Source organism: Moschus berezovskii, chromosome 11 (assembly GCF_049115385.1).
Source record: "Moschus berezovskii isolate FMDL1 chromosome 11, NW_MosBer_1.0, whole genome shotgun sequence".
Classification (NCBI taxonomy): domain Eukaryota; kingdom Metazoa; phylum Chordata; class Mammalia; order Artiodactyla; family Moschidae; genus Moschus; species Moschus berezovskii.
Window position 1 is genome coordinate 3,294,443 of NC_142470.1, and position 138,574 is coordinate 3,433,016.

At 57.6% G+C, this 138,574-nt stretch overlaps 3 protein-coding genes across 8 annotated transcripts in view; all 3 read left to right on the top strand.

Annotated features, from left to right (window-relative positions):
* Positions 1-847: 847 nt before the first annotated feature.
* Positions 848-4,926, top strand: TMEM250 (transmembrane protein 250). 2 transcript variants are annotated; one of them, XM_055400559.2, is made up of 2 exons: positions 848-907; positions 2,638-4,926. In XM_055400559.2, the coding sequence occupies exon 2, from the start codon at positions 2,762-2,764 to the stop codon at positions 3,179-3,181; it is 420 nt and encodes a 139-aa protein (XP_055256534.1). In that variant the 5' UTR covers positions 848-907; positions 2,638-2,761; the 3' UTR covers positions 3,182-4,926. The 2 variants fall into 2 exon arrangements, with proteins under 2 accessions (XP_055256534.1, XP_055256532.1); XM_055400557.2 differs by lacking the exon at positions 848-907 and adding an exon at positions 992-1,293.
* A 15,714-nt stretch (positions 4,927-20,640) lies between these two features.
* Positions 20,641-101,858, top strand: NACC2 (NACC family member 2). 3 transcript variants are annotated; one of them, XM_055399316.2, is made up of 6 exons: positions 20,641-20,779; positions 64,259-65,184; positions 93,077-93,241; positions 95,358-95,463; positions 95,721-95,818; positions 96,890-101,858. In XM_055399316.2, the coding sequence occupies exons 2-6, from the start codon at positions 64,320-64,322 to the stop codon at positions 97,393-97,395; spliced, it is 1,740 nt and encodes a 579-aa protein (XP_055255291.2). In that variant the 5' UTR covers positions 20,641-20,779; positions 64,259-64,319; the 3' UTR covers positions 97,396-101,858. The 3 variants fall into 3 exon arrangements, with proteins under 3 accessions (XP_055255291.2, XP_055255292.2, XP_055255289.2); XM_055399317.2 differs by lacking the exon at positions 20,641-20,779 and adding an exon at positions 20,999-21,383; XM_055399314.2 differs by lacking the exon at positions 20,641-20,779 and adding an exon at positions 56,262-62,945.
* Positions 101,859-132,127: 30,269 nt separating this feature from the next.
* UBAC1 (UBA domain containing 1) overlaps positions 132,128-138,574 on the top strand; it is a 21,037-nt gene continuing 14,590 nt past the window's right edge. The window contains exons 1-3 of one of the 3 annotated variants that reach the window (XM_088841042.1): positions 132,128-132,453; positions 136,655-136,775; positions 137,541-137,614. In XM_088841042.1, the coding sequence (XP_088697168.1) occupies positions 132,316-132,453; positions 136,655-136,775; positions 137,541-137,614 (333 nt within the window). In that variant the 5' untranslated portion in view covers positions 132,128-132,315. The remainder of the gene's footprint in view (positions 132,454-136,654; positions 136,776-137,540; positions 137,615-138,574) is intronic. The other 2 variants (XM_088841043.1, XM_055400068.2) reach the window with 2 other exon arrangements.

Below are 138,574 nucleotides of genomic sequence, written 5' to 3' on the forward strand. Positions count from 1 at the left end.
TAATAATCCCTTCTTACAATACCCTTCTGCTCTCCCATCCTCTCCTGCTGCCCCCTGGCCTGATCTGGGCCCCTTCCTCCCCGCTCCACCATGGCCCGGTCAGACTGTCCTCACCAGCAGAGCGGCAGCTGAAGGGATAGAACCACGCCTGTCCCCAAGCACCGCGCTCCACCCTTAGGACAGGGCGGGGTGAGGGCTGGTTGGGGTCAGGACTTGCATGCCGGGTGACAGCGTTGGCAGGTAAGGGCTCCGGCCCTGGAGGGTCAGCCAAGGGGAGGTCAACACCCAACTGTCTTCTGTGAAGGATGCCCGAGGAACTGGCCTCTACTAGAGCACCCGGCGGCAAAAGCCACCACCAAGACCAGGACCCCAGGCACTGCGGGTGCAACCAGTTTTTTCCACCTGTGGAAACGGATTCTCCACACCCGACAGAATTCAGGCTGGGGGAACTTGCCAACTGCATCCAAGGAGCGTTAAGTTTCCCCTACCCTGACCTCGACCGGATTAAAATACTTAAACACGTCTACACCGACATCCTCCCTTTCCAGAACTCTCTGTGGGTCCCTCCATGGGACCCTGACATCTATGGGTGGTGTCAACCAGTCCGCCCTGACTCCCTACATTTGGGGACCGTGGGTGGTGTCCCCAGACCGCTCCAGACTGGCCAGACGGCAGACACGCACGGCCGGGGCCGACGCCAGCAGCACCGCAAGCCGGGGCTCTTTACAGACTGCAGGACCATCCCAACGCGCGCGAATGCGCACTGCCCGCAGCCTGACGCACAGAAGCGCATGCGCAGAGGAGCTGCGGTGGGTGGAGGGGGGGCGCCGATGCGCAGAGCCCCTATCTGCGCCTGCGCAGGACGGGCCGAAGCGCCGACCGGGTACCTGGGCGGTGTTGTCCGGGGGTACGTCACGGGCCGCGCGCCGGGCGCGTACGCACGCACGCACGCACGCACTTACGCTCAGGGGGCAAGAGCCGAGTTCCGGGCGCTCGGGGTCGACGCCGAAAAGGGGGAAGGGAGGTGCTGTCGGTTTCGGCGCGGGCGGAGGGTGGGGGTGTGTGTGAGGAAAGTCCTACGGTGGCCGCAGAGGGACGGCGCTACGGCTCCCACGCTGGGCCAAACGCCGCCAGCCGCCGGGCGCGGGAGCCCCTGGCCCTTCGGGGCGGCCCCGGGCCGGGACTCGTGAGGGTCCCGGCCGCACCGTCGGCACCATGCGGCCGCCCTGCTCCAGGAGCCCCGAGGGACAGGGGGCCGCGCGGCTCGGGACGCCGGCGCGGAGAGGGCAGCCGGTGAGCGGGTGGGGATGCCCCGGCGGGGCGGCGCGGGGGCGGCTCCCAGGGGTGCCTCTGGGGGTCGAGGGCCTAGCGCTGAGTGGGCGGGGGTTGGGGGACGCGTGGGTGTTGCCTCGGCCCCCCGCCTGGAAGCCCGTGGCGCAGACCCGTTGCCCGCGGCCAGGTGGGCAACGGGAGGATGGCTAGCAGCCCGCCCCCGGCTGCGACCCCGCAGGAGCACCGACGTCTAAGTACCATCAGATGCTGTCAGACCTGGTTCTGGCCGCAGCCTGCGGGCAGGGCTGGGCCTGTGAGCAGGGGAGGGTGGACGCGCCCGGCCTCCCCTTTCCTCCCGCTCTGGCCAGAGCAGCACGTGGGCGGCCGGAGAGGGAGCTAGCTAGCACCAGCCCCTCTGCAGGCCCCCAGGCTGCATGCCACGTGATGGGAGGCCGATGCCCTAGGCAGCGCCTCCCCGGAGCCTGTCGTCAACTTTGCCGCTCCGATTTTACGCAGCCTGTACTTCCAGTTCTGTGTTTTCCATCCACGACCCAGGCACAGCTATAAACGGCAGTTGCTAGGCAAAGCCAGAGAGCCACTTGCTATTTTCTCCTCTCTGGTGGTCCAGTCCCATGACCTGCAATGGCACCACTGGCCAGCCCTGGGCTGCCATCTCCTCCTCTGCCAGGCATGGGCAGCCTTTGCCCAGTAATGCTTGCTTCCTACAGCACCCCTGGGAGCCCAGTGCTGCTGGCATCCCCATGGTGCAGAGCAGGAATGGTCTCAGAGGGTGAGGTGACCTGCCCAAGGTTATCCTCCGGGTGAAGGACAGCACCGGGGTTCAGGCGCCAGGAGGGGAGCCCAGAGCCCTGTGCCAGCTGCCTGATCCCCAGCACTTGGCCTGTCAAGTTGCTAAAGAGAGTGACCCAGTCAGCTCAGTGGGCACCCTCTCCCTCTTCCTGTCCCGTGCTGGTTGCCACCCAGGGGCTTATTCTCCCTGGATAAAGCAGCCACAGAAGTGCAGGCAGCCTTGGGCATCCCAGTTAAAAGCCAGACGCTGAGTCCACTGCCGGGGACTCGCCAAGCCTCTGGGGATGGGGAAGTTAGCCGGGGTTTCTATTGGCCTTTTCTCTCCTTTTAGCACTGGGGGTGGGGGGGGTCTGCGCCTTGCTGTCCTGACCCTTCTTCCTGATGTCACTGGTGGAATTTTGGTTCCCACGTGATTGCGAGTACCTTCGGAGTGTCCTCAGCCTTTTGAAAACGATAACTCAGTGGCTCTCCAGTCCCAGACTCGGTCTCCCGGCAGCCCTAGCCCTAGCCAGGTCCTGGCTGACCCGGCTCCCCTTCGTGTCCCTCTCCCTGCAGGCCCCCGCCTCCTCTGGTGCTCAGCCTCGGCCGCCCAGGCCCAGGCGCCCACGACGCCTATGCTGACCGCCGCCGGGACTCCGCCGCCGCTGCCGCGAGCTAGCGCCGCCGCCGCCCGGACCCGATGCCGGTCATGCCCATCCCCCGGCGGGTGCGCTCCTTCCACGGCCCGCACACCACCTGCCTGCACGCCGCCTGCGGCCCGGCGCGCGCCTCCCGCCCGGCCCGCACCAAGTACAACAACTTCGACGTGTACGTCCGGGCGCGCTGGCTCTACGGCTTCATCCGCTTCCTGCTGTACTTCAGCTGCAGCCTCTTCACGGCCGCGCTGTGGGGCGCGCTGGCCGCGCTCTTCTGCCTGCAGTACCTGGGCGTCCGCGTCCTGCTGCGCTTTCAGCTCAAGCTGTCGGCGCTGCTGCTGCTGCTGGGCCGCAGGCGCGTGGACTTCCGCCTCCTCAACGAGCTGCTGGTCTACGGCATCCACGTGACCATGCTGCTGGTCGGGGGCCTGGGCTGGTGCTTCATGGTCTTCGTGGACATGTGAGGGTGCCGCGGGCTCATCTGGGGGCGGCTGATGGCGATCTGGCTGTAGCTGCACCTGCGAGGGGTGCTTTTCCTGCCGGGATCGGTCAGGGCCCCTTCCGCCCCGTCCCAGAGGAGCGACCTCCCTGCGCGCTGGAGTCTCTGGCTCGGACCGGAAAGAGCGGAGACTTCTGTGAAGGGGACGCTGGCACCCTCGCTTCTGCTGGTCCCTGCTTCAGCCGTTCTCTGTGCTTTTGGCGTAACATCCCCCGGGCCATCCGCTTGTGGTTCCGCCTGCACTTGCCCAGCAGTTCCAGAGGGGACCTGTCGGTCCAGTCTGCACTTGGAGAGCCCGGGTTCCTGTCCCCTCTTCAGGACACCGGCATCACCGTTGTTGGTGTGAGAGGCCCCTGGGAGGGGTGAGGTGCCCAGGTGCAGACCTGGAGGGGACTTCTCCCAGCTGCCCTGTCCCCTCCTGTGCGCCCCGCAGCCCCTGCGCCAGCCTTAGGGAAGCGTCCGGCTCCACGAGCTGACGCCCCACACTGCCACCAAGTTCTTCACTCCGCCCTGGGCCACCAAGTCCTGGCTCAGCCCACACACTGTCCTCCATACGTTACCCTGTAAGGTGTCCTGAGTCCCTGACCCGGCTTCCGTGCCACCTGGGTTCACTTGGCAGGTTGCTAGATCAGGAGGGGGCGTGTTGGTTCCAGGGCACGCCTGTCTTCCTCCCGGGCAGGTCTGCTGAGAATGTCAGCCAGATGACGTCATCTCTTCAAGTGTGACTTTCTGAGGCGGGCAACTCAGTGTGTTTCTGGCTTTGGTGGGGGTGGGGTGGTGCGGGGTTCAGCCTCTTCCCTGGAGGGAACTTCCAGGATTAAGACGTGTATGTCAGGAGCAGATATCAGAGGTGGCCCAAGTGCTGTGCGTTAAGAAACAGCTCTTGGAGTCGTGGATACACCAGGCTGGACCACCAAGTGAGGGACTTTCGGCCCTTGTTCATGCCTCGGCAGCTGTTGGAGCAGCTGGGAGTACAGAGCAAGAGTGACTGTGGGCCAGGGCGGTTCCAGTTGCAGATAGAACATACCAAAGGGCTAGAGTCTCGCCCCTTTCCTCCCCCACCTCCTTCAGATGAGGCCAGGGTGGCCTTGGGCCATAAGCAGGCCAGGGGCGCTCTGAATGATTTAGCTGGGACAACGGCCAGAGGCGGGACTTAGCGCCTCAGACGGGAGGGCAACAGGCAGGCTAATGCTGCTCCACCCCAAGTTGTCCCCACAGCCCCAGGCACGGGCAGTGGCCCCTTCAGCCCCCTCTGGCCAGGCTGCCTAGTGGCCAGGGAGGCTGTCGGGGCAGTTGTGTGCTGCTGGAAGAAAAACCCAAATCAGGTAAAGAAAGCAAAAAATAACTTGGCTGCACGCCGTGCTTTTTTATTTGTAGTCAGCTTCTGTCGGGCAGTTGTCCACTCAAGGTCAGCAGTGGGCTCCTCAAGGGGAGTGGGGAGCGAGTCTGTCTGAGTTACCTGGATGGCAGGCGCGGAGCCGATCGGCGTGGACCCCACTTCCCAGTGCTGCAGAGAATCTTTTGCACTAAGTCCCACTGTTCCCTGAAAGCTTCTTTTTGTGTTGACTCGTGTCACTCTGAGCCCCCAGGTGGGCCTGTGCCCGCGGGGCTGGGGGCTGCAGTGGTGCGGGCACGCTGCCCGGCATCCTCGGTGCCTGTGAGATTCTTTATGAAATGAGCCACCTGCATTAAACTTATTTTTTTAACATGTTGATGGTGTGATTGTTTAAAGCTCAAAAAGTTTATACCTTTTTTTAGAGGATATAACAAGCCCGAAACACCACAGATGCCGTTTTTTTCATAAGTACAGTGGGAAACTTAAAAGCAGCCATTGCCAAGCGGGAGAAGGAGTCACTGTGCTGGACCATAGGGGTCCGTCCGTGCCCAGAGGCCAGGGGTTCCACTTCTGGTGCCTGGCCTTGGGGCTTGGCGGTGGCGAGATCAGATCAGTGCTGGGCGAGGAGGGCCTGGTGAGGGTCGTGAGGCTGCACTCAACAACCAAGTGCGTATGGTCCTTGTAAGACAGGCCACGCCCTCCTGGGCCGGAGTGGCCGTGTGCATACAGTGTGCACTTCGTTTCAGAGAAGACACCCGCAGGAGAAATACTGGCAGAAAACCCAAGTTACGGTTCTTGTTTAGCCGAAAAGCAATTGGAAAAATGAGACCCACGTTCTTATTTATCTTTACTGAGGGAAGGCTTCCCTGACTCCTGTGATGAGGAGGGTCACGTCCTCTCCCACAGCCAGGGTGGCCAGAAAGCGCCCCTGGAAGGGGAGCTGCAGGTCCATGACAGGGTGGCCTCGCTGCCAACCCTGGAATTGTGGGGGGCTTGATGTATCAGGAAAAACCAACCCGAGTCCTCTCGGGGTTTAGCTTCTGATGGCAGAGTCGGTAGAACCTTCACAAAAGCCTTGGCTCTCGAGACATACTGGAGACCCTCAGGAGGTGCGGTTTGTTGGATGAAGCCTGGCTGAGGCTCGGGTGGGGCGATGCTCTCTGGCCAGAAGGGAGACCCCTCTTGGGCGTGCCAGCTTCACAGGGAGCCGGTGCCAGTGGGCAGCACCGTCCCAGGTTTGTCCTCACCATGCCCGAGCCTCGGGGAGGCCCACCTTCCATGGCTTCCACAGGCTGCCTGGCCTAGCCTCCCTCCCCGCTTTCTGGGCGAGTTGGCGTGTTGGTGGTGGAGGTGGTGGGCCTTGATTTTGGGAATCAGGGAGGCCTGAGGAAGGCAGGCAGGCACAGTGACCACAAAGAAGGAAGCTGGCCAGGGGAGGGTAGGAGCAGTGCCCGAGGGCTAGCTGGGGAGGGGCAGGGGGTGGGGGTGAAGCCTGGGAGGTGGCAGCGGTCAGCGCCCAAGCATGGGAGACTCAGGGGGCACCAGGGGCCTGTGGCCTGCAGAGAGAGGACAGTCAGATTCGGGGGTGGTGATCCCTGGGCAGGGAGGGCAGCAGGTCAAGGCTGGGGCAGAAGCCGGGGGAGGCACTTCCCTGGAACACAGAGCAGGGCCTGAGGGCTGGGTGGTGGCTTCCTTGGCACCAGGTGCTGGGGCTCTCTTGGCTGGCCACCCATGGAGCCCTCCCTCCGAGGAGCACCCGGGCCCACAAGGGGGGAGGGGCTGCTCGTGGGAAGTGAGGCAACCGCGGGAGAGGGGTCATGGCAAGAAGGGAATCTCTAGAAACCAGAGGTTCATCTGAGGAAGTCAGCCCCTGGGCAAGGGGGTGGACGAGGCGCCCTCGGAGATGCCCTCGTGGCTCCAGAGTTGCTTCTGGCGGCCCCGGGAGGGAGACCACACTGAGACCGCCGTGTCCTCCCACCGCCCTGACCTCCTGAGCGCACAGCCCAGGGGGAGGGATGCAGCCCCCGCCAGGAGGGCGGCCGGGAGGGTGGCCGCCCCCCTGCTCTGGGGGAGCATGCCCCCCACTGCGGTGGCGGAGGAAGGGCGGTCCACTGGGACGCCCGCGGGTATTGACGTCCGCTGACCTTGAGAGTCCCTGTCCCCTCCGGCGCCTGATTGGCAGAGGGAGGCCGGCTCGGTGCTGACTCAGCGCTTCCTTCCCTCCGCTCAGGCCGGTCGGTTCTCTCCCTTCTCCCTTTTTGGTGTTGTTTGAAAAGGGCCTGTCTTCCGGGCAGGCCCTTCCTCTCATTCCCACCCCACCCCACCCCACCCGCCCCCGCCACCCCTCCAGGCCTGGTTGCTGCAGGAGCCACTTTCCAGAAAATCCCCAGCCGTCTGACAGCTCCCCCAAAGATGGGAGCCGCCCCCCCTCCACCCTCAACCTCACCAGCATCCCTGCCCGGGCGGGGCCGGGGCCACGCGGGAGCAGCTGACTCAGCGCCCGTGGGCCTGCCCCTCCCCCAGCCCCGCCGGGCAGCGTGCCCAGGCAGGCTGGCAGCTGTGTCACACGGGGCCTCTGGCAGGGTTGCTGTGGCTCTCGATGTGTGGCCCGCACTGCGCCTGAGGGGGTGGCAGACGGATGTCGGGAGGGCCTGAGCGGGCGGGCTACCAGGCGCCCCCAGTCCAGGCGCGTCCACGGCCTGAGGCAGAAGAGGCCCACGGGAGGGTGCTCAGGCACCACCGCCACAGCCCCAGAGTTAGCTCATCCTCCTAAGCCAAGAGATGGCGACTGCACCAGCCCGGCCACAGGCAAGCTCACAGGGGCCCCGGTGGGGCAGAGCTCCCCCGCCCCGGCCACAGGCAAGCTCACAGGGGCCCCGGTGGGGCAGAGCTCCCCCGCCCCAGCTGACCCAACTGTGGCCATCTGCCACCCTGGCCCTGGCGACCCAGAGCCCTGGGGCAGGCACAAGCTGAAAGGGGCGGGGACTGCCACCTGCGGGGACTGGCCCCGGTCCAGGGCTTAAGCCAGGACCCCCAAGGACCCAGAGTGCCAGGTGGCCAGGCTGGGTGCTGGGGCAGGCAGGTGTTGTTCTGTGGGTCCCAAGAGTGACACCAAAGATGCCAGGCCTTCCTCAGTGTCCTCAGTACAGAGAGGGCCATGGATCCGGGGCGAGGGTACCGGGAACGGGGCATGTGAGGTCTGGAGGGCCGTATGGTCAGAGTGGGAGGGGCCTGGGGCAGCCCCCACCCCATTGCCCCCTCTGGACCCTGTACTTCTGTGCTACCTGCCTGCCTGCGGTGGATCAGACAGTGTCTTCAGACAAAAGCCCCGGCAGCTGATGCAAGTGTCGGCGAGGCTCAGGCCACGTCCCCATCAGTGCGTGCGACCCACGTTCACACAGGAGAACCCGACGCGGCTCCGTTCTGCTTTCTTGGAATATTAATGACTAGCTCTGGCTGAAATGCCGCATGAATATTCATACAGAATCAATGGTCTAGCAGAGGTGGCCTGGGAAGGGAGGCGTGTGCCCGAACCGAGGGGACGGTGACATTGCCCCGGGCCCAGGAGGCCAGGGCGGGGCTGCAACACTTCCTTCCTGGTAGACCGAGCCGAGTCGGCTGTCCTGCTGGGGCGCACCTTTCCCCAGGCAGCAAGCAGTGACCTTCCTGCCCTCACTGGGCTCAGGAGTCCGGCACCAGCTGTCTGAGGCCGAGATGGGGAGACGGATGGTCTGGCCCAGGGCCAGGCATAGCCAGGTGTGTGGGGAGCCCCCCCATACAACGCAGGGCCCCCGCTGGTAGGAATGGTGCTGCTCACCCTGACCATCGGCTGCCCTCGTGAATGGGGGCTCACGTGACCAGAGAACAGGTTTCCAGATCTTTCCAGCGGCCCCCAGCACCCCGTCCCCTCTTTGCTGTGCTGCCCCCGGGGCTGGTGGCACTGGGTGGCTCTGCGACCTGGAGGGTCCCTGCCCCCTCTGCCCACTGCCCAGCCCTGGGCTCCTCCAGGCCTGCGCTGCTGCCCGATGCCCACCTGTGGACTTTGCTTTGCAGAACTAAGGGGCCTCTGCTGCCTGTGGGGAGGGTGGGGATAGCTCTTTGATGATATGCCCCTGGGTTTTAAGTGTGAATTCATCATTTACAACAACACTGTGACATAATGGGAACATGAATTATTTGTATGCTTTTCAAATTGTACTTCGATGACCCTGTTTCCCCGGCTGCGTGCATGAAAGTGTCCCAACGAACATGATTATCCTCCTTAATCCACATGCTGGGGCTGACTCAGCCTGCGCTGGACACCCACCGGTGTCCCGAGTGGACGGGTCACTGAGGAGCATTTCAGAGCGGCTGCAGCCCTGTGTGACCCCCCACCCATCCCCCCTGCCGTGCGGCTGGCCAGCGCACGCGTGTGTGCGCATGTGTGCACGCTCTGCAGACGTGTGCACACAAGTGTCCTTGGTTTGGAGCAGGGGTGGCTCCAGGCTGGGAGTCAAGCGTCCTGGCTCCGTTTGCCTGTCCGGCTTCCCGCACATGGTCCTCTGGCCGCTGTCTTCAGAGCTGGTTTGCATGGGGATGGGTCTTATTCCTGACCCTGTGCTGGGGAGGAAGGATTGCTTCTCTCCACCACCAGCTCCTCCTGCGAGAGAGGGGAGAGGAAATGGGTGGGGGGCAGTCTGAATTCACCGCCCAGAGTGGATGGGTCTGCTGGACACGGCTCGTCCCAGGGGCTGGGAGGGGTTCTGGGGAGCGCAGATCAAGGCCAGCATTTCCTTCTGGGCGGGGGCTGCAGGGAGGAGGGTGCAGCGGTCTCCAGTGGCCCCTGAAACCCAGAGAGACCAGGGGCCCAGCTCTCCTGGCCCCCTGCTCCAGGAAGGTGCCGGCAACCGGGGCGACGGCTGCAGGGCCTGCCTGGGGGCAGATCAGCCGCCCTGGTCTTGACCTCAGGGACACGACCTGAGGGAACAAGCTCTAGAAGGACCCTCTCAAGGAGACCTGGCCCTCTGTCAAATGAATGGGCGAGTGAATGAACAGGACCGTCCTATCTCAGCCCTTTTGAGGCAGAACATCACAGATACGGTGGCCCATAAGCAGCAAACATCTGCGTCTCCAGAAAAGTGAAAGTGCTAGTCACTCAGTAGTGTCCAACTCTTTGTGACCCCGTGGGCTGTAGCCCGCCAGGCTCCTCTGTTCATGGGATTTTCTAGGCATGAATACTGGAGTGGGTAGCTATTCCCTTTTCCAGGGGATCTTCCTGTCTGTTTGTCCTAGTTGGGGCTGGAAGTCCAAGGTCCTGGGGCCAGCAGAGTGGGTATCTGGCAAGGGCAGTTTCCAGGATCCCAGACACCATGGAAAGAGTGGACAGGGCATGTGCTTTCTGGGTCTTCCTCTATAATCCCATCCTTGAGGGTGGGGCTCCCCAAAGCCGCAGCTCCTAATACCTTCTCCTGGGGTCTAGGGTTTAATATGTAAACTGGGGGACAGGCACACACTCACCATAGACGCCCCATGTCCCTGGGGTTGGCTCTCAGTACTCCCTCCACTTTCTTAATGACTGTGTCCAGGGTCATTCAAGGCCTCCATCAGCTGGGTCTCAGGGGCGGGAGGTCTCCCTCCAGAAGTGCCCATGGGCATGGGTGCTTGCCTTTTGCTGAGTTATCCCTGGAAAATCAGCCCCACTCTCTAGGACCTGGCCCCCGGAAGTCCTTCTGCTTGTCTCACCTGGGTGTCTCTAGCTGCAGCCGTCAAAACCTTTCCCAAGTCCTGTCTGCATCCTATCTGTCTCCTCCCTGGGGAGCCTGTGCCCAGCTCTCTCCTGCATCCCCCAGAGGCACTGACTGTCCCTCATGCTGCCATACCCACCCTGCCCAGACCCTGCCCAGACCCTGCCATCCCTCCTAGGAGAAGGTGAGTCACGCAGCCACCTGGCCCCTCGGCCTTCTCAGGAGCAGGCAGAAGCAGCTGCTTAACAGCTGCACTAGATGTTGGAGGGAAATTTAGGACAGAAGAGGAAGCAGACTGAGCATCCAATTTAAACTGAGGGGAGGTATCCAGAAAGCAAAGCGGCGCTGCCCTAATTCACGCGCAGAGCGAGCCACGGGTTTGCAGCCTCTGACGAGAAACCGAAAGGCTCAACCAGTTTCCTTCTGTTCAGGGATCCAAACTCGCCCGACAGGTGCCTGCAGACGGCCCGGCCCCAGCACTGCAGGCCCCTCGTGCTGGCCTGGCCGGTGTGTCTGCCCTGCAGGGCAGGCTGAGGCAAGGAGGGGCGGGTCAGGAGTCCGAAGCGCAGACAGCTACCCCAGGCCAGCTCCAGCCCGAGGCCACGCGGGGCCTGGGAGACAGCGCCTCACCTTGCAGTCCCGGCTCCTCACACCCCAGCGATGGCTGTGCTTTCTGACCTGGCTCCCAGCTGAAGGTGGTCCAGTGGACGTGGGGGCTGCCCCCAGGGAAGGGCTTCTGGGAGGGGTCTAGGGCCAAGGGAGTAGGCCTCAATCCCAGAGCTGCCCACATCAACCACCAAACCCCACGAACGAGGCCCCACCCTCGGCGGAACCGCTCGGTGGCTGCGGGGCGGGCGGGAGTTGGGGGTTGATCTGTACCAGAGCATGCGGGCAGGGGTGGGCCTCAACCCCCTTCCCCCTGGGGACTCAGCCCCGAACTCAGGAGCCTCCAGTTCTCGAAGCCAGTGCGTGCCTAGGTCGGGAGCCACGAGTGGGAACCCAAAGGGACGGGCGTTCCAGCCTGGTCCGTGAGGTGAATGAACACCAGGAAACCAACACACTCTGCCTGGGTTTGGAAGGAAGTGGATTCTGTGATAAAAGGTGCTGCAGCCAGCACCTGTTCAGCCCTCCAGCTGCGAGCAACATGCCCCGGGCGGGATCCCTCCCCTGGTGGAGATGAAAGAGAGGGCGGCCTGGTCGGTCATCAGGAAGAGAAACGCCATCTCCAGGTGCTGCCGCCCGCCCAGAGGCAGGTGAGCCCCCACCCAGGAGAAGCCCGTGGCTCGCTCAGGTGGGTAGGGGTGGTGAGAGGAGCACGGCAGGTCCCCTGTGGACATGGGGCGTGGCAGCCACGCCCTGCACCCTCAGCCTCCACCCGCTTGTGGCGCCCACACTTGGTCCAGCTCCTCCCTCCCCGATACCCCTCCCATAGTTTGCAGGCACCTAATTCCCTGGATGGGCTTTTCCTGCACAGAAGTGCCCGGAGGACCCGTGTCCTGGACCAGGAGATCCCCAGCCCTGAGGCAGGAGCCCCCTGGTGAGGGTTGGTCTCCAGGGGCAATGGGACCACGGATGGAGGAGCACATAGATGTTAGCACAAAGCCCAGGCCTGAGCTAAGGCCATATCCGGTGACTAAAAGGCCCACCCCGTCCCTCCCCGGGCTGGATGCCTCACTGGGGCAGCCTGGATCTGAGCCACCAGGTCCCTGCTCAGAACTTCCAGGCAAAAGAAAGATGACAAGGTGATGGCCATGGCAGCAGGGACCAGGACTGTGGCACCAAAGGGCAGGGCTGGATTCGATCTGCACTGCCGCCCCAGAGCCCCGGGTGCGGACTACTGGGGCCACCGTGGGGTGTTAGGAGCCTAGTGAAACCACTGCACTGCACTGGCCGGGGGGGGGAACCTTCCACGGCCGGAGACGGCCACGTGGCCTTCAGCTGTTACCAAACCTATGACTCCCCACGGAGAAGGTGAGGGTGCCCTTGGGGAGGCCCAGGAGGTGCTGGGCCCACCTGTAGCCCCAGGCACGGGAGTGACGGTCCAGCAGGGCTGGAGGCCAAGAGGGCAAAGGGACACATCACTTGTCCCCCAAGAAGGCCCCGGCCTGGGGCAACCCCAGGGGAGCCAGCCAGGTTAGGGCTGATGCCTGAGCTCCTGGGGTGTGAGCCCCTCCACTGCTGGGTGGGGAGGGCTCTGCTGACGGCCGTGCCCTGTGGGCCTCCCTTGGGTCACCGTGTGGACCCCGCCACCCCTGAGGAAGGGATGGTCTTTAGTTCCATGTGCCTCGGACCCCAGGCACCAGGTGCTCCTCGCAGGACCATACCTGGATCCGAGTCTGTGGGGCCCTTCCTGCTGGCCTCAGTGGAGGCCCCCGGGATGTGAGCTGCTGCCCTGCATGCAAACCCCAGACTCGGTGTCCTTGCCTGCGGTCTGAGCTGCCAGAGCATCTCCTCACCGGCCCCCCATCCATCCCCCAGGGCCCCCTGGGCCCCCAGCTGGCAGGGCCTGCGAGTCTCAGGCAGGAGCCTGGGTCCTGCAGGCGGAGGGCAGGCCGGGCCGGGCCCGAGGACACTCCCCGCAGATCCCAATGTGGACCAGCGCACCGGTCACCCGTGGATCTGCACTCTGCGAGTCGTGCCTCAGAGCCTGGGGGTGGGTCTGAGTGGGTGGCGCGGAGCGTAAGGGTCCCGGGACGGCAGTGTGGCTCAGGGAGCCACTAGAAGGCATTTGGAGGAGGACGGAGGGTCGGCTGTGTGGCCAGATGCCGAGAGGGAAGGAGGAGACCAGAACAGGCCGTGTGGCCGCTGCTGACAGCGAGCCTGCCACGCCCAAGTCTCTAACCCCAGCCGAGTCTGCTCTGACTCCCCAGGGCCTTGACCCTGTAGCAGCAGGTGCCACTTGTCATTTCCCAGGGGGGCTTGATCCCCAAATTGTGCTCCCACCATGTCTGAGGAAACGGCCCTCATGGACCACCATCCTAGCTACAGTCCGAATGCTGCATCCCTGACCCTTTCATCCTCTGGGCTCCCCATCTGGACCCAGTCCATGCCCCTCAGCCCTCCCTTGGCCCCAGGAGAGGCCCCAGCGGGTGTAACAACGTTCTGCTCTTCACCTCCAGAGAGGTCAGAACAAGGCAGCCCTGGCCCCGCCCCTTGCCCCAGGCCCCGCCTCCGAGCCTGTTCCTCCTGGCTCCAGGGTCCTCCTGGCTCCAGGGTCCTCCTGGCTCCAGGGTCCTCCTGGCTCCAGGGTCCCTGCTCCCTCAGCCCTTCCCACCTGCCTCCTCTTCACCCCAGGTCTCCCCTTGGCCAACAGCCTCCTCCTCTCAGTGCCCGGCATGGTACTTTGTTTTTCCTTGCAGAAAATATGAGTAACATAAAATCCACCATCTTAATCTTTTTTGTGTGTTTGGCTGTGCCGGGTCTTCATCGCTGCGCAGGCTTTCTCTAGCTGCAGCAAGCGGGGACCACCCTTTGCTGCGGTGCACGGGCGTCTCACTGCGGCGGCTTCTCTTGTTGCGGAGCACAGGCTCCGGGGCACAGGGGCTCAGTAGCTGGGGTGCACAGGCTTAGCTGCCCCGTTTCATGTGGGGTGTTCCCAAACCAGAGATTGAACCCGTGTCCCCTGCATTGGCAGGGGGACTCGTATCCACTGGACCACCAGGGACGTCCCATCTTAACACAGTGCAAGGGCATCAAGCACGCTCACATCGCTGTGCAAGCATTAGCAAGTCCATTTCCAGGACCTTGTCACCTTCCCAGCCTGACTCTCTGTCCCCACTCGTCACTCATGCCCCTCCTCCAGCCCCCGGACTCCCAACCTTCTATTTTCTGTCTCTATGCATTTGGCTCCTCGAGGGACCTCGTATAAGTGGATCCTACAGGGTCTATCCTGCTGTCTTGGGCTCATTGCACCAAGCACAGCATCCTCCAGGCTCATCCACGTGGCAGCCTGTGTCAGAATTACCTTCCTTTTCAAGGCTGAACAACATACCATCGAACGTGTTCGCTACATACTGTTCAACCCTTTGCGGACACCTGGGCTATTTTCAGGTTAGACTGTTGTGAGCAGGTGCACACGTTTCTGGCAGACCCTGCTTTCAGTTCTTTTGAGGTGCACACCCAGGAATGGATTGCCGGACCGCGCGGCAGTGCTTGTTTAATACTTCGAAGGGCGGCACATTGATCTCCACGACACCTCACCATTTGCATTGCTGCCAGCATTGCAGGAGGGCTCCAGTTTCCTCACGTACTCCACAGGGCCGTTTATTTCCTGTTTTTGTTTTGCTTTGGTTGTCTTCTTCTCGTCATCCTAATGGATGAAGCGGTGTCTCCTTTGCATGGCACGTTTCAGTCCATGATATTTTTTTTTAACCATCTGTCTGGGACATCAGCCCCAGGGGAGCAGCCCTGGCCTGTCGTGTTCTCCATTGACCTCCGGGGCGGAGTCCCAGGCCTGGCACAAAGCAGGACTTCCAGGAGGACCTTATGTCTGTAGGCAGGCGTGCTGCCTGCTCGCCCCCGCCGCCCCCCCACGCTGAGCATGGGGGACCGCCTTACCTGCAGACTCCCCAGGCTATTGGAGCCTCTGTCCGCAGTCCCTGCTTCTGAGTAAGACCTGTTTCCTCTTCCCGGGACTTGATTAAACCATCTGCTCATAAGTGTAGAGCTCAGTCGTATGTGAGCCAAAAGGAGGGGGCCCAGCAGTGTGAGAGCCAGCCTGGGGAGGGAGGGGTCAGGATGGCTTCCCTGAGGGCCCAGGTGGATGACCTCGGCCTGAAGGGTGAACCAACCAGAGCTCACTTGCCAGCATAGAAGAGGAGGTTTCCCAGGCAGGGGAATAGCAGGTGCAAAGGCCCTGTGGCAGCGGGGGCGGGGGACCTGGCCAGCACAGACAGGCAGCTTGGGTGCTTCAAGGACAGCGTGGGTGGGTGGGGATAGGACCGAGGCCAGCTGCTCAGGCTTGGGGGGATGTCACTGAGTGAGGCCCTGCGGCCCTTCTGGGCATGCCACCCGCCCCTCCCCTACTCCCTGCACCTCGCCCTTGGGCATCACCCTAGTCCCCAGCTCGCATGTCTACAGGATGGCCAGGCTTTCCCATCAGATGCTCAGAAGTTTCACAGTCCTCCCCATGTGCGGTCCAGTCGCCACTCACAGCGGAACGTGGGCTGGCTGTGGGGCTGGAACCCTGCAGTCTGTCTCCAGATTCACTGCAGGATAAGCTTGATCCCAGGTCTGGGGTAGGTGGATGCCCCATGGGCAGGCCTTGCAGGGGGTGACGGGCACCTGCCATGCAGAGCCAGGTGCAATTGGGCCCCGCAGGTCAGGGTGGGCTTCGGAGCAAGCTCAGCCATGACCCCAGAAAGAGCCAGGAGTGCCCACAGGAGTGCCCCGTGGCCCAGCACGACCTTCGAGATGAGCACGAGGTCACCTGGAGGGCAGATGGGTGGCCCCTCCCTGGGGGCAGTCTCACTAATTCTCCAGTGAGAATGCTTCCAGGGAAATAGCAGTGGCAGTGAGAGGAGGTGGCCAAGGGTCTTGTCTCCAGGAGGTCGCCTGCCAGCCCCTTTGTGGGAGGATCTGGGGTGGGTGGACCTTGCAGACTCATCTCCCCACCATCCTGCCTAGTGCCGGGAAGCTGCAGGCAATGCACCCTGATAGGCAAAGGGGAACTCTAGGCTCTGCCAGGAACAAAGGCAGAGGTGGTCTCCTTGGAGGGCAGGCTAGGGCCTCCTTGGAGAGGTGCCAGGCCAGAGGGCTCGTGCTGGGCTTCGGCTGGAGGGTGGCCTGGCCCCTGGGTGGCCGGGGAAGTCCCTGCTCACTGTCCTAGGCTGTTGTCGCCCAGAGAGGCCGTGACAGTGATCATCTCCCTGCTGCCCTCCAGGCCTGGGCAGGAGCCACCCTGGGGGGCTGGCAGACTTTCCAGGGGGTGGGGGACTCATTGGGTAGGCCGTAGGACTGGGAGGGGACTGTTCCAGTATTAAAAGTGGGGGTGAACTCGATGAACCCCGAGCTGGGGACAAGGTGGGCACAAACCCAACTAAACTGGAAGGCCTGACTTCTGCGGGTCTGGGGGAGGGTGGGGACCCTGCCCAAAGCTGGCCTGCGAGTGGCTGGCCTGGTTGGCACGGAGCAGGGGCCTAACAAAGAGGCACTGTGTGGACCGCTGGCATGCGGCCGCTAACGGGGCGGCCAGGGCCCCGCTCGGAGCCGGAAAGGGAGCCGCACAGCTGTCCTGACAGCCGCCTGGTCTGGGGAGGGGTCTTTGCTGCCTGTGCCTCTGTTGGGAACACTGCTCTGAGAGTTGCAGGAAAACCCTCCACGGGCCCCTCCCCACGAAGGCCTGGGAAGCCCCTACATGGGGGCAGCTTACAAGGAGGGATTGGACGGGAAGTCAGGTGGCCCCCCTGCCACAGACCTGGAGGCTCCCCTGAGAAGGCACACACTGGCCGTGCCAGCCAGGGCTCCTCCATGTCCTGCTGCCAAAGGTCAGGCAGGAGGCAGACAGGCCTTTCTCTGCTCCCCACCTGGCCTGGACCGGACACTGTTGCGGCTGCGGCTCCCACACAAGGCAGCCGACAGGACCTGCTTCCACACTCTGCTGATTATGATGCTGGAGTCTGTTCTCAGCCCCATGGTTCCCAGCCAAGGGTCTGACCTGGCGTCCCTGCCTGCTGCTTCTCTTCCTGCTGACTGGGTACCCTGGACTCTCTGAGGACAGGAAAGTGGCACCAAGAACTCAGGCAGGTGGTGGGGGAGTGTCCAGTCCCTCGTCAGCAAGCACATAGCACCCCTCAGGCTCCCACACCCTACAGATGTCTGTGGGCATCTGGTCCATGCCGGGTACTCCGCAGGTCAGGGCCAGGGCTGTGGACAAGACAGGGAGCCTGTGCCCAAGCGGGGAGAAAGGGGCTCTGAACCTCAGAGTGGATTTGTACCAGAGTCAGGTCAGGGAGAGCCGGCTGGCAAAGGCCCAATTGGCTATTTCACACAGGAGGGTCAGGCGCACCCATGGTCCTGGGACATCCGGGCAGAGACCCAAAAGGAGCCATACGGCGAGCATCAGAGACACTAGAGGAAGAAGGTCCAGGCAGTGGGAACAGCAGGTGCAAAGGCCCTGGGGCAGGAGGGTGCCAACATGAGGAGGCCCCACTCAGGAGCCAGCGTGGCTAGAACAGGACTGCGACCAAGTGGAGGGGCCTGGGGTGAGGAGCCAGGTCCTGGCCACTGGAAGGACTCAGGCTTGCATTCTGAGTGAGAAGCGAGATGGGGGGCAGAGGGAGCTGAGTAGGGGGGTGCCGTGATCTGACATGTGTAGAAGCATCTCTGTGCTGTCATGGGGGGGTGGGCAGGGAGGCCGGGCAGGGGGCTGCTGCAGGGACCTGAGACTGGGTGGGGGAGATGGGGAGGGGGGAGGCAGGGGGGGCTGGAGTGGGAGGGGTGAGAGGCAGTCGGAGCCCTGACACGGCCTGGTGGCAGAGCCGTCAGCACTGGGGTGTGAGGATGGTGGGACAGGGATTCCGTGCTGGGCCTGGGCTCTGGACGGTTGGAGCTTCTGGAAGGAAGCGCTGCCACATGCTGAGGTGGGGGGGTCGGGGCACAGTGCTGGCACGGTCAGGCCACGCCACACTGAGGTGTCCACTGGCCACCCGAGGGCACAGGGCAGGGAGGTGCCTGGCTGAGGCGGCCTCGGGCTCAGTGTGCTTGATGGACCTTAATCTTCTTTGAGACGAGCCTCGATGGAGGACACAAGCCTCTTCCCAGAGCTGATGTGGCAATGCCTGCGGACCCGCCCATTAGTATTGGCTTTCAGGGGTCCCCAGGGTGGGGAGCCCCAGGCTGCACAGGGCCCAGGACAACAGCAGAGTGGGCGGAGGGACTCAGGGAGCACGGGGGAGGAAGGCGTACCTCCACCACGGGGCTGGCTCTACCCTGCCGCCCAGCACTTGGCCACCTGCGGGACCACTGGAGCGGCACCTGGCTGGCTCCCAAACATGTCCGCTGTCCAGGGAAGGACAGACAGCGGACAGGCCTTGCCCCGTAGTGCGCCCGGAGCCCCCACCCCTGAGACCCTGCTTATTAGTCTGTCTGTAGGGTCACCTGTGTGACTGTTCTCTCCCCTCAGCCTGACACTCTGGATAAAAGGCGGGAAGTGAAGCTATAGACCAAGAAAGCTCAGGATGGGAGGCCAGGCCAGGCCTCCCTGAGCTGAGGACACTCTTGCTGGCATCTCAGACGGACTGTGGTGCTAATCAGATCCCTCACGAGGGGACTGTGGCCGCCCAGCCTGCATATCAGCCAGTCCAGGTTGACCCTTCTTAACGTCTACAAGTCCTAGTGATCAGACGGAGGGACCACACCCCGCCCTGCCTGCTGGGGGACCCGGAGTGAGGAAGAATCCCAGGCTGGCTGCATTTTCTTCCTAAGCTGCCTTTTTCTCGTAGGTGAAACAGGAACAGAGAACCAACTTTACAGAGCTGCTGTGAAAATCGAGTTAGACAACTCGTAGGACACAGCGCAGGCCTGGATTCTCACAGGTGTTCAAACTTAGGGTTTAAAATGTGCAGGTGTGGTTTGCACACACACACCCCAATGTGCACACAGAAGCCGCTCCGAAGCCGCGCCTCACCCCTGGAGACAGGCATGTGGGTTATCTGTTGTCTTCTAAAAACTTTTCAATATTTTCCAAATGTCCTTTGTTAAAAAAGAATCTCTTTCATGTTTAGAAAATATGAGTGATAAAAACAACTGGACTATTCAAAGGTGTGACCAGCTTCCCGGCTGAGTGAGTGAAACAGCCAGCAACCCCGCCTCATCTTTACCTGGTGCCTGTGAGGTGGCCATACATGTAGACCCCATCCACACGCCGACCCCAGCCACCGGCACGGGGCGGGGGGTCCTTTGGAGCCTGGTGGATAGCTTCTTGCATCCTGACCACTTCCCTGGAAGTGGCTAGAAAGGTCCCTCTGGGCTCAGAGGTGTCCTCTGCAGAAGCCCCAGTTTCCCAGGGCCCTAGGGTATTTGCACAGCTGAGGTCCTACTATCACTGAAGAGCCAGTGGCAAGCTGGGGCTGCAAAGCTGCTATAGGCCAGGGCATGGCTTCCTCCCCCGCCTCCACCCGTCTGTGCTGAGCAGGAGGCAGTTACCTGTCAGGACCACATGCCAAGCCAGGTGAATGTGTCTCCAACTGATAAGCGTGCCCTCAGGACAGTCAGACTGCCCTGCGGGCATGTGCTGGGTTGGGAGGACACAGGCCCTGGGATAAGCTTAGGTCTAAGTGGGGTTCTGGGGGTGTACCCAGAGCATCCTTAAGGCTTCATACCTATCCCCCTGAGGCAAGGCAGGAGTGAGCTGGTGCGGGAGGCTTTCTCTGTATGCCTCAACATGGAGTCACAGGTCAGTCCATGACCAAAGTCAAGGACTTACCGTGAGACTAAGGACAGGAGTACTTAGATCAGCTTCTGAGCAATGCCCCGGGAGCGACCGTGGCTAACTGTCCTGCAGGGCTTAGGCCCGGCCTCTGACCCCCACGGGCCCAGAATGTGCTCTGGGGGTGAAAGTGAGGGTGGGAACCCCGTTCTTCACACCGAGCCCCTCCTCCCAGTGACCCTCTGCTCAGGACCACTGACCGGGTACCGCCCCATTTTCCTGCAAGGTCCCCGCGGCGCTGGGCGAGCCAGGAGACCTCTGGCCTAGGAGTGCTACTGCAGCCTGTCCTGACCCCAGGCCTCAGGTTAGGGCGGGGGCGACTGAGGGGGACTTTTGAGGGTCCTTTCCGGTTTGTGGCTGATTTTATTTGTCCGCCCTTGTTTTAAAACATCACCTCTGTCCACAGGAGGGGGGCCTCGAGCAAACCTGGAGCCGCTGAGGTCGGGAGGAGTCAGTAACAGCCAGAGCGCCCAGATCACGCCGGCCCTGAAAGCAGACCCGGCCGCGTTCACGCAGCTAGCAGTCACCCGGCTCAGCGCAGGAGGCGCCGGCCACCGCCGCTTCTTCGGCAGCCCGGCTCTCTGGCCTCCGGGGCGTCCGTGGCAGCCAAGGCCGCGCACCTGACCCGCCGGCGGCCCCACACGGCACGGCATCCCGGTGCTGGCGCGGCCGCCGCGGGGAGGGGGCGCCCCAGGACCGGGGGTCCCACACCTCCCGAGCGCGCGGGACGGCGCCCCGGTCCTGCCCGCGGCCGGCCGCGGCTTCGGGCGCCGCGCAGGCTCCCACGCCGGGGGTCGGCGGGCGGCGCGCGGAGGGGGCGAGGGGGCCCGCACGCCCCTCCGTCCTCGCCCCTCCCCGGGCGCCCACCTGGCGCGGGGCGGCGCGCCCCGGGGCGGCGAGTGCGCGCGCGCGGCCGGCGCGCTGTCCCTTTAAACGGCCCGCGGCGCCTCCCCCGCGCGCCCCGCCCGCCGCGGTGCGGCCCGGTGCTGGGCGCGGCCGGAGAAAGTCCATGTGAGCCGGAGCGCCGGGCCGCCGGAGCACTTCCTGCCGCAGGCCGGACCGGGCCGGCGCCCGCAGGTACCCCAACTTCGCGCCGCCCGCGGGCCCCGCCGCCGCACTTCCCGCGAACTCCGCGGCGCGCCCGCCCTCGCCTGCCGCAGTGCCCAAGTTCGCGCCGCGCGCCGCCCGCCGAGCTGGCCGGCGGCGCCCGGGCCTGGGGAGGCGCTCGCCCGGGCCGGGCCGCACCCCGCCCGCCCCGCCGAGCGCGGACCCGGGCTCGGGGCGTCTCCTCTCCCGCCGGGCTTCTTGGGACACTCGGCCTCCCCCGACCGGACGGACGGATCCCAGCCCTCCGGGGTGGAGAAGGCGCGCGGGCTCGGCGGGGGTTCACGGCCCTGGGGACACGCCCCTCCCTCCCGGGCCGGGGTCCGAGCCCGGCCGCGCGGCTGCGCATCAGCCCGCCCTGCGTCTCTCCTTCTCCGCCTCCCCGGTCCCGCTGGACGCCCCCCCGCCCCGCCCTTCGGGGCATCACTGCCCTCTGGCCGCCCTCGTGCACCCCTTACCTGGGGAGAGCCTGGGGGACGGCTGCACTTGGGCGGGGGATCCCACCTGTCTTCGCTGCCCGTTTCCTGCGGTGCTGAGGTCTTGGGGCCCCCGAGCCCCTTCTCCAAGAAGCTCAGAGGTGAGCTCTGAGCCTGCTGCCCTTCGCCACCCCTGCCAGGGCCGGGGCGGGGGGCGGGGAGGGGGAACTCAAGCCCTTCCGACGTCGGCCTGGTTGGTAGGGGGGGTCATGAGGTCAGAGGTCACCTCCGGGACCCCTCTTCCCGGCTTCTCAGAAGTTTGGTCTTGGCGCTGGTGATGGCCAGCTCTCTGCTGGTGGCCCTTAAACCTGTGGATTTGCGGTGGGTCGGTCCTGGATCTGGGCAGGTGCCCACTATAATGGAATCTTCCTCCTTCTGCAGACCTGGATCTGAAAGGTTTTGCCCACGGGAGCAGTTGGGCTCTTTCTTTCTAGTGGCTTTTCTGAGGACCGGTTGGGCACCCAGCTGTGAGTCCCCTGCCATAGGTTCTAGCTGAGCCTGTCCTGTTGGGGGGTGGGGGCGGGAAACAGGCTGTATGGGCTGGCCATCTGGCAGAGCTGGTCTTCTGAGCACTCTGCACACACACTGCTGTGCTCACCGGGTCTGGTCTGGTCTGGGTCTCTGCAGGTCTCCACTTCCCCAGCTTCCCCTCCTCTTTCCCAGTAAACTCCGGGCCCCTCTCCTCTCCCTCCGTCGACAAAGGATGTGGTCTGGTATTCATCACAGGTGCTTCTCAGCACTCCATGCGGAGTGTCGTCTAAGCCCCCCAAGGACCCTAGGGGAGTCATCTCTGAGGATCCATTTTAGCGGCGAGGAGTGAAGGGTCGGCAGCCAGCACTGCCGTCCACCTTCCAAAACTCCCCTTCCCCTCCTCCCCGTGGCCCTCTCCCCGGAGGCCCACTGGCATCCTCCTGTTGGTCATGCCACCATTGGGTGGCACCTCGGCTGGAGCCTGAGTGAAGGAACTGGGAGGGGCGAGGCCCAGGGGGCTGGCCCCGCTGCTTCAGTGAGCTGGTGAGGAGGGGCACCGCAGGAGGACCGTGTCACTTTGCCGCTCGCAGTGGCAGAGGTGGGTGCTCGATGGTCACACCTGGCGGGGTGGTCGCCGGCCGTGGCGTCTGTAGCCCGCTGACTCCGAGCCGGCTCTGTCTGGCCCCTGCTCTGCAGCCCTTCGAGGTGCCTGCAGAATCTTGGCCGAGGAGAAAACGCTTGCGCGTTTTCTGACGGTGACACTGGCCAACCTGGCTGCCCGGGAGTGCCTCTGGGTTCCTTGTTAGGGACATGGTGGGGCGTTCAGAGGGGCCTTTTCCGGGAGGTGGGCTCGTGGGTGACTTTTTACAGAACCCTTAAAGCCTGCCTCTGTTTTCCAACTAAAACGTGAGCTGCATCATTCATGTAAGACAGACAGTGGTGATGGCAAGTGCTGAGCTGGCATTCACAGCCGGGGCTCCTCTGGCACGTCTACCTCTCGCTAGGGCTCTGCGGGCCTGACTCGCAGCCTGGGCCAGGATGGGCCTGGCACCCCTCCTGGGACAGAAGGTGGGCACTGTGACTTCGACCCTTTTAAGGGTGTTCCCAGGGCTCCACCCCACACCCCTCCTCTGAACTCTGTGCTCCCGGCAATGCAGCAGATGGGGTCTCCCTCCTGGCCCCAGGGCCTCCTGGTGCAGCCACGGCACTCACCATCCGTGCGGTGGGAAGCCTCAGCCACCTGAGGCCTCATTCCTCCCACCTGGGCATGCGAGCCCGGCCCCCGCAGCCCCTCTGCCCCCTTCTGTGTCACCCTGTCCTGTCTCACCTGGGCTCTGCTCCAGCCTGGTTCCCCCAGCCCGCCCCAAGTTCTCTTGTCCTGCTGGGGTGTGGGGGTGGGGTGAGCCCCCTAGTTGGGGGCAGCGTGGTGAACGTCTGCTGAGCCCTTCGAGCATAAACTGCAGCCCAGATCACAGCTCCTAGCTCCCGATTCTCTAGCCTGGTTCCCCCGAGACCCAGCGCCTCCTGCAGAACTCCAAGTAACAGGCTCACTTGGGAGCTTGACCCAGGCTGGGTTCTTGGGACAAGACAAGCCGCCTTCCAGCTGAGGGTCTGTCATGTTAGCTGGCCGGGCCCTGGCTCCTTCCCGCGGCCAGGGTCTCCAAGGGATGCCCCAGGCCCCCGAACTTGGTCTTTCGGTCCGGTGTTTTGCCTGCAGTGTGGTAAAGTTGGGGGGCACTTCCCTGCACAGGGAGGGGCCCTTGGTCCCTGGCTGGACCCAGAGCTGTTCCTGGCTGTGGGCAGCCCCACTTTGGGAGCTGGGAAAGTCTGATTGGGTCTGGGGTCTGACTGGGGACTGGGGAGAGGCTTCAGGGCCTCTCACTGGCCCCAGCCAGGCCCACCTGCCTGTGTGCAGGGAGCACTGCTGACCACTCTGTGGTCTGGGCACTCCCCCAGCCTCTGCCGGTGCCTCGTTCGTGTCTAGCTCACTTTCCTGGGCAACCCCTCCGTCCTCCCCGAGGTGAGCCGTCTGGCCCTCGGGTACTTCCAGGTGGGGCCCGAATTTAGGATTAGCCCCAGCATCTCCATTCATGTCTGCACCCCGATTCGAGACACGAATGTGTCCTCACCCTGTGCCCCTGGCTGTGGCCCGTGCGTCCCCCTGCCCTCCGCCCCTCCTCACCCGGGCCCCCTCTCCGGGATGCGTTCCCCCTCAGCAAGGCCTGAGGCGCCACTGCCACCCGCCCTGCCTCCCGAGCAGGCAGGGATCCTGGCGACCTCCGTTTCTCTTTTAGCAAGTCCTTGCTCTCACCAGGCCTGGCTCTCAATGAGATCATTTGCAAAATATGCTTCCCGGCTGGCCGGGGGCCTCCACATTGTGTCACCTGCAGCTGCTTGGAGCTGAGAGCTGGGCTTCCTGTGCCCTGGCCTCTGGCCTTTGTCGTTTAAAGTGCTGGTTTTGGAAGCAGGCGCCCCCTCCCGTGGGCGAGGGTCTTAGTGGGTGAGGATCTCAGCGGACCTCTGGTGGGGCAGGCATGGAGCAAGCCAGGCTCCCTGGTGGCCACCTTTGGGGTTGGCATCCTCAGAGCCCCCCTGAGGCCAAGGATGGTGGGGAGCACTCCCCTCTGCCCGGTTTGGGAGTGTGTCTGAGCAGGAGGAACCTAGAGGGGATGTGATGTGGCCCTGGGCTCTCCGGGGCTGCCCCCAACTTCCACTGTCTGGACCTGAGTCCAGGCAAGGAGGCACGTAGGAGCAGGACCTCTCGAGTCTCTCACTCACTCCCAGGCTGTGTGACCTGGGGTGGGTAACTTGTCCTCTCTGAGCCCCCGCCCAGGCCTGTGTGTAGTGATGCTACCGCTGGGAGGCTGCAGGTGAGCAGCCCCAGCCTCGGGGCCGTCTGGAGATGCCCCCTCCCTAGAAGTGGACCAGAGCCAGCAGGGCGGGGGCGGGGGTGGTTCATGCCCCTTTAAGGAAAGTCTGCTTCTCCATCTGCGGGGAGGGTGTAGGCACACTTTTCTCTGAGGTGTTGGTCTCTGTCCCACAGGGAGGAGAGGCTGGCTCCTCCAAGTTCTGAAGGAATCTTCCCCCTCTCCCTCCCCCTTGGCCCTGGGCCCTGGCGTCCAGGAGGGCACATGGCCATGGATGGGCCCGAGCTCTCAGCGGTGGGGGGGCCCATGCCTGCCCATGTGCCGGGGGAAGCAGGCAGGACTGGGGGCGGGGACCGCTGGGGCCCAAAAGTGCCCATATATAGTCACCGGGGTGAGCAGTGAGCCTGGCCAGTGGGGCTGCTGCATCCCAGGCCCAGGGCTGGCCCGGCCCCCAGGTCCAGCATCAGGCCCAGCCCCCCAGGTCCTTGAGGGTGGGCTGGCCCTGGAGCAGAGGAGGAGGGGCTTGTGTGCTGAAAGCAGCTGGATTTGGAGCAAAGCATCATACATAGCAGCAGACACAGGTTTGGTGCTCTAGGAGTGTTTGTTGATTGACAACAAAAATCTCGGGGGCACTCAGTAGTCAGGACCGAGTGTATTTCCTGAGATACCACTTCTGAAAGTTGGAGGCTGTAACCTGGCTGCCCTGTTGGCCTGAGCTACCCAAGGGCCCCTGGCTGTGGGCTGGGGGCGGGGTGCCTGCAGCCCTCGCTCTGGAAAATGCCCCCCGTCATTCTGGTGACACCCCGAGTTGTCTCTACCCCATCTGCATAGTACCAGGAGCTTCCGCTCTAATGGATGGCATATTCCGGAAGATGCGCTCCGCCCCCCGCCCCGCCGGATGCTGCCTGGAGTCCAGCTGGTGGGGAAGGGGCAGTGCTGCCCTCCGGCTGCTGGTGGTCTTTGCGGGAAGTCTGCTCCTGGACCCCTTGGGCCCTGCCCACCCTCACCCTCGGCGTTTGTCCCGAGGTCTCTGCGCCAAGAAGGGAGAAGCAGCCGGCCTCTGCTGCATTCCGACTTTCGCGCTGTTAAAAAATCACAGTGCTAACATAGAGTGCTCCTTTAATTTAGTTTCCATTGCGTTGCTAAGCGCCTTTGTTAAATTTTGTATATTGATACTTTTTGTTGTTGTCAGCAGTTTTTTTTTTCTATTTTGGGGGGATATAAAGCCATTACCGTGAGAGAAGATTAAAAAGATACATTACAATTAAAATGTTAATGAAATCTGCATCATACAACTTTTGAAACCCTTTAGGCATTAATCTTGCCTGTGTCATGTCCATTAACTTTGGCTATTCTTATTCCACACTGACCCCTGCTGAGAGATTTGTGCTATAATTGGATTTTTTTTTCTTAATAAAAAAGGAAAGAAAGCTTTTAAGAAAATAGAGATTGAGTGGTGGCCCCAACTCTGCGTGAAGAGAAAGGGAGAGAAGGATCTCCCTTGAGGGTAGCCGTGGGCCCCTCCCGGGCCGTCAGCCCTCTTTCCTGCCCACTGGATGGCCAGCAGTTCTGGACACGCAGGCCCAGCCCCTGCTGCTCCCCCAGGGGACCCGGCATGGCCATGTGCTCAGACTTGTGTCTTCGCTAGGCCCGGCTCACCTGTGGCAGGAGGGTGTGCCGTGGCCACAGTCAGGGTGCAGGTGTCCAGGGCTCAAGGATCTCGCCTTCCAGGGGTAGGTCCCCAGGTCCGGGTGCTGGGTGAGTGGCTGCAAGGGGGACCGATGGTTTTGGTTTCCAGTTTTCAGGATACCTCATTCCCCAGGAGGTGTGCACCTGGAAGTCTGGTGTCCTGGGTGCTGGGGGCTCCAGCACGGGGCAGGGCTGGAGTTGGGGGGCGGGGACCTCCCCAACTGCCTATGCCCAGGGTAGCCGGGACCCCCCCCTGCCCCTGCCGAGAGTGGGCTCCCCCAAGGTGCTCCGTGAACTTGTCTGCACATTCTCACCCTTGAGTGGCTGGAACCTGTGGTGGTTCCCGTCTGGACAGCACCCCTGACTGGGGTGAGGCTCAGGCCGGGTGGGGACACGGGCCTAGCCTGGGGCGCCTGGGTCTAGCCGGCCCTGAGCAGTAGATAGTCACAGCCGTGGCTCTGGGAAGTTGGTCAGGTGGTTGGCAGGGGGCTGCAACAGACAGATTTCGTGTCTGTGTGTTTTTGCAACACCTTTCTATAAAGGGAAACATAATTTAAAATATGATTACTTAGTGTTGTAACAGCCGCCTTAGCGCTCCACGCTATGCCGAGATCATTATCAGAGGCTGATATTAACTTGCAAAGAATATTATGCAAATTGCCCGCTGACTCCTCCGGGAGCCCTCCCCCCGGATGGAGATGTGCGTGGGGAGCGGGCGGGTCCCTCCCCAGGGTGGGGGTGGTGACACCCTGCATCCCGGGCCCCCCAGCCATCGGTTCCTGACTGTCTCCGGATGCTGGGTAGGGCCTGTCCCCTTTCTCCATACCCGGCCTGGCTCCTTGTCTGTGGGGGAACGTGGCGGGGGGCAGGGTGAAGGCTGGATGCTCAAGTCCCCCAGGCTCCCCCCGGGCTGTGTGCTGTTTGTGCAGCGAGTGTTGTCTCTGTGTCAGGCCCTGGCTGGCACCTGGTGGCCTTCACGAAGCGGCCAGTTCGTGCAGTGGTTATGGTGGCCTGTGACTGGCTCTGGCAGCAGCTGGACCTGGGGGCCCACAAACCCCAAGTGCTTGTCACTCCTGCAGGGATTGGAGTCGCAGATGGGGCGCCCCAGCCCGGGTGGAGCAGGCCTTCCTGTCACCTGACTCAGCACTGCACTTGGTGTTCCCCAGGGGCTCAGGGCAGCCCCCCGGGGAAGGTGGTGGGGGGATTGGCATGTGGCTCTGACCGTCCCCTCACACCTGCCCCCTCCTCGAGTCTGAAGGTGGCCCCCTGCCGTACCAGGGCCAGTGCATCCTCCTCAACGTTGTGAACGTTGCTGCAGGAGTTCCCTGTGGGGTCTCCCAGTTCCAGGAGGGCAGTGATGCTTGTTTGCCTGTGGAGAGGGCAGGTCGGAAGGGACGTGAGCCTTGCAGTCACCCTGGAGTGTAACGGGGGTCACCGGGTGGGGTAGGGTCACTTTCCTGGGCCCAGGTAGCAAATGACCATAAACTTGGGGGCTTAAAGCAACAGAGATTTACTCTCTCACAGTCTAGAGACACAGGAACGGAATCAAGGAGCCGCCAAGGCTGGTTCCTCCTGGAGGCTCTGGGGCCCTTGCCTCTTCTGGGGCCAGGAGTGCTGACGATCCTTGGGCCTATGGACACATCCCTCCCGTCTCAGGATCTTACTAGTTATGTCAGCAAAGACCCTGTTTGCAGACAAGGTCACATTCTGAGATTCTGGATGGACCCTAGACAACCAGTGTGGCAGGCTGGATTCAGAAACCCTTTAGTGCCTAGAGGAAAGGGGTGGGTCTGGCCTTCCCAATGGCTCAGTGCTGTGCTTGCCCAGGAGGGCGGGTAGGTGGCCAGACATACAGACAGTAGCCACCGCTCCCGTGAGCCGCTGGACGTCGGGTGGGAAGGGTCAGCACACGCAGGCTAGGAGGTCTGGAAGGACCTTTGGTTCAGGAGCTAAGCCCGGGTCGAGGGCGGGAAATGGGGCCACCGATGGAGGAGAGTTTTCCTGAGACAGTGTCTATGGTTATGTAAGTTTGGGGACAGGAGGCAGAATTTGTGTTAATTGTCATAACCCAGTTTAGTCGGCCAGTCCTCGTCCCGGGAAGCGGCCTGGAAAGGAGAGGGAGGGAGGTCTCTGTGGAGCCCTCGGGGCTGGACCCCGAGCTGCAGCGCAGACTCGGGCCCCCGAGACCCTCCCATCCCTTCCCTGCATCTCTACCATCTCTCAGAAGAAAACCAAGGTCGTGAGGTAGGAGTGAAATATTGGAAAAGTCGAGGCAAACAGGCAAAATAAGAGCAGAGATGCCGTGAGGAGGTGGGGGCCCTGGAGGGGACCCTGGTGTCCAGGCGGTGGGGCAGGGACCTGGGACTTTGGGGTCCAGAGCCCGGACCTCGGGGGCCCTGAGGTTCCTGGGCCTCGACCATGCCGTCAGGCGGCGTGGAAGGCCTGGGGTGGACACGTGATCCGGGGGCCTGTGGTAGGGCCTCTTCCTGCCCACCTCTCCAAGTCCAGAGCCCCAGGCTTTGTTCCAACGCAGGTGACCACCTGGCCAGGTGAGGGCCTGGGAGGCTGCAGGCAGTTTTGTGCTGGGCCTTTCGTGTGATTCCTGATAACCCAGGAAAGTGGAAGTCTCCCCGCCACCACCACCCCCCGCATCCATAGGTGTCAGCCCCCAACTCTACTTGGGAGGTCTCTGGGGTATCTAGGGGCTCCTGTCCCTCCCCCACCCCACCCCCAGCTGCCTGGCAGTGGGTGGTGGGCTTCTCTTCCGGGAGGACACGCTGCTCAACTCAAGCTCAGAAGGAGAGTCCTGGCCACGGTCAGAGGTGCTCTTCTGAGGGGATTTAGGATGTCTGGCCAGGACGTGGGGTGGACCCCGGCGCGTGGGGGCTCCCAGGACTGGGCGCCCCTTCTCCGGGGCAGGGTTGTGCTGACTTGGCCTCCTCCGGCCTCCTGCTGCACTGTCCCTGTCTCGGGTCTGAGCGCGGTCGGGGAGGGCCCCCTTCCCCCACCCAGCACCGACTGTGGAGGACACCGGTCCTGGTGACTCAGGAACGGGTGGAGGGTGAACAGTATTAAACTCACTGAGAAGCTGCACGTACTGAACGCAGAACTGTTTCTGAGTCAGCGACCACCGCCTGGCCAAAGCCCCAGGGCCACTGGACAGTCCCACTGGCCCCCAGCCCTGGCCCCTTTACAGCCAGAGGGTCTCTGTGGAATCATGTTCCAGGCATCTGTCAGGTCTGCTTTCAAATGTTTAATTCAAAGCATTCTAGGTACTTACACATAAAATCTACCATCTTACGCTTTCGAGTGCACAGCTTGGGGGCATTAAGTCCATTCACATTGCTGTAACAAGCATCGCCATATCCACTTCCAGAACTTTCTCATCTTCCCAAACTGACGCTCTGTCCCCGTCAAGCCCTCCCTCTCCCAGCCTCAGGCCCCACCTTCTACTGCCTGTCCCTGGGTTTGATGAGGTGAGGTGAGCCTCTGGGTGAGGCTCCGGGGCCTCACGTGGGTGGAATTCACACGGCCTTTGTTCTCTGCGTCTGGCCGTTGGTCAGCATCATGTCCTCAAGGCTCATCTGTGTGTGGCCTGTGTCGGGACCTGCTTCCTTTTTAAGGCTGAGTCTGGTCCACTGTGTGGATGGCCCTCCTGGCTTTATCCTTGGTCTCTCCGAGGACACATAGCTGTCTCCACGGTCCCCAGTTGTGAATGTGTGATCACGGGTGTGCTCGTGTCTATCCGAGCCTTGCTGTGTCTCTCAGGCTCATTTGGTCCAGAAAACATGAGGTCTTCTCTTGGCTTCTTGTGACCTTGACCCCAGAGTCCAGGCCAGTTCTGCAGAGTTTCCCCCAGCCTAGGTGCATCTTGGGCCGTTTTAACTGGGGCCACGTCACTGTCCTGCCGGCTGGAGGCGGCACCTGGCAGATTTTGCCCGGTCCCCCCGGGAATTTGTCTGGTGTGTGTGTTTCTAAAGCAATCCCAGCATGGGGGGAGGGGGTCGCGGCCAGGGGCGTGTTTGGGGCAGGGGTGAGCGGCTAGCCACTCATGGGACCGTGTGCTGGGGGAGGGAGAAGGGGATGGGTGGGGGAACAGAGTTGGGTCTTTGGAGGCTCTTGAGTATGGAAGGGTGCCAGGTGCGCTCAGCACCAGCTGCTCCTGGAAAGGCAGGTCCCGTCCGCCCAGTGTCCCCGTGGAGGAGCTCTGAGCCGGGTGCTGGCCGGCTGCTCTCTCAGCCTGGCCCGCTCTTCCTCTGGGCCGTGGGCTCTGCGAGGAGGGGGTAGGAGGTGCACCCTGCCTGGTCCCCTCCTATGCACCCCGAGCCGGGTCAGGACGAGCAGCTCCTCAGCCCTGCTCACCGCGCCACCTCTGCCTCCCGATCCGGAGCCGCTCCGGGGCTGCCCTAGTCCTTGGTGGACCTCATCCCGGTTGAGCAGATCTGTCGGAAACCTTCAGGTCCCAGGGCCAGGTCCTTGTTGGGGGGCCTGGGGGTTGTGAGTTTCCTGGTCGGGCTCCTGAACCTCAGCACCACAGACCTGGCCCCCTGAGCCTTCCTGGTGCCAGCGCGGCAGGGCGGGGCTCCCTGCTGCCTCTCGCAGCTCTGGGCCACATGGCTTCTCTGTGTCCAGATTCCCCTCTTCCTGGGACACCAGTCATTGGCCTCGGGGCCCATCCTGGGTGCCCAGGACCTCATTTGACCTGTCGCACCTGCAGAGACCCTGGTTTGCTTACGGTCACATTCTGAGGTCCCAGGTAGACATGAATTTGTGGGACCCTGTTCAGCCTCGCCGAAGAGTTGAGGTCAAATTGTCCACCTGCCTCTGTGCTCACCTCTCCACCCCAGTCTTGGAAGGAATAGCCATCTCATCCCCATGTCTCCTGATCGTAGGTTCTACCCTGGCCCTCTGTCCTCCTGTCCAGGCTCCTCTAGAACCCCCAGCCTGGCTGTTTTGACCTCTCGCTCCTCCCTTTTGGGGGCAGGTGGGGTGCTCAGGCCTCCGGTCTGGCAGGATGGCCCCCTTTCTACAGCTGAGAGGCTCATGAGGTTTCTAGCCTGGTGCCAGAGTGGTTCCTTGCCCGCATAGAGGTCTCTGTCAGAGAGGGGGATGGGGGGGTTGGTCTGATGGCTTTCATGTCAGCTTGTGTGTCTGATGGATTAGGAGTTCCTGCAGCCTCAAAACACACCGGATCACCCCTCTGGCTCCGGAGTTTGACAGAACTGAGGCTGTCAGCACAAAACGCTAGTCAGAAGTGGTCCACAGGGGAAGGTTAAGTTAGCAAAATAAAATCACCTCTTATGGAAAGCATGTCTGCTTCTCATTTTGGGGAGAAGGATGGGAGCAAACCCTAGAGCTTGGGCATGTCCAGTGAGGCCGTTCTGGCGGTGAGATGGCCTCACCTGCGGTGGACGGCTGGCCACTGATGGGTGTTGGTTGGATGTGGCAGCTCAGGACCGCCCGCCCGCCTGTCTCTGGGGCTCTGGGCAGGGCCAGACCTTCCTCCCACCTGGAGCTGCAGCACTGGGGGGTGGGGGGGTCTGGTGCCAGCAGGGGGCACTGCCTGGGGAGCAGGTGGGGTTTCGGCAGGCACAGAAGTGTTGCTCTGCAGGCTCCCTTCTGTGTTGCTGGCTTTGACCCCAAGGGCCTGCCCAGTGATTTATGGGTGAGGGCACCCCTTGGCCACCCAGGAAGAGGCAGGTCCAGCCGCTGGCTCAAGATCCCGAGGTGGAGGCTTGGGGTGACCTGCTGGGTGTTTCCTTTCATCAGACCCACACCCGCCCCCCTCCGGCCCACCACCACTGCCCTCTTGGGGGAACCACACCCCTTGCCCTGCAGGGAGCACCTGGCAGTCATGGTTTTGCCTGGATGATGAGCTGCCCAGAGCAGCTGTCAGGTCACGTCAGGGCCGAGGGGTCTTTGGAGAGTGTCTCGTGCCTGCTTGTTTCACGGAGGGAAATGGACCCAGGGGTAGGGAAGCTCTGCCCAGTCTTGGGATTCTTAGGGGTCTAGGGTGCTGCCCTGGGCGGGCGGGGCAGGATAAAGACACCTGGATTCCCCGGGGCAGCAGTGGCTGCCTGGCCCAGGTCATCAGGCGGACTGATCGTGGGCCAGGATGGCTGCATGGGGGGCCAGTAGGGAGGGGCAAGCGTGTCCTTGTCCTGGGTGGGGGCGGGACCGCCACCCCCCGGCTCTCAGATATTCCTCAAGGTTTCGGTTCCTCCTCACTATTTCTTAACTGCGATTTTGTAATAATTATAACCGCACGGAGCCCCCGAGCGGGCTTGTTCCGAGCCCCGGCAGCTGTGATTACATCGCAGCCACTGATTTCCAAGAAACCTCACGAGGGAATTCGTTAGAGCCGCAGTGGAAGCCTGAATGACCTGGCGCAGGGGGAGCGCCCGCCTGGCCGGCCCAGGCTGCCTGGGGAACGGTGCGTGCAGGGCGTTGGTTCACGTGGTGGGCCAGGTTAGCCCGTGGGCAGCTGGCCGCGCTGTGTCCACCCGGCTGCCCTTCCCTCTGGGTTTTTCCAGCGGCCTGGGAACCTGGCGGGTCCCATGGTGGCCCTCCTGGTTCCGAGTTTGGTTTGGCTTTTCTCCTTGGGAGCTCGTCCCCACCTCCCTCCTCAGTTCCAGAACACCTGAAGTTCCCTTCATACGAACACTGTTTCTTCTCCCCGAGACTAGGGGAGATCCTTGGCCCCGGGCTGCTGTGTTTCTGGATGGCTTCTTCCTCCGGCCCCCCGTCTCCTGTGCGGGGGCAGCTGGTGGTTCCTGGGCGGCTGGAGGGGCAGTGGGCAGGCTCCTGCCCCGGTTTGTGTAGAGGGGTGGGGGGCCTTCCTGGGACCCCGGTCAGGGCCGCTCGTGATGGAGACAAATCAGCAGGTCCTCTGGTGCTGTTGTCACGCTGATGGATAGACAGGTGTGGTTCCTTACTTATTCTTAAATGTAAAGTCATCTTAACACTCGTGCTGGGAACTGGTCTGTTTCTCTCACTTGCAGCCCCGTCACGCCAAACTGCACTGTGTGGAAGAGCGTGACACACACCCCACCTGTGTGTGGGGGCAGCTTGGCGGGTTCCAGGCGGGGCTGGCCTGAGTCTGTGCCACCCACAGGCCACCTGCTCGGACAGCGGGCTGGGGTCCTTTCCCTGGCCCTTCCTGCTTGGGGTATTGATGTTCACCCCCTACCAGGTGTCTGGAGAGGAGATTCCCCGCCCCTGCCCTGTCCCCTACAGCGCCTCCCAAAATAAGATGAGCAGGGTACCAGGATCCTTCGTTGGCTGATTGCATGCAGTCTGGGCTGGGCGTTTCTGCGCTGTCTGGCATTAACAGCCAAGTAACATTACCAGGTAACTCAGTCGGTAAAGAGTCTGCCCACAATGTGGGAGACCCAGGTTCAATCCCTGGGTTGGGAAGATCCCCTGGGGAAGGGAATGACAACCCTCTCCGGTATTCTTGCCTAGAGAATTCCACGGACAGAGGAGCTGTGGTGGGCTGTGGTCCATGGGGGTCACGGAGAGTCGGACACGACTGAGCGACTAACAGTCTCACTAGGACCCGTCAGTGGGCTGACCCGCGGGCCCCTGTAAAGAGCCTCCAAGGCTGGAGACGGAGGCGACAAGGGGCGGACCTGGGGCCCCACGGTTACGGGCTGGGCCCTGCCTCCAGTCTGCGCCTAGGCATGGTCATGGACCGAGGAACCAGGGAGCCAGGCCCTCCTAAGGGTCCTGGGCTGCTGCGGGCCTGCAGGCCCTGCCCCTCCTGCCTCGGGCCCCTTTGCAGACAGAGTGTCCTCCACCTCGAAGCTGAGGGGCAGCCCCCTGGCCGATGCCGCCGGGCTGGGCCTCTGGGGCTCGGGTCCCCACTGCAGCTCACATTTGGGGATCTGGTGGGTGAGCCTCCTTTTTGTCCCCTCAGCCCCTTCGTGTGCCAGGTCCCGCCTGCCCAGCCTGGGAAGCTCAGACACACGCATGAGTAGTTTTCAGGTTCTGTGCCCTAAATTAATATAGCGTGCACTTCGTTTTAAAAAGCCGTGATTGAAGTCAAATTAACGTATTTACCTTCAGTGCTCCCAGGGGAAGCGTGAGAGAATCGCAGAGGTGCGGTGGCTGCTGCCGTGTGTGGTGACGTGACGGCTGTTGGCGGGTGGCACCTGGCTCTCAGGACCTCCCGGGGCAGGCGGGCCTCACGAGTGCTGGCCCCCAGCCTCCCCTGCACCTCCCCCGACCCGTGCAGGCGCCTTGGGCCAGTGGGGGGGGCTTCTCCCTGGAGCAGGCAGAGGAGACTGGGCAGTGGGCTGTGCTATGACCCTGAGGACTCATGACCCACTCACCCCACCCGCCTTGGCGACTCTTTCCCCTGGGCTTTGATCCGCCCCTGTGGGCGACACCCAGGGCCTGAGCCTAGATCTTCATCCTCCCCTCTCTGGCCTCTGCTTTCGGCCCGGGAGCATTTCGTTTTAAATCTTGTCTGTGGATGCAGAGGCCCTCATGTCCACTCCCAAGATCCAGGGTCCAGGTCTTAGGCCAAGTGAGCAAGTTCCTTCCCCACCCAGAGCCACAGTTTCCCCATCTGTGTAATGGATGACGGTATTTCTCCTAGCCTTGAATTCAAAGAGGACACAGGACCTGGGAATTTAGGCCGTTGAAACAAAGCCTGGGGTGACTGAGGGAGCCTCTTGCACACACAGACCTGTCTGCTTTTCTCACGGAAACTGGGTACTGAGCTCAAAGGGCCTGAGGTTTTCTGGATTAAGGTTTATGGGAGTGAGGGTCCTGGGGAGCCCTGGGCTGCCCCACTGCAGGGTGGGGGGTGTGCCTGGTCCGTGGGTCTGTGGACACATGGTTTGTGGGTGGGCATTGCCCCCTCCCCAGCACTATATTTTTTGAAAGTTGTACATGGGTTTTTATATGCAGCGCTGAAAGCTTTATGAGCAAAAATCTATTAATAGAGTGATTGTATTTATCTGATTTTCTCTTTTAAAAGGCACTCCTTTGTGTAGTGAGTGCAAAGCAATGTTTAAGCTCCTCGTTCAGTTCTCAAACTGCTTCTGCTCGTCTTTTATTACCATTTTCGTGGGTGTTTTACGCACACTTGGCCAGGCCGCCTAAGAAAGCACACTGATCTCAAGTGCACGGCCTGATGTGTTTCTGTGCAGCCAGCACACCTGTGTGACCGGGGTGACGGTGAAGGCTTGGCTCCCAGGCCCCCACCCAGACCTCGAACCTCTAGCGCTCGGAAGAGCTTTGTTAGTTGTTCAGCTGCTAAGTCCTGTCTGATTCTTTGTGACCCATGGACTAAGCACTCTAGGCTCCCCTGTCCTCCCCATCTTCTGGAGTTTGCTCAGATTCATGTCCATTGAGTCGGTGATGCCATCTGACCATCTCATCCTCTGCTGCCCCCTTCTCCTCTTGCCTTCAATCTTTCCCAGTGTCAGGGTCTTTTCCAAGGAGTCGGCTCTTTGCATCACATGACGGGAGGGCTCACTGCTCTTGAACCTCCTGTAGAGAGAGGGCCCGGCTTCCGCTCAGCGTGGAGACTGCAACGTGTCCTGTGGGCACGAGTCTGGAGGGTTCCTGGTAGATGATGTTGCAGGGGGCTCTTCCATAATTTCAGTATCTAATCTCCTGAGGGCTCGGCATCTTTTTTGCTTCAGGGCTGTTATGGACACCCGGCTGCTAGGGAGGTCCCAGGTGTGAGTGCTGGGTGAATACCTCGGGGGGAGGGGAGGTGCCAGGATGCAGGTGTGTGTAGCTCAGCCCGCTCAGGACAGGTGCCAGCGCTGCCTGGGTCTGTTTGCACCCCTGCGACAGGTGCCCTGCCCGCCTGCTGTGGTCTTCTCTTTGTCAGCCCCATTCAGGTCTTTGCCTCCCTCCCCCTTCCTGAGCCTCCCTTTCTTTGATTGACTTACCGGATTTTTAGATATTCTGAGCACACAGCCTCTGTGTTAAAGGCGTTGCAAATACCTCCTCCCTGTGGCCTTCTCGCTCTCAACGGTGGACTTTTTGAATTCTCGATTTGAATGAAATAGTTTGTCAACAGATTCCCTTCTTTTTTAAGTGAAAGTGAAGTGTTAGTTGCTTAGTCATGTCTGACTCTTTGCAACCCCGTGGACTGTAGCCTGCCGGGCTCCTCTGTCCATGGAATTGTCCAGGCAAGAATACTGGAGTGGGTTGCCATTCCCTTCTCCAGAGGATCTTCCCAACCCAAGGATCGAACCTGGGTCCCCTTAAGGCAGAGTAATATTTTTTCACGGTTTGAGCAGGAAAGCTTGCTCAAAGAGCATTTGAGGAACCGTGTGTGTTTATAGTCCCTGAGGAAAGAGTGTTGCACTCAAAATGTTCAGTTAGTTACACAATTGCTGAGGGTCCCCCGGACAAGGACGCCCGCCCCTGTGGGACTCTTTCTGCTCCTGGGCAGAGATCGCCAGCTGCATGTCTCTGGGGTACCACCTTGTTGAACAGTTAGCATGCCACAGGGTCTGGGATGCAGGCAGTGTGAGATAGTAACCCGGCAGAGGAACCTCAGTCCCCTGGAGAATGAAACAAGCCTGGTGGCCTCATCAGGCGGTCCCTCCTGGGACAGGGAAAGGTCACAGTCACTCTTTACCGCATTTCCAAGTTTTTGACAATTGTTCAGCCTCCCTTTGTGATCATAATTTCTAAGTATACTTTTTAGAAGTAGGTTTAGTGTTCTGATTCGTAACACACTGTGGTTAAGAGGAGCCCCAGAGCTGTTGGGCTCTGGGCAACCACTGAAGCTGCCCGGTTTCTTTGCGTTTCACAAGGAAGCTCTGATCCATTTTCAGGAACCTCGCTCACTGCAGAGGTGGGTTTTGTTCTTAGTGATCACCACCCCCCACATCCTGGAGCTCGGGAGCCCATGCATTTTGCCAACGTGGCCTTCGGGTTAGGCTCAGCCGCCCAGCTCCATCAGGGAGTGAAAGAGGCCAGATTCCCATGGAACCGCTGCCAATAGCTACATTGCCATGAAAGGTAAAGGGACTCTGGAAAAGTATTTGTTTCTGAATTCTGAAGCCTCGGGGAGAGGGCACACAGTGTCCAGAACGTTTTGTGTAGTCTGTAGAAGTGAATCTGCTGCGTGGAGGGCCCCAGCCGCATCGGGGCAGAAGAGGAGAGTTTTCTTCCCCAACTTTCCCAGACCAGCCCCGCGTTAGGTCTCGCTCACTGCAGATCTGGGTCAGCAGCCCGTCCCTCGTGGACCTCACGGTGTCTGGAGACCTCCGCTTCGCTGGTGGGGTGACGGCTGTGTGAGGGTGAGCCGGCGCAGGGCGCCTCCGTGGGAGATGACCACTGGCAAGCATCATTTTGTGGACAACGCTCTTCTGGCCTGCATCTTCCGGGGGGCAGAAGCTACCTGCGGATGACCGGAAGGGGTCAGCTCCTCTCACAGGGCAGCCAGCAGGGTCGGCCTTGGGGAGGGGACACTGCATGGCCACTGAGCAGAACCGTAGTGTGAGGCTTTGATTGCTGTTTCCCTGAGTAGGAGCGTGAGTGGACGGTGAGGACCGACACTGGTGTGGAGCCCCCGGAAGGGAGGACGCTGCTCCCGTGGGTGGCACCGGCTGGGCCAAGCTGAGCCCGGGGTGATTGCTCTGGATTCGCTGCCTCTTCTTTGCGCTTCTTCCTGTGGATTGAGAATCACAGGGCGTACCACGTCAAATGTTTCCCTGTCATCGGCTGAAGATCTGCTTGTGATGGACTCTGGGAAACTGCCAGGAACAGTCAGACGTAAAATCTGACTTCATTTATTTCAGGGTCTGATTTGGGGAAAAGGAAGTCGGTTTCGTTCACAGAAGAGCCGTAGGTATTCGATCAAGTGGGACAGGGCATGGCTTTAGCCTGGCTGCCTGTTAATCGAGAGGATGGTACATTTAGAAAAATAGTGTTAGAAATCAGTAACACCTTTTTAAGGATCCCTAACTGCTTTCGGAGTGGAGAGTGTTAATGTTTTAAAAATGTCGTGGCTGGTGCAGAGTACTGACCGTTACGCTGGGGTGACTTGGACCAGCCATCAGGGCGGCGGTGAACTCCCGCACGGCCCCGTCACCTCGTCTTGCAGGATGCTGGACCCTGCACACAAGCACCAGCCATTTTCACTCAACACTTACGAATAAGCCCGTCAAAGCCCAGCAAATTGTGCCCAGATGTAAACATTTCATGACTTTTCAGGCTCATCCTGTCCAGGTATTATGTGTGTGTTAGTCGCTCAGTCGTGTCCGACTCTTTGCGACCCTGTGGACTGTAGCCTACCAGGCTCCTCCATCCATGGGGTTTTCCAGGCACGAGTACTGGAGTGGGTTGCCATTTCCTTTTCCAGGGGATCTTCCCAACCCAGGGATCGAACCCGGGTCTCCTGCACTGCAGGCAGACGCTTTACCATCTGAGCCACCAAGGAAGTGCCTGCTAGTAGCCCCTTTTAAAAAAAAAGTGTTTAATTATTTACTTATTTGGCTGCGCTGGGTCTTAATTGCTGCATGCAAACTCTTAGGTGTGGCATGTGGGCTCTAGTTCCCTGACCAGGGATGAAACCCAGGCCCCTGCGTTGGGAGAGCAGAGTCTTAGCCATTGGACCACCAGGGAAGTCCCAAGTTACACCTTTTAACTCTCTTCTTGATGGAGAGGACTGCAGGTGACGGGAGGGACGTGACGGGGACCAGCGTGTCTTGCACAAACGTCTTAGCACATTGGGCAAACCCAGAGTACGCCTGTCAGCACCCCCCAACACACACACACGCATACACACACACGTGTGCCTCTCACACCTTGTTAGAGTGGTCAGATGCGTGGACATGGGATCTGATGAACACAGGTAAGAAGCAGAGTGTGTCTTAAAGCCCGGCTTATTGACCACGGTTTGGATCCTATACTTAGAAATTATCCAACTATTTAAATATCAGTAGTTAATTCAATTTAATGTCAGCATGGGGTGTTCGCTGCTGGCTCGGCAGTAAAGAATCTGCCTGCAGTGCGGAAGCCACAGGAGACGGGTTCAGTCCCTGGGTCGGGAAGATCCGCTGGAGAAGGGCATGGCAGCTCACTCCAGAATTCTTGCCTGGAGAATCCCATGGGTAGAGGAGCCTGGCGGGCTACAGTCCATGGGGTCGCAAAGAGTCGGACTTGGCACACTCGCATAGGGTGTTAGGATGAACGAGGATCTGGGGAATTTTAAGTTGGTAGACCACACAGTTCCTGCTTGCTTTTTAGCTTTGTATTTTGAGATTATAGGTTCACATGCTGTTGTGAGTAGAACAGAATGGATGGGTGAACAGCAGTGGCTCATCCCTGTGATGGAGTCTTATTTGACCGTAGAAAGGAGTGCAGTACCCTTGAAATAGGTGAATCTTAGTGTGTGAGTGGTGTCTTGATAAAGCTGGTGTCAAGAAAGACAACTGAGAGAGGCAGTGGACCCTTTGTGGGGACCCCTGGGCTGCCCTTTCGTAGCCCCCCCACGCCTCCTGCCTCCCACCCCTCTTGGGCTGTGACAGCCACCAGCGACTCCCGTCTGTTTCACTAAGCGGTCCTTCTCTCCCCCTGTGCCCCCTTGCCAGCATTTGCTGTGTCAGTTTTTCATTTCAGTCATTCTGATAGGTCTGCAGTGCTTCTCGTTGTAGTAATTTGCATTTCCTGGATGGCTAAAGGTGGTAGACGTCTCTCATGTGCTAATTTGTCATCTGTGTATCCTCTTTCATGAGATGTGCCCACCCCTGGTGGCTCAGACCGTAAAGAATCTGCCTGCAGTGCAGGAGACTCAGGGTTGATCCTTGGGTTGGAAAGATCCCCTGGAGAAGGGAATGGCAACCCACTCCAGTATTCTTGTCTGGAGAATTCCATGGACAGAGGAGCCTGGCAGACTGCAGTTCACGGGGTCGCAGAGAAACAGACATGCCTGAGCAACTAACACTTTCACTTTTCACTGTCATCCATGACTTTAGCCAATTTTTAATTTTTTTTCCAGCACATGTGTATGTATTGTTCAGTCGCTAAGTCATGTCTGACTCTTTGTGACCCTATGGACTGCAACATGGCAGGCTTCCCAGTCCTTCACTATCTCCTGGAGTTTGCTCAAACTCATGTCCCTTGAGTCAGTGATGCCATCCAACCATCTCATTCTCTGTCACCCCCTTCTCCTTCTGCCCTGCCTTTCCCAGCATCAGGGTCTTTTCCAATGAGTCGGCTCTTCGCATAAGGTGGCCAAAGTTTTGGAGTTTCAGCTTCAGCATCAGTCCTTCCAATGAATATTCAAGACTGATTTCCTTTAGGATGGACTGGTTGGATCTCCTTGCAGTCCAAGGGTGTGTATATGTATACCATTTATTTTAAAAGCTGGGTTCTGAGCATACATTTGTTTTTATACTTTGATGTCTTCACGTAACATAATATAGGTTTTTTTCATCTTCTGTGATTTTTCTTTAATTGAAGTATAAGTTGATTTATGATACTGTGTTAGTTCCTGATGTACAGCCCAGTGTTATATATATTACTTTCCCATTGTGGTTTATTATAAGATATTGTAATATAATTTGTCATATTCTTTTCCGTCACGGTTTGTTATAAGATACTGGGTATAGTTCCCTGTTCTATGCAGTAGGACTTGGTGTTTATCTGTTTTGTATATAGTAGTTTGTATTTGCTGGTTCCATGCTCCCAATCCCACCCTCCCCAGACCCCCTGCCTCTTGGCAACCACAAGTCTTTTCTTGGTGAGTCAGTTTCTGTTTTGAAAATAAGCTGATCTGTATCATATTTTAGACGCCACATACAAGTGACACCGTATAACGTTGTCTTTCTCTGAGTGACTCACTTCACTGAGTCTGACCAGCTCTAGCCCCATCCGTGTTGCTGCAAATAACTCTCTTTCTGTTTGTGGCTGAGTGCTGTTCCATTGTGTGTGTGTGCCACGTCTTCTTCATCAGTTCCCCTGTCGATGGACATTTAGGGTGACTCCGTGTCTTGGCTGTTGTAAATAGTGCTTCTGTGAACATTGGAGTGCACGTATCTTTTCGAGTTAGCGTTTTGTCTGGGTATATGCCCAGGAGTGGGCTTGCTGGATCACGTGGAAACTCTAGTTTTAGTTTTTTAAGAAACTTCCATACTGTTTTCCATCATTGGCTATACCAGTTTACGTTCGCATCAATGGTGTGAGGGGGTTTCCTTTTCGCCACACCCTCTCCAGATTTGTTTGTAGATTTTTTGATGATATCCATTCTGACTGGAGACTAGTGGAGTGCACGGATATCAAACCAGTCCATCCTAAAGGAAATCAACCCTGAATATTCATTGGAAGGACTTATGCTGAAGCTGAAACTCTGAAACTTTGGCCACCTGATGCGAAGAGCTGAGTCATTGGAAAAGACCCTGATGCTGGGAAAGACTGAGGGCAGAAGGAGAAGGGGACGACAGAGGATGAGATGGTTGGATGGTATCACCGACTCGATGGACATGAGTTTGAGCAAGGCCCAGGAGTTGGTGATGGACAGGGAAGCCTGGCGTGCTGCAGTCCGTGGGGCCTCAAAGAGCCAGACACGACTGAGCGACTGCACTGAACTGATGCTGACTGGTGAGACGTGATACCCCCTTGCAGCTTTGATTTGCGTTGCTCATAGTTAGTGATGTTGGGCATCTTTTCACGTGTCTGTTCGCCATCTGTGTTTCTTCTTTGGAAAATGTCTACTCAGGTCCTCTGCCCGTTTTCTGATTGTTCCTTTTTGCTGTTGTTGTTACTGACTTGTTATGAACTGTTTGTATATTTTGGAACTTAACCCCTTGTAGGTAACATCATTTGCAAATGTTTTCTCCCATTCTGTAGGTTGTCTTTTCATTTTGTTTATGGTTTCTTTTGCTGTGCAAAAGCTTTTGAATTTGATTAGGTCCCATTTGCTTATTTTTTCTTTTATGGAGAGATTGACATAATAAATTATGGCTGTGATTTATGTCAGAGAATGTTTTGCCTATGTCCTGTTCTGTGTCTTATATTTCTGTATATGATGTGAGTATGTTCTGACTTCATTGATTTACATGTGGCTGTCCAGCTTTCTCGGCTTCCCAGGTGGCTCAGTGGTAAAGGCTCCACCTGCAGTGCAGAAAATGCAGGACACCTGGGTTCAATCCCTGGGTCGGGAAGATCCCCTGGAGGGGAAAATGGCAACCCACTCCAGCATTCTTGCCTGGAGCATCTCATGGAAAGAGAAGCCTGGTGGGCTACAGTCCATGGGGTCGCAAAGAGTCTGACATAACTGAGTGACTGATCTTGCAAGCACGTCCAGCTTTCCCAATGCCTCTTCTTGAAGAGACTGTCTTTTTCCCATTTTACATTATTTTTTTCCCCATTGTACATTCTTGTCTCCTTTGTCATAGATTAATTGACTGTGGTGGTTTAGTTGCTAAGTCGTGTCCAACTCTTGCAACCCGCCAGGCTCCTTGGTCCATGGGATTTTCCAGGCAAGAATACTGGAGTGGGTTGCCATTTCTTTCTCTGGGGTATCTTTTGGACCCAGCAGTCAAACTTGGGTCTCCTGCGTTGGAGGCAGATTCTTTACCAACTGAGCTTATTGATTATTTGATTACTATTGCTTTGTAGTGTTGTCTGAAGTCTGCAAGGGTATGCCTCCAGCTTTATTCTTTTTCCTCAGGAGTGCTTTGGCAATTCTGGGTCTTCATGGTTCCATATAAATTGTAGGATTATTTCTTCTAGTTTTGTGAAAAATATCATGGGTGATTTGATAGGAATCACATTAAGTCTGTAGGTTGGATAGTATGGCCATTTTAACAATATTAATTCTTCCAATCGCAGAGCATGGGGTAATCCTGCATTTCTTTGACTCATCCTTGATTTCCTTTATCAGTGTGTTACAGTTCTTAGCATGTAAGTGTTCCACTTTCTTGGTCAGGTTTATTCCTAAGTATTATTTTTTGGATGCAATATTTTCTTTTTTACTTTCCTTTTCTGATGTTACATTGTCAGTATAAAGAAATGCAACAGATTTCTGTACTTTAATCTTATACCCTGCTCCCTTGCTGAATTTATCATTTCTAGCGCTTTTTGTGTGGAGTCTCAGAATTTTCTATATGGAAAACCACATATAGCATAATGTTACCTGCATATAGTGACAGTTTCACCTCCTTTCTTCCAATCTTGATGCCTTTTATTTATTTTTCTTGTTTTGACTGCTGTGGCTGGACTTCCAATACTTTGTTGAATAGAAGTAGTCAGAGTGTGCGTCCTTGTCTTGTTCCATTTTTTTTTTTTTAAACATTGTTGCAATGAGGGGGTTCCAAGCAGAAGTTTTAAATTTGGGTAAAGCAGTCAAGTTTATCAGTTTTTCATTACAGAAGAAGTATTTGTGTTGTCCCGGATCCCAAAGACACTCTCCTGTGCTTTCTTCTAGTTTTAAGTTATACATATAGGCTCTGATCCGTGCTGGACTAATTTTTGTGCCGCTTGCTGAGAGGCTGTCTGTCCTTCACTGATCGGTCTGCGTCTCTGTGAAATGTGAGTGGGGCATGTTTGTGGGTCTGTCTTGGGGGTTCTCTATTCTGTTTGTTGGCCTTTCTCTCCTCATACAGTCTTGATTACTGTAGCTATACAGCAAGTCTTAAAATCAGGTAGACTGATTCCTCCCACTAATTATTTTCCAAAGTGGTCTTAGCTCTTCCACTTCTGTTGCCTTTCTATATGAATTTTAGAATTATCTGTCTATAGTTACAAAAAATCTTGCTAGGATTTTGAAAGGAATTGTGTCAAACCTCTTTACTGTGTTGAGTCTTTCAATCTGTGAAAACGCTGTGTCTCTCCATTTATTTAGACCTAAATATCAATAACCTCAGGTATGCAGATGACACCACCCTGATGGCAGAAAGTGAAGAGGAACTCAAAAGCCTCTTGATTGAAAGTGAAAGAGGACAGTGAAAAGGTTGGCTTGAAGCTCAACATTCAGAAAACAAAGATCATGGCATCTGGTCCCATCACTTCATGGGAAATAGATGGGGAAACAGTGTCAGACTTTATTTTTTTGGGCTCCAAAATCACTGCGGATGCTGACTGCAGCCATGAAATTAAAAGACGCTTGCTCCTTGGAAGGAAAGTTATGACCAACCTAGATAGTATATTAAAGAGCAGAGACATTACTTTGGCAACAAAGGTCCGTCTAGTCAAGGCTATGGTTTTTCCAGTGGTCATGTATGGATGTGAGAGTTGAACTGTGAAAAAAGCTGATCGCTGAAGAATTGATGCTTTTGAACTGTGGTGCTGGAGAAGACTCTTGAGAGTCCCTTGGACTGCAAGGAGATCCAACCAGTCCATTCTGAAGATCAATCCTGGATGTTCATTGGAAGGACCGATGCTAAAGCTGAAACTGCAATACTTTGGCCACCTTATGCGACGAGTTGACTCACTGGAAGAGACTCTGATGCTGGAAAGGATTGGGGGCGGGAGGAGAAGGGGACGACAGAGAATGAGATGGCTGGATGGCATCACCGACTCAATGGACATGAGTTTAAGTGAACTCCGGGAGTTGGTGATGGACAGGGAAGCCTGGCGTGCAGTGATTCATAGGGTCGCAAAGAGTCGGTCACGACTGAGTGACTGAACTGAACTGAACTGGACTGTGATTTCTTTCATCAGGAATTTGTAGTTTTCAGCATGTAAGTCCTGTATGTGTTTTGTTAGATTTACATGTTGGTATATTTTTCTGTGTGTGATTGTAGGTGGTATTGCATTCTTAATTTTAGTAATTGCTAGTACATGGAATTGCAATTTGTCTTATATCCTATGACCTTGATAGTCTCACTTATTTGTTCTAGGAGTTTTTGGTAGATTCCCTAGGATTGTCTACCAAGACATCCCTGTCATCTGCAAACAGGAACAAGGTTATTTCTTCCTTCCAATCTGTGTGCATTTTCTTGCCTCATCTCACTGTGTTGAGTAAGAGTGGTGAGCAGGCATCCTTGCTGTGTTCCCTATCTTGAGGAGAAAGCGTTAACTGTAAGATTTTTGTAGATGCTCTATATCGAGTTCAGGAAGTTCTCTGAGAGATTTTATCATGGATGGATATTGAGTATTTTCATAGCTTTCTTATGCATTGAATGATATTTTCATGTGCTTTCACTGATTTTCAGATATTGAACGAGCTCACATCCCTGGAATAAATCCCATTTGATTGTGGTATATAATTCCTCTTCAGTTCAGTTCAGTTCAGTTCAGTCGCTCAGTCGTGTCCGACTCTCCGCGACCCCATGAATCACAGCACGCCAGGCCTCCCTGTCCATCACCAACTCCCGGAGTACACTCAAACTCATGTCCACAGAGTCGGTGATGCCATCCAGCCATCTCATTCTCCATCGTCCCCTTCTCCTCCCGCCCCCAACCTTTCCCAGCATCAGAGTCTTTTCCAGTGAGTCAACTCGTCGCATGAGGTGGCCAAAGTATTGCAGTTTCAGCTTTAGCATCAGTCCCTCCAATGAACATCCAGGATTGATCTCCTTTAGAATGGACTGGTTGGATCTCCTTGCAGTATAAGGGACTCTCAAGAGTCTTCTCCAACACCACAGTTCAAAAGCATCGATTCTTCGGCGATCAGCCTTCTTCACAGTCCAACTCTCACATCCATACATGACCACAGGAAAAAACATTGCCTTGACTAGACGGACCTTGGTTGGCAAAGTAATGTCTCTGCTTTTTAATATACTATCAAGGTTGGTCATAACTTTCCTTCCAAGGAGCAAGCATCTTTTAATTTCATGGCTGCAATCAGCATCTGCAGTGATTTTGGAGCCCAAAAAAATAAAGTCTGACACTGTTTCCACTGTTTTTCCATCTATTTCCCATGAAGTGATGGGACCAGATGCCATGATCTTTGTTTTCTGAATGTTGAGCTTCAAGCCAACCTTTTCACTCTCCTCTTTCACTTTCATCAAGAGGCTTTTGAGTTCCTCTTCACTTTCTGCCATAAGGGTAGTGTCATCTGCATATCTGAGGTTATTGATATTTCTCCCAGCAATCTTGATTCCAGCTTGTGCTTCTTCCAGCCCAGCGTTCCTCATGATGTACTCTGCATATAAGTTAAATAAGCAAGGTGACAATATACAACCTTGACGTACCTCTTACATGTTGCTAATGTCTGTTTGTTAATATTTTGTTGAGGAGGGCTTCCCTCATAGCTCAGTTGGAAAAGAATCCACCTGCAACGCAGGAGACCCCGGTTCGATTCCTGTGTCGGGGAGGTCCACTGGAGAAAGGATACACTAACCACTTCAATATTCTTGGGCTTCCCTTGTGGCTCAGCTGGTAAAGAATCCGCCTGCAATGTAGGAGACCTGGTTTCGACCCCTGAGCTGGGAAGAGCCCCTGGAGAAGGGAAAGGCCACCCGCTCCAGTATTCTGGCCTGGAGAATTCCATGGCCTGTATAGTCCATGGGGTCGCAAAGAGTCACTCACAACTGAGCGACCTTCACTTTCACTTTGCGCCTGTATCACGAAGGACACTGGTCAGGACTTTTCTGTCTTTGTACAGAGTTTGGTTTTGGTATCAGGGTAATTCATAAAATGAATTGGAAAGCTTCTTTCTCTGTTTTCTGGAAAAGATGGTATATATGTTGCTAATTCTCCTTTAAATGCTTGGTAGAATTCTCCAGGGAATCTAGGCTTAGAGATTGCTTTTTTGAGAGTTTTTAAATTAAAATTTTGATTTTTCAAACAGTTAAAAGGCTATTTGAATGTTCTGTTTCATTGTGGTAGTTGCCCTAGCCCCCCATAAGAGTTGGTTAATTTATATTGTCAAGTTTATGCGTTAAAGTTGTCCTTATTATTACCTTATTGTTCTTTTGACATCTGCGCGGTCTGTAATGAAATCAACTGAAGCATTTCTTACACTAGTGATTTGTCTTCCTTCTCTTTTTTTCTTTGTCAGTCTTGCTAGAGGCTTTCCAATTTGATTGATCTTTTCAGAGAACCAGCTCTTCATTTCATTGATTTTTTTCCCCCTCTATTGATTTTCTGTTTTCAGTTTCATTGATTTCTATTTTCATCACTGTTTTTCTTCCTTCTGCTTGTTTTGGGTTTGTTTTGTTCTTTCTTTGAGTTCTTGAGATGAGAGCTTATTGGTCTCACACTTTTCCTTCTTTCTAGTGCGTGAACTTAGTGCTACAGATTCTCCTCATGGCTCTTAACTGGTGTCCCACCAGTTTTGGTATATTATATTTTCATTTTCTTTTAATTTGATTTCCTTGAGACTTCCTCTCTGACATATGGATGACTTAGAGGAATGTTGCTTGTTTCCAAGTGTTTGGAGATTTCCCTGTTACTTTTCTGTTATTGATTTCCTGTCTGAGCCCACTGCAGTTGGAGAACACAGTCTGTATGGTTTCAGTTCTTTTCAATTTCTTGAAGTTTTTTTTCCTGGCCCAAAATATGGACTATCTTGGTGTAAGTTTCATAGGTACTTGAAGAGCGTGTGTATCCTGCTATTTTGGGGCGGATAGTTCTGCAAATGTTGATCAGATCCTATTAGTTGATGTTTAGTTCTCTGTGTCTTTGTGGCTTAATTTTCTAGGTCACGCTACAGGCCATGGGGTTGCAAAGAGTCGGACACGACTGAGCGACTCTGCTGATCTGATGAAGTTGTGAAGTCCTCAGTTCTCACTGGATTTGTCTTTTTTTCCTCCCAGTTCTCCCTCTTTGCGCTTCCTGTGTCTTGCTGTTGTGCTGTCTGGTACACACGTAAGCTTGCTATGTCGTCTCAGAGATTAATAATCCCTTGACCACTGCGAAATGTCCCTCTCTGTCTCTGATAACTTTCTTTGCTCTGAACTCTGTCTTATTGGATATTGATATAGCACCTTTGTTTTCTTTTCCATTTGGGAGGTGCAGGGGAGGCATGCCACCAAGTCTGTGGGATCTTAGCTCTCTGATCAGGGATCAGACTTGTGCCCCTGCAGTGGAAGCGCAGAGCCCTAACCCCCGGACCACCAGGGAGTTCCTGGCCTTTGTTTTCTTTTCTGCCTGATCTGTCTCTCTCTCCCTTTGTATTTTTTGCTGTTTTGAAGCTTTATTGAAATCCAGTTGATCACAAGTGTTGCACTAGTTTCTGGTGTGCAGCAGAGTCGCTTCTTTCTTTTTGGTTGTTCTCGGGCTTTGTTGCCGTGTACAGACTGCTTTCTGATTGCCATGCACGGGCTTGTCATTGCAGTGGCGTCTCTCGTTGTGGAGCTCAGGCTCTCAAGCATGGGCTCAGCAATTGTGGCACGTGGGGTTAGTTGCCCCAGACACGTGGGATCTCTCTAAACTGGGGGTTGAGCCTCTGCATTGGCAGGCGAATTCCTAATCCCTGGACCACCAGGGAAGTCCCTATATATACTTTTTAAACTTGCCTTTATCATTATACTTGAAGTGAGTTTCTTGTTGACAGCATGTGATTGAGTCTAAAAAAAAAAATCTGCTCAATCTCTGTCTTTTAATTGGTCTGTTTAGGTCATTTACATTTAATGGAATTATTGATAATGTCAGGGCTTAAATCTACTATTTCTTGATTCTGTTTGATCCTGTTTGTTCCTTGATTATTTCTCTGTTTTTTTCTCTTGCCTTCCAGTGGGTCACTTGAATGTTTTATAAAATTTTATTTTGACGTATCTGTGCTTTAGTAACAGCTCTGTGGAGATGTAACTCCATACCATGTAAAACTCCGCGGTTTCTAGTCTGTTGAGAGTTGAGTAAGCGTCGCCACGATCCGTTCTAGAGCGTTTTCGTCACTCCGGGGAGAAACCCGTCCTCTCATCAGTCACTCTCATTTCCTCCATCCCTGCCGGACCTCGCTGCTCCTCGTTCTCGGCGAACACTTGTCTACTTCATGTCTGTAAATCGCCTGTTCTGGACATTTCGTATAAACGGAATCGTATAACATGTAGCCTCTTTTTCTGGTTTTCTCATTTACCGTCACCTTTTTAAGGGTCACCCATGTTGTAGCATGAAGCAGTACTTCATTCTTTTTCATGGTAAGCTATATACTATTGTATTGAGAGACCACATTTTGTTTATCCATTTTCCCATTGATGGACATTTTGTGTTGTTTCCAGTTTTTGGCTGTTATGTATAATGGTGCTGTTAGCATTCACGCACAAGTTTTTGCATGAACATATGTATTCACTTCTTCTGGGGAGCTACCTAGGAGTGGAATTGCTTGGTCACGTGTTAACTCTGTGTTCAGCCTTTTGAAGAACTGGCAGACTGTTTTCCGAAAATGGCTGTGCCATTTTACAATCCCACCACATCATCACCAACAATTTTAATCTGCCTTTTTTATTATAGCCATTCCAGTTGAGTGTGCAGTGCTGTTTCATTGTGGTTTTAATTTGCATTTCTGTAATGGCTAATAACATTCAGTATCTTTTCATGTGCATATTGGACATTTATGTCTTTCTTTGGAGAAGTGTCTCTTTAGATGCTTTGCCCATTTTAAAATTCAGTTATTTGTCTTGTAATTGTTGAGTTGTCAGTTCTTTATATATTCTTGATACAAGTCTCTGGTCAGAACTATGACTTCATCTCTTTTTTCCTTGGGCTTTTTGTGTCACATCTCAGACTCCGCTGTCACAGATATTTGCCCCTGTGTTTCCCTAAGTGTTTTATACTTTTAGCTATACTCTTACACTTTGGTCTTTGACTCATTTTAAGTTCAGTTCTGTATATGGTGTGAGGTAGGGGTCCAACTTCATTCTTTTACGTCTGACTATCCATGGGCCTTGCACTATATTTTGAAACAGTTCCCCCCCTCCCCGCCATTGGATGGTCTTGGCACCCTTGTTGGAAAATCAGTTGACCATAGACGTATGGGTTTATTTCTAGACCCTCAGTTCTGTTCCATTGATCTGAATGTCAGTACCAATACGTGAACCGTGAACTTCCAGATGTTCAAGCTGGTTTTAGAAAAGGCAGAGGAACCAGAGATCGAATTGCCAACATCCGCTGGATCATCGAAAAAGCAAGTGAATTCCAGAAAAACATCTATTTCTGCTTTATTGACTATGCCAAAGCCTTTGTGTGGATCACAAGAAACTGTGGAAAATTCTGAAAGAGATAGGAATACCAGACCACCTGACCTGCCTCTTGAGAAACCTGTATACAGGTTAGGAAGCAACAGGTAGAACTGGACATGGAACAACAGACTGGTTCCAAATAGGGAAAGGAGTATGTCAAGGCTGCATATTGTCACCCTGCTCATTTAACTTATATGCAGAGTACATCATGAGAAACGCTGGTCTGGAGGAAGCACAGGCTGGAATCAAGATTGCCGGGAGAAATATCAATAACCTCAGATATGTAGATGATACCACCTTTATGGCAGAAAGTGAAGAAGAACTGAAGAGCCTCTTGATGAAAGTGAAAAAAGAGAGTGAAAAAGTTGGCTTAAAGCTCAACATTCAGAAAACTAAGATCATGGCATCCAGTTCCATCACTTCATGGCAAATAACTGGGGAAACAGTGGAAACAGTGGCTGATTTTATTTTTCCGGGCTCCAAATCACTGCGGATGGTGATTGCAGCCATGAAATTAAAAGACGCTGACTCCTTGGAAGGAAAGTTATGACCAACCTAGATAGCATATTAAAAAGCAGAGCTATTACTTTGCCAACAAAGGTCCGTCTAGTCAAGGCTATGGTTTTTCCAGTGGTGGATGTGAGAGTTGGACTATAAAGAAAGCTGATCGCTGAAGAATTGATGCTTTTGAACCGTGGTGTTGGAGAAGACTCTTGAGAGTCCCTTGGACTGCAAGGAGATCCAACCAGTCCATCCTAAAGGAGATCAGTCCTGGGTGTTTATTGGAAGGACTGATGCTGAAGCTGAAACTCTAATAGTTGGCCACCTGACGTGAAGAGCTGACTCATTTGAAAAGACCTGATGCTGGGAAAGATTGAGGGCACGAGGAGAAGGGGATGACAGGATGAGATGGTTGGATGGCATCACCGATTCAATGGACATGGGTTTGGGTGGACTCCGGGAGTTGGTGATGGACAGGGCAGCCTGGCGTGCTGAGGTTCGTGTTGTCGCAAAGAGTCGGACACAACCGAGTGACTGAAGTGAATCCGTACCACACTTTCTTGATTACTGTAGCCTTGTAGTAAGTTTTGAAATTGGGAGGTACGAGTGCTCTAACTTTGTTCCTCCTTTACGAACTTTTTTGGCTGTTCTGGGTCCCTTGCATTTCCATATCGATTTTAGAATTAACTTGTCAGTTTCTCCAGAGATGTCAGTTGGGATTTTGATTAGGAGTGCCTTGACTTTGTCGGTCAGTTGGGGGAGTATTCCCATCTTAGCAATATTACATCTAATCCATGAACATGAATACCTTTCCATTTATTTAAATCCATAGTTTCAAAGTTTTGCAGTTTTCAAAGTGTAAGTTTTATAGTGAAGTGAAGTGAAAGGTGCCCAGTCATGTCCAACTCTTTGCAACCCCATGGACTATACAGTCCATGGAATTCTCTAGGCCAGAATACCGGCGTGGGTAGCTTTTCCCTTCTCTAGGGGATCTTTCCAACCCAGGGATTGAACCCAGGTCTCCCACATTGCAGGCAGATTCTTTACCAGCTGAGCCACAAAGGAAGCCCAAGAACATACTGGAGTGGGCAGCCTATCCCTTCTCCAGCGGATCTTCCCGATCCAGGAATTGAACCGGGGTCTCCTGCAGATTCTTCAGGCGGGCAGATTCTTTGCCAACTGAGCTGTGAGGGAAGTTTCATACTCCTTCTGTTAAGTTTATTCTTAAGTGTTTTACGCTTTTGGCATTATTCTGTATGGCACTTCTCACTGAGTTTCATTTCCAGGTTGTTCGCTGTAGGCATACACAGATGCATTTGATTTTTTCATCTATTGACCTTATATGCTGCAGCCTTGCTGAACCTGTTTCTCGTTTCTAATAGTCTTTTGGTTGATGCCTTAGCATTTTCTTTGTACAAGATCGTGCGGTCTATGAACTGAGATAGGTTTTCTTTTCAGTTTCTGACTATATGTCTGTTATCTCATTGTCTTGCCTGATTTCTCTCAGTTGAACGTAGAGCTTGTACAATGGTGGCCTCCGTCCCCTGTTCTTTATCTTAGGGAGAAGGTATGCAGTGTTTCACCTTGGGGTATGATGTCACTTTTAGTTTTTTCCTCCATCAGACTGAATGCCCCCATTCCTAGCTGGTTGAATGCTTTTTAGGTGCTGATTGTTTTTATGTGTTGTTTACCTCTTATGAGTTTTCAGATGACAGATGTTAGAATTGTCTGACAAAGGGTTTGTTTTGTGTTGTTATTGCTTTTATCTGACAGAGGTTTTAAAGCAACACTGCAGTATTCTAGTGTTAGATATTCAAAATGAACTTTGATATCAGTTTGTCAGAATTCTGCAGTGTAGTTGACTTTATCACTTTATGATTTTCGTGGTCTTGAGCATCACGTAGAAGTGATGCTAGCTTCTCTGGTTGAAACAGTATATGGAGTTTAGGAAATTCAGGGTAACTACTTCTCTCATGAAAAAACACATCCAGATCGTGAAAATGAAATATGCACTGGATTTCTAAATCAGGGCAAAGACATCGTGTCGTGTTTTTAACCCATTATCAAAGCAGTCTCATTTGCCCAGGGTTCCCCTTGATTGCAGAAATTTGGGGTATTACATGGAAATGCTTTTTCAGCTAGTGGTTTCTCTGAAAAGTGTCCCCTCCCCTTTACACGCTAGCCTCTTTAAAATATTAGAAGTTTCTTTATGTCCCAGGAATTCTGAAAACATTTGGCTTATAAAACTACTCATTATCTATTAGCCAGTAAGGATACAGCTCTTGAAGAGAGTCTGTAATTCTTGGATACCTTTCAGGGTTAGGAAAAAGTTCTCCCTTCAGTGTGAGGATCGTGCTTCCCTCAAGACCAGGGAGGCCACTGCTTCAGCCACAGGTCAGAAGTAAACACTGTCCTCGATGCAGAAAAGGGACGTGGCCCAAACCACACATGAGGGCACTGGCAGACTGAGGGACTTTGCCAACAACCCGCTCAACCTGCTTCTGCAGGTGAGTCCGCCTGGGCACCTGGCATGAGTAGTTGTTTAAAGATGGTAGACAGGATCTTGTACAGATGCTGAGTTGCTCTACAGTATGTGGGATCCTCCCGGATCAGGGATCGAACCCGTGTCTCCTGTATCAGCAGGCAGATTCTTTACCACCGAGCCACCAGGGAAGCCCAGGGGTATCTTTTCTATGGAGAAAATTCTTTGAAATCTTTCCTGGACAAAAAAGTGAATGAGTGTGTGCATAGCTGGGCATAGCCTGGGCAGAACACAAGCAGGCAGGTGATTCTCCTGGACAGCGGGGGTCCTTGCCCTGGGACAGTCCCCTGGGTGGCCCCTGTGATGGTGAAGTGTCAAGCATTCGACATTGTGCTTAATTTCCAAGGTTTTGATAATTCTCTGAACAGTCTGCCGTCCACCTGAAATTGATGTTTGCGTGTCCCTGTGGGCTCACCCCTCACCCAGCTGCCTGCCCGTCACGGGGCTGGCGCAGCCTCACCATCTGGCCTTTCCTGAGCAGGTGGTGTTGGGACCGGGGGCTGGGGTGGTCTTACAGGAGCAGGTGTGGCAGGGGCTCTGCCCTTTCCACTACTTCCAGCCTCTCTTGCAGGCTGAGGTGACGCCTCCATGGCCTGCCCACCCTGCATGAGTATCAGCCTCTTGCTCTGTAGGGCGGAATAAGGTCGAGTGAGGTGAGCCCCCAGTACCTGGGGATGTCAGTTGCAGGCCCTTCTGTGGTTCCAGAGACGGATGGGGGGGCGGGGACACACGGCCCGCTCCAGTTCCAGCCGCCAGCCCCCACCCCTGCAGCAGGAGACCACCTGGCGTCTGGCAGGCGAGCGTGGCCATGGCTTCCAGGGCTATCAGGAGCAGGCGCAGCTGGGGCGGGGCTGAGCCGCTGGGGCCGCTTCCTCCCCCGCAGCCCCCAGGGGAGGGTCTGTTCCATCCTGGAACATGGGAGCAGTGGGGCTTGTCCCCACCTGTGACAGCTCAGAATGCACGGGGTGACCTCAGGCCGGGGGATCTGGGGATGTCTCTGTGTCTTTCTGCCTCTCTGACTCACACTGATGCACACACGCTCACACACACACAAGTACCTACATGCCTGCACACACTCACACGTTGTACATACATGTGGTCACACACATGCACACATGTGCACACATGCACGCAACACACACATGCTTGCTCACACATATACATGTACTTAAAACAGGAGGCACACACATGTGCGCACATTCACACACACATATACGCACAGGCACACACCTCCCCATCCGCGGCTCCCCTTCTATCTGTGCAGACCCCCAACCCCCAGTCTCTCAGGGAACCTGGTGTGTCAGCATGCGGGGGGAGGCTCTGGTGAAGGAGTGGCTGGAGAACGAACACCTGGCCGCCTGGCCAGTAGAGCGAGCTGGGGAGGGGGCCCCGGAGGCCCGAGGGCTGGGAGGACAGGCCCCGGGACTCCTGAGGGTCTGCAGGGGCTCGGTGCCCAGCTGTGCCTCTGATGTATTTTCCTCAGGAGCAATCCAGCCGTGTGTCCGGACAACTTTAGGCGCGGATAAGCCGGTGAGCCTGCAGGACGGCCCTCGACCTTGGAGGCCAGCAGGCCTGGGCCTCTCCGCCCCTCACCTCAGCCAGCCAGCTTGTCCTGGGGGCCTGGCCTCACCTCGGGGAGAGAACGTGCCTTCTTGACGTGCTGTCGGTAGCAGCTGGTGATCGGCATTCCCGGGCCATCAAGTTGGGTGTTTGTATTTGCGGCCTTTATTTTTCATAGAGGTGATTGCCTTTTACAGCCCTGCTGTGGGCCGCGGACCGTGCCTGCAGTCCCAGGGTGCGCTGGACCGTCCTCCTCACGCAGGACGCTCCTGCGTCCCCAGGGCACTTTGGGGAGATCTGGTTTGTGGTTGAGATTCTCACGCTGGAGCAGGAGGATGACTGTGTGCAGCTTTTATTTGCCCCCCAGGATTCTGACTGCATTATCCGTATTTCCTTTAATTTGTGGGATTTCTAGTAAATGGGCTTAAAAATAGGTCTGGGCATGATGCCAGGCAGATGTGGGCAGCAGGCGTCTCTGCGTCTCGCTAAAGACAGTGGGGCAACCCCCGTGTCACCCAGGCCTGGGCCTCCTGCAGGCTCCTCTGGGGGCCTACCCGCTGTGCCCTGGATGGGCAGGGGTGTGTAGCCGGGCGTCCCGACTCCAGGCTGCATTTTGGGGGCCCAGGACTGGGCTGAAGCTGTGCCGAGCGCCATTCCGTCCCCTGGGGCTGCCCAGGAGGCTGGGGGCCGGGATGAGGGGTGGGAGGCAGATGCCTGCCCTGATGGAAGCCGGGTCACCTGCCTCTGGCCCTGCTCCTCCTGGGCTCCCCTGTCCAGTTGATCCCACTGTCCCAGTTGCAGAGACCCTGAAATCTGGTGTCAAGGCCACCTGTGGGAGTCCCAGATGCCCCTCTGGTGCCCACCCATGGTGGCAGGGGCTGACAGGCTCTGAATGGCCCTGGACATCTGCTCGGAAGCCCTACTATGCGTCTCCCGCAGACAGGACTGGGCCCAGGGGGTTGTGCCAAGGCCGCCCCAGGTCTCTCCTGCCTGTGCAGGGCTGGAGCCCCCCGGGGCTCAGGGGACCTGCTGTCCCCCCCAGTCCTGTTCCCATGCCCTTCCATGGCTTGATGCTCTGCCTGCAATTCCCGGCTGCCCAGTTCCGTTCCCCCAAGCAGGCATTGCCCCAGGGCCGGGGCACATGGGCTCTGATTCTCCTCTGCCGCGGAGTCAGGTTCTTCTGTAGAGCTGGTTGGGTGTGGAGGCAGGGGGAGCCCAGGATTGGGGCCCTGTGTGGGACGGGGGGCCAGGGGGCCCCAGGTACGGGGGTGCAGGGAGGCCCGTTGCCAGAACCCCTCAGTGGGACAGGCTGGCCGGCCTTGGGGCAGGGCTGGGGGGGGTCCCTGAGGTGCCGCGGGTGTGTCCCCTGCCCCCTCGCTGTCTCTCTTCTTCAGGGCCACGTGGGTGAGCCTGGCTCGGGAGTGGCCTGGGACGCCGCTGCTGGTGGGGCCTGGACCCCTGCTACCCCTGCAGCCACCCAGCCAGGAGGGTGGGGGTGGGGTGCGTGCGCAGAGGCCCCCATCTCAGCGTAATTGCTGCCCCCTCCGCCCCGCCAGTGGCTGATTTAGTATTTCTGTGTCGGTCTGATTTACATTAGATTTTTAAGCATAATTAGAAATGCAGGGGAGCTTTGTGTCTTACCTCGACTATTTATGGCATGGTATGCAGATGAAGACAGCTATGAATATTAAAGACCAGAGCGTGTGTAGAGGCGCTGTCGTTAATGAGCTGGGTGACCAGCCCGGCCTGGCGCGCTCGCCCCCCGCCTGCCCGCCACCCGCCACCCAGGACCTGGCTGCTTCCAAGACCCCTGCCGGCCCTCGGAGGGGACATCAAGGTGCTGTGGGGACCACGGGGAGGCAGTCAGCGCCTGAGGCCCGGCTCCCCATCCTGGGCAGCCCTTGCTGTCAGTCTGCCTCCTCCCCGACCCTGCCCCATGCCCTCGAGCCTGGGCACCCGGGGAGACCCCGCTTCAGCCCACGAGGGAGGAGAAGGTGCCATCTGCAGGCGCGGAGCCGGCTTTCTAAGTTATTAAACGATGCCCGAGGGGGACACTCTTCAAGCTTAAGGTATTTAAATTACAAATACGGGTGAGAGAGATTGTCAGCTCTGTTCTAAACACTGCTTAATTCTTCACAAGCCTTCTGGACCCATTGGTGGGATACAGGGTGTCCAGGTAGGCTCCTGGTGGGGGGTGGCCACTGTCCTCTCGCTTGGCCGGCCATTGCTGTTTCTTTAGGTTCATGCCCTGTTTGTTTGGCTCCCGATCCCCGACCCGCACTAAAGTCGAAATGTTTGAGCAAGGGGTCAGAGGTTGGCCTGTTGGTGGCAGGAAGTCACCCTCTCAGTGGCATGTAGGATGGAGCTGGGCCACCCGACCGCTAGTCAGAGGGGTCAGAGACCACCCCATAGGCCACGTGCTGTGTGGCACAGGGCCCTGCAGCCCACCTGATGGTACATCCACCCAGCCCCTGCTTGGCCCCTCAGGGTCCCACAGCCAGTGGGGCCGATGGGGCCCCGGCTGTGGGTGCCCAGTCCGGTGCCCTGGGCCCCCAGGGGGCTGGGGATCATTCTGGAGGGCTGGCCAACTGCGTGCATGCCCCTCTCTCTAAGGGCCGGCCCTGCCTCCTGGGACGGCAGGGGAAGGGCTGGGAAGCACATTTCTGAATTTGCGGATTCTGGCAGGCTGCCCTTCTCTGTTTGAGAAAAAAAAAGCTTCCAGGCAAACATTTGTTAGTGCAGTTAAAACCGGCTTTTATGCTTGATGCCGGTCCAGGCTGTGGTCTGGGCGGAGGCTGCCCAGGTGCCTGGCAGAACCCAGGAGGCCTCTCGCCTCTGCCTGTCCAACTGGAGTGTGGTGACCTGGGGTGGGGGTGTCTTGGAGGTGGGGCCACAGCTGGGGACCCACGTGACCCTGAGGTTTTGGAGGCCTGCACACCCCCTCCCCTGGGCACCAGGGACTCTCGGACTGCCAGGCACAGAGGCTGAGGTCAGGTTCCTTCTTTGCAGCAGAGTCCTGGAGACCAGAGGCAAGTCCAGGCCTCAGTGCCCTCTCTGCCCAGCAGGGTCAGCCCCTTCCCACCCCCGCCCAATGACCTAAGTTGCCCAGGATGAGGGGTTTTGAAAGCAGGCAGCTGGCAGAGGGGGGTGGGTGATCAAGTGTAGTCCCGGCCAGAGGCCTGGGCAGGAAATTCACCCTCTGGGTGCCCCGGCTTCCTCATCTGCACCCACCTGGTGGAAATAGGGCTGGGAGCCAAGCACACAGGTGGGGACCAAGGGGGGAGGCTTCTGGTGGCTGACACCCCACCCAGAGCTTTGCTGCCTTGCCCCGGCCCTTCCATTAGCAGCCCCGTGGCGGCCCAGCCCTGCCTGGGGAGGTATTAAAAGTTTAATGCAAACCTGAGGCTCACACTGGGTGGGACCTCGCCTACCTCTTGGGGGGCTGGCACACCCAACTGGGGAGCCTTGCTTCACCTGGGCACCTGGGCCTCCCAGGATCAGCCCCCAGGCCGCTTCCCCCTTGCCCCTCTGAGAAGCAGAGCGTCAGCCAGGGACTGGAGAGCCGGCTAACTGGAGACTGTCCTGCAACGGGGATGCCAGGCCATTGCTCCAATGGCATCTGGCCAGGGGGAGCCTCCCCCACCCCCCACGCTCTCCTGTGGCCTCTGGGTGGAGTCCTGAGTGTATTCCTGGGGCCCTGACGTGCCCATGTGTGTCCGTGCCGACTCAGGAATCTGCCCACAGCCCTGCAAGACGGACGTGGTCCTGGCGGACATGACCACTGGGGCCTGGCCCTGACTCTGCAGTGCCCTGACTTCTTCTCGCCAGGCCAGCTGCCCCCACCCCCACCCTGCCGAGGTCCTGAGGTACAGGGCCTGGTGGCTGGGCAGTGGGGCTGCCAAGGGGATGGGCCCTGGGCTGGGGGCCGGAGGTTCTCCTTTTACTGCTTCCAGAATGTTCCTGGCACCTGCCCCCCCACCTTCCCCTGCAGTGGGTGCCTTTAATGGCTGTACATTTGCCAAGGTCCAGACCTCTGATTAGATTGGTAAAATTAAATCCTGGAAAATAATTTTTATTTAATTTAATTTATCTCGCCTCCCTTTCCCTCGCTGGTAGCGATCCTGCAGAAATGAAATGTTGCGTTCCTCTGGCGTGCCCCTGCTGAGGGAGGCTCTTTGGGGTCTGGGGTGGGTGGACTCCGATACCCCCGCCCCTGGACACCCCCTCAGCCTCCGTGTGCGTGTGTGTCTGCTCTCTTGGGACCCTTACCCCTGCATCCTTCTCTCGTCCACCTGGGGGCCACGCTGCCTGCAGGGCTCCTGGTCGTGCTCTGGTGGATGACCCATCATCCCAGGCCCAGCTCTCAGCTGTCCCTGAGGGAGGTCCCACAGAAGAGAATCCCCCCTGCCCCCCACTTCTTCCTTGGGAGCTCTTGGAGTCTGTATGGAGTGGGACCCTCCCCCGCAAGGCTGGCACAGCTGCATGGGCTGGACTCTGGCTTTGTGGTGTCAGCTGGGGTTTCCCAAAGCGGGTTCCATTCTGAAGGGCATTATGAGGGGGAGAGCTCCATGGTGCAGTGGCTTTGAGGATGGCCGGGATGAGTGAAGTTAGGGGTCTTGGGCATTCCCTCCACATCTTCAGAACCTTCTGTAAGTAGCCAGCCCAGGAGTCCTGCTGCGAAGGGAAGAGAATAGGTGGGGAAACTGAGGCACAGAAGAACGAGGCAGTCATGTGGGGGTGGGAAGGGTGAGGCCCGCCCAGGCCCCCCGCCTCTCTCTTCTCCGCCACTGCCCGTGGGTTGGCCCTGGGCTCGTCCTGCTTTCACAGCCCTGGGTGTGTAAACCAAGCCTTTATTTTATTCTTTTCTTCTAAAGTTCAGCTTTGTTCTCACTCTGGCCGAGGCTTCTAAGAAAGCAACCTGAAACCAGCTCGGGCTGGGCTGTCTGTCCCAGGCTGGGTGGCTGGGGCAGCCGCCTCACCCTCACAGGTGGCCTGAGGACACGGCCACAGCAGGGCTGGCTGTCCCTGTCCCTGGGGACCAGGCAGCCTGTCATCTCGCAGGGAAGAGTGGTGGTCCCTCTCTGGGCGAATGGTCTGGCCGCAGCCCCGGGGGGCGGCCCACGCAGCAGGGCTGGGGGGAGGTCCCAGCAGGGAGCGTCACGAGATGGATTTTACAAGTCGCGTGTGCCAGGCTCTAGCTGGGCACGTTGCTAATAACATCGTCTCCCTCAACCCCTCAGCCGCCTTAGGAGGGTGACCCTCACCCCATCCTGGTCGGGCATCCTTTGCTAGATAGAGGCCACGGGACCTGCGTTCAAGGTGGCCGGGCACATGGGGCAGTGCCCAGTGGAGCCAGGACATGCTCTTGAAGGGGACAGCTCTATAAGCTGCACACCGTCCCCTGCTCTCAGCTGGGGATCTGGCTGCTCCCTGCCCAGCCCTGGGCAGTTGAGACCCTCTGGAGCCAGTGCCCACTGCACCTTCACGGCCTCTGCCCACTCCGGCCAGGCTAGGTTACCCCTCCCCTCTCACGGCACAAGAGCCCCATCTGACTCAGGAGACCCCACCATGGTCTCTGGGAGTCTCCTAGCAGTGGGTGCAGGGGGCCATGTGGCGGGCCCATCCCCACTGTGGTGTGTGTTCCTGGGCAGTACAGCCCGTCCCTTACTTAGCCCTCCCCGGCCGTGCCCAGCATGGGTTAAATGCCCATTAGGGGTCGGGCAGACCCACCCCAGGCTCACCAAGCTCCCATGTGGCACCTGGAGCACTTCCTGCGGAGGTGGCGCCTGAAGGTGGCAGGTCTCGAGGAAGGGCCCGGCCGCAGCACAGGCAGGGGAGAGCTCGTGGGGGGTGTGATTCTCTGCGCTTCCCTGCCCATCGCGGGTCCTGCTGTCCTTTGACCTGAGTGTCCCCCTGTTGTCCCAGGTCGGCTTCCTCTGTGCCTGGTCTGCCCCGCTTCTGTGGCTGGGTGGGCGCAGGGGGCCGTGCCTGCGACCCCCACCTGAGGCCCCAACCCCGCATCTTGGGGCTGGTGGGCTTCACCTAGCCTAGCGAAGGGAGACCGCCAGGAGGACACCGGGAGCCCAGTCCCAGGGGGCCTGGCAATGCTATGGGTGGGGGGGACACGCGAGCGGAGGAACGCAGACGTGAGTGTCTGTGGGGACCCGTAGTGTGGCCGCGCCCCAGATGCAGAGGCCGCTGGAGGGGCCATCCGCGTGGGGAAGAAGGGTCCTCAGTGCCTCAGATGCGGCCGCCCCACGTGAGCCTCGAGCCGGGGGAGCCCGGCTGGACCCCGCTGTCCTCGGACCACATGGCCCCCAGGTCCCCAGAGCGCCGAGCGGGCGCTGTTTCTGTGAACGCTGCCCATGCAGGCCTGCGTCGCCCTCACCCCGGAGCTGTCATGGGCCCCACGCAGGACTCACAAAGCCGCCTCTGCGGTCACTGCTCCCTGGGCGGGCTCCCCACACCTGGACTTCTTCCCGCTCTCCATTTGCTGGCTTTTCCTACGGTCTCTCGCTCCCCGAAACCGAGCCCCATGGGGTGTGAATGGGAGGCACCAGATGGCCGTTTCCTTCTCTCCGGATGCCGTGGAGGGGACTGTGTGGGATGCCGCCCTCATGACCGTGACGCTGGGCACTGCAGGGACCAGGCCTGCCTTGGCTGTCTCCCATCTCAGCCCATGCAGGCGGCCGTCCCGTGAGTGGCAGGCAGGGAAACCGAGGCTGGGCAGGCCAGTGGTCTGCCCCTGGGCCCACAAATCCAGCGGGGCGGTGAGGCGGGCTGGGGGCACCGTCCTGTCTTCAGCAGGGCAGGCAGCGTGCCAGGGACAGGCTCAGCAGTCCGTGGACAGTGTGGGCCCACACGGGTAGCCCGGCCACACAGGTGACCTGCTGCCTCCCCGTGCCAAGTCCACCAGGGACCAGGGCTGGTTCTTCAGGGGGCTCCTGCCTGCTGGCCACCACGGGCCTGGCCCCAGCTGCCATCACAAAGTTGCACTTCTTTAAGAGAGCTGTCCTGGCCAAGCAATGGGAGTTGGGGTGCAGAGTGGCTTCCTGGGTGGGCGAGTGAATGGGGGTGTTGAGGCTGGACCATCGAGCTCACGGCTCCCCAGGAAGTGGGGAGGGGGATTCTGGGGCACTGGGGGGTGGGGCCCTGGGCCGCCTCTTCCTCCTCCTGGCTCCTCTCTCTCTCCCCTCTTTCTGCCCTTCTTTGCCTCCCCTCTGGGCTCCCCTCTCTCACCAGCCTCTGCTCTCAGTCTGCCGGACCCCTGGCCTCCCTGCCCCCTCGCCACGGCCCCCCCCAACCCTGCCGCCAGCCACCCCCCATCCCTTCCCAGGAGTCAGGCGGCTCTGCCAGCCCAGCAGACTGTTTGGAATAGTTTAAATGCTTTGACACTCTGGCTGTACTGGGTGGCAGGGTGGCAGTTTACTGGGTAATTCATATGCAAAACTGCACTATAAATTTCCAGGCTGTCTCAGTTGCCGTGGCACCACGAAGCGTCTCCCCGCGTACAGTACAGTATTTCTGCCATCTTTGTTTGCATTGCAGTGAGTCATCAAAAGTCTGTCTTGTACCAACACCCGAGCCGTGCATTCCTCTGGCACCAACACTCCACTGTTTTTTAAAGCCGGGGCTGGGAGCTGGCATTTACTTCAGCTCCCAAATCAAAGGCGGCTATTCATTCCCGAGAGCTGCCTGAATGTCCGTCTGCATCCGGCCTCTTCATTTGGATGCCGTGCACTGCCCCGGAGAGCCGGGCTGGGTGCAGCTGAGCCGCGGCCCAGCCCCGCGCCGAGCCCCGCGCCCCCCCGCCCCGTTCCTGCTCCTCCTCTCCCGGCTCCTCTCGCCCTCCCCACCCCAAGGGCTCCCGCTCCGTTTGCTGCATTCCCGGAGCAGCTGGTGGCTGCGGGCGGCCGGGCGTGCGGGCGAGCCTGCCCCTGCCAGGCTGAGTGGGCAGTGCCGGGGCCACGGCGGCAGCGGCCAAAGGTAGGTCTTCCCTGCCGCTGCCGGTGCCACCGGCCGGGCCGGCAACTTCTCCGCAGCCGGGGGTGCGGTGGGGGCGGGGGGCGGTTTACTGCGGGCTCTCCCCGCCCCCCACCCAGCAGCCGCCCACCTGCCCAACTCCTGTCTCCGCACTCCGCCCTCCTTCACCCGATGCCCGCACTTTCTTCCCGCGGGACAGAGCGGCCCTTTGTACGGGCTCTGACTGCGCGGAGTTGGGCCGGCCTTTCTCCAGCCCATCCGGCCCGGGGGAGTCCAGCCCCAGACCCTGGGGGCCGACAGCACACCCGTGGCAGCATCTGAGCCCTGGCCGAGCCCTCCCCTGTCTCCCTCAGGACCCCTCTAGTCACCTGGGCTGGGAGCGAGCCAGCAGGGATTGGCTGGCAGCAGCGGCGGGGTGGGGGTGGGAGGCCCGGGAGGGCATGCAGGTGGGGCTGCGACAGGCTCCCAACTCCTGCACTGGCCGCCTGATCCCCAGGCAACTCAGGTCGGGGGGAGCTGGGTCCCGGAGTCGGACTTGCAGCTCAGGTCGGGGGAGTCCGCAGTCTCCTTTGCTCGTAGGGAAGCAGAGACGGCGGAGCGACTGAGTTCTCCCTGCTCCAGCTCCCTTCTCTGGGCAAACCCCCACCCCTGCCCGCCTCTCCAGGGGGCTGAGGGTGGCTGCTTCTCAGCCTGCAGGGACAGGACTCCCCCCACAGCCCCGGCGGGCCCTCTGCACGGCTGCTCTAAGAGAAAAGGGGAAAAGCAAACCGAAACCAAAGCCTCCGAGAGGACCCCCCTTCTCCCATCGCCGCGGTGCCATGCTCTGGGTTCTGGCTCCTCCCAGGGGACAGGCGGCAGAGGGGCCCTCTGCTGCTGACTTTTTCCTGGGAGAAGAGCTGTGCAGACAGAGGCCCGCCACCCTCACCCCTCTGGCTCTGAGGCGGCCGGTCCGTCCCGTCTTCTGTCTCCACGCCTGTCCTCCTGGGCCCCTCCAGGACAGGGTGTCTCCGGACCTCAGGGGCTCTTGCTCTCTGCCCCGGGGTGGCATGGGGGCACCCCCACACACACCTGGCTGGGAACCCAGCTGGGGCTCCTGGGCAGCGCTGAGAGCTCTGCTGGGGTCCCGCTGCTGGCGGGTCTGTGGCCAGAACTGGTCTGGTGTGATGTGGCTGGGGCGAGGCTGGGGTGCCCCGGAGCAGGGTCGGGGGCGGGGAAGGCGGGCGCCGGGGCAGAGCGGGGTGGCGCGGAGCACGGCCTGGCTGCCGGACGTCCAGGAGCCCGCTGCTGACCCCGCGTGCACACCCTGTCTCCCGCAGATGCGCCCCACCCGCCGGCTCCCCCGCTGAGAGTCTGAGGCCGGCCCCCTCGCCTCCCGCCATGTCACAGATGCTGCACATCGAGATCCCCAACTTTGGGAACACCGTGCTCGGCTGCCTCAACGAGCAGCGTCTGCTGGGCCTCTACTGCGATGTGTCCATCGTGGTCAAGGGCCAGGCCTTCAAGGCCCACCGGGCCGTCCTGGCCGCCAGCAGCCTCTACTTCCGCGACCTGTTCAGCGGCAACAGCAAGAGTGCCTTTGAGCTGCCGGGCACGGTGCCGCCCGCCTGCTTCCAGCAGATCCTGTCCTTCTGCTACACGGGCAGGCTGACCATGGCGGCTAGCGAGCAGCTCGTGGTCATGTACACGGCCGGCTTCCTGCAGATCCAGCACATCGTGGAGCGCGGCACCGACCTCACGTTCAAGGTGAGCTCGCCGCACTGCGACTCGCAGACCGCCGTGATCGAGGACACCAGCTCCGAGCCCCAGAGCCCCTGCAACCAGCTGCAGCCGGCCGCCGCGCCCCCGTACGCCATGTCCCCCTCCGTGCCCATCCCGCTGCTGACCCGCGTCAAGCACGAAGCCCTGGAGCTGCCTCTGGCCACCGGCCCGGGCCTGGCCCCCAAGCGCCCTCTGGAGACAGGGCCCCGGGATGGCGCGGCGGTGGCTGCGGGCACGGCCCCTCTCAAGCTGCCCCGTGTCTCCTACTATGGGGTGCCCAGCCTGGCCACCCTCATCCCCAGCATCCAGCAGGCACCGTACTCCCAGGGGGAGCGGACCAGCCCCGGGGCCAGCAGCCTGCCCACCACGGACAGCCCCACCTCCTACCACAACGAGGAAGATGAGGAGGACGACGAGGCCTACGACACCATGGTGGAGGAGCAGTACGGCCAGATGTACATCAAGGCCACGGGCAACTATGCAGGTAACGCGTGGTGGGCCCGGCCCCCGCCACCACTGCGGCCTCCTGCCCACGGGCGTGGCCGGGGCCCTCCAGGCACCTCCCGTGTGGGCATTGAGGCTGACCGGGCCTTACCCGTGGCCTCACAGCATGGCAGGGAGATGGGCATGTCCCAGGGCCGGGACAGCTCAGAGTGGCCGCTGTGCTGGAGGCGTGCGGGGCTCAGTCCCAGCTCAGATTGGACGAGCTGGCTGGAGCTGACCCTGAAGCGCAAGCAGGAATTGGGTCCCTCTTGCAAGGCCTTAGCTGAGGACTTAAGTCGACCCTGGGTGAGATGAGAGGCCCTGGAAAAGTTTAGCTGCAGCGGAGCGTGTGGGCCAGGACCTGGGCTTTCTCTGGACAGATGAAAAAGACTGTGGGCCTTGGTGGACCATGGACCTGCCCAAGGGCTCGCAGGGCACCATGCGGCCCCGGCTGGCCCCTCACCTGCTTGAGGCCTCAGTGGCCCTGGCAGTGAGGTTGCCCCCTCAGATCTATCTCTGTCACCTTTGACCTCCACGCTTCGCCCCTCCCCTGTGCTTTCGCCTTGAGGCCAGAGCATCCTTGGAGCCTCCCAGTCGCGGCCAGCACCCCGGGGCAGGTCAGAAATTGCCTCCTGAGTGCAACGAGTGCACCCCCCCCGCCGCTTGTTTTGGGAGGACTCCTGCCTTTGGGATCATAAAGCTGGCACACTGACTTGAGATGCCTGGTGCTGCCTGTAAACTGCCTCACGGCCCTCAGAGAGGGTTCAGGATTCGTGGGTTTAGCGTCCTACCATCGGGGCCCCAGGTTGTGTTTTCCCCCCTGCCTTCCACGTTCCCCGAAGACCGGCTGTGTGCCTGGCCCGCCGCCTGGTCTGATTTGCATGCGGAGTCTGAGTCCAGTGACTGGCTGGCCGGAAGCTTGGTGCCAGTGGGAAGTGACCTCCCAGAGCTGGGCCCAGGGGCGCTTCAGAGACTCTCTCCTCCCCTGAGACTGCCTGTGTCCTTGTGCCCCGATGGGGCAGGCGCAGGTCCTTCAGTCCTGGGGGGTTGCAGACGGGGAGCCAGGAGCACCGGCCAACTCAGGCCCTTGGGACAGCCAGTCCCCAGTGGCCGAGGATGGGGTGGCTGGGTCTCGGCTCTGGTCTGGCCCATCTGGGCCCCTCCTGGGGTCTCTGTCAGAGCTGCCGGGGTGGCGGTGCCCTGGACAGCTCCCGCGGGCTCGGGCGTCGTCTTCCCTGGAGCGCAGTACTTGTTTGAGCTTGTTTTTGTCGGGCTTGTGAGAGTCCTGCAGGATGCTGGCACACAGACCGTCTCTGTCTGGGCGGGGTTTCCCTCTTAGTGATAGAGGATAGCGCTCCGTGTTCCTGACCCCAGGAAGCCCACAAGCTCAGGTGTGGGTCAGGCCTGGGCGGCTCCCTCTGCCTGCTCCCGCCCCAGCAGCCCCCAGAGGGAGCTGGGGTGGTTCCCAAACCCCTTGGATGTGCAGCCTCTAAGGACCGCCCCCCCAAAGGTCGGCAGCAGGACAGGGCTCAGCGGAGGGGTCAGGGCCGAACCTGCTGAGGGCCCAGGGGCGGGGCTGCCCACCCGAGGTCCCTGGAGGTGCGATGCCAGACCAAGAGGGGGCCTGGTACAGCTGCCCCCCAGGGTCCTCCCCGCTCAGCCCGCCCCGCCGTGTGGCTTCAAGCACTGAGGTGAGAGCCAGGACAGGGTGCTGAGGGTGGTGCTGGTCGCAGGCAGGGTGGTAGCTCGTCTGGGGGCACCTGCTGCTCTGGGTGCACAAGCCTGGCCCCGTCCTGTGATCTGGGATTTTCTGAGAGGGCAAGGGACAGTGGCCATGGACAGCCGGGGAGGGCTCGGGAGACCGAGCTGCCCCACGGCCTTGACTGTGCCTGGGCCCCCTTCCCAGCCCCTCTCCCATCGAGACCACAAGCCGAGTCCTCCGGGGCAGACACGGCTCAGCAAGTCCTGCGTGCCTGTGTCCCACGGCCCCCGGAGCCCCTTACCCCACGCCCCCAGGGGTGTTGGAGGTGGACAGGGTGGTGGCGGCAAGCTGGGCGACTGGAGGGACAGTGCGCCTGGGAGCGGCCCTGCCTCCAGCTGACCTGCAAGGCTCTGGTCTGGGTGTTCTCCTCGGTGAGCCCATAAGTGGGGCAGGGAGGGGGGTGTGATTTCTTGGTTAAAATCTAGGTTATTGGCAGTGACGTGGCTGGCATCGCTGGGTGCCGGGCACGCTGGGAAGAGGGTTGTGGGGGAGGGTCCGTGGGGGCCGGGCAGGCAGAGAGGGCCCGTCCCCAGTGGCGGGCTGCTCCTTGGGCGCTGGCTCCCCGGCCCCCAGGCTCCCACTGCGCACTGACCGAGTCTGTGCGGGGGACGTCCCCATACCCTCCAGGGCCGCGCGATAGCCAGGTGCGCCTCTCCCGGCACCCGGACAAAGGCAGGGCAGGGCTCCGAGCTGGTGGGATCTGGAGTGTTCGAAGGTGGACTTCTGGAGCTTTCGGGCTCTCTGGAGTCCCTTCTCCTTCCTGGCCAAGGGAGAGGGTGGCCTGAGTGACGTTCAGGGGTCTTCTGACCAGCACCCTGCGTGCAGGGCCGTGAAGGAGCCAGAGACCAGAGCCCTGGCCTCATCCCCATGAAGAGCTGCTGGCAGCCCCTACCGGCTGGGCCCCTGCTTGTAGAAATCGAGGACTAGAACGTTACAGATGAGCGAATGCACCTCAGTTCTCCAGCAGCCCCCTCTGGTTCCTGTTCTCATCCCGTGTGTCTCCTCCATCCCAGGCAGGTCCTGCCCCGCCGTCTATCGGGGAGATGCCCTGGTTGATTCATCCACGTCCCCGTCGGTGGACACGGAGGGGTGGGGGGATGAGCCAGAGCGGGGACCCACGTCGCCCCGGGCCCCTCCTCTGTTCTCTGTAGTCTGACTGCCTTCTGGCCTCCAGGCCCACCCCTGCCACTGTGCAGGCGTTGGGTCAGCAGGCAGGTGTGCCTCCCAGGCATCTGAGACGGGGGCACCTGGGTATTTATGCTCCAGCCACGTGCTTCCATGTTAACCCTTTCCCTGGCAGGGACGGCCTCGGGGTGTCTTGCGTATGTGCGTGGACGCTGCTGGTGGCCTGGCGTGGCTCTGCTCCTCCTCCAGGTCTGCCCACCGTCCCCATGCCTGGACGCAGGGTGGACCCGGCGGTGCTCAGGAGCAGGTGCTGGCACACGGCTCCACGTCTGTTCCCAGGTTCCAGAGGCCAGTGCGGCCGCTGATCCATTTTATGGCTGGGGGGTCCAAGCCTGCGATATCCACCCCTCTACACAGTGGGGCATCTCTCCAGCAGGGCCCCTGGGGTACCTGGCAATCACTGCTCCCACCTGCAGCTCAGAGCCCACAGGCGCTCACTTGGGGGTCCCTCTGAGAAGGGAGAAGACAGGGTTGGTTCTGCAGGCCCCCTGCCGACCCCCAACACTGCCTGCTGGCCTGGAGGCGGGGGTGTCATCCCGTGAGAGGGCGGCAGAAGCCCCGGCCTGTCCAGGTCCGCTCCCTTTGAGGTGGCATCCTAGCAGCTCAGGAGAGAGAGGGGCCAGCACCAGGGGTCTGTCCCATTGTGCGCCCCAAAGGCTGCTCCAAGGGCCGGCCGGCACCCCCGGTGTCATCTGGGACTGGCCCCTGAGGGCTTCCAGGGGTGGCCTCCCTGGCCCCCTGCAGTGTCCCGTTTAACCCTCACCCACCAATGCCCTGAGATCTCTTCTTAAACCAGTTTTATTGAGGTGTGACTTACATACCCCAGTGACATGGGTATGAGATGTACCCGTTTGAGGCTGGCTGTGGGGCCGTCAGCACAGTCAGGATGTCTCTGGCATTCTGGGGACACTCACACCTCTTTGCGGGTACTGCCCCCCCGCCAGCTGCAGGCAGCCTGGGATCTGTTTTCTGTCCTCTGCGGACATTTGTCCATCACCTAAACCATCAGGCTGTCCGCACTCCAGTCTAGCTGTAGCATCAGCAGAAAGACTCTGAGACTCGCCTGTGCTGGGCGGGCAGTCCTGCCTTACCCTTCCCACCCTGCGTTTATATAAGCGTTTACACATTTTTTAATGTATAAAAGTGTTTACCCCTTTTATTCATGTGCCAGTTTCAAGTGTACAGGTGATGAGGCTGGTCACTGTGCTTCGGCAAGCAGCAGTCAAGTTTGCGCAACAGTTTGCTCCCCTCAAGGTTGTCCCGGATCGTCCCTACCCCAACCCTGGCCACCACACACCAGCTTCCAGGCGCCGTCGCTTCTGCGTACGCGGGGGTCGCGCAGAATGGAATCTCTTGTTCTTGACTTCGTTCACTTGCCGTGTCTTGAGACCCGTTCATCCCCGTGGTTCCGAGTGTGGGTGCCTGGCCCTCGTGGTTGCTGGGTCGCTCTCCCGCGCCATGGACGCGCCACCAGCGTGCGGCTTTCGTCATCGTGCTGCCTTGTTTAAGTGGGCCTGCGTTTTTGTCTGTCTGTTGGAATGGTTGGTTTTTTCCTCAATTTATGGATGTGGTGTATTGATTGCATCAGTTGATTTTTAAATGTTGAGCCACCCTTGTATTCCTGGGATAAACCCCACTTGCTCATTGTGTGTTACCATTTTGTATATTGCTGTATTTAATTTGCTAGTATTTTCTTAAGGAAGTTTGCATTTATGAAGGCTAATTATCCGTAGTCTGACTGTAGTGTCTTTGCTGGTTTTCTGGGATGATACACGAACATCCCTTCTCCGTTGTTTTCTGTAAGAGTTTAAGTTTGATGTTATTTCTGTCCTAAGCGTTCTTTCACCAGTGAAGCCACTTGGGCCTGCAGTTTTCATATTCAGCTGGTAAAGAATCCGCCCGCAATGCAGGAGACCTGGGTTTGATTCTGGGCTTGGGAAGATTCCCTGGAGAAGGGAAAGGCCACCCACTCCAGTATTCTGGCCTGGAGAATTCCATGGCCTGTATAGTCCATGGGGTCACAAAGAGTCGGACACAACTGAGCAGCTTTCACTTTCACTTCACTTCTGTTAGTTGAAGTATAGAACTATTCAGATTTCTCTTTCATCCCCTTCAGGCCATGGTAATTTGTATCTTTCATGGAACTTATCCATTTCTGATCTACGTAAATGTTAAAGTAGCCATGCCAGACCTGTTATGTTTAGTATTTTCCTGCTGTTGGCTCTTTTCGTCTTTTTACTGTTAATCTGTTGTTGCTGTTCGGTCGCTAAGTCATGTCTGACTCTTTGAGACCCCAGGACTGCAGCACGCCAGGCTTCCCTTTCCTTCACTACCTCAGTAGCTCAGTGAGACTATGAACCGTGCCGTGCAGGGCCACCCAGGACGGACAGGCCGTGGTGGAGAGTTCTGACAAAGCGTAGTCCACTGGAGAAGGGCGTGGCAAACCGTTTCTGCATTCTTGCCTTGGCGGCCCCATGAACAGTGTGAAAAGGCAGAAAGATGGGCCGCTGGCACTCTGCCGTGTCTTCCTCTTCCGTGTAGGTAGCGCATGGCTGCGGTCGTTGTCGCTCCGTCACCACGTCAGGTCTGGCTGAGACCCCATGCACACCAGCCCTTCCTGTCCTTCATTATCTCCCAGAGTTTGCTTAAACTCATGTCTGCTGGTCAGTGACTCTATTTAACCGTCTCATCCTCTGCTTACCCCCTTCTCCTCCTGCCTTCAATCTTTCCCAGAATCAGGATCTTTTCCAATAAGTCGGTTCTTCACATCAGGTGACCAAGGTATTGGAGCTTCAGCTTCAGCATCATTCCTTCCAATACATATTCAAACTTGATTTCCTTTAGGATTGACTGGTTTAATCTTACAGTCCAAGGGACTCTCAAGAGTCTTATCCAACACTATAGTTCAAAAGCATCAGTTCTTCGGCACTCAGCTTTCTTTATAGTCCAACTTTCACATCTGTACATGACCACTGGAAGAACCATAGCTTTGACTAGACGGACCTTTATTAACAAAGTAATGTCTCTGCTTTTTAATATGCTGTCTAGATTTGTGATAGCTTTTCTTCCAAGGAGCAAAGGTCTTTTAATTTCATGGCTGCAGTCACCGTCTGCAGTGATTTTGGAGCCCAAGAAAAAATCTGTCACTGCTTCCTCTTTTCCCCCTTCTGTTTGCCATGAAGTAATGGGACTGGATGGCGTTATTTTAGTTTTTTTAATGTTGAGTTTCAAGCCAGCTTTTTCACTCTCCTCTTTCATCCTCATCAGGAGGCTCTTTAGTTCCTCTTCACTTTCTGCCATTAGAGTGGTATCATCTACATATTTGAGGTTGTTGATATTTCTCCTGGCAATCTTGATTCCAGCTTGTGATTCACCCAGCCCAGTTATTTTGCATGATATATGAGCACACGGTTGAGATATGCTTTTTAAATCCAGTCTTAGCATCTTTTATTGGGAATCTTTAGACCATTTACATTTAATGTGATTTTCAAGGGGGTTAAGGTCAGATCTGTTATCTCATTAGTTTATTATTCATGTTTTCTTTTTTCCTCTGCTTGATTGAATTTTCCCAGAGTTCCTCTCTAGCCCTACTGTTAGGTGCCCTCACCTTCCACTCCCACCATGCTTTTGTTGTCTAGAGCTGACGCACAAATCTTTGACTTATCCCATCAACCTTCTCAGGTATATTGCTCCCTCCTACGGAACTCAGACTGTCACAACAGTGTTTTTATCTGCTCTAGTTCTTTGTGAAATTGTAGAATATTTTACTTCTTCATAGACTGTTTTGAATCTTATCTTGTGCTCCGTTGTGTCCAACTCTTTGCAGCCTTTTGGACTGTAGCCCGCCAGGCTCCTCTGTCCATGGGATTTTTCAGGCAAGAGTACTGAAGTGGGTTGCCATGCCTTCCTCCAGGGGATCTTCCTGACCCAAGAATCAAACCCAAGTCTCCCATGTCTCCTGTACTGCAGGCGGGTTCTCTACCTGCTGAGCCATCGGGCAAGCTTTATTAACGTCACTGTTTTTACTTGAACCAGTTGTCTTTTTTCTACTTTTAGTCACTTTTGCAATTTAGAGCGGAATTTCTTCTCTCGGGCACGTTATTCTCTGAGTTTAAACAAATGCATATAGTCGTGTGATCACCTCCATAATCAAGACCCAGAGTGGTGTCACCCCACACAGTTCATCATCCCCGTGAGGCCCCACTGTGGTCTTTTCTTCCTCTCCCCCGACTCTGCAACCACTGGTCTGTTTTTGTCCCATCAGTGGCATGACACAATGTATGGTCTTTTGAGTCAGAATGCGTTTGAGATTCATTCTTGGTGTGTGAGTTCTTGGCTCATTTGTTTTTTGGCTGCTAAGTAATACTCCCACAGTGGGTTTGACATCTTACAGAAAGACACAAATGAACTTTTTGGCCAACCCAATATTTGCCAGTTGAAGGACCTGTGGTTTTTTTCTAGTTTTTAGTGGTTCAGTTCTATTTGGTGAATTAGCCTAGGAGTGAGATCACGGGTGGTGTGGTAAGACGTGTTTACCTTTATAGGAAACTGCCCAAACACTCGCCTGAGATAGCTGTCACTTTGCATCACAGCAGCGGGGCAGGAGTTCCTCTTGTTCTGTGTTCTCATCTGTACTTGGTTTTGCCTTTTTTTTTTTCTTAAAGCCATCCTCAAGGTCTGTAATGGTGTCTCATTGCAGCTTTAATTTGTATTTCTCTGGGAGGGATGGGGGTGGGAGGAGACGGGGACAACAGAGGATGAGATGGCTGGACGGCGTCACCGACTCTGTGGACAAACTCCGGGAGTTGGAGATGGACAGGGAGGCCTGGCGTGCTGCGGTTCGTGGGGTCGCGGAGGGTCGGACAGGACTGCGCGACTGGGCTGGACTGGACTGAGCCGAGTGTCTGTCGGCGTGGAGCAGCGTTTGTGCGTCTGTCTGCCGTCTGTGCGCCCGCTCTGCTCAAGCGCCTCTTTGAGCCTCTGTCCTCTTTTAATTGGGTGGTTTGAATATTGAGCATCGTTGATATTGTGCATTCTTCATACCTTCCAGGGGAGAATCCTGAGTCGCATATGTGATTTGTAAAAATTTTCCACCAGACTGTAGTTTGTCTTTTCTTCCTATTAATAATGTCTTTCATAGACACTGAAAATTTTTGATAAAGTTTAAGTGGTTAATCATTTATCTTACAGATCATGCTTTTGGTGTTGTATTTGACTCTTTACCTAACAAAGTTATAAAGAATGTTCCCCCTATGTTTTCTTCTAGATGTTTTATGGCTTTGGGTTTTACATTTAATCTGTGGCCCATTTTGAGTTAATTTTTGTATGAAGTGAGAGTTATAGTCAAGGTTCTAAATATTTTTTTCATGTGGATGTCTCATTTACTTTTGAAGAAATTTTAAATATATGAAAACACTCTATTATATTTGCCCACATATTTACCTTGTCCAGTTCTTTGCACTTCGTATAGATTAGTTTCTATCTGGTGTCGTTTTCCTTCTGCTTAAAGAATTTCCTTTAACATTTCTTACAGTGATGGACTAGTGATGAATCCCAAAAAATTACAGAGAGGTTTTTATATCATCTTTTTAAAAATCTGCCTTATTGAAGTATAATTTATATACAGTGAAATTAACTTTCACTATACAATTGTCACCTTCATTTTTAAAGGGTATTTTTGCTGGATATGGAATTCTAGGTTGACTATTGTTTTCTGCTTTCAGTAGACTATTATTTTCTGCTTTCTCTTGTTTTCTGAAATGCATTTTTCCCCCCTCAGGAAATCAAAGTCATTTTTCTCTGTGTGTCTCTTTACAAGTTGTGTCTTTTCGTTTTAGGCTGCTTTTACCTCTGCGTACAGTTTGTTGAGCTTTTTGGACGTGTGCATTTATGCCTTTATTCCTTCAGTTATCTTGTGCCCATCCCCACATAACTCCAATTAAACATGCTTTTGCCCCTGAGATCCCAAGGCTCTGTTAATTTATTAGTGTAGAGCCTTTTTTCTCTTTAGGCTTTAGATGGAGGAGTTTCCATTGCTATTTCTTCATGGTCACTGATCTTTCTCACGGTTCCATTTTGTTCTTATTTGTATGTTACATTTCTCCCCTCATGAGTTCAGGCTTTGACATTTTAAAAATATTTTCTGATTGTGTTTCTAGCTGGTTTAAAGTCTTTGCCTGTTAATGCCCTCCTGTTTGTCATTTCTTAGTCTGTTTCTGCCTACCGATTTTTCTCCTGCTTAGGATCTCCTTTTTTGGTTCGTTTTTTCTTTCTTTCTCTCTTTTTTGATTTGGCTGGGTCTCAGTTGTGGCATGTGGAATCTAGTTCCCTGACCAGAGATCAGACCTGGTCCCCCTGCATTGGGAGTGTGGAGTCTTAGCCTCGGGACCTCCAGGCAAGCCCCTTTTTCGTGGTTCTTCATGTGCCTGTTAATTTTGTGACAGATGCTGGACATCGAGAATGCTGAGCACTGGCAGGCCATCTGTTGTCCCGAATCTCTTATAGTGAAGTGGAGTTTCCATAATGAGTAATGACGGTGAGCACTTTTTCAAACTTTTGGCAGTTTGGCCGTCTTCCTTTGAGAAGTGCCCATTTAAACTTTCTTTCCCACACGTTTGTAGGGCGAGTTGTCTGTTCTTTATTCACAGCTTCTCAGGAGCTCTGTCTACTCTGGATCGGCCTCTTTTGTCAGTTTAAAAGTTTTAAATAGCTTCTCCCACTCTACAACTTGTCTTGTCATCTTCTTACTACGATTTTGCTGTAGTGAGTTTATTAATTCTTTTCTTTTTCAGTGGCGATTTTGATGTCGTGTTTAAAGAAGTCTTCCTTTACCTCGTGGTCACTGTGATATTCTCTATGTACTCTAAAAACAATTTTTTTTTTTTCTGATTTGAAGTCATTTTAAATTTAACAGAGATGTTTCCAGAAAAGTACAAAGAACTCCTGTATACATTTTCCTCAGACTCATTGGCTGGTAAGAATTTGCCGTATTTGCTTTATCATTCTTTCTCACTTGTTCAGTTCAGTTGCTCAGTCGTGTCCGACTCTTTGTGACCCCGTGGACCGCAGCACGCCAGGCTTGCTTATCCATCACCAGCTTCTGGAGCTTGCTCAAACCCATGTCCATTGAGTCGGTGATGCCATCCAACCATCTCATCCTCTGTCGTCCCCTTCTCCTCCTGCCTTCAGTCTTTCCCAGCATCAGGGTCTTTTCCATTGGGTCAGTTCTTCACATCAGGTGGCCACAGTATTGGAGCTTCAGCATCAGTCCTTCAAATGAATATTCAGGACTGATTTCCTTTAGGACAGACTGGTTGGATCTCCTTGCAGTCCAAGGGACTCTCAAGAGTTTTCTCCAGCACAACAGTTCAAAAGCATCAGTTCTTCGGCGATCAGCTTTCTTTATAGTCCAACTCTCACATCCATACATGACTACTGGTAAAACCATAACTTTGACTAGATGGACCTTTGTTGGCAAAGTAATGTCTCTGCTTTTTAATATGCTGTCTAGATTTGTCATAGCTTTTCTTCCAAGGAGCAAACAACTTTTAATTTCATGGCTGCAGGCCCCATCTACAGTGATTTTACAGCCCAAGAAAAGAAAGTCTGTCACTGTTTCCCTTATTTCCCCAGTTATTTGCCATGAAGTGATGGGACCAGATGCCATGATCTTAGTTTTCTGAATGTTGATCTTTAAGCCAACTTTTTCACTTCTTTCACTTTCATCAAGAAGCTCTTCAGTTCTTCTTCATTTTCTGCCATAAGGGTGGTGTCATCTGCATATCTAAGTATTGATATTTCTCCCAGCAATCTTGAGTCCAGCTTGTGCTTCATCCAGCCCGGCATTTCATATGATGTACTCTGCATATAAGTTAAAAAAGCAGGTGATGATATATAGCCTTCACAATACTCCCTTCCCAATTTGGAACCAGTCCATAGTTCCATGTCTGGTTCTAACTATTGCTTCTTGACCTGCATACAGATTTCTCATGAGGCAGATCAGGTGGTCTGGTATTCCCATCTCTTTAAGAATGTTCCACAGTTTGTTGTGATCCACACAGTCAAAGGCTTTGGCATAGTCATTAAAGCAGAAGTAGATGTTTTTCTGGAACTTTCTTGCTTTTTCTATGATCCAACGGATGTTGGCAATTTGATCTCTGGTTCTTCTGCCTTTTCTAAATCCAGCTTGAACATCTGGCAATTCTTGGTTCATATACTGTTGAAGCCTAGCTTGGAGAATTTTCAGCATTACTTTGCTAGCATGTGAGATACTCCAGGAGTTGGTGATGGACAGGGAGGCCTGGCGTGCTGTGGTCCATGGGGTCACAAAGAATCGCACACGACTGAGCAACTGAATTGTACTAAACTGAGATGAGTGCAATTGTGCGGTAGTTTGAGCATTCTTTGGCATCACCTTTCTTTGGGACTGGAATGAAAACTGACCTTTTCCAGTCCTGTGGCCACTGCTGAGTTTTCCAAATTTGCTGGCATATTGAGTGCAGCACTTTCACAGCATCATCTTTCAGGATTTGAAATCGCTCAGCTAGAATTCCATCACCTCCACTAGCTTTGTTCGGAGTGATGCTTCCTAAGGCCCACTTGACTTTGCATTCCAGGATGTCTGGCTCTGGGTGAGTGATCACACCATTGTGGTTTTCTGGGTCATGAAGATCTTTTTTGTATAGTTCTTCTGTGTATTCTTGCCACCTCTTCTTAATATCTTCTGCTTCTGTTAGGTCCATACCATTTCTGTCCTTTATCGAGCCCATCTTTGCATGAAATGTTCCCTTGGTATCTCTAATTTTCTTGATGAGATCTCTAGTCTTTCCCATTCTGTTGTTTTCCTCTATTTCTTTGCATTGATCACTGAAGAAGGCTTTCTTATCTCTCCTTGCTATTCTTTGGAACTCTGCATTCAGATAGTTATGTCTTTCCTTTTCTTCTTTACCTTTAGCTTCTCTTCTTTTCTCAGCTATTTGTAAGGCCTCGTGAGACAACCATTTTGCTTTTTTGCATTTCTTTTTCTTGGGGATGGTCTTGATCACTGCCTCCTGTACAGTATCAGGAACTTCCATCCATAGTTCTTCAGGCACTCTGTTTATCAGATCTAGTCCCTTGAGTCTATTTGTCACTTCCACTGTATAATTAATTGTAAGGGACTTGATTTAGGTCATACCTGAATGGTCTAGTGGTTTTCCCTGTTTGGCAATAAGGAGTTCATGATCTGAGCCACAGTCAGCTCCTGGTCTTGTTTTTGCTGACTGTATAGAGCTTCTCCATCTTTGGCTGCAAAGAATATAATCAGTCTGATTTCATTGTTGACCATCTGGTGATGTCCATGTGTAGAGTCTTCTCTTGTGTTGTTGGAAGAGGGTTTTTGCTGTGACCAGTGCGTTCTCTTGGCAAAACTATTAGCCTTTGCCCTGCTTCATTCTGTACTCCAAGGCCAAACTTGCCTGTTACTCCAGGTATCTCTTGATTTCCTGTTTTTGCATTCCAGTCCCCTATAATGAAAAGGACATCTTTTTTTGGTGTTAGTTCTAGAAGATCTTGTAGGTCATCATAGAACCGTTCAGCTTGAGCTTCTTCGGTATTAGTGGTCGGGGCATAGACTTGGATTACTGTGATATTGAATGGTTTGCCTTGGAAATGAACAGAGCTCATTCTGTCATTTTTGAGATTGCACCAAAGTACTGCATTTTGGACTCTTTTGTTGACTACGATGGCTACTCCATTTCTTCTCATGGAATCTTGCCCACAATAGTAGATATAATGGTCATCTGAATTCAGTTTGCCCTTTCTGGTCCATTTTAGTTCACTGATTCCTGAAATGCCGATGTGCACTCTTGCCATCTCCTGCTTGACCACTTCCAATGTGCCTTGATTCGTGGACCCGACATTCCAGGTTCCTGTGCAGTGTTGTTCCGTGCAGCACTGGACTTTACTCCCATCATCAGTCACACCCACAACTAGGCATTGTTTCCGCGTTGGCTCCGTCTCCTCATTCTTTCTGGAGTTATTTCTCCACTCTTCTCCGGTAGCATATTGGGCGCCTACCAGCCTGGGGAGTGCATCTTTCAGTGTCGTATCTTTTGGCCTTTCCATACTGTTCATGTTTCACTTTTTTGTGTATAGTTGTTTGTTTGTTTGTTTTCTCCTGAACTATTTCAGAACAGTTGAGGATCCTATGCTCTTACTCCAAAATACTGAGCGTTGTTTATCCAGGGCATATTCTCTTGCATAAACACAGCACAGTGTTCCAAACTCAGGAAATTCAATTTTGACAGAGCACTGCTATAGAATCAACTGTCCATGCTTAGTCAGTTGTCTCAACGTTGTAGTATATCTGGAATTGTGGTTTTTTTTTTTCATGTGGGTGATATGGGACTGAAGATGCACTTTTTTCTCATATGACTTTCCATACCACTTTCTGTTGAGGAGACCACCTTTTCCGCACCAATGCGACACTTCCCCTGTATTGACCCCAGATGTCTGTAAAATGTACGAATTCTCTCTGAGCTTGGGTCTGATCCATCTGTCTCTGCCAGTCCCCAGTCTCCTGATTTCTATAGTGTCAATCTTCCAGGTTTTTGCTCCTTACTGCTGCCTTGCTTTGGTTCTTTTTTGCATTTGTTTATCCTTTCGGGGGCTTCCCTGGTGGCTCAGAGGTTAAAGCGTCTGCCTGCAATGCAGGAGACCTGGGTTCAATCCCTGGGTCGGAAAGATCCTGTGGAGAAGGAAACGGTAACCCACTCCAGTATTCTTGCCTGGAGAATCCCATGGACGGAGAAACCTGGTAGGCTACAGTCCACGGGGTTGCAAAGAGTCGGACACGACTGAGCGACGGAACGGAACGAAACGGATCCTTTCGGGACCAGTTTGTCAAATGTCACACAATGCCTCTTGGAAGCTGGTGGATTTCATTGACCCTCTGGATTAGTCTAATGTGAACTGCTGTCTACAGGATTGGGTGTGTCCCTCCATTTATCTACATCTTTTTCCATTTTTCTTTGGAATATTTTGTAGTTTTTCAGTCCATCTTTCGTTAGATTTATTCCTGGAAATTCATTTTTTTGGTCTTAATCCACATGGTATTTAAGTCTCTCTCTCTCTCTTTTTTTCGTTATTTGTTACTAGTATCTAGAAACAAATTTTTTTTTTTTTAAATCTGGCCACCTAACTAAATTCGCTTATTTATTCTAACAGTTTGCTTGCAGATTCTTTTGGATTTTCTCCGTGCACAGTCATGTCATCTGCTAAAAATGACCACTTTATTTCTTTATTCCTGTTCTTCCCCTTTTAATTTTCTTTCTTGCCTGACTGTACTGGCCAGGGTTTCTCATTCATTCTTGTCTCCTTTCCAAACTCTGGAGAAGCTATCAATATTTCATCTTTAAGTAGGATATTTGCTCAAGGCTTTTGTGTGTGTATGATACACTTTATCAGATGAAGGAAGTTTTCTTTCCTAGGTTAAGAGTATTTTTTCTCGTAAATAAGTGTGACATTTGAACAGAAGCTTTTTCAGACTTCCCTCGTGGCCGTTATTGAGACTGTGTGCTTCCGCTGCAGGGGACGCAGGTTTGAGTCCTGGTCCTGGACCTAAGATCCCACATGCTGTGCAGCATGGCCAAATAAAAAAAAAGATTAAAAGAGCCTTTTCTTTAAATATTGAAATGGTCATGTAGTTTTCCTCTTCTGCTTTGTTAATGTTATAACTTGCTTTTTGAATATCAAAAGACCTTGTGTTCCTGGAATAAGTTCAACCTTGTGACGTAGGATCCTTTTTCATTACCCCTGGATTCAAGTGCCTGATATTTTTCTCCTTTTGAGGGCGGTTTTCCAGAGCTGGGACATGCTCCTCAGTGTTCATCTCCTAGAAGGAGGCCGCAGGAGGGAGAGACCGGTGGGATGTCAGGTGTCCAGCAGTTGCTAAATCCAGGGAGCCACCCCACTCCGGCCAGACTTTGCGCGTGGAACTCCTGGCTCTGTAGGGGGTGCCCCCTGCCCCCTATAGTTGTCCAGAGCTCCAGCCTGGAGCATTGGGAATCCTGTTTAATGCACACACCCCCACCCCCACACAGCACAGGCCCTGTGGGTGCTGGTGTGTGTGTGTTGCTCAGTTGCTTCAGACTTTGTGTGACCCCATGAACCGTAGCCCTCCAGGCTCCTCTGTCCATGGGATTCTCCAGGCAAGAATACTGGAGTAGGTTGCCATGCCCTCCTCCAGGGGCTCTTCCTGACCCAGGGATTGAACCCCTGTCTCTTGCATTGCAGGCGGACTTTTTACCATCTGAGCCACCTGGGAAGCCTGGGTGCCAGTATAGGTTCCTCAAACCCACCTCAGAGGAGGTGAGAGTTTGGACCCAGTGCCTGGATCACCAGCCACGTGGGACCAGCCCATGCTTTTCATATGGGCTCATATTTCCTTTAGGATTTTTGTACCATAGGGACAAGAGAGGGGGCCCTCTAATTTTCCTGTAAGGTCACGTTTCCCTTTTTGCTGGCAGAATTATCTGGCCTCATAAAATGAATTGGGAATCACCCCCACCCCTTTTATAAAATGACCTGGCAGAGTCTATGTAAGATTAGCTGACTTCCTTCCTAAATATTTGAAGTAATTCACAGGTGAAGCCGACAGGCCAGGAGTCTTTTGCTGGATGGTGTTTCTCACACTCTTGTTTATTAGGTCCTGGTTCAGATCTCTGTCCCTTCTTGCGTCAGTGTTGGTTAAGTTATGTTTCTCTAGAAACTTATGGGCCTCATCTAATTTTCAAATTTATTGGCATGAATCTACTGCTAATATCCTCTTAAAATCTTCCTAATGTTTGTGGAAGAAAGTGGCAAACTGTGACACAGACAGTTCTGCCCCCTGGCCAGTGTAGGTACCACCCCCACACAAAGGATGATGTTTATATTTTCAAAGAGAAATTTCAGAGGAAAAAAGGGGCGAACAGAGAAGGATATGCAACAGAACGTAGCCTAAAAGACTGACCCTCTGACCCTTTACAGTAAAAGTCTGCCAACCTCTGTTCTATAGAATCTGCTGTGTCATGTTCATACAACAGTAGCATTTAATATTGTTAATTAGGGTCTTTTCACCTCATTATCTTTCATTTAGGCTTGCTGGGGATTTTCCAAAGTATTAGTCATTTTAAAAAAAAGTGTGTGAATCATTTTTTAAAAGCCTTTATTGAATTTGTTACAGTACCGCTGCCGTTTTATGCTTTGGAGTTTTGGCCCCAAGGCACATGGGATCTTGTTCCTCAAGCAGGGATCGAACCTGTACCCCCTACATTGGAAGGTGAGGTCTTAACCCCTGGGTCTCCAGGAAAGTTCCAACACGCTAGTCTTTTCAAAGAGCCAACTTTTGGCTTTTTCTCTCATATATACGGTTGAACTTCAAACTGCATGGGTCCGCTTACATAGAGGTTTTTTTGCAATAAATGCAGTGCTTGTAAATAAATATGCATTTCTTTGCCACACTGTCTTTCCTTTTTTGATGTCTGGTACCACTGACACAGGAGAAGGCAATGGCAAGCCACTCCAGTACTCTTGCCTAGAAAATCCCATGGATGGAGGAGCCTGGTGGGCTGAAGTCCATGGGGTCGCTAAGGGTCGGATGCGACTGAGCGACTTCACTTTCACTTTTCACTTTCACACATTGGAGAAGGAAATGGCAACCCACTCCAGTGTTCTTGTCTGGAGAATCCCAGGGACAGGGGAGCCTGGTGGGCTTCCGTCTATGGGGTCACACAGAGTCGGACACGACTGAAGTGACTTAGCCGCAGCAGCAGCAACCACTGACACGTTAATACCTACAGTGCTTCGTGTCATATAGGACAATATTAATGTAGGTACTGACAGATAGGGGATTCACCTTGGAAACAGCGTAAACATAAGGACATCAGTAAATACAGCCCAGTACTGTAAGTATATTCTCTTCCTTACAATTTTGTTAATAATATTTTCTTTTCTTTAGCTGACTTTAAGAATACAGTATAAATATATATAACATGCAAAATCTGTGTGAACTGACTACATATGTAAGGCCATATGTACATACTACATATGTAAGGTCATATGTACATACTGCATATGTAAGGTCAACAGTAAATTATTAGTAGTTAGGTTTTCAGGGAGACAAAAGTTTTACATAGATTTTCAACTGCTCAGGGGGGTGGGTGCCCCAGCACCCACATTGTATAAGGGTCAACTGTGCTTTATATATATATACAAACACACACACATATATAATTATATATAAAATTTCAATTTATTATATGTTTTTATATATTTAATTATTAATTTCAAATTAAATATATATATTTAATTTTAGTTTATTTCTACTTTCTCTGAGTTAACCTGCTATTCTTTCCCTAGCTTTTGTGGTCAGTTGATTTCTCAGCCTTTTAAAAGATACACACTCAAGGACTATCCATTTCCTGCTCATCACGGCTTCATTCTACCCAACACATTTTGATATGTCGTTATTTCCATTATTATTCAGTTAAAATAATCCCCAGTGCTTTCATGATTGTTTTTCCTTGACCCTTGGGTTATCTAAGGGGGTTATGTGGGTCTAAAATTTCAAACCTGTTTTGGGTTTCTGGTCATCCTTTTGTTCTGATTTCTGATTTGTTATCTCCCACGGTCAGAGTCTCCTCCAAGTGCTCCATTGCGCTGGCATCTGCTGAGACTGGCTCTGCACCCCGGTGCATGTCCCACATGCGCTGGAACACGCCGCATTGTTCAGCCTGGTGAGCTGCGCCGATCACGACGCCGAGCCTTGCGTGCGCTTCCTGCTCTGCTGCTCTCTGCTCACACTGGCTGTCCCCCCAGAGGGGGTGTCCGCACCCCCAGGCAGGTGGGCCATCCCTCCTCTCAGCTCTGTCAGTTGCCGTGAAGCTGTGATCTGGGCCCTGTTCTGTCTCGTCGCTGGCTTGTTTTATCTTCTTGGCAAGCTGGTCTTCTTGGAAGCGTCCCACAGCACCAGGAAGGTCCCTTGCTTTGAAGGCTGCGTGGTCTTACGTCAGCGGAGCTGCCCCGGCACCCTTCTCTTTGATGTTCACCTGCTGCATCGTGTCCCCAGCCTTCTGCTTTCAGACTTTCTTTGTCCTTTTGTGTAAGATTGTCTCCTGGTGTTTTTGTTTGTTTTTTATGCAGTCTTTACAAGTCTTCGTTGGAGTGTTTAGTCCACCTACATTTCATGAACTGCTGGTATTTGGGGGCTTCATCTACCTTTTTTCCCCTGAGCAGCTGTGGTTTCTCCATTTTTCCTCTTTCTTTCAGGTTAATCAAGCACGGTAATCTGTTTATTTGCTTTTCTATGCCTGTTTTAAATTTGCCTACTGCTCTCTTTAGGGCTTTCCTGTGGCTCAATGTAAAGAATCCACCTGCCAATGCAGGAAACAGAGGTATGATCCCTGGGTTGGGAAGATCCCCTGGAGAAGGAAATGACTTCCCACTCCAGTAATCTGCCTATAGAATGCCCTTGGACAGAGGAGTCTAGTGGGCTGCAGTCCACGCATGCGTGCTCGGTCGTGTCCGATTCTTTGCAACCCTATGAACTGTAGCCTTCCTGGCTCCTCTGTCCATGGGATTCTCCAGGCAAGAATCCTGGAGTGGGTTGCCATTTCCTCCTTCAGGGGACCTTCCCAATCCTGGGATTTAACCCATAGCTCCTGCCTCATGTCCTGAATTGGCAGGCAGGTTCTTTACCACTGAGCTACCCGGGAAGTGCCATCACTTCATGGCAAATAGATGGGGAAACAATGGAAACAGTGACAGACTTTCTTTCCTTGGGCTCCAGAATCACTGCAGATGGTGACTGCAGCCATGAAATTAAAAGACGTTTGCTCCTTGGAAGAAAAGCTGTGACTAACCTAGACAGCATTTTAAAAGGCAGAGACATTAGTTTGTTGACAAAGGTCTGTCTGATCAAAGCTATGGTTCTTCCAGTAGTCATGTATGAATATGAGAGTTGGACCATAAAGAAATCTGAGCGCTGAAGAATTGATGCTTTTGAACTGTGGTGTTGGAGAAAACTCTTGAGAGGAGTCCCTTGGATTACAAGGAGACCAAACCAGTTAATCCTAGAGGAAATCAGTCCTGAATATTCATTGGAAGGACTGAGGCTGAAGCTCCAGTACTTTGGCCGCCTGCTGTGAAGAGTTGACTCACTGGAAAAGACCGTGATGCTGGGAAAGATTGAGGGCAGAAGGAGAAGGAGACGACAGAGGATGCAGTGGTTGGATGGCATCACCGACTCGATGGATCTGAGTCTGAGAAAGCTCCAGGAGTTGGTTATGGACAGGGAAGCCTGGCGAGCTGCAGTCCACGGTCAGACACAGCTGAGCGACTGAACTGAACTGAACTGAACATCTGGGAAGTCCTTAGAGACTAGCAGAGAGACTTCAGTCCATGGGGTCACAGAGAGCGAGGCGCAACTGAGCAAGTAAACCACAGCTGGTCTCTCAAGGGTTGGAGGTCATCTTGACTCACAGCCTTCCTTCAAGGGCCCCCCCACTGCTTGCCAGGACCGCCACTGCTTTAGCCTCCTTTACGCCCCCTGTCGTACCGGGTAGGGGTGAGGGCGTTTGCATGTTTTAGCTACGCCCTTTCTCGTTGTTGTTTTAAACACCTGTGTTTAGACTCATCTGCACGTGTGTTTTTTCCATGTCTTCCTGTGTTACCCTCTGCCTGGGGTCAGTTTTTTGTTGTTTTTTTAATGTGGACCTTTTTTAAAGTCTTCCTTGACTCTGTTACAACAGTGCTTCAGTTCTGTGTTTTGGTTTTCTGACTGTGAGGCATGTGAGATCCCAGGGATTGAACCCCCGCTGCCTGCCCTGGAGGGTGAAGTCAACCACTGGGCCCCTGGGGACGCCCCTGGGGTCCCTGTCTTCACGTGACTCCATGTCGATTAGCTCGGAATTACCGGTCATGCTAGCTCTGCACGTGCACCCACTCTCCTCCCGGGGCTCCCAGGACACGCGTGTTGTGCATTCACCGCGTCCTGCGAATTCCCGGTAACCTTTTTTCTGTTTCGCGACTTTTCTGTTTCTTTTTCCCTCTGCAGCTTCCATCTGGATGTTCCGGACTGAGTTATTTTCTGGCTCACCAGTCTTCTCATCTGCTCTGCTTAATTTACTCCTGAACCAGTCACCTTTCTAGCGTTTGATTCTTTTTACTGATTCTAGTTTTCTGGTGAAATTCTCCGTCTTGTTCGTTCCTTGCACAAATGAAGAGAGGTTATTTGAAAGACAGCATCTGCCTGTTTTCTGTTACAGATCGCCTGTGGGTCCGATCGAATGTCTTTTTGTCGGTTGTGAGTTTTTTCCTTAATCATTCATTTCTGACCACACTGGGTCTTTGCCGCCGCTCATGGGTTTTCTCTAGTTGCGGCGGTGGCTTCTCGGGGGCTTCAGTAGTTGTGGCTCCGCAGCGTGTGGGATCTTCCTGGATCAGGGATTGAACCTGTGTCCCCTGCATTGGCAGGCTCCAGGATCTTAACCACTGGACCACCGTGAAGTCCCCCTGGTGATTTTTTATTGAACGCTTCACGGAAGCTCTAAGCAGAGCTGCTCCTCAGAGGGTCTGGGACCTGTCTTTAGAGGCTTTCATGAGAGATCCTCGGGTTTGTCAGGAAGTGACGTGACCTCCTGGAGTAAGTCAGGCGGGGCGCTCCTGGTCGCCCTGCTCGTGGGCCCTGGCTTTTCCCAGATCTTGGTGAAGTCCCTGGTGTTCCCCCGAGCACCGCCTCCTCCGCAGGCCCTCAGATCCGATGCTTGTCTAGCTCACACGTGGGACACCACATTCCTGACTTAAGTTGTTTTTCCGTTTCTTGGCAATAGCTTTTTTGCCTCTGGTCCTGCATGCGTGCTTCTTAGCGGTCGGCAGATACATCGAAGAGAACTTGGGAAGCTGTGTCCAGGTGCAGGCCCCCAGAGTGTCTGCGGGCTCTCGACCCCTCTGTCTGCCCGGCCCCCGGCTGCTGGCCCCTCTCCTTGGGCTTGCTGCTCCCAACAGTCACCCCCGACACCACCCTGCGGGAGAGCCACTGTTCTCTGTCCGATTTGTAATGTTGTGTTAGTTTAAGGTATGCAGCTGAGTGGTTCAGTTACACAACGTACGGCTGTCTGTTCTTCAAATTCTTCCCACTTTAACTTATTATGAAATACTGAGTAGAGTTTCCTCTCCTATGTAGGAGGTCCTTGTTTATCTGTTTTATACATAGAACCAGACATATGTTAATCCAAAACGCCTAATTTATCCCTCCCCTTCCCTTCCCCTTTGGTAACCATAAGTTTGTTTTCTGTGTCTGTGAGTCTGTTTATGTGTGTCAGTATGTCCGTCTGTGTGGTTTTTTAAGATTCCGCATATAAATGATGTCATCTGATAGCTGTCGTTGTCTGACTTACTTAGTATGACCATCTCTGCCAGGCAGCTTCCTCCGTGTCCTTTTTTATGGCCGTGCTGTGCGGCCTGCGGAATCTGAGTTCCCAGTCAGGGATCGAACCCGGGCGCCCAGCATTGGGAGCCACTGGCCCACTGGGGAAGTCCCTGTGCTCACTCTTTTAAAGAGCGAGAATAATCATTCAGTGGAAAGCCACCCACCCTCATGGCCCCTCGCCTCCCACTCTGGTCCCCAGCAGCGTCCCCAGTCGGCCTGGCGTCCACGGGCGGGCAGCGGGCCTGCGAGCCTCTCTAGGTCAGCACTGGACGGAAGGATGGGGAACAGAAGAGGCACGCGGTCAGAGGGGCGATGGAGAAATTGCTCGGCCCTCTCTGGGAGGTGGGAGGCCAGACAGGGGACCGGTGGGGCCTCCCAGGGCCAGACTCGGACACAGGAGGCAAAAACAAACAAACAGAACCCAGGTCTGAGTGGGTCGGGCCAAGTCAGGTGTGGAGCTGCCCAGGGGGAGTGTCAGGGTTCCGAGCTGTCCCAGAGGGGCCGGTCGCCAGGTCCTGGCTGGGGCACCATCCACGGACAGGCCTCTGCAACCCCCACGTCTTCCCAGCAGCTGAGCCCGGAACTTCCCGAATGCTGGGCCCCCGATCCCACGTGGGTCCCTTTGTGGCCCAGCGTCTGGGGGCCGCTGGCTCCTCCCCAGCCTTGGCCTCGAATCCTGTTCCCACCTTTATTTTTCTTTCTTTCCAGACTTCTGCTACTTTTTTTTTACCCCACGTGCCAAATTGCACTGGTTCTTGGATGCACCCTCCCCCCCGACGTTTTAAATCCAAGAAAGGAGGTTCATCTGACGTCTGGTGCGTCACGGTTACCTCGGAGGCACATAAAGGCGGGGCGATGGCTGCGGATGCTCAGCCCCTCCCTCCCGCCCCGGCCTGCGTGCACCTGCAGGAAGCCCACCTGCCCTGTTCCTGGGAGGCTGACGGGGGTGTCCAGTGCACGGATGTCCATCACAGGTGTGGCCCTTTCAAAACTGCAGGTCTAGTTGGCACCAAGCTGGCAGCAACAGGAACGAGCCAGATTGCCCACCTGTGGTGTGTTTGTCGTGGGTGGAAGCCACCTGGAGCTGAGCAGAAGGGGGCTGGGTGGCCTCCTGGGCACCGGGTGGTGTGACCTGAGCGTCCACCACCCAGAAGAGCTCCGTCAACCAGCCTCCAGGGCCCCAGGACTCGCCCACGCTGCTCTGATGGCCACCCTCACCCCACGCCCTGGCAGCCCCTCTTCTGTGTCCCCCCGGATGTTGGCTGTGTCTTTGACCGTGTCCTCCACGTGGACCCGCCCTGGAGATAACCCTGGACACTGCTCCTCCACTGGACACAGCGAACCTGGGATCCTCCCAAACTGTGCATCAACAATTTGTACCTTTTGGCCCCGTGGTGACTGTCGTGTGGACGGCTTCCCGGCTGTCCTTTCCCCTGATGCAGGATGTTGGCTGTTTCCAGTTGGGGGCGTCTGTGAACAGAGCTGTGTGGGCATTTCCGCTCAGGCTTCCGGGCTTCCGGCCCTCATCTCTCTCTCTTCTCCTATTGGATAAACACCTGGAAGCAGAGTGCTGGCTCAGCACAGCACACGTCTAACTTTGTAACAAATGGCCTCGTGGTTCCCAGCGGCCTGTGCCATCTTGTTCTCGCAGCCGGGCAGGCGGGTGGGTAGTGTTCCAGGGGCCCCGGGTCCTCGCTGGGTACACTGTGCTTGGGTCCCGCCGAGCTGTCCTAACCTCGAGGATTGTTGTCTCAGCGTGGCTTTAATTTCCATTTTTCTAAGGGCTTGTGATGAGCATCTTTTCTTGTGCTAATTTGCTGTCTGTGTATTCTCTGCTAACGGATCCATTCAGATCTTCTGCCTGTTTTAAAGTTGGGTTGTTCATTTTGCGCCGGTTGAGTCTCCCTTGTCTTCCCTGGGGTTTTCCTCTGTCAGGCACATGGCTTGCCTGGTCATGCCGATCTTTCTTTGGTCTTCTTTTGTAGACAACAAGTTTTCTTTTCATTGTGATGATGTTTAGTTTCTTATTTAATTTATTTTAGTGATTGTGCTTTTGGGGTTCTGTCTAGGTTTTTAGCCAAACCCAAGATCACCGATCTGCTGCTGAAAGTTGTGTAGGTCTGCAGCCGCTTGGGTTCATCTGCATACAAGGTGTTGGCTGGGCTTGTGGGTGTTCGGCGTGGCTTCTGCCGGCGTGTGACTCGTGTGTGACCCTTGTTGGGAGCCTGTCGCCTCCCCCACCAGGCCCCTGTGCGCCTTTGTCGCGGATTGGCTGCGCTCGCTCACAGGGGGTCTGTCTCTGGGCCGCGCGCTGTGTCTGGCAGGCTTGGTCACCACCAGCATCAGGTCGTGTGGGGCCGTGTTCTTGTTTCCGTTTGGTTTTCGGTTGTATTTTTCTGTATCATGGACTCGGGGCTCAGTTTCTTATTCTGCCATCTGAACAAATGGCATATACTTTTGTGGAGCGGGCATCACCTTCTCTGTCCCCTCCCCGCCCTGCCCCACTTCAACAGGGCCCCCCAAGTGGCTGTACCAGGGTGGCCTGGGCACCTGCCTGTGGTCACGGCGTTGATGGGGCTCTGATGGTGATGCCCTGCACACACCTGCACTTGGGGACGAGAACAGGGCCCCTCCGAGCCTCCTGGACGTGATGGCATCCTGTGGGCGGGCGTCTTGATGTGCGTTGCCTGTGCAGAGGGTCCAGCACGTTCTTCGGACTCCCTGCCCGTGACCCTCAGGCGGTTGGGGACGTTTGGGGCTGAGGGTAGTGTGATGCTCCCAGTTTCCCTCCTTCCATTCATTCCTTTGAAAAAGGGTCTTCATCGTGGCCGAGTGTACCTGAGAGATGTACTGTTAGAACCACTTCAGCGCACAGAGCCAAGCGCGTTCGTGAGTGTAACCAGCACCACCACCTTCTTCGCAAGCCGAAGCTCTGGCCCCACTGCACACTCACCGCGTCCCCCCGCAGCCCCCGGGCCTCGCACGAGTGCGGCAGGCAGGCTGTGTCATCCGCGTCACCTCGCTCGCGTGACGTCTCTCCCCTCTCTGGGTTCAGGCAGAGTCCTGGGCAGGTGGGCAGCGGAGGCTTGGAGGCACCGCAGGGACCCCTCTTCCCCCTGCAGGGTCCACCACCCGCCCTATGGACACACCGGTGTTCTCTCCAGCCCCAAGGCCTCGATTCTGCTGCCCGTTTGCCCAGGTGAGCTTCTGTTCCGGATCATTCCATTGGGACCTTTATGACCACGACCTTTATGACCAGGGCGGCCGCTCACCTCCCTGTGCAAGTGGCTAATGGCTTTCACATGCTTCCCACCAGATTTCACAGGGCTAAATATTTGAAGCCCATGACCCTAGAAACCAGCATCATAAAGAGGTGTAAATGGGGTCACCTGATGCGGCAGCAGGAGGCCGGCAGGTTCCCCCCACCCCGGTGCAGGGGGGGCCTGGGTGTGACCCCTGAACAGCCCACCGAGGTATCTCCCGCTGCCCTTGCCATCAGGCACTGTACGACCCGCCAAAGGCCACCAGGGGTGCTCGAGGGGACCCATCACCGAGCCCCAGCGCACAGGCTCTCCTGGGTTCCCGGAGCCTCTCTGTGAGTCGACACCCCCTTCCAAGACGGAGGCTGCTAGAGGCCCAGCTCCGACCCGGCACAGGGTGGTTTGGGGCCAGGGACATGCGGAGCAATTGGAGCACCTTTCCAGATGCGCCGCCGCTCAGGGGGGTATTTTTAGCTGGCGCAGTATCCGGCACGTGCCGGAGCAGAAATAGAAGAGGCTCTTTTGGTTGTTCTGGATCTGACAGCCTCTGGCTCTTGGGGAGCCAGGCTGGGGTGGGGGGGGGAGCGTGCAGAGCACAAACAACTTCTGCTGTTTGGAGAAACATCGAGGCCGAGGGTTGTGGATGGGATTATTTCTGCTGGCGAGCGCTCTTTATGTAAATGCCACGGCGCCAGCATTGGCGCTCTGCTCCGAGTCTGTGAGCCTAATCACAGCGGGCTGGGGTGGGGGGGCGGGCTGGGTAATTATGTTTTAAAATATCATCCGGGTTGCTTTTCCTGTGCTCCCCGAGCCCCTGGGTAATTCCGGGTTTGGAAGATTCTGACGGCTCTCTGCCATTCTGCCCCACACACCCCCCCGCAACAGCATTCCCCAAACATGCCAGGTGGGAGGTGCTGCCCAACCCCCACAGTGGCCACCCTTCTGGCTTCTGCCCTGATCTGAGCTCCCGGGAGGCTCCCTGCTCCCTGGAGTTGGCCCCTTCCGGGCCGAAGGCACCAGGTACCATGCTCACCGTGTGCACGTTGGCAGGCGCCTCCCCAGGAAGGGCTGAGCTCTGTGGGGACAGGGTAAAGGAGGGCCCGGGGGCCCCTGCTTGGAATTGGGGGTGACTCCAGAGTGAGTGATCCCAGACCCTGGGTGAGGCAGCGAGAGCAGCAGGTGGGTCCCCAGCCCATCCTCAGGGATGGGCCTGACCACCCTACCTTACCCCGTGGGACTCGCCCCGTGGTTTGCAGAACGCTGGTTCCCCAGGGCCTGGGTCCCCCTGACCCTTCCCCCACAAGAGCTTGGTGCAGAGATCACCTGGGGCTGTTGCACGCTCGCCTGCTCCAGTTCTTGGGCTGCGACCCTTCCTTGCCCACACCCCTCCCAAGACCCCTTTACAGCAGCCCCCGCGTGGCTTCCAGGTCCTTCTTCCAGCCCCACCTGGTCTCCCCCACCCCAGCCTCAGGTGTCCTTGCTGAATTGCCCTGTGACCCCAAGGGGGTGTCACGGTCCAGAGGACAGGGGGTGCTGGCCAGCCCAAGGGGCTGCCTCTGACCCTCTGGGAGTGGCCGTGTCACCTCCCCAACAGACTGCCCCTGAGCCCCTTGCCCTGCAGGAGGAGAGCGTCCAGCCTGGCCTCATCCCCTAGTGTCCGTGACCCCCCACCCCCCGGCTATCCAGGTCCTGGTGGGTCTGACAAGCCGTGCTCTCCTGCCCTGCCCAGGGCTCATCAAGGCTGCTGACGAGAGCCACTGCTCGCGGCAGGGAAGACCCACCCGCTGTCCATTGGAGCAGCCTGGGGCCCTATCCAACCTGCGGACATTGCCCGGGTGCCGGGTGGGTGAGGGGTCGAGCCCTGGGCTCCCCTGCAGGCCGTGCTGCTCAGCCAGGTGTGCGGCGGCCCACCCCAGAGCAGCTGGGGTTCTCACCCACACAGCTGCCGGGGCAATGGCCCTCCCAGGAGTGAGTGGGTGTGCCCATGTGCTGGGGACACAGACGAGGCAGGCACTGGCCCTGCCCTCTGTCTGGCCGGGGCAGGCACAGGCTGCAGGGGTGAAGAGGACCAGTGAACCGGGGTGAAGGTGCCAGTCTGCAGGTCTGGGTGGAGGCTTGCTGGGTGCGGGGCTCTTGCTGACCCTGCTGAGAGCTGGGCACGCAGTGCTGCAGGGGGAATTGGTGCCAGGCAGGAAAATGGGACAGGGGCATTGGGAAGAAGGGGGACATGGGGGAGAGGGGGACGGGCAGGGGGCAAGAACCGGGGGCCTGCTTGAAGGGTGCTGGGGCATGGAGCCTGGTGGCAGGGGGGGTCCTGTCCATGGCGGGGTCCTCCGTGTGGCCTCTGCCCTCACCCTGCCTTGGCTGCTGGCTGGGCACTCCTGTGGGCAGGGGACAGGCCCTCCACTCCCCCCTCAGCCTCCCAACACCCGGTGAGGCACAGGGGTATGCTGGGTGCCTACCAAGTGCCCGAAGGACTCGCCCGCCACCCTGAGCACTAGAGGGAACCCCCACCCAGGCCTCAAGAGACCCTGCAGGGGGTGGGAGAATAGGGGGGTGGTTGGGAGGCTGGCCTGGCGTGGGGGTGGGGCGTGCTTGTACTCAGGGTGAGGTTCGGGCAGGGGGGCTTCGGGGGGCACCCCTCACGCCTGCCGCCCCATCACCGCTGCAGTTCTGGCACGCTTGGGGGTCCCTGAGTGCCTCCCGAGTGGTGATCTGTCAGGAACATTCCCTGAAGGCTCAGAGGCTTGGAGCCGGCCGTGAAGATACGGCGTCTGCCCTGCTCGGCTCTGCCACCCCCCGGTTTCACTGCTGGATGGTATTGATGGGGCCACTCTTGGCCAGGAATAGAGGGCGCAGCGCCCACTTGCAGAGGGGCTGTGTGGCACAGGGCTGCTGTGAGGCGCGGCTGGGTGGGGGGTTGACAGGACGAGGTCTGTCCCCTCCCCGAGCCTTTGCTCCCCCAGCAGAGGCGGCTGCTCTGCCTCCACCGGGCTGTCCTCCGAGGCCTGGTGGACACACAGCCCTCCCCAAGAGCCTCCTGGGCTGGGCTGGGTGGCCCCCCACCTGCCCTGTCTGCTCTCTCGGGTTCTCCCCGCAGGGGCAGCAGCTGGTGGGCAGGGAGGGCAAGCGCGGAGCAGACCTCACGCTGGCCTGGGTGGAGGAGGGCCGATCTCCCCGTCCGTGGCTGCAGGGCTCGGCCGGGACGCCCCTGACTGGGTGGGTCCTGTGTCCACAGTGCAAGAGAAGCCGGAGCCGGTGCCGCTGGAGAGCCGCTCCTGCGTCCTGATCCGCCGCGACCTGGTGGCCTTGCCCGCCAGCCTCATCAGCCAAATCGGGTACCGCTGCCACCCCAAGCTCTACTCCGAGGGGGACCCTGGCGAGAAGCTGGAGCTGGTGGCAGGTGAGGCCCCGCCCCACTGCATCTGTTGTGTGCAGAGGCCCTCCCCTTTGGTTTTTCTTCGGAGCTGTGAACAATGTTACTCATCACCAATCAGTCAAAAAAAAAAAAAAGGAACATCTTAAATTTCCTCTTAATTTCTTTTCAGAAGAATGTGTCACGAAGAGGAGTTATTCAATTGAATTAATTTAGCATTTTAATTGAATCCCCTGGGCTGGTCGAGCTTCTGATTGGCAGGGGCCGCAATCACGATTGTGTTTTAATTTAAGTCGTGGCTAAAACCAAGTCCCATACAGGTTGCCCCGCCCTGTCCCCCCCAGCTCCCCCGAGTGTCCAGAAGCCACATTCAAGGGGCGGTGTCGCCAGCTTCCACACAGCGACTTCTCGATGGACTCGCTGCTTCTGTGAAAACAAACAACACAGTGGGGTCCAAAGCCCGTTAGGGCTGGTGCCAGTTGGAAATATTTATCTTCTCAGTGTTGGAATTCATTGGGCCTCACGGCTCCTTGTAGATGCCCCCGACCCCCCGGCCAAGCCACAAGTCTTGTGGGATCTTAGTTTCCTGACCATGGACTGGCACTGAGAGTGCAGAGTCCTGACCACTGGACGGCCAGGGACGCCCCTCCTTGCAGATGTTTGAGGCTGTCCAGCAGCGAGATGGGAACTGATGGGCCACTGGGCCCCCACCCCTGTCCAGCACCCTGCCTGCCACTCCTGGGCAGCTTCGTGGGGTTTTCTGCCCTGGACGTCCTCGCCACTCGAACCACGCCTCAGCGGGCCGTCTGGCCCTTTTAGCCGACAAGAAAGTCTCCAGGCGGTGTTGGCTGGTCTGGATGGGCCTGGGTGGGGTGAGGGTGCCACGTGCCCTGCCCCCATGCCGGCTGTTACCGGTCCAAGCAGGGCCCAGCTCCTGAGTTCCAGGACTGTCAGCATTGGACTGGGATGGATTCTGAGAGTGGGCAGGTTCCTCAGAGCAGTGGGGGTGGGTGTGGTCCCCGGGGAGGCCTTTTTGGGCTGGGGAAGGGTGCGGGCTGGCCGCCTTCCCTGGCTGGGTCCCGCCCCAGCCCCAAGCCTCCTGCTGGTCCCCCCTTTACCGATCTCCCTACCACGAGGCAGCTGTTCGGCCCATGTGGCTCAGGGTGACCCGTCTCGCTGTTGGGTTTGAGGCTCTGCAGACGTTGAGGGGGTGAGGCCCTTGGGGACACCCGGTGTGTCTTGGCTGGGGCGCCGATGGAGGTCTATATCCAGCATCAGCCACATGCTTCTTGGCCCCGTGGCTGCGGGCGTCCCTGGAGACCTGGCTTGTTGGGGGGACAAAGCGTGAAGCCAGGGAAGACCCCCCCCAACCCCTGAGCTGGCGTGCCACGTCTTCACAGGATGTCCCCCCACGGAAGGGAGCACTGCCTTGTTCCTGCTGTTCAGTAAGATGCTTCAGGACGTGCTCCGTAAAAAGTCAGATCGTAGACAAAGACCCAGAGAGGCTCTGAAGGCTCCCTGCACCCCGCGCTCAGCGCTTCCCTGCCCTTCCGTGTTCTTCACACCTGTGGCTCCCAGCTGGGGACGCTGCCTCTGGCCTCAGCTCCTTTCTCCACGGATAGCATCCAGGGTGAACCATCCGGGGTAAACTAGGGCTCCGGCAGCCCGAGCCTGCGGTCATCCCTGCCCTTCGTTGGTCGAGCCCTGGGTGGGCCCAGTCCGACCGGGCTCCATGGGGCGAACAGCACTGCAGGCTGCGTGGTCCTGCCTCTGTGCTGTGTTGGGGAGCCCCTCCCTGAGCTCCACGACTCCACCGCCCAGCCCTGCCCGCAGCTCTTTAATCGGGGAGCAGCTGAGAGCCAAGACAGGGGTTTACCCAAACCCACACCCAGGGCGGTTCCCCCGAGGGCCGGAAGGCCGTGTGGGGACCGCCCCGTGGCAGCGAGGGACCAAGGCAGCCTTCTCCTGGTGACAGGGCCCCCCGAGGGAACAAGGACAATCTGGGGTCCCTGGGCCTGGAGCAGGGACGCTGTGAGTGGCGGGAAGGCCTCGCCTGCCCCTCACCGGCGTCCGCCCGCCCTGGGCCCCGCAGCCCTGGGTCTGGGCTTGAGGGCCTCTGTGTCTCTGTGCCCGACGGCTGCAGGCTCTGGCGTCTACATCACGCGCGGGCAGCTGATGAACTGCCACCTGTGCGCCGGCGTGAAGCACAAGGTCCTCCTGCGCCGCCTGCTCGCCACCTTCTTCGACAGGTCGGTCCCTGCGGGCGGGCGGGCGCAGAGGCCTCAGCCCCACTAGGCGAGGCTGTGCGTGTAGGGCCTGCACCTGCCCAGCTCCACGCCAGTGTCAGCCTGGGGCCTGGGGAGGGCTTCTGGACCACCCCTCCAAGTGAAGAAGCATGCTGGCTGCCTGCTCCTCACCCCGACCCCCCGGGAAAACAAGCAGCAGGCCATGGGTAGGGCGGGCGGGCATCCCCTCACGCTGCCTCCCCTGCCCGCCCCTCCGCCAGGAACACGCTGGCCAACAGCTGTGGCACAGGCATCCGTTCGTCCACCAGCGACCCAAGCCGCAAGCCGCTGGACAGCCGCGTCCTGAACGCTGTGAAACGTAAGAGGCGGTCTGGGGGTCACTGGAGGGGGTGGGAGGGTGGGAGGCATCTCTAGGAGGTACCAGACCCCAGGTTTCAGCCTGGGAAAGGCGGCTTCTCCCGGAGGGAGCCGGTCTTGGGGTCGACAGGGAGAAAAGAACAGCTCGCGGGAGCCCGGGCTCGAGGTGTGAACGTTCTTGGTAGGTTTCCAAGCATGATGAATTCAGCTGCGAAACTATTTTAATATGTGAAATAGATCTAATTTTCCTTTTTGAACAAAACCCCTTATTTACATTTGGGGGTTATTTTGAGCTTTTGCCATCTGCTCGGCCTGCTTCTGCCTCCCGCTCCTGGGTGCGTGGGGGCGGAACCGGGTCCATCTTGGTGGCAGACCACCGCCCCCCCCATCCCTGAAAACCCCCAGCCACCCACCCACCCTGCCCCGGGACAAGGAAGAAGCCACCCATGCCCCGCCCGGGCCAGACCAGCCGATCCCGTCTTCTTAAAACACCGTCTTAGTTTTCTTGCTTAAAAGAATCCCTCCCATGAGGCTAATTCTGTTTAGAGCGAAGAAGGAGCTTCGAAGCCGGTAATTGCATCCCAGAGCACGCGGTGCCGGCAAGGTTCTGAGAGGAGGCAGGCGGGGTGGGGCTGGCCCGCCCTGCAGCGGGGCTTACAGTGGCAGGGGGCTCACTCTGGGGGACCCGCCTCCAAGTTCCCTGCTGTTTGTGGAGAGCGGGTCTCCTGGCTTCTGGAGCAGAAAGGAGGAGAGGGCGGGTCGTTATTGTTGAACACGATGCCACTGCCCTGGGCTGGGCTGAAGGCAGGCATGAGCCGGCCCCCTCATCACTCCTTGCCGGCACTGCAGTCCATCTCGGGCCCGGAGAGACCCACCCGCCAACCCCAGGAGTGGGACGGGGCCTCAGGGTGGAGGAGGGCCCCCCACTGGTCCGAGAGTGGCCGCTCCAGCCCAGAGCACCGCCCCACCCAAGGCGGGTCTCAGGCCCCCGGCCCCTGGGGAGGCAGAGGGTGGGGTCCCGGATTCCTGCCGGCGGTGGCCGCTCACGCCGCCCGCTGCCCTGTCCTTGCAGTGTACTGTCAGAACTTCGCCCCCAGCTTCAAGGAGAGCGAGATGAACGTCATCGCGGCGGACATGTGCACCAACGCCCGCCGCGTGCGCAAGCGCTGGCTGCCCAAGATCAAGTCCATGCTGCCCGAGGGCGTGGAGATGTACCGCACGGTCATGGGCTCCTCCGCGGCCAGCGCGCCCCTGGACCCCGAGTTCCCACCCGCCACCGCGCAGGCCTTCGAGCAGCGCATCTACGCCGAGCGGAGGGGCGAGGCCGCCACCATCGTGGCCCTGAGAACTGACGCCGTGAACGTCGACCTGGCCGCCTCCGCCAACCCCGCCTTCGAGGCCGGGGAGGAGGCCGACGGGGCCGGCTCGGTCATCCAGGAGGTGGCCGCGCCCGAGCCGCTGCCCGCCGACGGCCATAGCCCCCCGCAGCCCTTCGAGCAGGGCAGCGCCAGCAGCAGCCGGCCCGCCACTCCGGCCCCAGGGAGGAGACCGGAAGGCCCGTACGCGGGGCCCTTGTAGGCAGGAGCCCCAGGTGGACCGGCGCCCAGGAGGGTACGAAGCTGCTTGCATGCGTTACTAATACAGACAAATGTGATCAAGCCACTTACCTACTGAACTGCTACTGTTGCCTGAAAAAAATGTGATTTTTATTCTGCTTGTATTTAAAATTTATGAAGGAAACAAATGCATTCGTTATACTGTAAAACGATTAGGCCACTGGCGACCTAGTTGCGAGAAAGGTCCCAGGGGCTCCTTTTTGATATTCGAGAGGTTAGTCTCCAAGTTGTAGCTCCCCCTCCCCCGTGTGGGGAGGGGGCGAGAGGCCCCCAGGCCCCGGTGCCTGGCTCTGCTGGCCTCCCACACCCCCCCTCGCTCCCCCTGCCCGGGATGAGGCCCGGGGCCTGTGGGGCAGGAACACGCGCTTTGGGGTCCTCGGTCCTCACCCCTGGGAACGGGGACCCCCTCCCACCCCTCCGGGGCCATGGGCCAGGGCTGGGCCCCCAGGGGCCAAAACCTCATTTTACCTTCTTCCTGAGACTCGGGGGTCAGGCCTGCCAGGTCCGCCGTGTGTGTGGGGTGTGGGTACAGAGCGTGTGCGTGTGTGTGAGTGTGTGCACGGGTGGTGGTGACAGCTCGGCGGTGGGCCGTGCTAGTCCATGTGTGTGAGAGGAAGTGGTCTTGGCTGTGTCTGCTCTCCTGCCCTGTCCCCAAGGGGTCTGCCTGACCCCCGTGGCTCCATGGACCCTCAGTCCACCTGGGACCCAGGGCCCAGCCACCCAGCACCCCTTGGTTCCCGCCTGGCCGCCCGCCACCCCATGGGATGGGGCCACCGCCCCTGGTGCAGCCCACGCAGCCCTCAGCCACGTTGGGTTTATGTTTGCTTGTTTATTCGTTTTCGTCTTAATTCAGATCTATTTCATATTTGGTTTGGAAACTTTCAGACCCAAAAGAGCAAAAAAAATTGAGAGGCTGGGGTGTCCCTGCCCCAACCCACTACGGCTCTGGGGGGCAGTCTGTGTCCCAGACCCCAGGCCGGTCCCCGCTCACCCCTGTGGAAGGGCAGCCAGGGTGAGCAGGAAGGGAACCGGGCGCCAGGCGGGTGCTGGGCTCCCCACTTGTGCACGGAGCCCCAGGGTGCGTGGACCTCCAAGGCTGTGGGTAGGTGGGGACTGGGCACAGGCCTGAGCGGAGGTGGTTTGCAGGTGCAGAGGTTCTGGAATGCGTCGGGGGCGGGGGTGTTGATGGGTTGGAGGGGCAAGGGTTTTGTTGGTTTAAGGCTGGAAAGCTCACTGTGAAGTTTCATTGCTGTTTGAGGGAAGGGGGCACAGGCTGTCCCAAGTGCTCCCATCCAGATGCCCAGGGGCCGCCCCCACCCAGTCCCAGGTGGCTACCAGGCATGGCCCCCTACCCCAGCCCTACTTCCTGCACTCTGCCTTCCCTTCCCCCCCACCCCTGCCAGGCAGGTGTGACCCACACACCCCCGCCGCCAACCCACAAAGCTGAGCCACCCCCAGCCTCTTGCAGGTCCCAGCGGGGAGGGATCATCGTGGGAGGGGGGCTTTGGCACTCCCCCACCCCACCCCACCCCAAGCTCCTCGTCCTGCTGACTGCCGCGCTTCCTCGTGGAGGGCCCTTGGAGGAGACCTTGGTGGTGCGGGGGCGAGGGGTGCTTCTTCCAACCAGGCCAGACATACGGCTTGCCCTCCGCAGAGGTCTGATGGCCACGGGCTGGGCTGGGAGGACCCTGGGTGAGCACATGGGAGCTGACCTCAGCCCCTTCGCCCGCCTGTCCCTGCCCCAGGGGCTGCGGCTCCTTCCTGCCAGGGCTTCAGGCTGACCACGTGGCCCAGAGGTGGGCCTCTTCCGTCTCAGACCCAGGGGGCCGAGCTGGCACAGCCCAAGGCCCACAGCCCACCAGGGACCAGGACCAAGTCCTCCTGGAGTTGGGAGGAGGCCACAGTCCCTAGGTGGGGTGGGGGCGGGTGAGGCGGACCCCACCACCCCACTGGCTCCCCTGTGGAGGCCTCCTCATTGGCTGACACCCCATGTTTGCACTTTCATCCGACCAGCCCTGGGGACCCTCGGGGGCCGGCCACCCGTCCTGGCTGTGGACAGAAGGGCTTTGGTCTCGCCTCTTGACCCCCACTCCAACGTGGGACCCCTGCCCCCGGCCCCGAGGCCAGGACAGGGAGGCGCGCCGGCCTCCCAGAGAAGGCCTGACCGGCTGCTCAGGCCAGCACAATGTCCCGTGACCCCTGTCCTTTAATTGTTTATAGTCGCCGTCTGTTTCGTTGTTCTGGGTAAGGAAGGCTAGAGCTGCAGGTGAAACTTTAATAAGAATCTAATGTGAATGGCTGCTGAACTCTTCCTGCGCTCCGGATGGGCCAGGCCGAGCGTTTTGCACTAATGTGTCCCGCGGTGGACGTGGGGCGGAGCGTTTGCAGACGGGCGTGGCTGATGATTGTATCTGCCGGGGTGCTCCCCCCGCCATGTCCGGAATGTTCCGCGGGGCAGGCGGCAGCGGCGGGCCTGGGCTCAGGGGGGGCCTTCCAGAGTGCCTTAGCATCTTTTGATCATTTTTCCCAAGGAAAACCGATTAGGAGAACCAGACCCTGCCCTCCTCTGTTTACAAGACTAATTCCTGTCCCATGAGTGACCCTCCCCACCCCTATAGACCGAGAGACAAGCCACTCAGTATTTATGAGATAACCGCACCTTTATCCCTAAGCTTGACTATTAGCAATACGCATATATTACATAGAGTCTACATAGAGCTAAGTCTATCGGCGCCTTTTGGAGAGAGAAGGACTGGGCCAGTCCCAGCGGCCGTGGCGGGCGGCCCACCTGGGCTCCACGGCCGCCCCCCACCCCTGCTCTCCCTGGTGGCCAGGCTGGGCCCCAGGAGGCAGCTGGGATGAGTGCAAAGGTCCAGGAGAAGGGACCGTGATGTGACAGATACTGTGAGCTCGGTGGGGCTGCCCGCCTGCCCGGCCGGCCGGCCAGCAGCCTCAGTACTTGAAACTTGTCTTGCTTTCTGCACTGTCTGGTCTCACCCAGAGTTCTCTGTGGTTGCTTAACCTTGCACTTGATGCGATCGTCTTACCCTGCCCTTGAATGTGGACCAGAGGTGAGGGGAGAGGCCTCTGGGCGTGCAGCCTGAGGCCCCAAAACCACTGTCCGGGTGCTGGGGCCCCGGGAGCCGGGCGTGTTTCTCCTCCGTGAAAACTCATTCCTCAGCGGCCTTTCTGCTGGGAGGAAGGAGGAAAGCAGGGCTCAGCCTGGGAGCAGCCTGCTTGGTTCCGGCCCTGACTCTGTCCCCATGTGATGCCCAGAACCTCCCAGCGTGGGCTGCGTGCGTGCCACCCCCTGCCGTGGATGGCTGAGACTCCCCTCCACTGGGCTATCTTTATGGAGACACTCTGCTGCAAGTCGAAAAAGGCCTGTGGCCCATTAACCACCTGAAAACTCAGAGAAAACCTCTGCCTGCCTCTCTGCCAGCAGTAAATCCTAAACACAGAATTGAGAGCTCAGAGTCGTCTTGAGCTTTAACTACTGTTTCTGAACGTTGCTGCTGCATACATTTGTCATTATGTCAGCCAGCCAGCTCCAGGCGTGTCACCCGCCAGCGGCCAGAGACCGTGGTAGGGGGCAGGGGGGGTGGGGGCTCGGTACAGGGTGTTTCTGACCTGACAAGGGATTTTGGTTTTAGTTTGTTTGTTTTGTTCTGTTTCTTTGAGAAAAATGGAAAGGAGTATGATGCAGCATCTATCTAAAGCATTCAGATTGGACAACCCGCTTGAATTCTGATCAGTGCTTCTTCGTTAGCGTTTTGCACATGGTTGTCATTTTTATGTCAAAAGAAGCCAAAACTTGCAATACTATTTTTAGCAGACAAAAAAATAATAACTAAATATAAACCGTATAAATATTTTTGACTTGAACATTTGAATGGCATTGGGTGCAAATAGACCATTCATCCTATCATGACTGTTTGGGGGAAAAAAAGAGACTTTTGAAAAGGAGACGGTTGTTGTTAAAGAGTCCTTGGAGGGGTTAAGTAGTACTGTAACTCACGACTGTTAAAAATCAATAAATAAATTGTCCTGTGCTGTATAGGAAGCCTGTTTCACAGCAACACTGAGTTCCATTTCAGCCTCAGAAGAGACAGGCTTTTTTTTTTCCTTGTTTTGTTTTGTTTTTTTTTAAGAAGGAGGAAACCTCTGTTTATTCCTCCTGTGCCTCCCTTTCTTTCCTGCTGCTACTTGGCAGAATTCAGACTGTTGCTTTTTCGCCACGGCTGACACCCTATCATAACTCAGAGGACACAACGTCCGCCAGCGACCAGGAACCAGAGGGCCTGCAGTGTGCTCAGAGCCGATCCAGGAAGTGGCAATCCGTTACAAACAAAAGGATGTGATCGTTCATTGTAAAGCGCTTTGTAAAATTCACATTTACAGAATAATAAAGTCAGTTCAAACCCAGATTGCCTGCACTTGGCTCCTCTGTGGGGTTGGGAGAAGCCAGTTAGGGCGTGGGTTTGTTGGAGGCAGGGCGATCAGCCGTCCCAGGAGGGGCACCCTGAGGACCCGGGAGCCCTGGGTGGGAAAAGGGCCCATCCCCAGGCTCACTCCCATTGTCCACACCTGGTCCGCTCACCTCTCCTGCCCCCAGTGTCTTAGAAGGGAAGGGGGCTGGTGGGCAGGATGTCGGTGGCGGGGGCAGTCCCGTGCCTGGGGTGAGGGGGGGCGCCTGAGCTCCCGGTGAAGTGAGGGGGCTCGCCCTTGCATTGTCTGCAACCTGGGGCCCCTGGCTCACCTGCCTGCTCCTCCAGGTGTGCCTCCCATCCCACCTTTCCCCTCATCTGCTCCTGGGCCAGGTCAGCCCCCAGCTGGACAAAGCGGGAATTGCAAGTGGGCGGAGTGGTTTGCTGGTCCGAGAGCCCCTGGCCCCATCCCCTGACCATCTCTGGAGCCATCCCTGCAGGTGCACCCCGGGCTGGTTCGCAGATTCAGGCGTGGCAGCTCTGTCCACCCTTCACTCCACGGCTCTACCCACAAGGACCTTTCTGGGCTCCAGCGGGCAAGGCTGTGCATCCGTTTGTCCCATGGACTTCAGTCAGTTCTCAGGTTCTCACGTGAGACTCCGATGCTCGGACATCCGGGTGGTGGGCTCCTCACTTCCTCTGTCCTTGGAGGGTCTTGTCCAGCAGGGCCACTGCTGGCTTTCTAAAGGCACCCCTGGCCGCTCTCCTTTCTCAGGCTTGGTAGGAATTGTTCTGCCCAAACTGCTGTTGAGCCACTCAGACATGTCCAACTCTTTTCGACCCCATGGACGGTAGCCCCCCAGGCTCCTCTGCCTACCGGATTTCCCTACGCAAGAATACTGGAGTGAGTTGCCATTTCCTTCTCCAGGGGATCTTCTCCACGGATTAAGCCTGCTTCTCTTGCACTGCAGGCAGATTCTTTACCACTGAGCCACCTGGGAAGCCCTGCCATGGATGGATTATTTACTCATCTGTTTATCTTGAAACTGCCCCCCAACGGGGGGGTCAGGGAGGAGGGGTCTGGAGGAGGCAGGGTCTGTAAGTTTGCTTGGAGTGACATTCCCCCAAGGGGGCGGGGTCCCCTGGAGCCATGGCCAGGGTGGAGCAGGCACAAGGTCTAACGTGGGTGGACATGGTTTCCAGATGGGCCTCTCAGAGGGGCCACCCCGCAGTCCTCTCATCAATGCCCAGGAGCCTGGTCAGAGACAGGCCCAGGAGGAGCCTGGCGTGCCCGTCCCACCCCACACCCAGCCCTGGTGGGTGAGCGCTTCTGTGGGGTCTGGTTTTCAGCTCTGCTCACCCATCAGCTTGGCCGCCACAAACCCCGGGACCTCAAAACTACGGGATCAGTGAATTCCAGGTCACCCACCTGGGCTGATGGAGACACCTGATCTCTGGGCCACAGACTGCACCCCTCGAAGGCCCCAACTCAGGCAGCCCCGTGCCCCCGGTGGCAGGGACAGCTGAGGCCGGGGCCGGGGGTGGTACTGTGAGGAAGGGCTCCGCTCTGAACCCAGGACTCCTGCCATGCTCTGGTTCGAGCTGCCCAGCCCAGCCCCAGCCCCAGGTGAGCCTCCAGGTTCCCCGCAAGACGGGATCCAGCACCTGCCGGCCCGGCTCTGTCCTCCCCAACGTCTGTCCTTCAGCCGGCCTCCCTGCCCTTGCAGCCTCCACAGAAACTGGCTGAGGCCTCAGAACCTTTGCATCCCGCCCCTTTGTCCTGTCCTGGGAGGGGCTGCGGCGTCAGCAGGGCCCGGAGCTCGGCTAGCAGCCCTTTGTCCTCCGGAACAAAAGGTCGGAGCCCAGGGTGGGGGGTGGGCGCTAAGCCGTGGGGGAGGGGCGCCCTGGTCCACGCCACCGCGCAGGGGCAACCGGCCCGCTCCTGATGCGGGTGGACACTACAGGTGTGTCCTTCCTGGCCCTGAATGAGCATCACCGCTCCCTCAAGGCATCCCAGCGGTGCGGGAGGGTGTCCAGGCCTGTCTGCTGTGGCCGAGGAGGCCTGGGTGGTCAGTTATGGTTCTGTGTTGGAGCCATTCCATCTGGCCAGGAGGGTCCACTGGGAAATGGATGCAGATGTTTGTCAAGGGACCACTGGGGGTCTTCGCCTGTCAAGGGAAGGAGAGTGGGGCGGGCAGATGGGAGAGGGTCAGGAAGGGAGGGCTGGCAGGCAGGAGGGACACTGTCCCCCTCCCGGGCTGCCCGGAGCTCACTCAGCTCCGAGATATTTTGTGCCACACAGGTCAGGCACACGGGGCTGGGGGACAAGCAGCAGGTGGGTCTGGGGACATGGTGCGGACAGGACTCCTGCTGTGACAGGGGGGCATTCAGACCACAAGACCATCTCCCCTGGGGCTTCTCTGGGGTGTCTGTAGCCAGCCTCAGAGCTGGGGCTGGGAGAGGGCCTGAGGAGTCTGGGGTCGGGGTGGGGATGACCTTCACTCTAGGTGTCCCCACAAGGCCAGAGCTGGACGGACCTCCACCCTTGTCTGTCTGTCCTTCCAGGCTCGGCCTGGGGGAGGGGCTCAGTGACAGCGGAGGCTGAAGGCGGCTGTTCTGGGTGGACCAGGATGGGTAGGCTCTTCTTGATCGGAGGTCCCTGCCCCGCCAGCCCCAGGGCCCCTTGCAAAGGCGGGGCCCCCTGCAAGTTTGAGATTGGGGCGCACCGAGAGGAGTGAGGGCACGGCGGGAGAGTGGCCGTGGGCCACTGGCTCGGGTTCTCATCCGGACCCAATGCCACCCCACCCTCAGGACGCAGGCCTCACCCAGCAGAGGAGCTGCCCAGCCTCCCGGAACCCTAATTGACTAACAGCCCCAGACAGACTGGGAGCTGGAAGGCAGATGGCACATTGCCTCTCAGGGAGGGCGGAGAGGCCCTGATTTCCAGGAAAAGCGGGCTGATTCTTGGGGAGAGGAGGGCGGCGTCAGGGGTGGGGGTTTGAGAGGGAGCCCTGACGAGGGCCTGGGGCAGAGGCTGCCTGCCCTGGGCCTCTCTGTCCCGGTTCCATCAGGTAAGGACAGAGCGGCCCTGGGGAGGAGCCACGTCTGCCCCTCGGGCTTCCCGTGGGCGGGCAGTTTCCAGACCACACTGGGCCCCCCAAGAAGGGCAGCTGGGGCGCCAGGAGGCAGCTCTCCTGACCCAGGAAGTTCTGGGGTGCCCCGCACCAGTGCCCCAAACAGGCCATGCCTGCTGGAAACCTCGCCCCCCCAACTAGGGGCATCTGGCTCTGTGGCCCTCACCCCACTCAGACCCCTGGCAGTCCTTCCCCGGAGCAGGGGCAGGGGCAGAGGTCATGTGCCCAGCTGGGAGGCTGCTCTTGGGGTCAGGGGAGGAGGTCACCCCAATGGCTGGTGCTCAAGTCGACCTCTGGGTGGGAGTTCCCGGGCAGCCCCCCTGGGGACAGTGCAGGGATGGGGCTCTTGACCCCCAGAGGACCTGCGGTCTGGGTCGCCTTCCTGAGCTGTCTGTCCAGCATACCTCACTGACCCCAGCTGACCTCCGCCAGCCAGTGTCCACGCAGGGCCTCACTGGAGTCCCACCACGGTCCTGGGAGGCAATCCAAATACAGCCCCATTTTTCAGATGGGGAAACTGAGGCACAGAGAAGTTTAGGAAGTCACCTGGGCACAGCTGGCCGGGTCTGAACCAGGCCCCTGCCTGGCACTGGCCTCCCTGCCCCTGCCACCGGGGCAGCACCCCTGGCCTAACAGAGAGAGTGTCCCTGGGCTTGAAGTTCGGATGGGCTCAGCCAGGACTCACAGAGGGTGGTCCAGCTCCTCCCACCACCAGGTGCCCCCATCCATCCATCCATCCATCTCTCCAATCAGTCAGAGGTGTGCATGGCCCGAACCTCACCCCCACCACAAAGAGGGTCCTCGCCGTCTGGGGTTGGAGCCGAAGCCCTGGGGAAGGCGCCTGGGGCCTCGGCCAAGGGTCAGGAGGGAGGAAGTGTTGGGGGGCAGGGGTGTTCGGAACAGCATCGGTTACAGAACCGTGGACCCTGAGGCTCCCTCTGGCGGGGCGGGAGAGGACAGGAGCCCAAGACCCCCGCCAACCTGCCCCCAGGGCCCCATCAGTCCCAGGAGGTCCCTAACTCAAGAGCACCCATCCCTGCTGAGGAGCATGGGGTGGGGAGCTGGGCGAGAGGGGCACCCCCAGGCCAAAGCAGACTCTAACCTTTGGGGAAGGGCTCTGGGCCTTGGACGGGCTGCCACCCAAGTCGGGGTGAAGTCAGACCCTTGAAGGCAAAAGGGAAGGAAGAGGACGGGTGGGAGGCAGCAGGTGGACGGAGAAGCCAGACCCCCACCCTGGGGCGCTGCTGATAAGCCTCCCTCTGGGCTCAGAGACTGGCTGCAGGGGTCCTGCGGCTGCAGAGGTGAGCGGAGCTCTGTGCTGGGGGTCCCTGTCCATCCAGGCCCTGGGCAGTCACTGGGCTTCAGGACCCCCACCTGCCCCATCCAGGGCTCCTGAAGGGAGCTCTCAGCCCCATGGCCTCCTCCCCCAGGTCGGCGGGAGGGGGTTCCAGGCTCCACATCCACCCTGGTGTAGGGCCTTGAGAGGCGCCTCTGAGACGGAGAAGCGGCAGGGAAGCTGGCCAGCGGTGTGGAAGCGAATGCCCGGGAGCTGGCAGCGCAGAGCGGGGACTGGCTTCTACAAGGCGGCCCGCCTGCGAGAAAAAGCGGATCACACCAACCCGCTCGACCGGTGGTGCTGAAATTCAGATAAGCCGGGCGCGTGATCCATCCGGCTTTGCGGCAGACCCACCCCAAGCGGGAACACAGAAGTGATTAGGCCTAAAAGCTCGGGCCATTTAGCTTTTATTCGATTGGCAGCGAGGCCCGGGGTGCCCTCTGCTTCTGTCGTTTGATTATACATCTGTGCTCAAAATACCGTTCCTGGAACGGAGGGGCCGCAGGCTGCCTTGGAATGGAAATCAATTTGATTAGAGAGCAGTCAATTACCGTGAGGACCAGGCTGCCGTCCACCTCGGCAAAACACAGGCCACTTTCCGAGGAAATGCAGCTTGCTCCGCGCGGGCGGGGGCGGGGCAGACCGGTGTGGGCGGGACGGGAAGGCCTGGTGTGGGCGGGGACGGGACGGGCTGACCGGAAGGGGCGAGGTGGGTGGGACAGGCCTGCACCCCTGCTTCACTCCCTCTGAGAGGCTGCTCTATGCCGCCTTTTCCCCGAGATTCCTCCTGCAGAGGCTGGGCTACTGTGTGTCTGGACCGCTCTGGGGGCCCTGACCAGGGAGGCAGGCCTGGGTCTGGTCACCACCTACTCCTGCATCAAAAACAAACTGTGTCTCGTCACCAGTGTGGGAGCTTCCAGAGTAGGACGGAACGGGGTGCTGCCCCCAGGACCTGTCCAGTCCTCCGCCAGAACATTCAGCACCTCTGTGCTGAACTCAAGCTGCCCGTCGAGGGGACAGAATGGGGACTGGAGATTTACCCCTGCCATCCTCCTGGACACTTTCATGCAGTGAGCCACTTGCAGACTGGAACACTTCAGCCCTGCACTCAAAAGTCAGGTGGGTCTGTGACAGAGCCCCAGCTCCATCCTCTGGCTGGGGGACTTTTGAAGTCACCTGGGTGAGATTTTGTAAAATAGAGATAATAGTTTCTGGCTTGCTGGGGTGTCATGGAAGTCAGAGATCACCCCTCCTCTCGGTGTTTCTAGAGCATCTACTCTGTGCGCCAAACGCAGTGACTGATGCATTGCCGTCGCCCCCAAAAGGGAGCTCTGATGTTCATGGTTTCGTTGGCCAAGCGGGGCACAGCGTCCACTGGGGACACCTGGCTAGCAGGTTCCAGGAGAAGCGTGCACGCTGCTGGTGCACAGGGTCTGTGGCCCCTGCATCAGGGCCGTGTGCAGATGGCCTTCCACGTGGAGGACACACCTCCCCTCCTCGCCCTGCGTCACACGCCCTAGAGAGAGGCGATGGTTCCCATATAATGCACGGGAAAGTCGAAGCCTGCCAGGGCCTGGCTCAAATCTCACGGCCTGTGACACTGAAGTGGTGCAGCCTCGGTGCAAAACAGCCTGGCAGTTTCTCAAAAAACTGAACGCAGAATCGCCATCCACTCAGAGACTTGCACCCCAGAGACTTGAAGACAGACTTTTAAACAAGATTGCACACGCATGTTCTCTGCAGCAGGTGGGCGGTGACCAAAAGCAGAAACAACCCATGTGTCCGTCCGTAGATGAAGGATAGCAAGATGTGGTCCCACCGCACGAGGACGTATTATTCAACCGTAAAGAAGAACGAAGGGCTGACTCTCGCTGCCTCACAGACGAACCTTGAAAACATGATGCTGAGTGAAGGAAGGCGGACACCGTGTTGTTCAATTCCCTTTATGAGAAATGTCCAGAGCAGGCAAAGCAGGGCGGTGGTTGCTCGGGGCCAGGGGAGGGAAGGAGGGATGAGAGTGATGGGTAGAATGTCTCAGTCTGGGGGGACTAGTTTAGAAACTAGACCGTGGTGTTAATTGTACAACCTCATGAGGAATGTACTTAATGCCACTGAATTGTTCGATTTATAATGATCAGAATGGCAGATTTTATGTTTTGTGTATTTTACCACAGTTGAAAAAAAACGATCTAAACACAGTGAGTGATGGAGCTGAGATGGGAAGCTGAGTCAGGCCGGTCTAGGCCATCACCTCCACCCATTGCACCCCAGGATAGGAGCTTGACGCAGAGGGGCCCAGCTCTCAGGCAGGACACCTCCCGTGTGTGGGTGGGGGGCCCATTACACCAGAGTCTGTGTGCTGTGAGCAGGGAGGGCAGCAGGTTACTTTGCCTCTAAAGTGGGTACCCTGGTGGAGGTGAGATGCACTTCTGCACTAATTGAGCTCTTGTCTGATGGGAGGTCTGCCCCTGCCAGAGCTTCAGGGTCAAAACAAAGGGCTGAAGGAGGCGTGTGCTGCAGCCCGGATCAGGCCCAGGGCACACTCTGGTCCCTGAAGGGTCTGCCTGACACTTCCAGACCAAGGGAAGCTTCTAGAAACCTGGGGGCAGGCAAGGCAGCAAGGGAGGGAAGAGCCCCACCCCCAGCCCACGTGTCCCTGTGAAACTTAGCCCCCCAGATTGTGAGAGAAAGGGGCCCCCATCCTCTCAAGCCCCTCAGCCACCGGGGCATTGAGTGTCTTGTCCTCCCTTACAGGGAGGTCTAAACCACCAAGGAGAAGTGAAGACCCGACCCAGGACTCTGAGTCCAGGGCTTACAGGCACCCATAACAAGGGCCGGGGATACCTGGGCATGTGGGAGAGAGGGAGGGGGAAGAAGGAAGGGAGGCAGGGTCAATGGGCGCTCTGGGCAGCGGTCAGGGGTCAGGAAAGGCTTCCTGCTGAGGTGTCCCAGGGCAGCTGCAAGAGCAGACACAGTCTGAGCCAAAGACGGGCCGAGAGCCTCAGCCCCAGTGGGGCGCCTCGAGTGCCCGGCCTGTGGCACCCCTTCGTCCCTCCATCCCTCCCCCTCACCAGGACCCGCTGCAGCCCTGGGCCTGGGCCACCTCCAGCCCTGGGCGGGAGGAGAGGCCGCCCCGGGAGAGACAGCTGTACGTCAGTCCCACACGTTGGTTCCTGACGCGGCTCTGAGTCATATGCTCCCGGCGTTCGTCCGCAGAGTGGAGCAGATGGTGGTGCAGTAACACTTTAAATTAAGGATTCCAAAAGCACATTAAATCTACATTGAATAAGACAGTTATTGTATGGAAATTAAAGGCCCACTGGTTCTTCTCTGAGGATCAGGGTCCAGCAGCACCTCCTCCAATCTCTTCCCGCCTTGATTTTGAGGGTGGCTCATGAGTGTGCCCGGGCAGCGGGGCATGGCTCTCCCGTCAGCCCCCCAGGGACCCCCGCCTCACACGGACCTGTTTCTGAAGCCTTGTTCCCCTGGCCTTGCTCTGGAGCTGACTGCAGTTCCCGTGCTGGAGGCCGACGAGGGCTGGGTACCACCCTCAGGCTGGTCTGGGGGCCTCTCATGGAATCCTCCAGAAGCTGCTCGCACTTTGTGCATTTTGCAGGCAAGGAGACCGAGGCTCAGAGAGGGGAAAGGACTTGTTCCAGGACTCTCTGCCAGGGTGGGGGGAGTTGGGGGGAGGGGAGGGGGCGGGAGGGGCACACAGGGGCCTGGGAGGGGTCCTGTCGGAGGTGGCCAGGTGAACACGGAGCCTGGTGAGCCAAGCTCTGCTGAGCAAGGGTGGTGGGGGGAGCAGCTCACCCTCAGTACCGTCCTCCCCCACCATCCTGTACCCCCAGTGCGAGAGGGAGGGCCCCTGGGATGGGGCAATTCAGAGAGCACCCCCTGGCCCAGGTCTCCTCAGGCCAGGGGCTGGAACCTGCTAAGTGCCTGATGAGTTCTTGTGGCCACAGTAAATCTGGTCACTTCGTCCCTCCAGAGAGGTCCCTGGCCTCCAGGCAAAGGAAACCGGCTCCCTGACCTCAAGCAGGTGAACGCCCGCGTGTCGCTGCAGTTCCTGTAACCGGCAGCCAGGCTATTAATAATCAATCTGTTGGCCCTAAAAGCTTCAGGGGGAGCGGAGAGGCCTCTGTGGAGGCCTGACAGGGAGGGGGTCTTCACATGGCCCAGAGTCTGGGCGGGAGGCTGAGGGCATGGGGACCTACCTGAGGTTGTAGCCGGTCCACCAGGCCTACTGAGAGGCACCTGGAGACCGGCCTCTGTCCCCAGAGTTAGGTCCAGGAGCCCCGAGCGGGCGCGGGATGTGGGCTGGGGGCCCGCCCTCCAGCCAGGCGGCACCGCTGGCCAGGGTGGCCAGACGTACCTAACGAAGGTAGTGAAAGTGAAGACAGTCGCTCACTCCTGTCCGATTCTTTGCGACCCCATGGACTGTAGCTCGCCAGACTCCTCTGTCCATGGAATTCTCCACTCCAGGAATACCGGCCTGGGTCCCTATTTCCTTCTCCAGGGGCTCTTCCCGACCCAGGAATCGGACCCAGGTCTCCTCTATTGCAGGTGGATTCTTTACCGTCTGAGCCACCAGGGACGCCCATCCTTCTTCAGACCGAACGTCACTTTCACAAGGAATAACTTTTTAGTTCAAGGACTTCCCGTGCAGTTTGGGGACACATCATTGTTTGCAATTCAGACTCAGCTGGGTCTTCTGTATTTTATCTGGCAAGCCCCCGCCCTTGCAGGCTCCTCCTTCCCTGGAACCTGGGCTCTGTGCGCCTCCGGCTCGGGGGTCTCTCTGTGCTCTGGCCTCCCTGCCTCCCCTCCACCTCTGCCCCAAGGCCTCCAGAGCGCCTCTTCTTCCTGATGGCTCTCGCGTGGTCTGTGTGGACCTGTGCTTTGGATCCCTGTCTTCCCACCGTCCTTGAGCGTCCAGCCCCGGGTGGGGCCCCGCACTGCTCTGGGGGTGCCCTGCCCACCGTGGCCACGGCCCAGCCCTTGGCAGCCTCCTCTCCTCGTTTGTGAAGGTGGGACGTCTGATTCCTGTGACAGTAGCAGAAGTCACCCTGCCCGCTTTTCTGGGGAGCGCGGGGCCCGCAGAGCCACGGGGAAGACAAGGAGAGGGGCCCAGCAGAGGCTGGAAGGAGCCAGTCCCCGCGCCCGGGAAAGCGCAAGGGGAAGGGGAAGGGCCCTGCATCCAGCTAGCGGCGCACACCCGAGAGAGGCCCCCAGCACACAGCAGGCACCCCAGAACTGCAGAGACAAAGGAGAGGGGCAGGGGTCAGCATGTGGCCGTCCCTGACGACCTGACCTTCAGGGGGAGAGGGTGCGGCCCATCCACCTCAGAGGGGGCCCCGGGGCTGGGCTCCCCGTACGCCACTCTCACCCCCCGACCCCCTCCAGGCCAGGGGCGGCGTGTGTGTGTGGCAGCATTACTTACCCTGCAAAGCAACTCCTTGTGTCTGATTTCTATTTTCTTTAGTGAAAGATAGTGACAGCTAATGATGACAGCGGTTGTTTCTTGAGCCCTTGTTGTGGGAGGGACGGGCAAGCACCTGTTTTGTTTGTGGGGGCTCTCACACACTCCTGGAGCCCCACCCCAGGGCTCTCTCATCCCCCAGGGACCCCACACTCTCTCCTGAGCTAACATATCCCCGTGTCCCTGAGCTGTGTGGGTTCTGGTTTCCTGTGGGTCTAAGGGGATCTGGGGCAGGGGGTAGGAAAGGAGGCTGGGGGTGGGGGGCACACAGTCCTTAAAGGGTCTGAGACCCTGTAGACTGTGCTTCGAGAATGGGGACAGCAGGAAACCTGGCCAGCGGGAGCCAGTGCTGACCCAGCTGCAGGTTGGGAAGCTGAGGCAGAAGGGGCGGCCAGCATGGAGCCCAGTCCCCCCTTTCTGTCCTTCTCCCCTTGCTCCTCTGCTCCACACCACCCCCACCCCAGACCAGAGCACCCCCGACTCGGGGCTGCCCAGGGAGCTTCACAGGGTGCCCCGCCCCTCCTACACTGACGAGATTGGTGCTCAGATGGGCTCCTAGAATCCCAGGCAGTCTGCGGCCACTGCACTGCTGGACACACACACACACGAGCTCAAACACTCGGGGAGACTGAAGCCGCGAGGCCTGCTCCCTGCGGGGGCACTGCGGGCACTCACCCACCCACCATGCGGTGTGATGGGGGCCTCGGTGGAGAGCGGTGACGGCAGGTCCTGGGAGCTGGAGGTCTGCTCTGATTCCACCGTCCCCTGTCTGGCAGCCCACCCGGGGGTACCCCAGCATGGAGATTCAGACCCCCAGGTCTCCCCCGGGTGCCCACGCAGATGCCCAAGGGGGCCAGGAGAGGCCCCACCCTCGGCTCTGCCTGCGGGGAGCTGCCATGGGCACTGCTCCCTTCTTGTGTTTAACCAGCGAGGTTTCAGCTGGGAAACTGTTGCCCGCAGTCTGCAAACATCCCTTCCCGCTCCGCCGTGCCGCCTGCCAAGCGCCGCCAGCCGCCAGCTTGGCTCGCAGTCGGCTCACGCAAGCTGCCCGGCCTGGCACCAGGCTCCCACCCACCAGGCTCCCAGGGAGGCTGGCAGGGGAGGGCGGTCTCCTGCTGCACTCCAGGCCGGGCAGTCTCACCACAGGGCTCCTGTGTCTCCTACCCTGGGCCCCCCACCCTGTGGCCTCTGCTGCGGTCCCAGGAGCAGTCCAGGACACCCCATCCTGCCCGCCGCTGGGAGACAACTCAGAAGGAATTCCGGAATGCTGGGGGGACAAGGCGGGTTTGGGGAGAGTTGAGGAGCCCGAGCAGGAAGCAGGTGTCCCCGAGGCTTGGGGACAGGCTGCCTCTTGAGGTCCTCCCTGTGTCAGGGCCCTAGTCCCGCCCCTAGCCCTGGACGGCCCTTGGGTCCCCTGCACTGGCCCCAGGTGGCCAGCCAGGGTCACGAGCTCATGGGGTTCTCTGGGGTGTCCCTGTCCCCAGGCAGACTCTGACGCCAGCGCCCACTCTGCCAGAGGAGGGACCACCGCCCCAGGACCCTTCCCATCCCGAGCCTAGGCTGAGCCCCTCCCGGGCGAAGACCCTTCCACATCCTTTTGGGGAGGGTGCAGCCCCCATTGGCCGGAGGGGCTGGCTGGGTCTCAGTCTTAGCCAGACCCTGGGCTCTCGGGGCTCAGGGATCCGGCTGCACCCACCCCACTGTGGCCCAGACCTCACCCAGCCTTGCCGACTGGTCTCGCCAGGCCCCTGGCTGGCAAGAGGGGGCCCCCAGTTTCTGAGCGGCTCCTAGTACCCCAGGGGCCCCTCAGCAGCTCTCGGGCTCAGACTCCAGGACCGAATCACATGATTTAAAATTAATCATCACACCGTCCCATGGCCTCACAATTAAGTGCCTGTTCATCCCGATTATGTCTGAGGGTTATTTGTTGTTCTCTGGGCGGCAAAAATCACCTGCTTCAGGCAGGGGCCTGGAGCAGCTCGCACCCCCTCAACCTGCACCCGAGGAGGGACCCTTGACCTTGGTTCTGAGGTGGTCTTGGGGGGCTGATGGGCAGAACAAGGGCTTGGGGGTACTTCAGGGGCTCAGGTGTCAAAGAGAGGCTGTGCACATCTCTGGGCGTGCCCCGGCCGTGGGAACGGGTCACAGTGACGGAAGGGCGGGGCTCGGGGCTGGGCAAGGCACTGCAGGGGGTGCAGACGGGCATGCGGGGGCCTTGGGCTTGTTAGTCTTGGCTCTTCCATTAGAAACCCCTCTTGGGTCTCAGTTTCTCCACCATCAGAAGAGGGGTGACAGTCTTCACCCCCTCCCATCTCCTGGGGGGAGGGACAGAGGGAATTCTGCCCAGTGGTGGGAGGAGCCAGCGGTGTGTCCCCCAGTGGACCCTGTGGCATTTCCGGTCACTGGCCGGGCACTGAGAGGCCAGGGCCACCTCTCCTGCCCCCGCAGTTCCTCTGTGAGTGTGTCTGGGCACCTGCCTCCTGGGGCCCCTGGTTTGTGAGCCAGGTCACTGGGGAGCCACCCCACAGGGTCCATTGAGGCCCACGCCTCCTGTGTGTCCAACACAGGACAGTTCCCTCCACTGCCAACCAGGAGAGGGTGTGCCCATTCATTTGTGTAGGCGGCAGTGAGGAGTTGAACATGGCTTTCAGATCCTGGGGAGTCAGGTGGACCCCACTTGGGCGCCCAGACAGGGGCTGGGGTTGCTAGCCCCGTGACCTAGGAGGCCACGCCCCAACATCACCCCAGACTCCGAGGGGCCCTGGAATGGGGGGTCCCTGGGGGCTGATGCCAGTCCCCCCCCCACCCAGCCATGCTGTCACCTGAGCTGAGGTCAGCAGGGGTCTGAGCCCACAGCACATGCCACACTTGCTGGTCCAGCCCCGGGCCCAGCGCGCGGCTATTTTCCTCTGAGCTTTTAAAAAAATAGGCCAAAACACACATAAAGAGATTTTTTTTTTTTTTTGCGAGGGAGAAGATGTGAAATAATGAGCTAACAAAAGAAATTTGGTCCAACAACATCTTTTAACAAGAATTGACTTTAAAATGATGGTTATTAACCATATTTCCTTTTAGGAGCAGTTAAAGCTGCTTCACAAGGTGAGGCAATTAATTTTTAAGTTTATGCTGAACATTATAGCACATGAGCCATTAACAAGGTGGCGGAATTAACCTCCCTGCACTTGACAGATGGCTGTGGACACTCGCTGGACCGACCCAGCACGGGGCTCCACCCAGCGCCCAAGAGGGACGGGGGTTGGGGGTGGCCCAGACTCTCCTGCCACCTCGTGTCCAGCAGCTGGCAGACACAGGGGAGGGTCCAGGGAGATGTGGGACTCAGTCTGGGGAGGGGTCAGAAGTCAGGGCTGTTTGGAGCCGGGTCGGAGGTCAGAGGTGGGCTGGGGCCCCTGCCAAGGTCCTGTGGCCGACCTGCTGGCCCGGAGTCTGAGAGCCCTGGCTGCTGGGACCCCGGAGACCCCTGCCTGGCTTCTGGCCCTCGGACCTCTCCAGCTGACGCCCTGGTACCCACAGAGAGCCCTTGGAATTCTCCTTCCCAGGTCCCCATCTTCCAGGGCAGGACTCGAGAGTCAGGTCAAGGTGCCACGTGGGGGTCAAGGTCACAGCAGACAAGACCAACCGCTGCTCCAGTCTGCTCTGACCCCGAAGCCAGTACCCTTGCCTGTCTTGGGGCCTCAGTCCCCTGCCTGGGGGTCCTTGCCTATATTTGCCTGCTGCTGCCACCAGCCAGGGAAGGGATGCTGCTCCCAGCCCAGCCCCGGAGTCCCGGGGCCAAGGTGGGGGCCATGAGGAACTTTCCCCAGCCCGCCCCCCTGATGGTGCCCAGTGTTCCCTCTACAGGCTCTGTGCCCCTGTGCCCTGCTTTCCCTCGGAGGGGGCTGAGGTGGCAGGGGAAGGGGCATGAATGAGCCTCTCGGGGCAGCACGAACATGGAGGATGCCGCAGACGTAGTGGCACCTCAGACCCTGACACCCGTGCGGGAGGCGGCCTCGAGTTCAAGGTTGGCCACGGGCTGACCAAGAGGGCAGCCTGGGGCTTGTGGTCTGGGCTGCCGGACAGGCCTGCTCCGGCCTGGCCTTTGGACACAGGGCCTGGAAGGGAGGGTGCCCACCTCCCCAGGGGAGCATCGCAGTGGCCCTCACATGGTTCTCACCTGCCAGCGTCAGGTTGGCGTGGGCAGCATCAGGGCTTCCAGCATTTCCTGAAACGTGGCCCCTTTAAATACTAGACCCCGTTGAACCATTTTTGTTGTTGTTGGAAGCTCTTCTCAAAGCTGCCCCGGTGCCCTGCCTGCTCAGGACGGGTCACTGCGGGGCAGGCCCGAGTTCCAGCTCCTTGCTCCCTCCATCTGCGTCCTGCAGCCCCCAGCGTTCCCCGGCTTCTCAGCATCGGGTGGGCGCTGGAGCCAGAGGCCTCACTCGGGTGTGGGCCATCTCGGGTGTGGGCCATCCAGGCTCCGCTTCCTGAGTATCTGGGCCCCTCCTGCCCACCAGGGTGGGCTTGGGTGGGCTGTGCAAACTCAGACCTGCTCTGACCCCTCGTCCCTCCCAGGGCAGGCGGTGAGGGCGGAGAGGGGGTCCCGGGGCTGAGGCCCCCGCATCTCGCCGTAGGCCTCCGCCAACGAGACTCAGATGGATCTGAGAGCAGCCCGCACAGTCTCATACCTATAACTTTAAATTAAAAAAGCCATGTGCTGTTATGGGTTCTCCCGGCAGTGCAGCGAGGCAGCCCCATAAAGATTATATTATAGTACAAGCCATTATGTGCCGAGTCGACTATATATACATTTCTAAATGGTTCGGCAAACAGCAGCCTACTTATGGGCACGAAAGGAGAACTGGTTCGTTTGGGGTAACAAATGATCCTTGATTTGATTTTAAATGCAACGACAGCCAAATTTATTTCTTATTTAATCACTTCCCTGTGCTGTTGAGAGCGGGGTGATATTAAACTCTCCAACGCGGAGCTGACTCCGGAATCAGGCGAAAGAGGCGAGCGAATAGATTATGTTTATAGGGCACTGGGAGACCGTGGAGCGAGGCACGTAACCAGAATGGGTGTTTTTGTCATTTATACAGTAGCTTAGATCATGATTTCTTCCTGCTTCCAATTTTTCAGTAATAAAAATATAGGCAATGTGATTCTCTTTGCATTACAGATAAACCATCTTGATTCTTTATTAAATATTTTTACTAATCTGAAGGACTGCAAAGCGCTGTCGCCAGTAAATCAGGCAGCGAGCCGTCGTCCGCCTCTGCTGGGGGTTCCTGTATCCACGGACCGGCTGCCTTCTGTCCCTGTGCTGTGGCCACGGGTACTCAGCAGAAGTGGCGCTAAGGGGGATTTGCTCCTCAGAATCCTATCGGTTTGGGTAATCGCTCCGCAGTCCTCAGTTTTGTGCCTATTTAATTAGGAACCGCTACTCTGGTGTCACCTGCCTGCTGGGACAGGAGGGTGCTTTTGGCCCATGCTGGGGGCTCCTGGGGGCTGACGGGGCTGGGGGGTTTGGGGGGCTCTGGGAGAGGCCTTGGCCCCGGGCAGTTGCCAGCAAGCACTTGGGGCCCTAGAGACCATGGAGGCCACATGGGCGCGAGGTGGAGGACAGGCCGAGCGTCAGCTGCAGTGGGCACCCTGGTCCCTAGGATGGGGACAGCCAGGCTGGGGCCCTCTCGGGAGCAGGGGTCCAGCTCCAGCTGGGTCCCCCTTCTTGGGAGGCCTGTCCTCCTGCCATGGCAGGGGGTATGGGTGAGAGGGGACAGGATGTGGTCACCGGTGGGGCAGTTTCTTGCTGGCAAATTTGTTTTTCCAGCCTCTGCAGTGGACCCACCCAGAGCTGGGAGGGCCGTCTCCCTGAAAAGGTGTAGGAGGTGGTGGTCCCTCAGCCCCCAGCTATGTGCCCACCCCTGCCCCCCATGCCCCCCACCCTGCATGTCCACCCTTCACCCCCAGGCCCGTTTGCTCCCCAGGGGATGGTCACCCGTGAAGCTCTGGTGACCACACAATGGCTCTTGGGTGGGACACAGATCTAGGCCTGTCCCAACTCAGGGGGTGTCTGTGAGGGGTGGCACCTGGACTGGGGCCTTGGAGGGAGTCCAGGGATCTCCCAGGCTTAAAGACAGTGTTCAGGCGACTCTGGGGACATTGCCAGGTCGCCCACCAATGGCCAGCGTGGGAACGGGCATGTGGGCTGGTGGGGAGACTAGGACGAGAACCTCAACCCCAACCCTAACCCTAACTCCGTGACCACGCCCGGAGCTGGCAGGCCAGTGCAGACGTGGCTGCTCTCCCCAACACCTGGCCCTTCCTGTCCAGCCGCCCCCACCCGGCCTGCCAGCCTGCCAGTCCATCCGGGAATGACCAAGGCCTGCTGGCCCCTCACCTCCCTGGGCCCCTGAACTGGCTCCAGCCAGGAGCTCTCCAGTCTCTGGCCCCGGAGCCCTCCCGACTGACCCCACCGTCAGGGCCCTGGTAAGGCTTGGAGCACGTCCCCATTCCGCCAGCCAGAGTCTGGTGGCCCCAGACAAACACACCCCACACCCACCTTCTGTCCCAACAGGGGATCCTGGTGAGTGGGGGTGGGGGCGAGCCTCTGGGAGGGATCCCTGCCCTCCAGGCCTTGGAAGGTCCACCTTGGCCAGGTGATCCTGGAGGAGCAGTCCGAGGAGGCTTCACAGAGGAGGCGCTGTGGAAAAGACCCTGTGTCCAGCAGGAGCCAGGGCCGGGGAAGAAGCAAGCCTGCAGGAGGATGCAGGGGGTGGGGGAGGGTGGTAGCAAGAAGATGGGGTCAGCGCCACAAGGGGTGAAGGGAGACCCCAGAATGCGGGCTGTGCCTCCTGCAGCTGCCCAGAACAGCCCCGAGAGACTTACCCAGCACAGCCTGGGGATGGCTACAGGCGGGTGCCCAGCACTGGACAGTCGAATATCCAGGGTCCCCACGAGAACCTGTGATGTGCAGAAGAGAGAACCAGCCTGAGCCCCAAGCCTGGCCAGACCCCGAGGAAGGAGAGGTGACCTGAGCACTGCCCAGTCCAGCCCAGGTGGCTCTGTGGGCTCTTGGCGCCCCACCATCTAGGGCAGGGGGCAACCACCTCCATCACCTCTTGGGCTTACTGGCCAACCAGGCGTGCTCAGGGCCTGGACAGCAGGCGGTGCACGTGCCTGGAGGTGGGTGGTGCCCGAGTGCCCGGCAGCTGCTGCTGGAAGTGCCCTCCTGGGGGCGGGGAGGGAGGGTGGCCGAGCGGCCTGGCGGGGCACCAAGGGAACGCCGTGTTCTCACACCTCCTCCTCACAGGCCACTCTGAATGCAGCCCGTGTGCTGTCCACGGCCAGCCAGAGGCCGGTGATGCCAGGCTGTGGGAGGGGAGAGAAGATGGGGAGGCCATGGGCTCCTCTGTGACAGTCCCGAGGGCCGGTCAGAATCCTGCCTGCTCCCCGGAAGTTCTTGCTGGGGGAAGGGGTGGCAAGAGGGGTAAGAGGGGAGTCAATTTATCGTAAGGAGCCACCCATCTCTGCACCCTGCCTGTCAGTGGGCTTGGCCCCGGGGGGGCAGGATTGTGACCACATGAGTGGTAGGAGCCAGGGGACCCCGGTCACGACACTCTGCGCCCCACCCCTGAGCTTCCAGCTCACCACCCCCACCTGGACGTGGGGGGCCCTAGACCTGAACAGACTTGCCCCCTTCGCGCACCCCACATCCCAGAGGGACCGCCACATGTGGGGAGGGTCTCACGTCGAGCCCCACCCAGCCGGGGTGCCGGATCACCCCAAATGCTCTGCTGCAGGAGAGCCAGGGCTGGTGCCCTGGGCCTGCTCTCGATTCTGATTTTCCCTCGTGAGATGTTTTGCCCTTGACAAGGTGCGAGGGCGTCCTTCTTCTGGTGGGACCCGACCCCGCCCCCATCCCCACAATAGGCGGCTGGGTGGACGGGTGTGGGTAGAGACAGGCATCACCTGGGGGGGGCCTGGCCATGCCACCTCCTGTCCGGGTGCCTCGGTGGCCAGTGAGCCCTGTGCAGAGGGGGCACCTCTGGAGGTCGCCCTCGAATATTCAAGGGAGTCAAGCCCCTACGACCACAGAGTGCTGGCCCTTCTCAGTTGCCCTCGGGCTAGACCTCCGAGCCTCGGTTTCTCCCCAGGGGCCCATGGCCAGGGTGGGGTCTCTGAGGACTCAGTCTGGAGGCTGCGGGAGACCCAGGGCAGCTCTGGAAGGGTGAGCCCCTGCGGGGAGACCCCTTGGGAAGAGGCCATTCATTCCTGAAATGAGATGGATTCTGTTTTGTTTAAATCTTGCCGGCGGTGAATCTGCAGGGCACCTCTGGGGGGCGCTCGGCAGCTCTGGTCGGTGGGACTTGACAGAAGGGGTTTGGAGAGTCTGAGGCTTGAAGGCAGCACGGTGGCAGGGGGCTGCAAGCTGCACGTGCGGAGGACGGTGCCCAGGCTGAAGTGGGGGCCCCTAGAGCCTGAGAGCTGGGGCCTGGCCAGGAGGCCCTGCCCATCTGTACCTGCCTCCCCCCAGCCCTCAGCGAGGATTCAGGACTCTCCTCGGGGCCCATCCCAATGCCTAGTCCCCCTCAGTGACACCTGTGCTGAGCTGAGGACAGCTGTGTGCGGAAGCAGTTCAGTCAAGTTTCACCTGCGGGATCAGAGGGCCCAGACAGCCCCTTCTGCCTGCATCTGGGACTCGCCCACCTCCCCCAAGGGTAAGGGGCCATCCTAGGGGGTGACAACTTCTGTACCGGCCAGTGAAGTTTGGGCAAGAACACCTGCATTAAAAGGAAGGCAGTCCTGACACCAGACAGACGGGTGAGCCCACAGGACGCTGTGCTTGGTGAAATGAGCCCAACACAGCAGGACAAACCCTGCAGATCCACTTGAATGAGTCCCTAGAGGAGCCAAAGGCAGAGAGACAGAAGCAGAAGGTGGAGGCCCGGGGCTGGAGGAGGGGAAGGCAGTGGTGACTAGTGGGGACAGGCGGTCGGTCTGGGGAGGCGACAGCGTCCTGGGGATGGACGTGCTGATGGTTGCCCAGCGATGTGAGTGAGCCTGATGCCAGAGAACCGGACACTAAAGCGCGGTGAATGTGGTAAATCTCGTGTGTGCATCCATGTGTGCCAAGTCGTGTCCGACTCTTTGGGACCCCTGACTGCAGCCCGCCAGGCTCCTCTGTCCATGGGGATTCTCCAGGCAAGAATACTGGAGTGGGTTGCCATGCTCTCCTTCAGGGGACCTTCCCCACCCAGGGAGCAAACCCACGTCTCTTACATCCCCTGCGTTGGCAGGTGGGTTCTTTACCACTCGCACCACTTGGGAAGCCCTTTATTATGTGTATTTTACCACAGTTGAAAAATCTTTGCAAATATATTTTTTAAATTCCTGGGGGAGAGAAAAGCACCCACACCGGTGGACTGTGTTAAAGGGACACCTCAGCCCTGAAAGCCCCAACTGGGTGGGGAGGGGGCAAAGCTGGGGCAGTAAAGCAGAAGAAAGTCCTAAAGGTGAGGCAGTGCGTGTCCCAAAGTACGAAACCAGCATCCACACAAGCGCATGGCCGTGCAGAAACGTCTGAACAGCAGCAAGAGGGGCGCAGGGGCAGCCCTCCCGTGTAGAAACCCAGGTAAGACGTGCAGACGTCCTGGGGGCAGGACAGGACTCCAGCAGTGGGCTGTGCCCAGACTTCCTTCCAGAGGACTAAACATGCAGAGGGAGGGGAGGACTGATGGCTGAGGGGAAATGGACCGAACCTCAGCCAGGGACCAGGGTCACTGTCGGCAGTGGACAGCTCAGGGTCACGGCCTGCGCCCCTGGTTTGACGGTGTGAGAAGGGTGCCTCACCTCTGAGGTCATCCCCAAGCCCACCACCCTCATCCGCTCAAAACACCAGACAAACCCCAGCAGAGCGGTCATCTGTGAGATTCCTGGCTAGTCCTGCTGCCAAGAGTCAAGGTCATCAGAAGCCAGGGAGTCTGAGAAGCTACCGCAGCCCAGCGGAGCCCCGGCAGACATGCAGGCCGACTGCCGTGTGGGTCCTGGGACAGGAAAGGGCCTTAGGGGAAAATTAAGGAAATCTGATAGAGTATGGGGTTCAGTTAATTTTTTTAAAACGTCTTCCTGGGGACGGCCAGGCAGCCCTCAGGTAAGATGTGACCTTGCGGGAGTCGTGGCCTCAAAGATGATGCCCGGACCAGGGCCTGTACACGGCCCTCTGGCCACAGACCCCAGGCCCCAGACCACTGTGCAACTGGCAGATGGCACTGCCCCCCCATGCCCCTCAGAGTCACCTCGCACGCCTCTGTTTCCATGTCTGAGACCCACAGGATCATGAACAGGTGGGTGACGTCTGTCCCGGGGGCTGGGAGCCTGGGGTTTAGGATGCATGGAGCTCGGGGGCCCTTGGGGAGAAGAGTGAAGCAGACGGGGGTCAGAGTGGGTCCAGTGCTCAGGAGGGCGTCCAGAGACAGAGTGACCGGAAAAACCACAGTTTAACCCATCATCATGTGGACAGTTTTGTTATGAAAAACACCAGAAAGCCATTAATGTAAATCATGAAATATTCAGCAAGGAAGTTGCTGAAACGTCTCATGTTCCCAGAAACGGTGCCGAACGCTTCCTGCAGTGGGGACGCCCGAGCGTCAGCTCTTCAGAGGCCATTAGCTCAGGGCTGGGAAGTGTTAGATCATCGCCTCGTCGGGGGCGGACGCCAGGTGAGGGACAGCGGCCATGTCCACGTGCGCTCCAACTCCCGGGGCGCCCGCCTGCCACTCCCAGGAGCCCGGCTCACACGGAGGACCAGCCCCTGGGCCCCCGAGTCTGTCCTCGGAGGAGGCAGGCAGCTGGTGGAGCTGTGAGCACTGCTGGCCTCTGGCGGCCTGGCCACGGCCTCCCAGGACACACCGTCCTGCCCTGAGCGATGCTGACAGCAGAGGAGCCCCCACACTGGCACACTCGCTGGGCCCCACATAGGCCACCTCTCATTCCACCCTGACTGCCGACTCAGACCTCGAGCTGGTGGGCGTCGATGAGAGGACTTGGGTCCAGGTCTGTTTGCTGCTCTCGCTTCCCTGGTGGCTCAGCTGATAAAGAATCCTCCTGCAGTGCGGGAGACTTGGGTTCAATCCCTTGGCTGGGACGATCCCCTGGAGAAGGGAAAGGCTACCCACTCCAGTATTCTGGCCTGGAGAATTCCAGGGACTATATAGTCCATGGGGGCACAAAGAGCTGGACACAACTGAGCGACTGTCTTGTTCACTTTTTCACAGGTTGGACAGGGGCTTCCCAAGGGGCGCTAGTGGTAAAGAATCCGCCTGCAACGCAGGAGACCTGGGTTCAATCCCTGGACTGGGACGATCCCCTGGAGAAGGGGACGGTTACCCACTGCATCATCCTGGCCTGGAGAATTCCACAGAATGGAATGTATCATCCATGGGGGCTCCAAGAGTCGGACACATCTGAGCGGCTTTCACTTTCACTTCACCATCATCCAGCCCGTCTCTGAGCAGCTCCCGCTACAAAAACACAAGATGAAGCAACGCGGAAAACACCAGGCGGGGAAGACGGCGAGGATGTGCCCGTTGGCGGGGCTTCTGTCGAACAAACAGGAAACAGCAAGGCTGGCGAAGACGTAGAGAAGCTGGAGTCCTCGTGCGTTGTTGGTGGGGATGGAAACTGGTGCAGCAGCAGACAGCGTGGGAGGGCCTCGAAACACTGCACGAAGCCTCACCATGCAGAAATCCCACTGCTGGTGCCAAGAGGCTCAGAAGCCAGGAGTGGAGAGAGATTCGCACCCTGACGTCCAGAGCCCTGTCATTCACAGTAGCCAAAAGTGGAAACACCCCAAGCCTCCACTGGTGGAGGAACGGTTAAGTGAAATGTGGTCCATCATACAAAGGAAATTATTCAGCCTGAAGAAGGAAATCCTGATGCAGGCAGTGACGTGGGTGAACCTTGAGGACGTTATGCTCAGTGAAATGAGCCCCACACAGGAGGACGAACACTCTGTGATTGATTCCACTCGTGGGAGGGCCCTAAGGGATCAGGGCCACAGAGACAGAGAGTAGATGGGGTGGGAGCAGGGGCTGGGGAGGGCCAGGAGTGAGGGTTGAATGACGACAGAGTTTCTGTTTGGGATGCTGAGAAAGTCCTGGAGGTGCATGGTGAATGTACTTAATGCCACTTAACTGTGCTCTTAAAAACCGGTTAAAGCAGTAAATTTTATGTTACATGGTTTTTGCCACAATTTAAGAAATAAAAGAAGACGAGGAGGGTGCAGAGTGTGGATGAAGGGGCCGGTGTGTCCCAGGAGTGACGGTGAGACAGGCAGCTTGCGATCTAAGGGCAACAGCAGCCCCAGGAGGGTGGCCTGGGGCCACGGGGGTGTTTCAGCACCTCGGAGAGAGGCACCGCACCTGGACTGCGGGAGGACCGTCCGGACAGGAGGCCGGGCCCTTTCTGAAGACAGCCTGCTCCTCACTCTGGAAATGGGTAGATGCTTGATGAGGCACCCCAGGACCTTGCAACTCTGGCTCCACAGGGGTCCCGGGGAAGGCTGCTCCAACTCCTTGTGGGGAAAGAGGTGTTGGAAGAGGGCCCCAGGGGCGGGCTTCCACCTGCCCAGCCCTGACCCCAGTGACACTGGGGAGGCTCCCGTCCACCTCTACACCTCCTGATTCCACCCACAGCCAGCGGGTCTTCCTGGAACCAGGGTGCCCATCCGTGCCGAGGGCAGGGCAGGGAGGAGGGAAGCGCTAGCTTCCTTTGTGAGTGCCTGGCCTGAGACCTCCTTACACCAACATTCTCAGTGCTGGGGTGGGGGTTGGGGGAGGCAGGCAGTGGTCCCCAGGCCCCCCGGGAACTCATTGCTCTTGTCACAAGGGGGAAAGGGGGTGTGCGATTGGCAGTTAGTGCCCGGGGACTACATGTGTGAGCCAGCTCTGCCAACTGAGGACAGTCCCTCCCCGCAGGGCTGTGAAAAATCAGCTGCAAGTCCTCCAAATGCCATTTCAGCACAGAGCACACAGCCTTCTAGAGACTGGGCCTGGGGTGGGGGTGGGGGGGACTTGCCACTCGCATTCTCTGTGACAAGACTCCTGGGGACAGTTAAAGATGGCCGGTTACAGCACAACTCCTCTGGCCCTGATGCAGTAGTGTTCACGGGTGGGGGGGGGTCACTGACGCCGTATGTGTGCACAGCTGCCCACCAACCTGCTGGTGCTGGCCCAGAGCCAGGTGAGCTTCCTAGGTGAGGACCACCATCTGAGCCCCTTAGGGGCCCAACCCCCAGCAGAGGGCACCGTGGGTCCCTCTGGAGGTCAAATCCCACTTTTTTTTTTTCAATAGTTATTTATTTGGCTGCATCAGGTTTTAGTTGAGGCATGCAAGCTGTTAGTTGTGGCATGTGGGATCTGGTTCCCTGACCAGGGATTGAATCCTGGTCCCCTCATTGGGAGCGTAGAGTCTTATCCACCAGACCACTGGGGAAGTCCCAAATCCCACTTCATTACTTGTCATCTGTGTCACTGTTCTGAACAGCGATCATGACAGCTCTCTGTGAGAAGGCGTTCTCTTAGTGGGCCACAGTAACTACAGTATTTACCTCTGTCAGGGTGAACCCTCCAATGTGACTTCATTCATTCAACTTCCCTGCTGGCTCAGAAAGTAAAGAATCTACTTTCAATACAGGAGACCCAGGTTACTTTCTGACCCAGTCCATACTTTCTGACCCAGGTTCAACTCCTGGGTCAGAAAGATCCCCTGGAGAAGGGAATGGCTACCCACTCCAATATTCTTGCCTGAAGAATCCCATGGACAGAGGAGCCTGGTGGGCTGCAGTCCACGGGGTTGCAGAGAGTTGGACACGACTGAGTGACTAACACGTTCATGTTCATTCATTCAAAGCAAACAGAAAATTGACAACTATCTGCTCTCGTAGGAGCACTGCTTTTGGGGCTAGGGTACAGGAAATAAGATGACCAGTCCCCTGGGGGGAGGGATGGAAGCAAAATATGGGGACACTGGAGACCTGAGATGAGGCTGTGCAACCAGAGCCAAACCCCAGCCTGGCAGGGGAGCAGCCAGGGTTGCCAGCCTGGAGGAGGTGGCTCTCAGTCTGCAGGGGTGGCCGTGATGGGGGCCTTTGTGGTCTGTCTGGTGACAGGCCGGGGGCAGGGGTGCTGGTGAGGGAGCAGTGACAAGTGTCCGGAGGAGGCTGGGTCCAAGGAGAGCACACCCGTCTGCTGTTGCCCCTTCTCTGAAGAGGCACTCCTTCCACACGCGCAATCACTGAAGGTAGTCAGGACATCTGATTTTCCACTTAACCATGTACTTAGTGAATTGCTATGGTTTATTGGGCACTTGGAATGGCCTGTAATTGCATCAAGCGATGGAGATCGCCCTGGGAGGATGCTCTGGGGGAAGCTGCCAGCGGCACTGTGGCCCATCTCTGCTCCAGGCAGACAGAAGCTCCAGGCTTCAGGCCCACTCCCTCCAGACTGGAGGCTGTAGAGAGGGACGGGAGAACGCTGGCTCCGGCCTTAGCCTGGGACCAAATCCCAGCTCAAGAGGCTAATTTCGCAGATGAGGCAGTTGAGGCCCAGAGAGGTTAGGTAACTCGCCAGAGAGCACACAGCATCGGCGTCTGAACTGGGTCGTGCCTGACTCCACAGCTAAGCTTCCCTCCCCCTCACCTGGCTCTCAGTACACCGAGCAGCTGCAGAGACACAGGAGCGGAAACATGGACCTGCTTGGAAACTGCGAGGTGCCGAGCAGGAGGGGCAGAAGGCACCGCACACTCACACCTTTGGCGATGGGGCAGACCGCACATCTGGAGCCTCTGGCAGGGAAGCCTGGTACCTCCCACCACTCCCCGCCTGCCCCCCGCAGCCCCCGTGGGGCAGGGACCAAGTCCCGGGAACTGTCTGGCTGACCAGAACCGTCACTCCCATTTCATTATTTTAAGGCCTGGAAAATCACTATTCATGACTGTAAACTTAAAGATGAAATAATAAGTCTGTCCTTTTCGAAAGCAAATTGCGACACTGGAATATTCATGAGCGGTGACTTCATGGGGAAAGGCAGTGGGCCGGAGAAGATGGCTCAGTTAAGTCGGCAGGCGAGGAATTTAGGGAAATGCACTTGTCACTCCGAGGAAATCGGTGATTAATCCTTTCCTGTTTGCCGGGGCCCTTAGCAGGCGCATTTTTAATGTACTAATTAATTAACCTTGGGAGCACTCGCGTTTCCCAGGCTGCCGAGGCCAGATCCTACCCCAGCTGGCGGAGACACAGAACGGACCTCCCTCTGGAGCCAAGGCCGGGGAAGCAGGCAGGTGGACAGCTTCAGGCTCAGGACTCACTCCCAGTAGTAATCACCTGCTCTTCACGGTTGGGGGTTGAGTAGGGTCCTCCCCAAAGTCACATCTGCCCGGAAGCACAGAATGACTTTGTCTGGAAATCAGGTCTTTGCAAACATCATCAGCGAAGGATGGCTCAGGACGTAGGGTGGACCCCTCAGTCCCGGGTTTAGGCCCCGTGTCCTCCAAGCAGAGGGGAGACGCAGAGACATAAAGGGGAGAGGGGACAGGGATGAGGGCACACAGGCAGGCTGGGGCAGTGACTGGAGGGGTGCGTCTCCAGCCAGGGAAGCCCGAGGATTTCTGGCGATGCCAGAAGCTGGAGAGAGGCCTGGAACGGCCCCGAGGGAGCCTGGCTGGCACCTGGGCTCGCACGCGTGGCTTCAGGGCTCCTGTTGCTGCGTCGGCTCCCCTGCACTCCCTGCTAAGATGGCCCAAGAACAGATGTGCACTCGGGGCCGGGGCAGAGGCGGTGAGCTGGTGATGGCCTTTGCAGCAGGCCACTGCCACTCGGGGCCCTCCTCTCTCTGGGTCTGGGGTCTCCCACCACAGCGGGGGTGGGCCAGAGCTGTGCTTTTCAGACTGGGGCCCCTGCAGCCATGGGGCGCGGGGCGGGGGCTGCCTCCGCTTGTTGGAGCGCCACAGGGTCCCCACCACCACCACCCCTCCCTCCTGCTGCCTGGAGAGCTCTTAGTCACTTTTTACAGCCCGTTCCTATAAGCGACCCCAGGGTGGGGGAGAGTTCACCTCCTCAGGCTTTCTGCAGGGGCCTTGAGGGGGACTCCCCCACCAGGAACCAGCTGTCCACCTGCCCGCAGGACCACGGCTCACCGCGCCCTCTAGTGGCTGCGTGGAGGTACTGCCAGGCAGCCCGGGCCGCAGGTTTGGAGCCTTGCAAGGGTGGGCGGATTCTTTACTAGCCCTGACACAGGGAAAGATTGAAGGCGGGAGGAGAAGGGAACGACAGAGGATGAGATGGTTGGATGGCATCACTGACTCGATGCACATGAGTTTGAGTGAACTCCGGGAGTTGGTGATGGACAGGGAAGCCTGGCGTGCTGCAGTCCATGGGGTCGCAAAGAGTCGGACACGACTGAGCGACTGAACTGAAGGGTGGGAGGCCCCCAGGGAGAGGAAGATCCGGGTGGATTCCCCTCTTGGCCAGACAAGGAGCCTTCCTTGCCAGGAGCCCCTCCGCAGCCTTTGTGGCCTGGCCACACCTGCTCAGGACTCCGGGGCTGAGTCCAGGCGGGAGCTGGCAGGGGCAGGAATACCAGGGAGGGATGGTCATCTGCTTGGCTGCCACCCCCCAGGGCAGCTCGGGTCATTCCCAGGGACTGTCAGTGCCAGGGCGCGAGCCAGGGCTGGGTTGGGGCAGCGGGCTGGGCCCTGCCAGCTCAAATCAGGCCTGGCAGCCAGGCTGGCTATGTCCCTCGCAGGGAAACCCTTGGTGCTCGCTGACTCCCAGCCTGGCCGGACCCGTTCAGACCACCTTGCCTGGCTTGTTCCTGAGAGCGACAGTGATCTTGAGAACCGCCCAGGAGGGGTGACAGTGTAGGCTCTGTCTCTGCCTGATTCCCGCTGCAACCCCCCAGCCTCTAAAGGAGCACCCAGTGCACAGGTGGGCGGGCCAGCGGGGTCTTGGAAAGCAAGGCTGAACTCGGGTGCACAGTGTGCTTTAGGGAGATGCGCCTGTTGGTTGGGGCGGGGCAGCCATGTGGTTTGACCAGCTCCAGGCCGGGTCCTCCCCGTCACTGGAAACGTGTTGGTCTTCACACCCCACTTAGCCCAGCCACCCGGGACGACCTCTCAAGGTTGCTCCCTGCAGCTGAAGCTGCAGGAGATGCTGAAGGTCCAACGTCTGCTGACCGCTCCCCAAAGCAGGGCAGCCGATCCTCCCTTGAAGGGGGTCCTCTCTCTGTCTGCATGGAATCCTAGTCCCCATGTCCTGAAGGAGATAGAGGCTGAGACAAGGAGGACCCACCGAGGACACTTCAGGAATCCTAGGACATTACCCATCACTGCTCATAGCTGGGGAGTACAGCCTTGCCCCAGGCCCACGGCGGCACCCCGGGGTTGGGGAATCATCCCTGATTGACCTCAGCTGCCACCAATGGGAGACCACTGACTTACATCTAGGCTCCTTGGCGATATTTTGCCAATACATCATTAAAGAGGTCCAGCCTGCAGGGGTCTGCTCTGGCGATAGGGCCACTGGAGGGGTGGGCAACTCACAGCGTGTTAAGTGCTGATCCAAGGAGGCGCAGCCAGGGAGGTCTTCCTGAAGGAGGAGGTCCTGAATTCTGGGGAGGGGTCTGGGTTTGCACAGGCACCGGGGTTGGGGGAGATTCAGTGGATGGAGGAGGCTGGGCACGCGAGCCTGGCTGATTTGGCTGACACAGGCACTAGGAGCCGCTTTTGGATCTAGACCATTCTTTACTGACACAGTGAGGGCTCCCCGGCCCCTCGTGGCAAAAAACCCAAAAGGATGACTCTGGAGCCGCGGAGGCCGCTGTTCCAGTAAGGGCTGGGACACCCTGCTGCCGAGGCACCCCCATCGCCCCTGGAGTCACAGTTACACCTCCCCCCAGTCTCTCCGAGTCCATGAGTGGCAGCTCCAGTTCTCCTATGGGTTTTCATTTTTCTCCTGGAAATCCCCACTCTGGACTCCATGGGGCCACACTCAGAGCTCTTTGGGACCCTTTTCCTCCAGTTTTCTCCGTGGACTCCTCTGTATAAAGTGAGGACAAGGTGGGGGGCTGGTGGCTCCGCAGTCTCAGCCCCCGCCCCCACAGTGACAGCTGTCCTTGACTCCAGTTCTACACACTCGACTGTCCCCGGCCACCTCCACCTGGAGGCCCCTGCACCGCCGGGGCAGCATGTGCAGGGCTGAGCTCCACCCCCTGCTCGGCCCCGCTCTAGGTGGGGGTACAGCCGGGCCCTGCGGCTGCTGCTGCTCACTTGCTCAGTCGTGTCCAGCTCTTTGTGACCGCATGGACTGAAGCCCACCAGGCTCCTCTGTCCATGGGATGTTCCAGGCAAGAATCCTGGAATGCACAGCCATTTTCCTCCTCCAGGGCATCTTCCCGGCCCAGGGACCAAACCCATGTCTCTTATGTCCCCTGCATCGGCAGGTGGGCTGTTTAACAACTGAGCCCCAGGGGAGCCCTTGGCCGTGCACCCTATCACCCAATTGGAAGTGATTCTGTCATTCTTCATTCTGTTCTCGCTCACAGCTGACTCCCCCGCCCGCCTCACCCCCAGATCGAAGGCTTACCTCACCTCCTCCTGCCTCTGTCTTCCTTGCCCCGGTTCAGAGCCCCCAACCCCTCCTCTGCCAGCATGCAGGAGCTTTTGACTTTCTCCTGCCTCCAGGCCTTGTCTGTCCTCCTGCCATTCAGTCGCTAGCATCTGCACCACAGCTCCCCAGGGCCTCATGACAAAGACCAGATGCTTCGGGGGGCTTCCTCTGACCTGGCTCCATGTGCCGCCCTAGCCCCTCCACACCATTCCCTTCCCTTCCAGCATGCTTCCTGGGCACCCCATCCTGGTGTCCTCCACTTCGCCTCCTCAGCCCTCTGATGCCGCTGTGTCCCATAAGCTACCCTGGGGCGACCCCCAAGCCCTGCTGGCCCCCCGCTGTCTCCTGTCGCAGACCATGTTTGCACCACCTGCATGAGAAAGCCCACTCCCAGGGCGATAGCCTGGTCTCAAGCCTGAATCGTGACCACGTTTCCCATGAGCAGTGAAGGGTCTGGCTCATGGAGGCGATCGGTAAAGGCTAAACAGAATAAAAGGAATTCACACACGAGCAAAATGGTCACAGGGGAAAACAACCTGTGTATAAAACGGGAGAGATGCCGGGACCATCTCCCCATTTAGATCACCAGCCTCTAAGAATAGGGACGGTGTTGGATTCAGCAAAGGTCCTTGAATGGATGAGATGGGAGAGTGCAGGTCAGTTGCCTGGTCCAGGTCTAGCCCGAATTGCAGAGTGCATACTGACGTCTGTCACCCCCATGGAAATGAGTGTACCGAGTCCACCGGTCATGTTTCTTCCCTGTGCTGCTCACGCGCCTGTCTGGGGGCACCTCTATGGCTCTGCAGCCTGAATGCTGGGCCCCACCCCAGAGTCCCTGACGGAGGCATAGGGGTAGCGCAGGAGAAACTGCACTTCTAACAAGCTCCCAGGTGCTGCTGGTATGGGAACCACACGCAGAGAGACTCTTTGCTTTACTGCAGTGCGGTCCTAAAGAAACACAGCAGCTACATAGACAACCTAAAATCTAGCAGCCACAGCTTTAAAAAGTAAAACTAAACAGTGCCCACATATTTTACATAATCCATTCTATTATTCCAACACGTAGTCAATATATAGGGCTTCCCTGGTGGTTCAGCTGGTAAAGAATCCGCCTGCAATGCGGGAGACCTGGGTTCGATCCCTGGGTTGGGAAGATCCCCTGGGGAAGGGGAAGGCTGACCGCTCCAGTATTCTGGCCTGGAGAATTCCATGGACCCTATAGTCCGTGGGGTCGCAAGGAGTCGGACACGACTGAGTGACTTTCACCGACTCACTGTCAATATATAAACATTGCTGAGGCATTTTTCGTGCTCTTTTCCTGCCAACTCTTTAAGATTGAGTGTGTATTTTACACTGCGACCCATCTCAAAACGGACTCGCAAGTGTACGGCTCCCGCGTGGCCGGAGGTCCCCGACAGCACAGCGCAGGCAGGTACGGGACGAAGGAAGCGGCCCCAAGAACTACAACTCTCGGCGCGCTCGGGGCGCGACCAGTGACGCACTTCCGGCGCGGCGGCGACGGCGACGGCGAGGCAGCCGCAGGAGAACCACATCTCCCGGCGTGCTCCGGGTCACGCCCTGTGACGCACTTCCGGCGCGGCGGCGACAGCGCGCCCCCGGCGGCTCGGCGGCGGGGCGAGGGCGACCGCTTGGGCGGGCGGGCGGGCGGTGGGGCGAGTGGCGGGCGGCCTGCCGACGGGACAGCCGGGGGCGGGGCGGCGGCGGCCAGCGAGGGAGCGCGCGGGCGGCCTGGCCCCGCCCCCGGCCCGCCCGCCCCGGTGACCTTCAGGGGCCGGGCGGCGGGCGCAGGCCCCAGGCCCGGGCGAAGGCGGCGCGGCGAGATGTTCGTGCAGGAGGAGAAGATCTTTGCGGGCAAGGTGCTGCGGCTGCACGTCTGCGCGTCCGACGGCGCCGAGTGGCTGGAGGAGGCGACCGAGGACACCTCGGTGGAGAAGCTCAAGGAGCGCTGCCTCAAACACGTAAGGCCGGCCGCGGCTCCAGGCCTCCCTCTTTCCCCCGGCGCCCGCTGGACGCTGGGGCTCCGGGCCGGGCGCTTTATCCTCTATCTTCTGGTCTCACTCCCCGCAAGACAGCCCGGGAGGCCGGGGCGCGTCGGGGACGCGGGCTGGGAGAGGCCAAGTCGCCGCCGGAACGGGGCCTCCTGCGGTTCCAGCATCCATCCGCGCTTGCTGTCGCGGCGAGGTTCCCGGAGCTGGGGGTTAGTGCCCAAGAAGGTAGAGAGAGACCCGCTGGGAGAAGCGCCTTCCCCTGACTTGGAGCCGTTTCCTGGAGCTGCCATGGGGGCCGGCGCCTGGCTGTGGCCACTGGTGCACCCGCTCACCGTGGCTGGAATCACTGAAAATAGTGTGGCTTGGCCGAGCTGGTCCTTGCACCCTTGCTGTCCTCGGCGTTTACCTGGATTAGGCGGGCGGGTCGGGGAGAGGGCCGTTTTTTAAAGTTTGTTCCCGTGAAGCAGCCCTTGTAGGTTCCTCAGAGTGCTAGCCTTTGTCTCTCTCTTTAGGCTTCTGGACTCCGTAAGGCAGGCCGAGACATCTGTCCTGCGGCTCAGACTGCCTCAGGAAACTCTGTTACCCTTTGCACAGTCTAGTATCTCCATGTCAGAATTTAGGACAAAGGCGGTCACAGCCTCTTACTGCGCGTTTCACGTAAAAAGTGTGCCTGTGTGCCATTGACTCACACGTTTGTTCTGGGCCCACCAAGAGTCTACCCTTGGCTCTTTCTTTTAGTGTGGTCTCCAAGGACAGACTTCCAGCTATTGTTTTAGTGACTCCCGCAAAATGCTGTCGGGTCCTTTTGGGAGTATGGTTCTGTGGAGTTGTTCTGTAATTGTCGCAAGCAGGCCAGAGAGCATTCTGGTTGCCAGAGTCCCCTTCTGGAAAACCCTGGATGTGAATAGCATCTTGGTCTCACGTCAGGGAGGAGGGGGCTTTGGGCTCACACACTTGGGCAGCTATGTTTTAGCCATTTCTACTTCTGACGCAGTGACGCGTGATTTCGCTATCTAAAAACCAGCACGACAGCACTCAGTGGGAAGGCTGGAAGCCCCTGAGCGTCCAGACTATTAGAGCAAGGCTTGCTGCTTGCCCAGTGCAAAGCTTTCTGAGATGCTGTGTCCACCTGGTCAGCACAGGAGTCCCTTGAGGGCTGGATGGTCTTCACACACCCAGGGCTAGACTCTCGATGGCCCAGAACAAACGTGGTTTAGTGGCATACAGATACACGGCTGGGATACTGTGGGTTCTGTTCCAGACCACCACAACAAGGCAACTGTCACCACAAAGCTATTGCACAAATCTTTTGTTTCCCAGCATATAAAACTTGTATTGTTTACACAATACTCTATTAAGTGTGCAGTGGTATTATATCTGAAAAAAAATGCGTATACCTTAATTAAAAAGTAATGCCACTGGAAAAATGGTATGAGTGGACTTTCTGGACTGCCAGAGACCTTCAGTTTGTGAAAAGCCCAGTATCCGGGAAGCAAAATAAAGCCAGGGCACAACAGACAAGGCACTCCTGTAAACAGAACCAGATTGTCAGTCGAGAGAGCCATGTGGCAGTGGCGGCCTGTCACCTGCTGAGTCAGGCTGGGGGAAGTCAGGGATACATTGGTGTCGTACTTAGTTTAACTCACCAATGGTAAGGATTGGCTGTAACCATCAAAACGTTATGTTCTGGAGGGAAAATGAAGTGAGAACCCTTAGATTCATGGAGGCTTGCTAAGGATTTCGGGAGCACCCAGGGTTAATGAAGGAGCCAGTTTTGTTAGGCTAATTATTGACATCATGCTGCTGATATTTTTATTCCAGTTGGTACCGAGGCGTATCATTTGGGATGTTTTCTGGCATTTATCCTGCTTTGATGTTTTCTAGCATTATTCTGCTTTGAACAGAGATCTTATTCCACTCTGCAGATTTTATTTTGGGCTGAGGCGAGTGGCGGGCGAGCAGCAGGGGACTTCCACAACCAGAGAACCGGCATACATTTTGGGACTCAGAGTTGAGCTGTCAGGAAGTTCTCACACCTCTGTGCCCGTGCCGTCCTCGGGGCAGAGTTCGCGGCCTTGTGAGCCCGTCAGGAGGCATTTCCAGTTAGAAACAGGGTTCTCCAGTTGTGTGCTTGACCGTCACCCCGGAAACCCGTGCACCAAGCTTAGACCACGGTGTCAGTGCTCCACTCCGGCTCCCCCTGCCTGGTTCCCCGCCCCTGCATGCCTGAGCCGGGGTTTTCTGTCCCTTCCCCCTGCCCCTCTACCCGGAGGGGACACTGGGAGTTCCTCCCACCGCAGGACCCCTGGGAGTTTTACGGGTTTTTTTACACTTTTTATTATGCGTATGCATTTTTAAATGAATAAAACAGCTTTGTTGGTGAAGGTTTATTGTCATAACTTTCACAGAAATGGATTGCCACTGTGGCCTTGCCCTTCTTGGTTTTATGTCGACTGGGACCACCGTGGTGGTCTCTAGCCCAAGCTTAGATCACGGGGCAGAGTAAATAATCTTGTGTAACTGGAGGGTCACGATTTTAAGAAAGTGGCCCCCTGCGACGTGGCAGGTGTTTTCTGTGTGATAGGCTTGCCAGCACGTAGCCTGCTAGCAGGGCTGGTAGCACTTCTTAGATCACACCAAGGCACGTCTTCACATGACACTGATGTCAAGAGGAAGAAAAGGCCGTCTCCAGGCCTCCGGGAGGAAGCGGGCTTGCGGGGGTCCGGCCCTGCCCCAGCCGTGGGCTCTGGGCCGGCTTTTCCACTGCCGGGGCCCAGCTTGCTCCAGTGCCTCTGCTGAGAACAAAGGAAAGAACAGAATAAGCAGGCACAGTGTGGGTGACTCACGCTTGTGTTCTGCTCCTGGCGCCTGTTGACAGGCTGCAGAGGACAGTTTTTTTTTCAGGAGCCAGTATGCGGATTGTTTTGGAAAACTGTGTTTCATAGACTGCATCCTGAACTTGGCACAGCAGCCAGCCTGCAGATTTTAGCATTAGAAGAAGCACACCCAGTATTTCTGGGAGCAGAGCCATCGTGAGACTCCAGGGAGGGGTGTCTCTGTCATACATGGTCAAGAGTGTGTCTCACTCTTGGCTGGCTTCCACCTTTGTCCCCGCCAACCCCCCGAGGCCGGCTCGTGTGCATCTGTAGCCCTGAAGCCAGTGACCCCTCTTTCCTGTTTGATTGCTGAAAACTCTAGCTGGTCTTCAGACCCCAGTGTTGAGAGCTGAAGTGCAGGCTTAGCTTCTCCCTCAGGGTGAGCAGTTACATGTCCGGGGTGTCTGATGGCAGAGGGAGGTGGAAAGGCGGCCGCACTGCGCTGAGCAGGATCGTGAGGACCCTGGGGCCGGCACATCCCCCGTGTTGCAGCAGCTTTGACTTCAACACCTCTGCCCCCCACCACCACCATTGTGTGTTCTGGGGTTTCTGGGCTGCCAATCAGTGACACAACCACGTGCCAGGTCACCCCCTTCCAGCTGCCAGGCGGGCCCTGCCAGCCCCATCTGTAGCTCACTTTGGGGTCCCTGTGGCCGTCACTTGGTGGGCTGGGGACTGAGCCGAGGCTGTCTTGCCGCCTCGGGGTCTTGTGGGTGTTTGCGTGGTCAGGCCCCTATGGCCTGCTCCCCAGGGACCAGCTCCTGTCGCTGGGCTTCATCGAGTGCCCCGGTGGAAGGTGGGGAGCAAGGTTCCCACAAGGAAGTAGCCTGCTTGGGAAATGCTGGAATATTGTCTACCGAGCTCCTCAGCATCTGGTTGGCATGGCCAGAGTTAGCCAGGCGCTGACCACACCCCAGATCACACTTCGATCTTTAGGTTCTTGGGAGACAGCAAACCTGCTATTTGCATCTTTAAATCACTCTCCAGATCTTTCCAGATTAAGGAGACATTTTAGGTAGCCACTCATGGCTAGCAGGGTGTTCTGTGTCTGAGCCATGAGCCTGTTGAGGAGCACTTGGTGGCCCAGTGGCCAGGTCAGTGCCCTCAGGGACTAGGGACTATGGCGTCTCCACCGTTGCCAGGGTTCTCTGGTTTCATCTTGGCTTTGACTCTTAGCTAATAAGAAAACCAGTAAGTTCTTGGTGTGGCGTAGGGTGTCAGGTCCTGTATTATCAGTATCGTGATCAACTTATGTTCTGTCCTGACATATGTTCTATGATTTATTTGTTTCCTAGTGTGCGCCTGGGAGCTTAGAAGACCCCAAGAATGTGACCCATCACAAATTAATACATGCCGCGTCTGAGAGGGTGCTGAGCGACGCCAAGACCCTCCTGGAGGAGCACGTCCAGGACGAGGGTAAGGGGGTGAGGGGTCCCTGTCCCAGGCAGGCTGAGCAGGGAGACACGCCAGCCACAAGGTTTCGTTCTCCTTTGTTGAAACAGAGTGTGCGCCCTGGAATAAAAAAGCCACAGCCTTTTGGAGAAGCCAGACGTGAACTCTTCCTCATGCCATTTCCACACAGAGCCAGGGTCCCTAGAGCTGCTGTGGGCTTTACTTAGGGGACGGGAAAGCATAGCTGTGGGTTGTTCTAGACCTCTAGGAAGACGCTCTTACCATGCACGTCCACCAATTCACTCTGAGTCTCCTGCGTGGAGGTGCTTGTGGAGAGAAGTTGGGCTTTCTGTGTCATTCAAAGCCCGATTTTATTTGTGAAATTCCCTTACGTAGCCTGCTTTGGAAAGACTAGAATATTGTTTACCGACTTTCCTGGATGTCTGGTTGGCATGGGCACCGTTAGCCAGGCGCTGACCGCACCCCAGGTGCCTTAGCATTGAGGGTTGAGACCAGATGCTCCAACCTCCCGGAGTTTCAAAACAGAGCCGTTCAAACAAGCGCTCCGGTCCCGTCTGGTCCCCTCAGTCAGGGTCTTGCCGGGCCGGAGCCTGTAGGGGAGCAGGGGCAGCAGACTCGGGGCTGAGGGAAGAGTGGGCCTCTGTGGACCCACATGGTGGAGTTGCCCAGAGGGAAGCCCCATTCTCGGCCCTGGGGTCTCCCTGGCGCCCTCTGTGCCTCTTCCTGGGTGTGAGATGGTAACCAGCTCACCGCGCTGTTTCCCCCTAGATGTCATACTGTTGATCAGAAAGCGTGCTCCAGCCCCCCTCCCCAAGATGGCTGAAGTCTCCGCAGAAGAAAAGGTGAGTTTCAGAGTTTGGAACTGGCGATCTCTGTCGGGGGAGACTCGAAAGAGACGTCTGAGGCTGGCTGGCTGTGGGTCCTGCAGGTCCCATAGTCACAGGGGGTGTGGTCACGGGCTTTCGTCACGGCCAGGCAGCCTGTTGACCGACGCTTCGTCTCACGGCTGGTCTAGTGACCAACTCCGCTTTGGGGCCACGGAGAGGAGCGTGCTGCCTGTTCTCTGGGTGGGGTTTAATCTCGAGCTCCCGTCCCTCCTCTTCTCATTTCCTGACATTAGAAGGTCAGGAAGTTGCTAAAGACCACCCACGCACACAGAGCGTGGGAGCAGAGCGGGGCGCCAGCCAGCACGGAGTCGTTCCCGGCGAGTCTGGGGCCACCTGTCCCGTCTGGCTCTCGCGGGACAGGCTGCTGCGGCCTTGGAGTTGGCACTCGGCTGAGGACCACCCCGCCCGATGCAGGTGCCCTGGGAACACTGTGCCCATGATCCGTGTTTAGTGGCCGCGCTAGAGACTTGCTCCTCAGAGAGCAAGTCTAGGAGGCTCCCCTGTGCAGTGGGAGATGTGTTCTGTCAACAGGCCCTTTTCAGCTCTCAGGCCAGGTGCTTGCCATGCCCAGGGGCAAACGCCAGCCTTTGCTCAGCTCAGGGAGTAGAGTGTCCTACTCGACTCTTCAAGATGCCCGGGAGAGCATTCACCCCAGAGCAGGTGGGCCAGCCTCTCTGGGCGGGGCCCTGGGCTTGTGGCGGCCCAAGCTCTTTCGGGGCCTCCTGTGTGATCGCCGCGGGAGGAGGCCCTGCTTATCTGCAGCCACACCTGCCTGGGTGCGGGCACGCCGCTCGCCCATCTCTGGGAGACAGATGGGGCCTCAGAGTCAGGCCTGCTTCCTGGAACCGCGGGGCGGCTCCGCTCTCAGGTTACTGTTTTGGTCGCTGGCAGCTTGCTGAAGCTCCGTGACTGTGT

Bases quoted from the DNA above. Each gene is read 5' to 3' on its own strand.
- NACC2 (XM_055399314.2), top strand. From the start codon at position 62,659: ATGTCCGTCTGCATCCGGCCTCTTCATTTGGATGCCGTGCACTGCCCC. The intron at 65,185-93,076 runs GTAACGCGTGGT...CTGTGTCCACAG, and splicing joins GGCCACGGGCAACTATGCAG to TGCAAGAGAAGCCGGAGCCG. The intron at 95,464-95,720 runs GTCGGTCCCTGC...CCCCTCCGCCAG, and splicing joins CTCGCCACCTTCTTCGACAG to GAACACGCTGGCCAACAGCT.
- TMEM250 (XM_055400559.2), top strand. From the start codon at position 2,762: ATGCCGGTCATGCCCATCCCCCGGCGGGTGCGCTCCTTCCACGGCCCG.